This window comes from Dunckerocampus dactyliophorus, chromosome 5 (genome assembly GCF_027744805.1).
Source record: "Dunckerocampus dactyliophorus isolate RoL2022-P2 chromosome 5, RoL_Ddac_1.1, whole genome shotgun sequence".
In the NCBI taxonomy this organism is placed as follows: domain Eukaryota; kingdom Metazoa; phylum Chordata; class Actinopteri; order Syngnathiformes; family Syngnathidae; genus Dunckerocampus; species Dunckerocampus dactyliophorus.
The window spans coordinates 20,533,406-20,676,261 of NC_072823.1; the positions used below are offsets into that span (position 1 = coordinate 20,533,406).

A 142,856-nucleotide genomic window follows, 5' to 3' on the forward strand; every position below is an offset into this window, starting at 1 on the left:
AAATAACCAGGTTACTCATGTTTATAGAGGCACACTTAGTTGAACATCAAAAACAAGGTCCGTGTTACAACAACTCAAAGCTCCGTGGCTGCCCTGGTGCATTTATGTGCCCATCTCGCGTCGTAATTGGGAGCTATGTTTAGCGTGTTTATGTTTTAGCGTAAAGGAACAAAAGAGAATGAACACTACTAAAACTGTCTCTTTTTTTTTGGAAATGTTTTTTAAAATATATTGTCCTTTCCTGGTCAATCCGTGTCAATTTCAGACTTAAAATAATGTACTGATTTAAGCCCCTCCCGTTTCCGGTTAAACCACTCCCATTTCCTATTTATGCCCCGCCCATTCCATTACAGATACGGATACAGATCATTTAGAAAGGAGGTGAAAGGAGAATGAATAAATAAATGGATAAATAAACCCAAAGGGATATGCACAGAGTCACAGGTCACAGATCACAGGTACATGTCACATCTTATCTGACATTGTCACTGTCCACAGATTGTATATAATTGTCCCATCTTTTCCAATATTTTTCCCCTTGTATTGTTGTAGACAAAAGATAAATGTCATAAGTTCCATTGTTCTTATATGTTTAACAACTTGTACCAAAAGAGCTAAAGAGGGGATGTCTATTTTGAGCCAACATTTAGTGATAGCTTTTTTTGCAGCCACAAGGATGATCCGAAATAAATATATATCACTTCACCCTCTGTAGGTACACCAAGGAACAAAGTAAAGAAAGACATTTCTAATCGAATACCTAACACAGAATATTAGCGGTGTAACGATTTGTTTTAATAACGATTTGATTCGTGTCACGATTTGTGGTTGCTGATACGATTCAAGAACGATATTGCTTCATTTAGAACGATACGATCCAAAAAGATTCAGTAACTTTAAATCAATTCAGTAACGTTTTAGCCAAAAATGTAACCAGTGTGACTGTGAAATAAATATCACAGGACACTGGACAGTTGCAGATGAAGTTTCCTAGATTTCTGTTGTTTTTTTGTAAGGGAATCAGGTATGAATTATTAATAATGCTGACATACTTAAGAATAAATGTTCAATTAGTACAAAAAATGTGTTAAAAATGCAATACAAAGCAGGATGAACAGAGGCAAATTTCTCAGCAAATGATTGTGGTATGGTATCTTCAATTATTTGTTGAAACTTTCTCGCCTGTACAGGCCGTTGGAAGCAGGAGCTTTTTTGTGTGAATAATCTTCCTGATCAGAGCAGCCGTTTGAAAGAACGGTGTAGCAACTAGCAAGTAATGTGGCCTCCTTGTACCTTTTACCAGTGAGAGGGTCAGGATGGGTCCTCCGTCTTGATGACGCACTTAACAGCCTCACTGAACAGGATATTGTGGTGTGGTGGGTTTATGATAATAACTTTTGATAATGATGAGACCAAACCGGGAGAGCAAAGAGATACTTTGCAGATAGCGTGCAGCAGTGTAAGGAAACGTGGTAATGCAAAAGAAGAATACAGAAGAAATGCGAGTGTGTGATTTTTTTCCACGTACGTAAGCGTATGTTTTGACCTGGATACGCTGCGCTGGATGATGACGTCACTAAGCGTCACTGCTACTGGACCGTAAACTATCATCTATAGACGTACAAAACGTCTGAAATGTAATGTAATGTGTATTACCGGTAATTACGTTCTGAAATGCAGCGTTACTTTTGCGCCAGATGTAATGGGACATACACCATCCAAAGAGTTCCATTTTTGTCTCGTCAGACCATAGAGTGTTTTCCCAAAGGCCATGTGGATCATCAAGATGTTTTCTGGCAAAATTGAGACGAGCCTTCATGTTCTTTTTGCTCAGCAGTGGTTTTTGCTCAGTGTCTTTCTTATGGTGGAGCCATGAACACTGACCTTAATTAGGCAAGCGAGGCCTTGCGGTTCTTTGGATGTTGTTGTGGGGTCTTTTGTCACCTCTTGGATGAGTTGTCACTGCGCTCTTGGAGTAAATTTGGTTGGCCGGCCGCTCCTGGGAAGGTTCACCACCATTCCGTGTTTTCGCCATTTGTGGATAGTAGCTCTCACTGTGGTTTGCTGGAGTCCCAAAGCTTTACAAATGGCTTTATAACCTTTTCCACTTGAAGTCAGGTGTGATACACCACAGTTATGTTTTAACACGGGGTGCAATTACTTTTTCACACAGGGCCATGGAGGTTTTTTTCTGCCTTAATAATAAAAAGTTTGATTTAAAAACTGCATTTTGTGTTCAGTTGTGTTGTCATTGACTAATGGTTAAATTTGTTTGATGATTTTAAACATTTAAGTGTCCCAAACATGCAAAAAAAAATAAGAAATCAGGAAGGGGACACACTTTTTCACACCACTGTACCAGGACATAGCCTGCAAGCTAACAAACACAAACAAGGAGAGGTTGCTGGTCTTGTTATTGCTACTTAAACAGCCAGCGTAAGCGATAATCATTTTCAAAGCCAAGGCTCATAATATTTTCAGCAAAGTTATATATTCATAGAAGTGTTGGGGGAAAAAAACCTTACAGGGGATTATACTGCATGAAATATCTTGTTCAAAGTGAGGCCATTTAAGCATTAATGTTGCTATATGGGGATGAAAGAGGCTACATGAACATTTCCTCTATGATTTAGGATGCATTTCATCTTGAGCTGTGCTGCACATCAATCTCTACTTGTGTTTTATGGAGGAGGAGGAGGAGGAGGTGTGAATGCTCTTTCTTTCCTTCTTTCTTTCTCCTCACAGCGAAAATACAGCCCTCGCTAACCAAGCATGCATCCAAAGGAACACTGGGAGTGAGGCCAGACAGAGCGTGCTGCCCTGTGGTCAAACCATACACACACACACACACACACACACACACAAATGGTCAGAGCCTCATCTACCATTTTTCACACAAGTAATGACATTTAAGCAATGAGTCAATTACCAAATACTCAAGAGGAGGCCTGTGTTTCTGTTTTGTGCATTCCTCTAGTTGGCCTGCGAGATCAAAATGACATCACACCGCAACATGTTTTTGGAAGCATTAATATTGGCCTTGTTCAGTTGCGGGGGCAATCTGGAGCAAATCACAGCAGCGCTACATGCCCTGGCCAGGATGCCGGCTGTGGGGAGGAGATAAAAGTCCATGCGGAGGGTCCTCTGCTTTGCTAAATTGCCCGGTGGTTGTTTTGGCATGCATGGTGGACTCGCCACATCTGCATCTGTTTTATCTGGTGTGCTTGACCCCCCGAGAGGGATGTCTTCACACACACGCACGCACCCCCCCCCCCCCCCCCCCCACACACACACACACCTACACACACACACACACACACACACACACAGAAAGGTTATAAGCACAGAAATACACACACTTGAGAATTGACAGCCACATGCAGTATATCCATGTCTGCTGAGTTAAAAAAAATACAGTAGCTAGTGGATATCAGTCAGTGGAGAGCAGCGACAGCCAGAAAAAGCTGAATTAAATATTTATGGCAATGAAATATTGACATCATTCTGTTTAACTTTGCAGGGTTCTTGGGGATGCAGTGTTTCAGAAGCAGCAGTATTTTAAATAATCTTTTAGTAAGGAGAATGTTTTTTGCTGCTGTTTTGCTACTGCCTCGCAATATGAAGGTTTGAATCTTGTCTTGGCAGTCGTCCTAAATGAACAAAGAATAGATTATTCTAAAGCTCAGAAATACACGTGCGGATGAAGACCGCTCCGATGCTAACTCTATTGCATCACAGCGGTCTTCGGTCTCGTCCCACCCTCCAACTTTGCATCTTTCTTGTTATTTATCGTGAAATTTTCAAAACTTCACTCGTGGGGATGGACTTTTGTTTTTTACATCATATTTGCGGAAATGTGCATTTTTTCGTGTCCATTCATTCCTGCTTAAAATTTCTACTTTCCAATAGTCTGCAGATATACGACTATGGTTGTTTTGGCATAGTTGTTTGTTTCAATAAAGTGGTTGCTGATTGACCACCTCTTCGTCATTCTCTCAATGCAAAAGCTACAGTATTTTATATCAACACAAAAACATCAGATGTGTAACCCGGAAAAGTTTGCAGCTGTGAAATGGGGGGATTACGCATTTCTCAGCATGCATTGCTGTAGTTAATATGATCACTTTTGAGTGCCTTATGCCTCTTTAAGGTATTACGTATTTTGTACACATAGGGTGTAATAATTACCAATACTTACTTACTAATACTAGTACCGTTTTGAGTCGTGCACAGTTAAATTATTTTGACTTTTGGTCTGAATCTGAATTAACAATAGTTGCGAATTTCGTGCTATATACAATATTGTTTCTACTTTTAAAATTAAAAGGCCAGAGGAGTAGTTTATACTGGAGGAATCACTTAATTACGCAGATTGCTGTAAGCACTTTGTTTGATAAGGTCCGAGAGCTCAATGCTATTTTCCAAGCAGTTCCACGGGCCAAATGAAATTGCAACGCGGGCCGGATTTGGACCCCGGGCCTGAGTTTGACACATATGATGTAAAGTGTCTAAGGAGGGATGCTTCTCAGTGCTTCAAGGCAAGTGTAAAGTTAGAATATACCATGAATCTCCGCACATTTGTGATTCAGCAATCACCGATTTTTGGTCAAAAAACTTTAAAATAATGTTCTTTTTGCAGACAACACATCTCATACATCCCATTCAAGTCGGTAATCGTTTATTAATACAGTCAAACCTGTCTTAGCGGCCACCTTTATAGAACGGCCACCTGCCTATAGCAGCCACAGAAAAATCCCCCGCAGCAATTTTACATGTTATAGACCCTGTGTATAGCAGTCACCTGTCCAACGCAGCCAGCGGCCACCCATTTTGTCTCCCTTGGTCAATATCTGACCGCATATAGCGGCCAAATTACCAACTCAAGTAGAAGCTTCATGCATGAAAAAGTTTCATTTTTCAATCAATGAAGCCGTCGTGTGTAGACTTTAATTACTGAGTCCTAGCTCAGTTACAATCATTCACAAGATCCACACAAACTGTCAGTTGTTCCACATAAAAAAGCCGTCTTCTTTTGAGCTTGCTATTTCCTGGTCAAACATGTAACTTTAAGAGCATTTGCATCAAAACATTGCCGCAAATTAGGCTGGGAACAGGACGTGCTCCCAGTGACGCTACAATAAAAAAAAACATACGCTAGCATGCATGCGGCAGCGGGAGCAAAACTGAGTTCGGTTGTACTTAATTGAAGTATTTTAGAATGTACTCACGTTATTTTTGATCAATCCTCATCCACAAATACATCAAAGTCCTCATCTTCTGTATTCGACACAAAAAAAAGCCGTCTACTTTTCCGTTTGCTACTAGTCTGTTAACTTGTCAGTGTTATTCAGCTCCGAAGCAAAGAAGGAAACTTCTCCTGTTTCTTCTGCCAACTTTATTTATTGAACGCGGCCACCAGACAGCAGCTCAGAACACACACACATCTCTCAGCATCGTCTCTCCTTCCTGCTTGCCCTCAAGGCAAAGGTTAAACAAGCCCCACTACATAGCTGTCCAGCCAATGCCTGTAAGAAATGACACCGTTTATTTCCTGGTGTGCACTGGTCAATACTGTAATGCCGCTTGTTGTGGGGAAGGAGAGCCTCACGTCGCCGATGCACGTTAATGGCTTTATTAACAGCGGAGAACACTGCAGGACTTTACATCCACGCCAACATAAACACACTTCCCAACTCTCTCGAAACTCACAGTTAGCACTCAGCCTAGCTCTCCTGCTCATGACGTTGCACCGTCACTTCCCGTCACTTCCTGATGAACTAAAGCTGTAATGACAATCTGCCGTACAGGTATATATAGCCCACGAGTGAGAGAGGGCGCTATTGAGCCATTATTCCATCCACTGTTAGAACAAGTGGAATCACAACAAGTAAACCTGTTACATACACACAAACGTGGACAGTAGTTTGCAATTGAAATTTGTTCAAAAATAATAATAAACACATTTGAAACAAGAAACATGTACTGTAATAATGTTTTAAATGTAAAGATTATATTAAAACTTTTTTTTTATTAAAACTAAAATTTTCTTCAAAAAAGTTTAAGATCAGCCAACCAAATCTAAATTCAAAAACAAAATATTAAAAACAAACAAAACAAAAGACAATACCAGCACAGCTTTGTTCTGTGGGTGGTGGAGAATAACAAGCCGAGTAGGTCTTTACAACTTTTATCCGCAGTCCTACAGTGCCCTCTATTGGTCAACATAAAAATGGCCGCCAACCTGTCTATAGAGGCCACCTGTCTATAGCGGCCACTTTTGCAGTCTCCCTCTAGTGGCCGCTATAGACAAGTTTGACTGTATGTGATAATACAGGTAAAATGTGCAGTATACATGTACCAGCCCACAATTTTTACATGTTTATGTCTTTATGCTTCACTGATCGTCAAGCTTTGAGATGTCACACTGTACACTGATCATCTTTCATTATCATTCGTTAGTAATGAGTACGTATACATTTTATACTTGAGGCATGAGGCATATACTTTGTAGGGCTTAAACCTGAATTGTGTTGTGAGTGAGTCAAAAATAGACGTTTCTATTGGTGTCTCATTTACTCAAGTTTCTTTTTTTTCCAAGACAAAATTAAGCTATTAGAGCTATTGATATGTCTATGCATGCAAAGCTATCTGTGTTATAGGTGACAAAGCAAATAAGTGTCGGCCATCTGCAACACATCCGCCAACACGGGAGGCTCCATCAAGTTCATGAACGACAAGCCTTTCTACATGTATGACGCCGACCAGCACATCAACCACAACAGTGTGGAAGGCAGCGGCATCCTCGTGTTCCATCGACAACCTTCCGGCTCAGCTGTAATATTTAATATCTGATATTCATTCATTTATTTGGTTTTTAGAATATGACAAGCATTAATTAAAAAAAAAAAATAGCTGTGTGTTGACAGTGGCTCCCCGGCCACACTTGGGATACTCCTGCTTTAAATGTTGACTGACTTGAAGTCTCATGATGATGGCAGTGATCAATTCCATGGTATCGATAATGTTTATCGATTAGGGGTGTCACAAGATTAAAACATGATGATATTTCTCGTGTAGAGAAAAGCTTCCTCGCGAGAACAGGGCAGCCAGAAGCCAATCAGACTGAACTACTGCATGGCTACTGTGAATGATAATACGCATAATATAGAAGTGGCAGTGCACAAGGCAGTATTGGAACCGCCCAATTAGTGGTTTATGCACACTATAAACCTTGCAATCCAACCTACCTCATTGTTCCCAGTCCTCATGCTCGTGAACCCAATATCGTGTATGGTCAGGTCTCGTGAGCTGAGTGTATTGTGGCACCCCTGGTATCGATTATTACTCTCATAAAATATCAGTACTAATTAATACATAAAAACAACACGTCACTTCCACATATTTTAGTTTACTTACTTTTTACAGGGGTGTTTTTGCAATATTTTGCCATGCTTTTCACTGAGATAAAAATGCCAAAAAAGTAATGATATCAGGGAAAAGGCACAAAAGTCGTCAGTATTGTATCAAATTAATACTCTGATATTGGCCATCACTACATGATGGTTTAGTAGGCTTTTGAGGCATACTTGTCAAAAAAATGTTGGTTGTACTCCAAATTGTACTATTTTTGGGAAGTTTGACTTTAAAGATTTCAAAGTATTCCAAAATACTTAAATATGAAGTGGGTGGCACCTGATGCTTATCATTTATAATTTATCATTCCAGCCCAGCCTTCTACTTCTACTACGAGGTTGTCTCTCGTCATAATTGCATCTGACAAATGAGCTTCGACAACAAAATTGAAGGTGGTCAACTTAATTGAAACTATCAATCTGAGCCTCAATCTGTTTTTTTTCCTCTCAATGACTTTTTTTCTGCATAATCTTGTTTTCGCCGCTATGCTGAGTGGCGAAAGTGATTGTCTGCCAGTCTCGGCTGCCTCTCCTGTATCTCATCGCCTCTGATGTACAAACATATTACTCTTTCATTACATCCATACAAAGGTAATTAAAACATCCTTCTTCCTGCAATGGCATCCAAAGAAAAAGCCTTTTTTTTTTATCACTACATTTAGGATGCCAAGAATGAGCTGCCGGACAGATAGAAAAAGCAAAAAGAAAAAGGAGAGCAAAAGGAAATACCTCTCTTTGCAGCAGAGGACGGGGTTAAATCCATTACAGCAGACCAATCAGAAATGGGGGAGCACTGCAAACCTCCGCAGTAAAAGAGAGAGAGAGAGAGAGAGAGTAAGGATGAGGGAGGGAGAGAGAGAGAGCGTAGCGGAGATAGAGATACCAGGAGTGTGATGGTTTGCACTCCCATCCAGACAGCCAAGGGAGGGTAGCCCAGCAGAGAGAGAGGATGAGGAGTATTCACACACTCGACTGCATGGATGGATGAGAGAAGGAGGATCCCACCACGGTCCCTCTGGTCTCCTGTCACTGACTCAAGAAAGGAAATGTGGATTACGGCATGAGCTAAACCAGGCGACTGACCTGGATTGTCACAGCATTGGAGGATGGAGAAGGGGGACAGCGTGGTTTTGTGGAACATCTGTGTTTAACCAGCATGGTGAGCTTGGCTGTGTTTTCACCAGGAACTCCACTCATGTCATTGATTTACAGAGAGAGAAGGAAAACAGGCAGTTGCATGCTGAGCGCCATCTAACTTCAGTTTCCTACATGTGTAGTTTGTCCAACATTAAAGCTGCAGCTTTTTGTAGTAAAAATGTCCTGTTGCAGGAGAAAGAAATAGCTGCATGTGCACGTGTTTCTTGTTCATAAGTCTGTGACAACCTTGAAGAGTGGCCGACATGTTCTCTGTAGGGAGATTATATGGATCATATTTAGTGACATGCAAAGACCGTTCATGTCTTGCTTGACAAGTTTCCCAAGGAATCATGCTGAGCTGTAAGGCTCTTAGAGAGTCTGCCAGCCCTACATCATGACAAATTTGCACAAGCGTTTCATCACCGCAGAGGCTGTAAGAGTGTCATCCAATAATTTAAAACTACTGGCCTTTGCGTGGAAAAAATGACAAGTGTCTGGTAATTCACTGCTCTCAAATAAGGGGGGGCGGGAATGTGAAATTGTGGCGGTGTTGGTGTTTATGTTAATGCAGTCATAAAAATGTAAAGTGCATCAGGCGACACACAGCAACATTAAGACATCAGAGGCTTCCCGCCATGCAAATGGAACTCTACTGGGGGATTTATTTAATTTCTCTAACACCCTCCAACACACACACACACGCACACTCTTTACCTCTTTCCCCCTACTCTCTCACCTATTTACTTGCTTTCTCCTCTCTCTTCAGGTGGCCGGCTAAGAAAGCTTGAAGGACGACGAGCCTCGCTGTGAAAATCCCATTCCCTTTGAACTCACGTCCACTTCCCCCCAGGGATGACCTTCTCTTGAATTCCTCTATCAATCTGTCCCACTCTCTCCTCCATGAGAGATAAATTCTGCTATCACAAGTGTCATGGTGGTCACACGCCACGCTGATTGGATGTGCATGTGCTCCGCTAATCTGCTGCACTCACGCAATCTCCTGTGATTGACTGTTGAAGCATGTTGAGGGGCAAAACCGGGAGACCTGTGCTGGATGTGCGAGTCAAAGCCAGCTGGAATCGAGCGTATGGCTAGAAGAGGACGACTGTGAATGCTTGCTCCTTTTGTGCTCCTGGGGAAGGCATGGACCAGGACGCTGACCACTTGTGCACAGATTACGAACATGGTGGAGGTGGATCAATCGGTGGATGACTGACAAAACTCTTGGAATAATACAACTCATGGATATAACTCTTCTTTTCATATTCTTAAACCTGCTTTGGATCTCAGTGTTTTTGTTCCTGCTTATCTCTCCTGGATGGGAATATCATGATACAGTAAAAAGCAGGATCAGTTCTTTCCGTCAGTCCACAAGAAGTCTTTAAGTTGTCGCTTTCTTGCTTAGCTGCAAAACAGGTGAATCTCTTCTAAGGCTATGTTTGGATACGATGCTACTCCCGACGGATTCCACATGGACTCAATGGCCTAATTCCACTACCCTGCCATTCAGATGGCAGTGCTGGAGGGGTATGAAGGGTAAATACAGCCAGAGCGCCATTTATTATATTTCCATGTCAACTTGAGCCTCATTCCCATTTATTTCTCCAGGGGAAGGCTTGGGCGGTATTAATATCTTACACGTCTATGGCTTAATTCAGCCTTTACAATGAGTGTTCTTACCCAACCTGTTCTTTTAATTACACTTATCTACTTAGTGTCCTTTATGTGCCAATATGTTTTTAACATGTGGGGGGTGGTTCTTGTTGCTTATAATCACAAGTGATGCATTCAGGAGCAAAGTCTCTTCGTTTGTAACCACACAAGGCTAAAAATCTGGATCCTTACAAAGGTCACACATGGGACGCCATATTGTCATCTTTCTTCACCTCATGTATTATGCATAGGTGGATTGTGGATGTACACTTTCACTCAAAATGGTACAAAGTAGTAAATAATACTGTTTATATCCTATCGTTATGCAATGAAAATCAACAATTGGCAGCATGGTAACATTAAGGCAGAAAGCATTCTCAAATTTGTGCTAGGTCTTATATCGGGAACCACATTTGTTAACTAAGTAAATGACTAGAATGACTGAGAGTGTCATTTCTCCCAGTTTTTACATTTTAACATTTATTGCTATGAAGTGACAGATATTTGTGGTAGCTCTTAATCGGGAACCATATTTGGTAACTTAAATGTGAGTTCAAAACAGACCCGGTATGACTCACTATGAGAAAATGTGAGTTCTCCCACCCAATACAATTTCTTATTAAAATGTAACATTTGTTCCTAATAAACAACACAAATTTTTGGTAGCTCTTTATCTGGAACAATTTTTGGTTCACACGTAATGCGCATAATGAGACAAAGTAATTCAAATTTAACAGCAGTTCCTGTTTGTTAACAAGAAGAACCAGCTTTAAGCCTGAAATGATTCTCACATATGTGGTAGCTCTTTATTGGTAACTGTATTTAGTAACTTACAGAATGTGGGTGTTGAAAACGGACCCAGAAGGACTCATTTTTAGACCATGTGATTTCTCCCAACCATTTGTTCCATCAACTGACGCCTATTTGAGATAGCTCTTCATCGGCACCGTATATGAACCATGAATCACTATCATATTTTCTGTCATTTTCTTCTCTCAAAATCACAGTTCTTTCTTCTCTTTTCTTGCAGGATAATGCATATCATCTCCTGCCCAAAGGAAGAAGCCACGATGAGCAACGTCACAGTCACAGACAACACCGAGCCCATCACCCACACCATGAGTCCGGCGACCCCCAGCCCGTACAGCTACCCGGTTAGTTTCCAGGTCTCCATCACGGGATTCCTCATGTTGGAGATCCTCCTGGGCCTGAGCTCCAACCTCACTGTGCTGGCCCTCTATTGCATGAAGTCCAACCTCATCAGTTCCGTCAGCAACATAGTCACCATGAACCTCCATGTTTTGGACGTGCTGGTTTGCGTTTGCTGCATTCCGCTCACCATTGTGGTGGTCCTGCTCTCGCTGGAGGGGGACACCGGGCTGGTGAGCTGCTTCCATGAGGCCTGCATCTCTTTCGCCAGCGTCGCCACGGCTGCCAACGTGCTCGCCATCACTTTGGACCGCTACGATATCTCCGTCAAACCAGCCAACCGGGTTCTGACCATGCGGCGAGCCCTGGCACTAATGGCCGCCATATGGGTACTATCTTTTTTCAGCTTTTTGGTGCCCTTCATTGAGGTGGGCTTCTTTGCACAGGACCGTGCTGAGCTCAACCAGACCCTTCTGGAGAATGTAGTCCACTCTAACCAGTACTACACAGAACTTGGCCTCTATTACCACCTGTTGGCTCAGATTCCCATATTCTTCTTCACGGCCGTGGTCATGCTCATTACCTACTCCAAAATCCTGCAGGCACTCAACATCCGCATTGGCACGCGCTTCCACACCTCTCAGAAGAAGAAAGTGCGCAGAAAAAAGCGTCCCTCCATGACGGCCATGACGACGCAGCAGGAGGCCACGGATGCATCCCAGAGCAGCAGCAGCCGCAACCCGACGCTGGGAATGCGCACCTCAGTGTCTGTCATCATCGCCTTACGCAGGGCTGTGAAGCGCCACCGGGAAAGGCGGGAGCGCCAGAAAAGAGTCTTCAGGATGTCCCTCCTGATCGTGTCCACCTTCCTGCTGTGCTGGACACCCATCACAGTGCTCAACACCGTCATCCTCAGCGTGGGCCCCAGCGACCTGATGGTCAAGTTGAGACTGGGCTTTCTGGTCATGGCTTACGGGACCACCATTTTTCACCCACTACTCTATGCCTTCACCAGGCAGAAGTTCCAGAAGGTCCTGAAAAGCAAGATGAAGAAGAGGGTGGTGTCCATCATCGAAGCTGACCCCACCCCCAATAATGCCATCATTCACAACTCCTGGATTGACCCAAAGAGGAATAAAAAGGTGACTTTTGAGGACAAGGACGCCCATCAGAAATGTCTGTCTTCTGAGGATGTGGAGTGAGGGAGCTCTTTTAGGGCTTAGTGTAAAGAAAAAGCAGCTATTTAATTTTTAAAAGGGAAAATGTTCATCCAAAGCCGTCATGTAATGATGAAGTGCAATAGAATTTACAGAAAGCTGGGTAATTTATTACTATTTATTGATAGGTTTGATAGATAGGATATATACTGTACTGTAGGTATTGCATGGCTTTTTGTAACTTACAGCACATTGTGTATAAACATGATACCACTTAGTCAGGGAAGTAGTTATGTATATGTATATTTATAATAAATTTGCTGTCCACTCACCTAAAGCAATTTCCTACTGCCCCCATCCCTACAAGTAAAGTGTGTTGTGACTCTCTAACAGCTGTGAGATTACTGTCATCCATCACCGTGCCACTTGCTGTGACACTAGACCCCTGCAGACCCCAGAGACCATTGACCTTATTGCCTGGGAGGGGGGTTTGCACATGCTGAAATGAAATTGTAGGTATTAGGACGCAACACGGACATAAAACCAGTAGGCAAGGAAGATTTATGGCAAGGCTACTGCTTAACAAGGATAGACGCTCCAAACTATTTAATATCAACAGTTGCCTTGTGACTGGTGAAAATGTCATTATCTTTCTTATTTTAAGTGTGTCTCAAATTTTAGTATGTACTGCTTAAGATAAGCAAATTGGTCGAACATAGTAAGAAACAAAATATTTTGGTAATTGAAAATAAGTACTTTTCACCTTTTTTTCATATGTTTAATCTTGCTTACATGTCAGTTTTTGCAGTGCATTTCACCTATTGTGTATTCGTCTTTTTTTATGTTCTCTTAACACAACTTGTTGAGGTTGTTCCTTCTTTTGGAAAAAGTCAAAGAAAAAGAAAAAAAACGCAGTTAAAGGTTCTGTATTTTACTGGTCCCACAATAGTGTATTGGAAGTGCGTTGTCCAAAATCTAGCCTTGACATTGGAATTTAGACAGTTTAAAAAAGTGCTTTTAATAAGACCTACTAGGAACACACCTTTGTGTGTCTGCAGCTTTAATGCTAATGAGTTGTGTTTGTCCAAATGTGTCTCATATACACTGTAACTCTGCACTTGTCCAACAAAATAGATGCCATATATCACATACAACAACCTAACATTAAGGAGTGGGACAGGAGGACACAAGCGTTAGCAACACTAGCATAGCTATGTGACCTACAGTGTTAACATTATGGTCCCATTTTAACAGCAACATCATGCTAAGTTAGCCATTCGCTGAAGAAAAACTAAATGATCAAACTCATAGCTCCCACGACTGTAGCTGCCTGACGGATAGTTGGCAGAGCTCCGGGCTTTGTTGTAAGGCCATATCATGACAATGAGAGGGGAGGTTTTAAGAGTGTTGTGGGCCTCTTGTCTCAAAAGTGGAGCAAATAATAGAGGGAGGTGATAGATTCTTCTCACGTTTGGTGCTCACGGGTCTGAAATGGTCTCCAAATGTCATAATCTGTCCTTAGCTGAACCATGATTTCAAACCTCCATTAAAAAACTGTCTAGATAATGAATGTTTACCCACTAATGAGAATGGAAGGAACTATTGAAAATGTTTGTACTTTCACAATACATACTTGCCATAAAGGCACATCTCACAGGCCTAATAAAAGACTCCTTTTACACTACACCGTAACAGATAATGACGCTCCTTCATTTGTTTTTCCAAGCTATAAGCACGCCTCAGGGTGGCTACTACTGTTGGTAATGCAGCAAATTAACAGGAATAATGTATTTATCAAGCTGTGGATGATTTACAGTGGTTAAAAACTGCATCTTGAATACAATCTACCGAGTGCTCGAATAGTAGATGCAGTGTTGCAATAAATTTGCATGTGATTCCTTGTTCTGTGGGCCGCACGGTGGACGAGTGGTTAGCATGTTGGCCACACAGTCAGGAGATCTCCAAGATCTGGGTTTGAATCTCCGTTGGGCATCTCTGTGTGGAGTTTGCATGCTCTCCCCGTGCATGCGTGGGTTTTCTGAATGTGAGTCTGAATGGTTGTTTGTCTATATGTGCCCTGTGATTGGCCGGGGACCAGTCCAGGGTGTACCCCGCGTCTCGCTGGGATAGGCTTCAGCATACCCGCAATCCTAATGAGGATAAGCGGTATAGAAAATGGATGGATCCTTGCTCTGTTAGCCTTGGGACAGTACAGGGATCAAGGATGACATGTAGTCATACATGACATACACATTAATACAGTGTATACATGGCAGTAACAAGCTTATTAGACCTTTCCTGGCGCTACAGGAGAAAATTGAAGAGCACTCTTTAGATTCTGGGAGCGCTGGGCTTATCAGTGCGATTACACAACATCCATCAGATGCTTCTCCGGTGTGTGTCTGTGCAACAGCTAGGGCCGATATGAGAATATTGATGCAGCCGAGGTTCTTTATGACGGCGCTGTTAACCGGCACGGTGGATGTCATGGTGCCTGGAGGGTACACGCCTCTGATCGAGAGGGGCGATGTGGATGACAGCCAGCCAGCGATTAGCCGACGGGGGAGGGCGAGATGACCTCCGCAAGACCCCTTTGACAAATTTGACGAGCGCATGAATTAAAAGGCGATCTGCTGGAGGTATCAGTATGCAGATGATTCATTCGTCCTCCATACTTGAACTGTAAGGCCACCGCGGTCCTGCCTGATGACAAATGACAGGTTTGGATCCAAACTTAATAAGCACTCTGCTCATAAAAGAAATTGAGTACTATCATAAAATAACTCTCAGAGACCGATACTGCAGACATTCAGGTCAGGGTTTGATTCGGAGTTGAGTAGGTTCAATCAAAACAGCCTTAGCATCATAACTAAATTATATTTCATTATAAGGAAGAAGCACTTTCCTTATACAGTCAACTCTGATGGTTCTCAAAGTTTTTACACCAAGTACAACTTCAACAATAGTTTGCTTTTTTCCAAGTACCACAGTACTCCACTACTTTACCATCACGGTTTAGCTTTGATATGTGATTGTACTCACCACTGATGTACGGTCAAGGGAGGCAGGTGAGGCAGACCCTAAAAAACAAATAATGATAACAAAATAAATTCAAAAATTTGTCCTTTAAACTGTGTTTTATAATTCCTAAGAAAGCTGACAAGAGGCTGCGGCGAATGTCCCCTCTCGGCTTAAGCGTGCAGGCGAGCCTATCGTCTGAGTGCACTGGATGGCGGATCGCGCGTGCTGGTTTGTGTTTGTCATCATGTCACCAATATAATGTTTCAGAAACATTTATTATACACCATGACTTTCTACAGCCCGTTTAATGGCTTTCGTGTAAGTGTGACATCATTATTCTTGCTAATCGGACAATAAAATGCAGAGAAATGTCATACGCTGAGGCGCTGCAGTACTCCGCCTCACCGTGAAGGGCTGGGAGCATGCATGAGCTGGAAGGTGCTTGTCGCTGCCATATTTTAATAGAGAGGAAAAGCCAGCTGTTATCATTATTTCACCGCAGTACCATCTAGAGCTAGATTTAGCAACAAATCAAGTTAAAGATATTTTTATCTTTGCTGAATGAATGAATGAATGAATGAACACAAAGTGATTAGACTTTTACAATAAAGTATCAGAATTGTTCCTGGAGAAGACTAGGGTGCATGTACTGCATAGACAAATTAAACGTAAGACCACCAATGTTTTTCTTTTTATAAAAATAAATAAATAAATAGGCTTAAAGAGTATTTAAAATTTTTTAATTAAAGTAAATTTATTTTCTTATTTTTCTTGCTATCCCCTTAATCAGCAAATCAGTATTAACATAAAACACCATTTTGTCATCCACGTCTTCAAAGCGGGTCCCCTTGATGACCATCTTGAGCTTGGGAAAGAGGTGGGAAAAAATGGAAAAGGATAAAAAATCACACAGAAGCAGGTTGGGTGAGTAGGGAGGTTGCTCCAACACGGTGACGTTCTTCTCAGCCAGGAACTGTTGGATACTCAGGGCATTGTGAGCAGCCACAAGTTGTCCTGCTGCAACTCTCACCTCTTCTCATGCACTGAAGGACGCAAACGCTGCAAGATGTCTTTGTAAACGTACTGGCTGATCATCTGGCCCTGTGGCAAGAACTTGCAGTGGACGATGCCCCTCACATGGAAGAATGCCATGCAGTCAAGGAACTTTTCTGACACACCTCGTATTAATTAATAAATCATGCAGTTTCATGTTTTAATGCTGCCTTTTAGTTTTAAACAATGCATATTTAAGTATATTTTACATATTTTTTGGCTAAATGAAGCACTTCCAAGCATAACATTGGCAAAATGAGGCATTAAGAAGACACATTAAAATTTTCAATGCAGTATTCTGCATTGGTCCGTAGGTGTCAGTAATTGTTTGGTGAGACAAGCACCACGCTTGATTGACGCACCAACAGGCTTTTATTGCGGGTTTAAATTACCTCACAATGTTACAATAGGCACAAAAATAATAACCTAGTAATCATAATATTATATTCATTCTAATTATAGCAATAACATGAGCTATTGTTGCGGCCGTAAGCCACGTCAAGCTAAAACTCAACTCTGAACCTCCGACGTCACTTTCTATCCGGAACGCATTTACTGCGACACTCAAGCACAAGTTTTATGTCTTCAATAGCTTAATTTTTAAACAAGGGATTACTGTATACAGTATTTGTCAATACGTCATTCAAAATTGTGGTGGTAAATTCCATTCATTTTATAGACTTTCCTTTGAGTCACTTATTCAAATGATTTGGTTCACTTGAGTCATGTGACTCAGTGTTGCCCCAACCCCAAGTCAGTAAATCAAATGATCTGAGTCAGTGGTGTTTCCGCTGAGTTGTATTGTTTGTGTTTGACTTCGATAGTGAGACACCCTGTTTGTTGCTCTTTTGTTGTTTAGCATGTCTGACCTGTACATGTCTCTTCAGGTGACTAAATGTAAGGCAATGCAAGTAATAATAAATAAATGTATCAATAAACAAAAGGCCCTCAATAGTAAAAGGCTTCCATTACTCGACCTTGGTGTATCCTTTTTTCATCCACACTTTATTGTGTCCTCCTCTCTCTTGGTCAAAGGCTCAGATGCCATCTCTATCCACAGACACATCATAAAAGCCTGGGAAAATCACATTACTCCTTCTGTATGGGGGCCTTTATTACATTAACACAGCCAACATTCACCTGTAATTCTGCTATCGTGGGAAAAGAAGAAGCACCATGGCTAATGCTAATGGGACACATTTAACCGGATGCATTAGAGGTGACTGATTGGTAACCTATAATCACTGTCCAAGAAAAGGCAGACTCATACAAAAAGAGAATAGGCTCCGCACCTTCATGCATCGACGTGCATCCGGTGGTGATGTTTACTTTTTTTAGGTATATTAGATGGTGTTTTACCTTGACGTGGTTCAACTGTCTTCCTCAGAAGTGTCCCCTACTACCTTCCTGGTGGTTTACAGCGTCTTATGCTGCTCGGGATATATAGGCTGACTTGATTGTCATATTGGGTCTACCCACAGCTATTTATACCAACAGAATACCTCCACAGAGTTCTTCATGCTCAGCAGCCTCGTCCCAGAGCGCGAGCACGGATGGAATGAAAACTTATGATAACAATCTTTGTATTTTGTGTTCTGTCACCGCCCAAACCCAGTGACCTGCTGGCAGATCATTTCAGCTGTAAATTGAATGCTTGCTCTTCCCTTTGCGCTGCAACAGGCCAGTATACACAACTAACAGAGGTGCCTTCACACTCAATAGTCATCTTATCCGCATTTGTGAAGAACATTTAAAACATTAGCCTTACAACAGCTGTACAATCCAGTGAGATCCAAGATAAGGGCTGTGTCTAAAAGGCTGTCTTTACAAAATTAACCACAATGTATATTACTGGACACCTTCTGGGTCTGCAATACATACAAGTAGTTATGATAGATTTGCCAAATCAGAAAAAAACAATATTTACGGCAACATTTCTCAGAATTACACAAAACGTTCCTAAAACAATTAAGGTTATATTTATAAAAGGGTATATTTTATAAAAACACAAATTGTATTAATAAAAATGTAATAAAAGAATAAAAATAAAAAGAGGAAAATAATTAAAATTGCATATTTTGTGGCCCTATCTCAACGACTTTAATGAACACACAAAATGCAATACAATTGTCACAAAATCAAATAAAATTAAAAAAATACATACAAATTTTACCATCTGTGGACCAATCTAAATAACAATGTTACAAACCACCAACATCCTCCAAATGAAATAATACAAATAAATGAAAGTTACATCAATCTCAAGTACCGTTAAAAACACTAAATTATATGAACCAAACTTCAAAAGAAAACCAAAAAGCAGAGTTCAGAAGAAATACAGTTTAAAGTGCATACGAAGGACAAGTTTAAGCGATTGCAATGTGATATGTTACTAAATATGTACGTTTTAAAGAGATATGTGTTGAAAGCAGTGCAGAACAAGTGAGCATTTAAGTTAGTCTTGAAAGTGGTAAGGTCAGCAGTGTCACGGATGTGTGGCAGAAGTGAGTTCCAAAGGGATGGGGCGGCAACAGAGAAGGCTCAGTCCCCCCAGGTTCAGTGCTTGAGCTTCGCATCTGAGGAGTGGAGGGTTGGAAGGGGTGTAGGGGTGGGGCAAGTCTTTAAGGTAAGAGGGGGCCTGTTTGTGGGGTGGTTTATTGGTGAGTAAGAGGATTTTGAAATTAACAAAAAAATAGAATGAATTAATAAGAGTAAGAATAAAAATACAATATAGTATAATACAATATAATATGGATAACAAAAAGTAATTTTTTCAAATTAGTGGCCTAGTGGTCAGCATGTTGGCCACAAAGTCAGGAGATCTGGAAGGCTGTGTGGAGTTTGAATGAATTAATGAATAATGAATTCGATTAATTAATTACTTAATTAAATCATTCATAAAAAGCTAATGTTATGCAGACACAAGACCTGGGTTCGAATCTCCGCTTGGACATTTCTGTGTGGAGTTTGCATGTTCTCCCTGTGCGTGTGTGGGTTTTCTCCGGGTACTCCGGTTTCCTCCCACATTCCAAAAACATGCATGTTAGGTTAATTGGAGACTCTAAATTGTCCATAGGTATGAATGTGAGTGTGAATGGTTGTTTGTCTATATGTGCCCTGCGATTGGCTGGTGACCAGTCCAGGGTGTACCCCGCCTCTCGCCCGAAGTCAGCTGGTATAGGCTCCAGCATACCCCCTCAGCCCTAATGAGGATACGGCATAGAAAATGCATGGATGGATGGATTGTACGGACATAAAATGTTCTCCATCAATATATAATATATAAATATACATAAATAAAACTAAATTGGATAAACAACTACAAATCAAGTGTATCCAGGTGAGAATACAAAATGCCAGTGTTGATCAAAACTGAGCCTCATCATCAATGACAGTATTTAATGATGAGTCTATTATAATAATTCTTCTACTTCATACATGATTATATCCAGACCTACAGTACACAGCATGATCAAAGCTGCAAAATCAAATAAGGAAAAAGGTCAGATTATGAATTCAAAGTACATGACCAATTCCCTGGTACTGGGCTGTCTCTCAGCAACGCACACTTCACCACCACGGAGAGAAGCAGAGGAGATGAAGGGATGGCACAATGATCGTACAAACCAACACCTCATAAATGTTCAAATCGAACGCATTAAAAAGTTGTGGCACAGTAGATGCAAAGTAATGAGTTAAAGCATTATATTCAGCTTGTATTGTCGGTGTAATGAAAAAAACATCATTGTTAGAGACCCCTGAGATATTGATAACGTCTGTCTGTTGTGTCAGAAAATAATAATAATAATAATAATAACAGTTTTTTCTTCTTTGACGGTAGACTTCTTAGCTGTTTTTTCAACCCCATTTCCGCAACTAACAAAATGCACCCATTGAAATTTTGCACAAATGAAAGAATACGATGACAACAAACTGCTGTAGGTTCAAAATTCCGTTATTATCCCCCATTATCATTATGCCTCTGGCAAAAGTCACACGTAAACGTGCAAGCGATGGTTAGTTTTGAATTCGGCCATGTCGACACGCTTAGGTCGAAGTCAGTCAGCGAGTCCCAGGAGTGTCGAGAACAGTAAACAGTAGTACCTCGATTTTTGCTATTAATTTGTTCCAAATAGTCAGACGAAAACCATAATGTACAAAAAAAAAAAAATTAAACAGGAAATAATGTAAATTCAATTAATCCTTTCCAGACACCCAAAATAATTCATATAAAACACGTTATAGAGAATAATTATAGTTGTACATGCAGAAAAAACTATAATGATGAATAATTAACATTTTGCACCATTTTTATTTTTATTGAAGACTCTTGTTGGCAAAGACAGCGAGGAGCAGAGGAGGAGGGGAAGGGGCGTCATCTTCATGCTTCTTTCTTGAATTCAATAATGTTTGTCACCTTCTTTATCAAATTGCTTGCACTTGCAACTTTCTTTAGCGGTTGAGTTGGGTGCTTTGTTTGAGCACTCGGTTCCATGGAATGATACCGTACAGGGCAAACGGACAATTTTGTTCTGCGCAATATTGTCCAGAAACCGAGACAGCGACGGGAAAAAAATTGTTGGAAATTTACATCAAAAAACTAATCATGCAAAAACTGAGGCGTTTGAAAACCATGGCTTGACTGTATCTAAAATAAGAATAATAGTAAAGGGAGTAGGGACGCTCCGATCAGGGTTTTATGCTGCCATGAGTGTAATTGGCTGATATCGATCACATGGATTAATGGTAAATTTTTCTAATTATTTATAATGAGTGCTATTGGCTACAGGCATCATATCAGAGGAAAAGTTAGAACAATTCCAAGGGCCCCAGACTGCCAGGGGGCCCAAAAAATAGGTAATTATTAAAAAATAAAAAGGGGGAGCCCAACGTGATTTTTTTTCCATGGGGCCCAGAATTCCTGACTGCACCCCTGCTATTGGCTATATGACCTGAAAAAGGAACCATAAAATCACCTTAATTTAGACAAAAACTTATTTTACTTACTTTCTCAAGAGAGCGTACATCACTCGCGAAACTTACAGAGGATGGGACGTCTTCTTTAAGGCGCCTTTTGAAGTGAGAGTACATTGTCTGGTGGAGCTTTAGCAGGACTTCCAGGTAGAACATAGCTGGGCTCCAAGTGATATAACAGTTTGCAGAACCCGGTGTCTTCTACCCCAGAGAAAGGCTGATCATCTAGTCCAGTGGTTCTCAATTGGCTTGGTTGCAGGACCCAACATCACCCTTCAATGACAAGCAGCGACCCAAATTGCAGAATTTTTTTCAAGTCAAACGCACCCTTCTCCAGCAGATATCTGCAGCTGTGTGTTGGACAAACGGCTCATTAAGTCCCTACTCAATATCCTTCCCTCCTGCTCAGGCTTGACAAAGTTGCCAAGGTGCCAGGGTTGGGTGGCCAAGGTGAGGCCATTACTCACATGGGGTGGCAATGAGTTGATACCTGAAACACCTAGATGGCCAGTGGTCTCTGGCCACCCCCTAGCTCCGCCACTGCGTGGCGACGAAGCAAGAGAATACTGTAGCACAGACAAGAACGTTAGATGCATTCAGGGACCACAGGTCATTACATTTTTTTTTGCCCAAGCATAGGCCCGTGACCCACTTAGAAGAGCTCCACCACCCACTTTTGGTTCCCGACCCACCAGTTGAGAATCACCATCTAGTCCAATTCAGTTATATTTTGCCGTTATTGGCTTAGCCTTCTGACTGTCACACATATGGGGGAGTGTTGCCCAGCGAGACACCATGAGCCTCGAAAACCCACCATACTCAGTCAAGTGTTTGTTTTTCAAATGCCGTATTAAATTAAAACTTTGTGGAAGGACGTCAATGAGAAGCACCTTCCAGCTCACGCACGCCCCCACCCCTTCAGGGTGCACCGAATGCGGTCCCTTATGACATTTCAGTTTATTTTATTGTCGGATTTGCAGGAAGAATGATGTCACACTTCCATTAAAGACATCATACAGGCTGTCATGCTGTGTAATTAAAGTTTCTGCAACATTATATCATTTATTGAATGAACAATTGAGTTGACTAGCCTTTAACGTAAAATACAAATACTTTTCCTGCTATGCATTCTCGCTAAGTTGTTGATGCACCACCATATTTTCCGTACAAGGTCTGTGCACAACTTGGCTGAAGACGTTCGCATGAGGACAGAGTGACTTAAAAATAAGAAGGGGTGGACTTCTCCGGTTGCAACACTCCATCACACGCGTTAACATGACCATCCGCTTCACGGCAGACAGTTTGACAGCAATAATGGCTTCAGGGCTCTCTCTACCCCTGAGCAACGACCTCTGGGATTGCGAGGAGAGGAGCAACGACCTCTGGGATGGCGAGGAGAGGCGAGCAATCACGGCGCATTCACTCCCGCCACTCACTCACAGTCATTTGCTGGCTCGCTAAAAGCAATCGGCAGGTGCAGCTGTGAACAGTTTGCTCCTCAATACTCCTGAGAGATGCAGTCATGGAGGACGGCAGCGATCTGTCGCTTTGAATGCACTCTGCAGACAGCCTGGGATGCACACCTGTTCTGGGAGTTAAATCCTTTCAACAACAGCCAAAAAAGATATACGATGTTATTCAAAAGGATGAGCACAGAAAATGCTGAAGAGCTAAATGCTGACACAAATTCCTTCAGTCCCTTGTGTTGATACCGATGCTGAGTGTGTGTTTATGAAATGATGCTTTATAATACAATTTTGAGTATTTTGAGTCAATTTTGAAAACATTTATTTGGCATTTGACAGCTTGTAGTAAAGGCAGTCACGTAGATTTAGGAAGATGAATTCAGTGCACACCATTTACCACTTCCTTCTCCTTGTGTGATACTATCGCCCTCTTGTGGTTGTTGGGTTACCTACAGCTCACCTTTGACACTGCCCACAACATTGGAATTTTGAATTATTAAACCACATGAATTTTTAAAAATGAAATGAATATAAGAAGACAAGAAATACACCAACACTTATGTCTCATTAAATACAATTAATCATCCATTCACCCATCTTCTACCGCTTATCCGAGGTTAGCCTAAGCAGGGAAGCCCAGGCGTCTTTGAGGCGTCCTTACCAGATACCTGAGCCACCTCATCTGGTTCCTCTCAATGCAGAGGAGAAGTGGTTCTACTCCAAGTTTCTCCCAGATGACAGTGCTTCTCACCTTATCTCTAAGGGAGAGCCCAGCCACCCGATGGAGAAAACTCATTTTGGCAGCTTGTACCAGCGATCTCATCCAACCAGACAAAGCGTAACTCAAATAGACCTCGATGAAGAGTAAGACAAATGGTCTTGGTTTTCCCTTGCCCAGATGCGGGTCACCGGGGAGCCCCTCTGGAATCAGGCCTGGGAGTGGGGCACGAAGACAAGCGTCTGGTGTCCAGGCCTGTACCCATGGGCCCGACTGGGCATAGTCTGAAAAGGCAATGTGGATTCCCCGTTGCATGAGCTCACCTCTCATGGAAGGGGCCAAAGGGGTTGGGGGAAGAGTGAGCTGGGTGACAGCCGAAATCGGGGACCTCGGCAGTCTGATCCTCGGCTGCAAAAGCTAGCTAGCTAGTACGTAGAATGTGTTACAATTAATCAAATAAATTCTAAATAATCCAAATAAAAAATATACCTGTAATCAAACTAATGAGCTGCATTAACTATTCAGTATTATTAAATATTAATACAATTAACAAAAATAAAAATAGACCTGCAATCAGTAGAGCTCAGATTTTTGTTTGTTTTTGGTTACTCTCCAAGCCAAACAGCAAATGGCAAAAATATGTAAGTAATTGATCCGCTCATGAAAATGTCTATTTTAGACACACGACTGGCGCCCATTTTTTTCTACTTTCTAATAACTTAATATTTAAGTTTAATTTAAGTTTGTGGAGATTTAAAAAATATATAAATTTTTCCTATCTATACCTGTTTTTACATACAGTATCTGAACTTAGCAGGTTTGAAAAAGAGGGGGCTTTTTTTTTTCATTTTTCTCAAAAAATCCCGCACCTCCCCTGAAGGCTTTTGACGTCTCAACCTCTACTTTAGTGTTTGATGACTCAGAAGGACACATTGTCCTGTCTGTCCAGTCCTGAGGGGACTGACATGTGAGACTGTTGCGCTGCAGCATACACGCAGCTGTCGTCGGGTGCGCGCACGTGAGCTTGTGCGCATGTGCGTGTGTGGACTTTTCTGGACGTGATCACACAATTTTGTTTGGTAAGTCAAACGCAATATAAATATATATGCAGTATATGGTTGAGTTCAAATGTGTTCTACTCTATGTGGAATGGTAATATAATACTGGTACAGGGGGAGACTATTAATAGCAAAAGGCTGTCAATACTTGCTGCTACTTGCTTGTTACCAGAACAATCTATGAAGTGTGGAATATAGTCAATTAACTCTCATGTAAAGACCAACCAGTTTACATAATTACATGTTTTTATTGAACTACCAAACTACTAATACTGCTATACCTGATTCATTTCCAGAAAATACAATTCAAGGACTATTTTTAGTATGATTGTTAGCATCAGCAACACTGATTTTCATGCATTGTTGCTTATTACCGCTTAAAAAACTCACATTGGTCCCAATGTCCACCTCCCATAAACTGCTGTAAGCATAATACATCCTTGATAAGAAACATTTCTTTTGTGATTTTTTTGTTCCCTTGTGAGAGTTAAAAACAATAAATCACATTCAAAGTTTTAAGGACAAAAAAGCAAGCTTCCCAAAAACTGCTGCAAGGCAGTGTTAATTTTGTTGACAAATAATTGTTGTCATAGCTTTTGTCATCAACCTTTTTTCACTGATGAAAAAAAAGACAGAAAGTAATCAAAGGAAATGCACGTTGCACTGTCAGTTTCACCAAACAAACGAAATTACGGAAATGAAATCCAATCATATCTCCCTTTGTCTTATACATGGTAGGGACAAGTTAAGAAAACATTCAATCCCAGCTATTTTAGCTGCTTGTGAGAGAGGCGAAGGGGGTAAGTTACGGAGGTGATCCAATCAAAACGATTGTCTTTGTTAGGTGAGTTACAATTGCAAAAACGATACCGTATTCTGCAATATTGTAACAAGTTGCACTCTGCAGTATGTCTACGTCTGGGAGACTGTGTAAACCACGTAGAGCGATTAGCACCGTTAAATACACAACTAACTTGAAGCAGCACCTGGGGGCGAGTCATCCTGACAAGTGAGGCGAATGCATCATGTCACCAATGGGCACTGTGTGACTATACGTTAACTGAAGCATATTTGGCAGTAATTTAATTTGTTAATTAATTTGGCATGCTGGAGCCTATCCCAGCTGACTTCAGGCGACAGGTGGGGTACACCCTGGACTGGTCGCCAGCCAATCACAGGGCTCGTATAGACAAACAACCATTCACACTCACATTCATACCTATGGACAATTTAGAGTCGCCAATTAACTAACATGCATGTTTTTGGAATGTGAGAGGAAACCGGAGTCCCCAGAGAAAACTCACACACGCTCGGGGAGAACATGCAAACTCCACACAGAAATGTCCAAGGGAGAATCGAACCCAGACTGTGACTGTGTGGCCAACATGCTAACCACTAAACCACCGTGCGGCCTAGTCATAACAATATGTGAGTAATTTATCATTATACAGACATGTCAGTCATAGTGTGTTTCCTCCCCATCATATACAGTATACTGTAGGTCGCAATGACTCTTCAGTGGACAGCGGTGGCCTTCTTCCTTTATGCAGAGATAGCAGTCAACCTCATTTTGTGCATCCCCTTTGTATCAGCGCAGAGGTGACGTGCAAAACCACAAGAGTTCAATATGAGCTTCCTGCTTCAAAAATGAAGTTCTGACAACATTTTGTTGCAGATGGCGCTTAGTTTTCAACTGGAGAATATGGAAGTGCTTATCACCTTACTGGAACAAGTGTTTCTTCACCATGATTATGGTCCTTGTTGTTCTTTTCCTTGGTAAGAGCTGTGAAAGTGTCTCCTGTCATGATGGTCGTCAAGAGACACGTCATATGTCTCTTGTCCCATTCTCAGATGCTGCCCGTGAGGTCCACAAGTACTCCAGCCCCGAGCCCATGCATGAAGCCAAGGTCAACTCTAATCTTTTCGACCACCTTCACATGAAGCTGTTCAGAGCTCAGAGGAACCTCTACATCTCTGGCTTCTCTCTCTTCCTGTGGCTGTCAGTCTCATCTCCTAGTTCGCTATTTAAAGATCACATATGGAAGTTTGCAAACCAGCCACGGAATAGAATCGAACTTTATTGTCACTACAGAAATGATCAATTGAAATTACACAATTGAAATTGCATAAATTCTGCAGTATGTAAGTAACAGCAATAACACAAGATTTAAAAAAAATACGATAAGATCCAATAAAATAAATATGTAGGTAAGAGCAAAAACAATCACATGAGACCCAATACAACAGGTGTATCAAAAATGTTGCCTTTACAAAGATCAGAATTATCAGTATTGATTGACTCTCAGAGAGCAATCCATTTACTTTATACGCTCCAATTAACACCTCTATTCAGCAAACCCCTATAGTCTACAAATGCAAATAAATGCCAAACTCTCTAATTAACACCAAGTCATAAACACTGGCAGCTCTGGCTGTAGGCAACCTCCTGATTTGTTTTGTATTAACCCGTCAAGATGGCAGTAGCTGCATTTTAACTGTCATGAGTGGTCAGCATCCAGCAGCCTTTTCTACGTCTACATGCGCTTTAAAATGTTACTACTCATGCGTGTCACCATGTTACTCATGCGGTGCTGCTGTTTACAATGAACTCATATTCAGTCTTATTGCTGGCTGAGCAGTTTGCACCTTGCACCTATTACAACATTGGTTCTATTGCCACTGCTTTGTGCGATATCCTTGTTAATGAATCAGCATGTGGTCAAAGTTAGCTACATTTTGGTTTCCACTTTCTCATGCACCCTAAGTCATTATTAAAGTTTTAAAAGTTCAGTTGTTATATTGAATAGCTTTCACAGCCCTGCTCCAGTTAGTGTGGCGCTATGCTGCCCCTTGTTTGTTAGAAAGGTGTTTGCAGTATCTGGTTGGCAAATGTTCATATATGGCCTTTAATGTACTGTACAGTAAATGGATGTTTGGGTAATGCAAGCATAGAGACTTCAGTAACCTTATGTGATTTTGTGCGTTTTATGTCACAGTGTCATGCGGCGAGTGGTTACCCTGCTGAACCAGATGGCTGTCTCCATGGAGAACAATGCGGGTCTTCAGGCACAGATGGAGAGTGCTGCCAACGCAGCCAAACGGCATCAAGAGGACAACCGCTTACTCAAAAAAGTCAAATCCTTTTCCTATAGCCAAAGTGTGCACGCATGTTAATGTAACATTTGAACAGAATGCTTTTTCTCCAGGCTCTTTTGGATGAGGAAAAGGCCATTTCAGAAAAAAAACAGCAACTAAAGCTTGAGATTGAGAGCCTGTCCAGTCAGTTAAAGATGGCAGAGGAGGGTGAGTAGTCCTATTCTTTGTGGCAAATTTTTATTTTTGCAATAAATCCTTCAAAAAAATGGACACGAGGATGTATAGGATGGAGCACCCTAAAGCAACTCATGTTCAGTACTGCATGTGTTTGCAGCGGTGCACAAGTCCCACGCTGAGGTGGAGGCCATGAGCAGGCAGGCCAAAGGGATTGCTAAGGAGTACGACCGACTACTGAACGAGCATCATCAGCTCCAGGTAATATCATGCAATGTGGGTACACACTGTGATGTCTTGTGATTATTTTGTTATATTCAACAGAATCTCCAGAGTGCTGCAGACAAAAAGATCCAATAATAAACAGTAGAACATTGGGACTATGGCTGATTGGAAGCATTATTTCTCTACCATCTACTGACATTCAGAACACATCATTTGCCATAAACAGATTTCTCTTTAGGCACGGTGGCCTAGTGATTTGCATGTTAGCCTCACAGTCTGGAGTTCGGGCTTGAAGCTCTGCTGGAACATCTCTGTCTTCAGGTACACGGGCTTCCTCGCACATTCCAAAAGCAAATGTTCACATACGTTCGCCTAAATCCTTTAATAAGGGGTGCTGAAATGTCCCAGAATGTCATTTGTGTGATTAGGCCAAGCCCTTTTAGCTTCTCGTTTGTGACCATGACTGACTGCAGCTGATAGTTTCTCTTCAGGTACTCTGAATTTCTCCCACATTCCACACGCATGCGTACTATACTGCAGTGGTCCACAACCTTTTTTGACCCACGGACCGGCTTTTGTTCCCACAAATATCCCGCGGACCTGGGGGGAGTTCGTACGTTATAGCGATCTAATTTATTATTTATTATTACTTATTTATTACGTATTGTGTAAAACTAAGACATGAACAATATCAATTTAAAAACACAAAATGAATGCAGACCCACCATCCACCAGTACAAGCCTGGAGTTTGTTTTTCAGAGAGATTATTACATCGCTGTTTGGCGTGTGTGGTAAAAGGCAGTGTGCTAGCATGAATTAACTTGAGACAAATCTGCACATTAGCACTCAATAAGGTCACATCAAAACTTACCTTTATACAGTCCCACATAGTATCATTTGAGACCAAATATGAGGTGAAAAAAAACCCGGTAAAAATACACTATAGCAGTCTGTGTAGTCACAGTAATCTGTGCGGCATGAGAGAAAGTTAGCACACGCACGATGGTGCGTTCAGGGACCATGGAACAAAGTAGGACGGGCCGCCGCTTGCAACAAACAGCATACAGTATAAATGCAAAAATTATGGGATTTGTAACTGCATATTATTTTTTAAATAAAACAATGTCCCTTAATTCCAAAATTGATATGCATTTACATAAAATTTGATGCAGTTATTTACAAGTGTATTTTTTTTATTTATCATTGCACCTAAAGCTTCCCGTGGTCCTGCTCGGCCCCACCCATGGACCGTACTGGTTGGGGACCCCTGCTATACTGTACATACATTCACCTAAATCATGAAATAAGGGGTTCTGAAGGTTCCAGAATGTCTTTTAACGTGATAAGACCAAGCCCTATTAACTTTTTGTTTGTGATCATAACTGATTGCAGCTGATTGTGTCTGTGCAGGTACTCGGGATTCCTCCCACATCTGAAAGAAAATGTATACAGTACATACGTTCATCTAAATCTATTAATAAATGGTGCTGTGGGTTCCAGACTGTCCTTTAACTTGATAAGTTCTTTTAACTTCTTGTGATCATGATTGACTTCCTCTATTGCAACTACACTCCAAAAACATGCACGTTAGGTTAACTGGAGGCTCTAAATTGTCCATAGGTGTGAATATGAGGGTGAATAGCTTTTCTAGGTCTAGATAGTGTATGTCCTGTGATCAGTCCAAAGGTCAGCTGGGATAGGTTTCAGCTAACCTGTGACCCCAAAGAAGACAAGTGGTATAGAAAATGGATGGATGGATGGTTCAGTGTGCTTGGATGTGTTGTTTTTGTCCATTTTGTCCCACTTTATTCCCTCACTATAGGGTGAATGAACATTTTTATTCATTAATTTATTCATTCATTTTCTGTGCCGCTTAATCCTATCTGGGGTCGCATGGGTGGAGTTTATGCCAGCTGACTTTGCCAGCTGACACCCTGGACTGGTCCCAGTCAATCGCACATATAGACAAACAACCATTCACATGCAACTGTACATGTTTTTGAACATGTGGGAGGAAACCAGAGTACAGAAAACCCACACACGCACGGGGAGAACATGCAAACTCCACACAGAGATGCCCAATGGAAATTTGAACCCAGATCTTCCAGATCTACTGACTTTGTGGCAAACAGGCTATCTGCTGATCTTTTTTCAGTCACCATGACCGTACTAGCAATGACATTAATAAGAGTTCCATTAGAAATGGATGGGTGGATGATTTTCCTTTAAACTGTGCTTTAGGGCATATGCTAGAGCAGGTGTTCAAACTTTTTCCACCAAGGGCCATATACTAAAAATCAAAGGATGTGGGACTTGAGCATTTTTATGTATTCTTTAATTTTGTAAAAAGGTTAAAAAAAAAGTTATATATATTTAAAAGCATACTTTTGTTATTTCTGTCAACATTTGAGCTTCTTCTTTTTGCATTTTGTCTTTTTGATCTATTTTTCCCCATTGTGGTTTTTTTTTAATTTAATTTTATTTCTACAATGTGCCTCCGACCAATAAAAGACAAGCTGCGGGTCGCAAATGGCCCCTGAATTGCACTTTGGACACCGCTGTGCCAGAGAACGTTGCAGCAGGCATCCCTCTTGATTGAGGGCAGCAGAGTATGGCAACGGCTGGGTCTTTCAATAGCTCAACGATGCCACCAAATGATGCAATGGCACAATCTGAAGCTCCATCTTTAAGCCATTCTCCAGCAGATGCCGTCTTATGGTTACTGGATCAGTAAAGGTTCAAATTCAGGGAAAAGGCTGTCACATTCTATGTGACATGGGTACACCACTTGACTTTTTAATCCTGTATTCTGTCTTTATGCATTTCAGCTTTGAATGTCTAAGATTTGCAAATATTTCATTATTTTTTATATTTTTAGTATACTGCAATTTAACATGGTTGTGCTGTTATTGTTATTATCAGTAGTAGTAGTAGTAGTAGTAGTAGTAATAGTGCCAGCGTTGCGAATTAAAAACAAGAGCAAATATGAGTAATAAACAATCTATCCATTAAATTGGTTAACCTGGCATCTACTATTGAGCAGGTGAGCGCGCACACGCTCGCGCACCTTTCCTTGAGCATGAGCGCGCCGCGGCGGTGACAGTCGCCATTTTATTTTGAAAATCAAACTGCCCTGGAGGCGCCGCGACCCCTTGAATTTCGCAAAGTTTGTCAAGAGAAACGAGGAGGAATGAGCCACTGAATCACCTTCGTGAATGCACGGTGAGATGTGGAACGTATCTGCCGCGCAACTCCGGCTCAGCTCACGTTGATATTAGCGGAAAGGGAACGATATTAGTCAAGAAAACCGCGGTTAGCTACCACAGCCGGGAGGAGTCTATTTACTGGAAAGGAGCTGTCACATTGGCCACAGTATGAAAGTAATTTGATCAATTTGTACAGTTGGTAGTATGTAATGTGTTAATTTGAGTATCTCATCTTTTACATTTATTGTATCAGAGCCAGTGTATCTTCTAGTGGTTGATATTAAGTGGTTGGCTATTTTGAGCTAAAATGATTGCAGTTCCACAGATTAGACGGAGCCCGTGCAAATAAGCTATCAAGGGTAATGCTAGCCTTTCCCCACATTTATGGGTTGTTACCAGCTACCATCAAACTTACTGTCAGTATTCCATTTGCGTTACCTTTGATATAGCCCCTGATAGTTGGGCATCTTGCTAAACTGTCAGTTAATGACGAGCTATAAAAAAACAAATGCTATCGTCGTATGTCGGGCCGCGACACCGCAGCAAGGTTAGCTTCAGTCACTGTGTAGCGGACAGCGGTAACTTGTCCTTTATACTGTACTCAATGGCAGATATCATTACATATTTACCAGTATAAGTGCCTATAAACCAATTTGAACAAGTTATCGTGTAGACTATATATAACTGAGCACTTTAAGTAAAGTTAATTCGCTAAACTTAGGTGAACTCAAGTGTTGGTAATTTGCTAGCTTCACTGCTAGCTATGCTTACATCCGTCATTCGCAAACACTGTAGCATTAAAGTTGTACTATGCACTCGACTTTATCTGACATATTTGCAAAGTTATTACTCCAACAGGCCTTGTGAATATTAAACATTTGTATCGATTTTTCGATTGCTTGTTGTTTTACTTTACTGTGGTGCATGCACTGGCCCTTTGTTTCGGTGATTGGTTTTTTTAGGTTGTTTCCCCCCCACATTACTCACCCCATTCATACAATGTGTGTATGATTCGCACATTTCTGATTTATTTGCATTGTGTATTTTTTTGTTGGTAAAGCAAAGGTTTCTTCGCTGAAACGAGCCCCCGATTGTGCATCTGTGTGATTAGCACAAGCGAGGCCCAGTCCCAGCTAACTGCAGCTTCATTTCGTTTTTGACATTTTCAGAAGATAGACCTCTAAAAAATCTGTTATAGTTGTAATTAAGATACTCAATGTCAGAGAAGTGGGCGTTTTAGTGTGATAATGACAACATTTGAGCTGTCATCCATGTAGGCCTCAAAAGCCTGTAATGTTTTGACATGACAAGGGTTGGTAAATATTGTGCTGCATGATGGCAGGATTTGAAAATTAACATCATAATCTAGTTATAATAATAATAAAAATAATATGCATAATACGTTGCAGCAGTCTCACTTAAAATATATTTTGTATCCCTTTTTTTTTTACAGATGCTGAACCTTATTTTAAACTGAAAGACTCTACATAAGACCGGGAGCCACTGACAGACAGTTTCATTTGGACGCCAACATTTTTCACACCTTTTGGGGGGGGGGAGGAAAAGTAACTTATCACTGCAGTGACTAAAGGGGAATAATGGTGATTTTGCGCCGTGCTCGGCCGCCTGCTTCCGCCCCAACCAGCAATGAATCTTGACTCGCTCTCGCTGGCTTTGTCTCAAATCAGCTATCTGGTGGACAATTTAACAAAGAAAAACTATCGAGCCAGCCAGCAAGAAATACAGCATGTAAGTATTGTAATTGTCTTGTTGTCATTGGAGGGTGTGTGTTAATATCTCACCGTGTCCATACCGTTTCCCCAGATTGTAAATCGTCACGGTCCTGAGGCAGACAGGCATCTTTTTCGCTGTCTTTTCTCACATGTGGATTTCAGTGGCGATGGTAAAAGCAGTGGCAAAGACTTTCACCAGGTACTTATTTCTACCAGGTGTCCAGACACCTATTTTTTTTGAAGCAACATGATTTTTGTATTTACCTATTTTTGTCAACCTGCCACAAGATAAACACAGCCTGACATCTACTGTAGTCACACTAAAATACGATTATTTTTTGTTAATAAATATGCAATACAGTGTTCCCTCGTTTAATGCGGGGGTTAGGTTCCAAAAAATACCAGTGTTAAGTGAAATCCGTGTACTAGAAGTTGATTTTTTTTCGGGTTTTTTTGTTGTTGTTGTTGTTGTTGTTGTTTATATATTTTTTCATTTGCAGGATGTTTTTTTTTTTTTTTTTTTTTTTTAATTTACATTATATGTTTTTCCGTTTATATGTTTTAAGACTGTAAAGTCCCCCACCACACACTTTATACACTTTTCTCAGACATGAGAAAATATATACGCTGGGCATATAGAGGGCCTTGAAAGCATGGATCATGCCTTGGTCCATGGGCTGAATCTGTTTCATCCATATTAAAAACTTGTTCAGACTTATATCCCCCTTCCTCGATGATGGCTTTAAATTTGCTTATGTAGGCCTCTGCCCCGGCATCCGCAGAGGCGGCCTCTCCATGGTCTTGTTGCGGACAGTTAAAGCCCTTCTTGCATCCTTGTTAAAATGTATTGCTGCTGTCCTTTCCTCCTGCTCTATGGTACGAACCGAAGATTCATTTATTCCGTAATGGCGCCCTACAGCTGCGTAAGTTCTACCTTCCTTCAGCATGTCCAGAATTCCAAATTTTTGTGCATCTTCCTCTGCTTTTTGGGTGCAACTGCAGGTGCCTTTGTCGGTGCAGAGCGTTTAGTCGACATTGTGAGTTTTGTCAGGGAAAAAACCTGCAAACATACAGCACTAAAGAGCCACACTGCTAGCGATCGAACAATTATGTCAATTAGGCAAGCTGAACACATTCTGTACTGTACAGGACACATGGCATGAAGGAGATTGATTGATGGTCTACAGTCCCTTAGCCAATTGGGACGCAGAAGACGATGCAGGTTCTCCCTTAGCGAATCAGAACGCAGAACACAATGCGTTCCTACTCTGTAAAAAAAAAAAAAAAAAAAAAGCATGCTACACTGTAAAAAAAAAAATTGCACAAAAAAAAAATCTGTAATAGTGAGTCCGTGTTATAGCGAGGGAACACTGTACATTGTTTTTTCAAACACTCATAGAATGCCGTTTAATTCTTGTGAGACTTTTTCCTATTCTGCCCTTCATATGCCTCTGTTCTCTTTGCTCTCTTCCTCCCCGGTATGTTTTGTTTTCCACTTGCCCAAGACACAGTTTCTGATTCAGGAGTGTGTGTCGCTGATATCAAAGCCCAATTTTATCTCTACCCTATGCTACGCCATTGACAATCCCCTGCACTACCAGAAGGTAAAGGAGCTGTTTTTGGTCTTGTGAAAATACTCTGTAAATATGTCATGTATCCAAATGCCAATAAATTGCAAAGACGATTGTTAAAATATGAGAACAAAACCTGTTATCAATTCCATAGTTTTGCAAAGCTTAATAGTAAAAATTTAACTATTTTATGGGTTTTGCTTTAAATTTCAGAGCTTGAAACCATCGACCCACTTATTCACCCAACTAAGTAAAGTTCTCAAGCTCAGCAAGGTCCAAGAGGTAAGCCAGTCTAGTTTACTGTGCCGTGCATATTGATTGTAAATACACTATCTGAAATGGATGTTTAACGGAGTCCTCCTCATTCAATGACATTAGGTGATTTTTGGCCTTGCTCTGCTCAACTCCAGCAACACAGACCTCCGTGGATTTGGTAAGCAGTTTGAGCAAAGAGCTTCATAAAAAACAAACATTTTTGTCTCACCTGAAGCCGTTCTTGTTCTTTCAGCTGCGCAGTTCATTAAGCAGAAGCTTCCCGACCTCCTGCGGTCATATATCGACGCAGATCTCGGTGGAAACCAAGAAGGTGGCTTCCAAGACATTGCTATAGAGGTCTTGCACCTTCTGCTCTCCCATTTACTGTTTGGTCAGAAGGGAGCAATCGGGGTGGGACAAGAGCAGATTGACGCCTTCTTGAAGACACTTTGCCGAGGTATGTTGAGCCTATAATCTGGGGTTTTGAAGCTTCTTCCGAAGATGCCATTTTGTTGATTGGAAATGGTACATTTGAGTGTCCTGTTTCAGATTTCCCGCAGGAGCGCTGCCCTGTGGTGCTCGCACCACTGTTGTACCCTGAAAAACGGGACATTCTCATGGATAGGATCCTGCCTGACTCGGGGGAGTTAGCTAAGACCATAATGGAGAGTTCTCTTGCGGAGTTCATGCAGGAAGTGGGCTACAGTTTCTGTGCTAGGTGTGTATATACTCTGGTTGATTTGATTTTTAAGTTGTGTGGCACCTCGTTGTCAGTTCTGACCTGTTTTCCCATTGTCCTCAGTCTGGACGAGTGCAGAAACATCATCCTCCAGTATGGGGTGAGGGAGGTGACAGCCAGCCAGGTAGCCAGGGTCCTTGGCATGATGGCTCGTACCCACTCTGGACTAACTGATGGTATTCCTCTACAGGTGAGTTAATCAACGGCTATTATTTATTGTGCTAGCTGTAAGTGACATGATGGTTTGTAAAGGCAATACAGTCGTCCCTCGTTTATCGCAGTTAATTAGTTATAGACCGGACAGTTATACTACATACAACTTGTCTTTAAATATTTTTTGACTCATAGGTAAGAGTCAACCACAAAATAGCGACGATCACTAATTAATTAATATTTGAAATAACGCGATTAGAGTGAGCGAGAGATGTTTGAACTGCGATGGACGACTGTTGTAGCTGACTGTTGGGGGTTCTTTTCCAGTCCATCAGTGCACCGGGAAGTGGTATTTGGAGCGATGGAAAGGATAAGAACGATGGCTCACAGGCGCACACGTGGAATGTCGAGGTGTTCATCGACGTAGTCAAAGATGCCGTAAGTCAAAGCTCATATTTTTCTATACATACAGTATGCAAATATTGGTGAGATATAACCCAGACTCTTCCTGGTTTTCTGCACCGTGTGTAAATACATATATTTGGCTTAATACCAATTGTATTGAAATGGCTCTGCAGAATAACAACATTAATCTCCTTAAGATTTCTGTAAAATGAAACCTAGCACAATCCTCTTGAGTAGGATACCTCCTTTGTGTCTTCATATAAATGATTGTACTTGTTTTGCATTCTATGTTTATTTCTTCATATTTTTTGTTGTTAAACCAACCTGTTGTTCAATCAAAAGTTTTCACTTTTATTGCCTATTCCCTAGAATCCTAACTTGAACTTCAAAGAGGTGACATATGAACTGGATCACCCAGGATTCATAATCCGGGACAGCAAGGGCCTACATATAGTGGTGTACGGCATTCAGCGGGGTTTGGGCATGGAGGTCTTTCCTGTTGATCTCATATATCGGCCATGGAAACACGCAGAGGGACAGGTAACAGTAACTTCTCAATTAGTTCATGTGATTTTACACATGTTCACAATATGCTATTGTGTAAATTTGTAAATATGGTCAAATGGTTATTAATAATGCATGGGTGCATGTTTTTGTGACTAGACAAGAGGCAGATGTTGCTGAGGTTTGTTACCATTTAAATGTTTGTTTACCCACTTCTTGTTTTTCCTTTCTTCAGTTGTCATTCATTCAACACTCTCTAATGAGCCCCGAAGTGTTCTGCTTTGCTGACTACCCTTGCCATACAGTAGCCATTGACATCCTAAAAGCACCACCAGAGGATGACAACAGGGAGATTGCGACATGGTATGGAAGTGGTCACCTCAAAGCATTCCTCCTTTTGTTGGCTAAGAATCTCTTTGCAGGATTACAAAAAAATATTTTCCTCTGGCCTTGTGTTTGACACTCCTGAACTCATTACAGGAAAAGCCTGGACTTGGTGGAAAGCCTGCTTCGGTTATCAGAGGTTGGCCAGTATGAGCAGGTGAAGCAACTCTTCAGTTTTCCCATCAAGCACTGCCCAGATATGCTGGTTCTGGCACTGCTGCAGATCTCCACCTCCTGGCATACACTGCGCCATGAGCTCATCTCTACCCTGATGCCCATCTTTCTGGGCAACCACCCCAACTCTGCTATTATTCTGCACTATGCCTGGCATGGACAGGTTTGGTTTTATAATGTAATATTACTACACACAAGTCATTGTTGATGCTTGAGAAGATATGCACTTTTTGTATTTTAATCTTTGGCTGATCTAATGTTGTATGCTGTGTTAACTCATATGTAAACTTTGGCTGTTTTTTCAGGGACAGTCTCCTTCCATCCGTCAGTTAATTATGCGTTCAATGGCCGAGTGGTATATGAGAGGGGAACAGTATGACCAGGCCAAGTTGTCTCGCATCCTGGATGTGGCCCAAGACTTGAAGGTGTGTGGAAATATAACTGTCTGGTTATGTGGGTAGGGTATATAGTTACATTTGTCAATGCAAACAAAGCTGTATGATTTATTCCAAACATAAAATAATAAGATATTATCTTCCAAAAGCCATAATGATTTTGTTTGTCCTCCAGTCTCTATCAATGCTGCTGAATGGTACTCCATTTGCCTTTGTTATTGACCTTGCTGCACTTGCCTCTCGCCGTGAATACCTCAAACTTGATAAATGGCTGACTGACAAAATTAGAGAACATGGGGTATGTTATCTTTTGAATTGATTAATACATTTTGATTGTCAATGTTTTAAGCATTGTGTCTTTTGCTTTGGGTCAGGAACCTTTTATCCAAGCTTGTGTAACATTCCTAAAGAGGCGTTGCCCATCCATTATGGGGGGTCTGGCCCCTGACAAGGACCAGCCTAAAAGCTCTCAGTTGCCTCCAGAGACTTTAGCCACCATGCTGGCATGTCTTCAGTCTTGTGCTGGGTATGATACTTTCGGTATCAGCTTTTGTTTTGTTTGGAGCCTTATCAAAAACAATATTTCCTTGAAATGTTTGTTTCAATCATCCCTCAGGAGTGTTTTGCAAGAGTTGTCAGAGACAATCCTGACCATGGTTGCCAACTGCAGCAACGTTATGAACAAAGCCCGGCAGCCACCACCCGGGGTCATGCCGAAGGGTCGGGCTCCGAGCACCAGCAGCCTGGATGCCATCTCTCCTGTTCAGGTATCTAGCTATAAAAGACACACTTTGACGCATCTTTGGCGTAACAATCAAATTCAACTTGGCATTAAACTGAACCCTCCATGAATCTTATTAGTGGAACCACTTCCTGCCTCATTTTCAGTCAATACCCTTTCAATCAATACCCTTTCTCTCGCTTCCATTAGATGGACCCTCTTACTGGTATGGGCTCATTGAACCTGGGCAGCACAGCCACCTCCCACACTCAGAGCATGCAGGGTTTCCCCACCTCCCTAAGTTCAGCTTTCAGTAATCCCCAATCTCCAGCAAAGGCTTTTCCACCTCTCTCTAACGCCAATACAAGCACACCATTTGGGGGCATTGGCAGCTTGTCCTCGCAGCTTCCTGGTATGGACTCTGGTACTATGCTTTTTTTTTTTTTTTTTTTTTTTTATCTTACACCAATATCGGCAAAGAGGAAGTCATGACTAAAGAGTTGTATTTACAGTGGCAGGAAAATGAAACATCTGATGTTTCTTCCAGGTCCCTTGGGCTCGGGAATTGGCTCCGGTATTGGTTCTAGTCTAGGAATGGCAGCAGTAAGCACTGATCCATTTGGCACCAGGAAGATGAGCACACCGAGCCTGAACCCACCTACCTTTCAGCAGAGTAAGATGAAGGCCTGTAAGTGGTGGTGGTAGTGGTGTGACTGTGAGCCTGCCCTGTGCTGCTCAGCACTGTATTTCCTCTGCAATTGTCGTATGATTATGGCTAGTGTTGCAGACAAATCTTTTAAAGTACTTGTGTCCATGGCAACTATGGTGTACGGTTTCAACAGACATTTCGCACATCTCTGAAATGTCATTCAACATACAGTACAGGCCAAAAGTTTGGACACGCCTTCTCATTCAATGTGTTTTCTTTATTTTCATGACTATTTACATTGTAAATTCTTAAATCTATGAATGAACACAAGGAATTTTGTACTTAACAAAAAAGTGTGAAATAACTATACAGTAAATATGTCTTATTTTTAGACATATTTTATGTCTTATTTTTTTTAATTTTTTTTATAGCACTGCAAACCCTTGGTGTTCTCTCAATGGGCTTCATGAAATGGTTTTCACTTCACAGGTGTGTCTTGTCAGGGTTCCTTAGTGGAATTTCTTGCCTTATTAATTGGGACCATCAGTTGTGAGTGCGTGCATGCGTCCAAACTTTTGGCCTTAAACTTTAGCCAATACTTTGTTGAGGAAATACAGGCCAGTCTTCCATTCCTTGTCTGCTTAAGCTGACAGCCCCACTTTAGTCTTTTTAATTTGTTAGTGCCCTGTGAAAGTATTTGGCCTCCTTGAACTGTATGACCTTTTGCCACGTTTCAGGCTTCAAACATAAGGATATAAAATAGAAGTTTTTGTGAAGAAACAACACCAAGCGGGACACAATCGTGAAGTGGAACGAAATTTATACGATATTTTAAATTTTCTTTTAAACAAATAAAAAAAAAAAAAACTGAAAAGTGGGGGGTGTGAAATTATTCAGCCCCTTTACTGTCAGTGCAGCCAACTCACTCCAGAAGTTCCCTGAGGGTTTCTGAATAATCCAATGTTGACCGATGATTATAGAGTCCACCTATGTGTAGTTAAGTCTCAGTATAAATGCACCTGCTCTGTGATGGTCTCCAGAGGTCTGTTTGAAGGGTTAACGGCATCATGAAGACCAAGGCATACACCAGGCAGGTCCGAGATACTGTTGTGGAGAGTTTAAAGCACGATTAGGATATAAAAAGATTTTACAAGCTTTAAACATCTCCCGGAGCACTGTTCAAGCAATCATATTGAAATGGAAAAAGCATCAGACCACTGCAAATCTACCAAGACCTGGCCATCCCTCTAAACGTTCAGCCCAAACAAGGAGAGCACTGATCAGAGATGAAGCCAAGAGGCTCATGATCACTCTGGATGAACTGCAGAGATCCACAGCTGAGGTGGGGGAATCTGTCCATAGGACAACTATTAGTTGCACACTGCACAGATCTGGCCTTTATGGAAGAGTGGCAAGAAGAAAGCCATTTCTCAAAGAAATCCATAAAATCCATTGGCATGAAAGTAACACTGCATATCACCCTGAACACACCATCCCCACTGTCAAACGTGGTGCAGCATCATTGTCTGGAGCTGCTTTTCTTCAGCAGGGTCAGGGAAGATGGTTAAAATTGATGGGAAGATGGATGGAGGCAAATACAGGGCCATTTTGGAAGAAAACCTGTTGGGAGTCTGCAAAAGACTTGAGACTTGGACTTGAGACTAGGACAATGATCCTAAACATAAAGCAAAATCTAAAATGGAATGGTTCAAAACTGAATGTATCCAGGTGTTTAGAATGGCCAAGTCAAAGTCCAGACCTGAATCCAATTGAGAATCTGTGAAAGATGTGAAAACTGGTGTTCACAAACCTTCTCCATCTAACCTTGCTGAGGTCGAGCTGTTTTGCAAGGAAGAATGGGCAAAAATTTCAGTCTCGAGATGTGCAAAACTGATGTGAAATACCTCAAAAGGTTTGCAGCTGCAATTGCAGCAAAAGGTGGTTCTACAACGTATCGACTCAGGGTTTTTTATTTGTTAAAACCTAAACTACCGTATAAATTTCATTCCACTTCACAATTGTGTCCCACTTGGTGTTGTCTTCACAAAAGGTTAAAATTTTATATCTTTATGTTTGAAGCCTGAAATGTGGCAAAAGGTCAAAGTTCAAGGGGGCCGAATATTTTTGTAAGGCACTGTATATGCTATGTACTTTTAACCCCTTAGCATTCTGGGTTTTTTTTGGGGGGGGGGGGGGGGCAAGGGCTAAAACACTAAAGCTGTGCTGTCATCGCACCATTTGCAGTAGAGATATAAATTTTGAAAGCAAACATGCTGAATTTTTGTGACCAGCAGTTAGAATCAAGTGCTACTGACACTGACAAATACTGTAGGAGTTTGAATACTGTGCATTTTAAACTTTATCAGACATGTTTTCTGGGGGGAAAAATGCACAGTCCATGTTTTGCATTGCACCTGGCGTAAAGTGGCTAATGTATCCATGCTAAAGCCTTGTTTACACTTGCACGCACTTTGTCCCCGCAGTGGTAAGCAATTTCTCGTGGCAATGGTGTGCCAATTAGTAAATTTGTCGTAAACCAGTGTGAAGTATGTCTATACTGTGTGGGGCTGTGTGCCAGTGCGCAAAGGAAATATGAAATGTTAAAAATTTATCGAATGCATGCATAATTTCCATGAACTAGTCGTGAATGCAATGTGAACGCACCGCAACCTATGTGCAAACAATGAATGGTAACTTTCCTACCACTTCTTGGAGCAAGTTGAGGGAATTCTCAAGTAATTTCTGTAGCTTCTTGGATAGTCCTTGTGATTTTCTTTTGAGTGGTCATAATGCCCAAAGCAATGTCTTCTAGTCAGCAATTCCCTCTCCCACAGTCGGCGCGTTTTTTTTTTTGTTTGTTTGTTTTGTTTTTAGTTTATTGCCTCCTTCCTGCTCTTTGCAAATTCTTTATCTGCAGCTGTGAGAAACATTGTTTTTTTTTTTGTATGAGTGTCTTCTATGGAGTTTTAATATCTGGTAGGTCCCTTGCAAATAGAGGATATCAATAAGCTAGGGGTGATGACTGCTGTTGCGTGGCGTCACACGGGACACAGCGGGACCAAATAATGCCACGACTGTGTCACGGATGTGGGAAGTGGTGGTGACAATACATACCCATGCGGGAACAATGCATGTGGCACATACTATTGTTGTGCACTAAATGTACACAGTACTTAACAAGGTGTAAATAAGTTGTGCAGGAGCGGAGTAATTTTGTGCCAAGCGCACGATTTTCAGTCACTACTTCCGTGTCAAGTAATTTATGCGTTAAACTAGTGGCGATTGCTCTAAGACTGCAAAGGAAGCTCAGCTTCCCCGGTGCTGTGGGCTGGCCCAGACGCTGGCCTTCTGCATGATGACTTGATGATCTGTCTGAGGCGGAATCCCTTTTTGATTGATAGTGAAATGAGTGAATCAACGATCTTGAAGTATAAACCTACACCGGAGCATTTTCCACGTTTTTCATTCCGTTCTTCTGAACTGATCCGTACACTTTACCGATTTCCGGGACTTCCTTTGTTTAAAACAAGTAGCGTTGTGTTTGGTGACTTTCTTCTGTCACTGTGTGGTTTCTTTCCCCAACGAGCAGTGGCAGCTGCGAGCTTCTCCCCCGTCACAATCAGTCACACTCACAGCCGGTCACACAGTAGCCTTGCGTAGCAGCTCTAGAAGCTAGCAAGCGGCACATCATGGCAGATACTAGAATTTACATATAAATAAACTCATTTATGATGAAGGCCGGAAAAAAATTTGCTTCCCCTCCTTGAGTGACCAGCAGCCGCCACTGGCGTAAAAGGAACGCAAACTGTGCGCAAATTAGTCTTCATGCTTTTCAGGCGTGCCATAAATAAATGACACGCATTGCCACGACAAATTGTGGGACAGTGCGGAGTCAAAATGCCTACAAGTGTAAACGCCGCCTAACTGAATTACAATACAATACAATCGATATGTGGAAAATATGCACACGAAAATGGTGAAAGTCTGCAGTAGTGGTCAGTGTGTCTTTTATGGATCTAAGTCTTAGAATGGACTACTGTATATACAATCACCGGATGATTGCCAACGTAACACCTTATGTGTCTGACTTAAATGTACATTTGGAATACTGTGAGACTTTAAAGGTGTGTTTCCTTCATGCTTGTTAATGTTCACAGAACCTGCAGTTATAATTGTATCCTGGAATGGTGTTTATCAGTTGCATCTCAGTTAAATAAACTTTCCAATGACATGTATCACGCCTAGGAACACAAATGGGGGTGGCGTAGAACCCCGGTTTTGTCAGGATAATGGAATGGCAAGGGGTTAAGCATTTTAAATTCGCTGGATCTATTAATTATTTGGCTTATGCTTTGCGTATATTGAGTTATTACCTTTTCTGTATATGGGTCTGTTACATGTCATCGTCTTCTCCTACCAGCTGACCTTTCTCAGGTTTGGCCTGAAGCAAACCAGCACTTTAGTAAGGAGATAGATGATGAAGCCAACAGTTACTTCCAGCGTATCTACAACCACCCACCTCACCCGACTATGTCTGTGGATGAAGTGAGTAGCAATATGTGTTTGTTTGTTGTTGACTGTAATCAAACATACCTGGACTGTAAAACCATGTATTGATTGAGCAATGAAAACAATTGTCTACTTCCAGGTTCTGGAGATGCTGCAAAGGTTCAAAGATTCAACCATCAAGCGGGAGCGGGAGGTGTTCAATTGCATGCTTCGGAACTTGTTTGAGGAGTACCGTTTCTTCCCCCAATACCCGGACAAGGAGCTGCACATCACGGCCTGTCTCTTTGGTGGCATCATTGAAAAAGGGCTGGTCACATACATGGCCCTTGGCCTGGCACTGCGATATGTTCTGGAAGCCTTAAGAAAACCCTATGGATCCAAAATGTATTACTTTGGGATTGCAGCCCTAGATCGCTTCAAAAACAGGTATTCCGATTTTTGTGTGTTGGGAGTGCATTTAACATCTTTCATGGTTTTGTGTATGGAAAACATTGACTTATGTACTTCTAGGTTGAAGGACTACCCTCAGTACTGTCAACATCTTGCTTCAATTGGACATTTCTTACAATTTCCCCACCATTTACAAGAGGTAACCAGGTTTCCCTAATTTATCTTCAAATATTTTTGGAGTTGAACTTTCACCTCCAGAATTGTCTGCAGGGAGAGAATACTGACAGATAAATTAAATCCTCCGCTCTGCATCTTCCAATATCCTGTGTGTGCAGTATATTGAGTATGGCCAACAGTCACGGGACCCTCCGGTGAAGATGCAAGGCTCCATCACCACCCCTGGAAGTCTGGCACTGGCACAAGTTCAAGCGCAGGCACAGCAACCCGGTGTTCCTAAAGCGCCACAAGCAGGACAGACGAGCACCCTTGTCACCACCACTACAACTACAACCACGGTTGCCAAGACCACGACCATCACAAGGCCAACGCCCAGCAGTTTCAAGAAGGATGTGCCTGTAAGCTTGACTTCTTTCTGACTTGACGTGCTTGTCAAAGTTCACAAATGTGGAGCTTGCATAATAGGCCTGCCACGATAACAAATTTTGCTGGACTATTGTACTACAAATTGTCAATCAATATTACTGACAGTTTTTTGAGACAATTTTTTAATTATATGGCATAACACCATATCGAAAGCAAAAAACATTAATTTCTCGAGTATTTAACATTGTAATTGGAGTTTTAAGAGCTTTTAAATAACATAATAAATTAAACAAACAAAAACACTGAAAATAAAATTGACTCTCTTTTAGCAAAAATTGCACTTAAATAAAAATCACAATCATAACCAAAAAAAAAACATGGACCCAGTCTCTGTTATGAAAAAAAAAAAACACCCCAATAAAATCTACTATGTAGTGTATTGTTGAACTAATGTAGGGGGTCGTGTGTGTGTGTGTGTGTGTGTGTGTGTGTGTGTGTGTGTGTATACACTCCTGATCCAAATCTTAAGACCAGTTGGAAAATTGCTAGAATTTGCATTTTGCACATTTGGATGTTAATGAGGTTTTAATATGCAAAAACAAAAATGGGGAGTGAGACAAAAAGCATTTTCAAAAAGTAATTTATTGAAAACAACAATTAAACTGAAAGGCTGTTTATCAGCTGATCAAAAGTTTAAGACCACAGGCTATAAAAGCCAAAATCTGCTCAAAATTTTCATTTTCTGTCAGGCATTCACACTGTCATGGCCTCCTGATGGCTAAAGCTAGAAACTTTCTCTTTTTAAACGTGGTCGGATTGTCGAGCTGCATAAGCAAGGCCTCTCTCAGCATGCCATTGCTGCTGAGGTTGGGTGCAGTAAATCAGTCATTCTGAATTGTGTGGAAGATCCTGAGCATTATGGAACAAAAAAGTCAAATGGTAAACCCAAAAAAACACACCTGTGCTGAGCTTAAGGCTCCAATTGGCTGTCCATCAAGACACAGGGCGGTCTTCCACCCAAATTAAGGCCCTTACTGGTACCATCAGACGGCATCTGCGGGAAAAGAGTTAAAAAAAAATAAATTCCAAGACCTTGTCTCCTTCAATGCCACAAAACTGCCCGTTTAGACTTTGCCAGGGAGCATCAAACATGGGACATTGAAAGGTGGAAAAAATGTACCGTAATCTTGACGGTCCAGATGGCTTCCAACGTTACTGGCATGACAAGGAGATCCCACCTTAGATGTTTTCTACCCGGCACAGTGGAGGGGGGTCGATCATAATCTGGGGTGCTTTTTCATTCAGCGGAACACTGGAGCTGCAGGTGGTGCAGGGTCGTCAAACGGATGCAGATGTTGCAGCGGGCATACCTCATAACTGAGGGCCCTCGTCTGTGTGGTAACAGCTGGGTTTTTCAACAGGACAATGCTGCAGTTCACAATGCTTGCTTGTTGAAGGACTTCTTCAGGGAGAATAACATCACTCTTTTGGACCATCCTGAATGTTCCCCTCATTTAAATCCCACAGAGAACATTTGGGGATGGATGGCAAGGGAAGTTTATAAAAATGGCCATCAGTTCCAGACAGTTTGATGCCCTTTGTGAAGCCATCTTCACCACTTGGAGCAATGTTCCCACTAGCCTCCTGGAAACACTCGCATCAAGTATGCCCAAGAACGGAGGAGCTACTCATTACTTAGTCCTACTGAGAACATTTTTTGTTCTCGTTTGGAAAGTTTCATTTTTTTGAGCGATGGTCTTAAACTTTTGATAAACGGCCTACTTCAGTTTAATTGTTGTTTCAATAAATTACTTTTTCAAAATGCTTTTTGTCTCATTCCCCCTTCTTGTTTTTGCATAATGTGGCTCTACTTAAAACCTCATTAAGATCCAAATGTGCAAAATGCAAATTCTAGCAATTTTTCAACTGGTCTTAAGATTTTGATCGTGTGTGTGTGTGGCCAACACACACACGGCGTAAAATGCAATGTTTTTGATGTCCATCAACACGTCGTCTTTCACTCTGTTCAGTTCAGGAATTGCTGTTTGTGACATGTACGTTCTCCCACATTCATACCGTCTACATTTCCCGAAATGTTGGCTTTTCAACCGTATTGAAAGGTTGCATTTCTTTTGCAATGTCACGAGCGACACTATCAGAGCGTGCACCATTTTGCGCTGTTTTGTTGATATTTACTTTGATGACCAAACGCCTCAGTAAGCGTTGACTGTCGGGACGAAGGCTCTGCTGCACCTCCACACTAGGGCTGTGGTATTTGTCTTAGAAACCATCGCTTTTGTGGCTGCATTCATATTAGCGTTTGCTTGCTAACTTGCTGCTAGCACTCTGTAGAGTATCCACTCACTAGTAGCCCCGCCTCCACGTATAAATAAACGTGCATTAGAGTTGGGCATCATTTAAATTTGAACGATTCCGTTCCTAGTAGCCAACGGAGCTCTTATTTGTCCTGACCGTTGCGAGAAGAGTTTAGCTTTGAACACAAATAAACTTATCTCCTAAAACCGTAGCTCTCGTCCTTTACGTACACCGAACTTTCTCATCATTGGGCACCCTGAACCCCTCGGTTACACTGGCATGAGACAGGCGTTATTTATTGTTGACTACCCTTATTCTGACTGCTTTGATTAATCCCATGTAGCACATCATAGATGAGGTATTCCATTATTTCTATACCATGAATTAGGTGTTTAATCATGTTGACCCTCCTGTGCATGATATCATTGTGTTGCATAAGCCAAACTTTGTAGCTGGTTCTCCTTTGTTGGTGTGCGCAGGCTTCTTCATTGGCGTTTGCGGCTATTTGTGTTTTTGTTTTTTTTTATCGTTCGATTTATCGATTATCGTGACAGGCCTAAGCTTGCACAACCTGTATAAACCTGTTGGTATGGTAGGATTCATTTTTTTTTTTTTTTAATACTTGCAGCCTTCCATTAACACTACAAATATTGACACCCTGCTGGTTGCCACTGACCAAACGGAAAGGATTGTAGAACCTCCAGAGAATGTCCAGGAGAAGATTGCTTTTATCTTCAATAACCTTTCGCAGTCAAACATGACACAAAAGGTAAACATAATTATAGAAACATACTCTGTAACAAATTGCACATTCAGAGAAGCTGACCTGAGTCTGTCTCCTGCAATAGGTTGAGGAGTTGAAAGAGACTGTGAAGGAAGAGTTCATGCCTTGGGTGTCTCAATACCTGGTGATGAAGCGTGTCAGCATTGAGCCCAATTTCCACAGTCTCTACTCCAACTTTCTGGACACACTCAAGAATCCGGAGTTTGTAAAAATGGTCCTCACTGAGACATACAGGAATATCAAGGTTAGGCGAAATCTACTCACAAATGACTATTTACGTCTCCTTTTCCCTGTTTGTCGCCTGCTACAAAAGCTGCCTCCTCCCTTTGTGGTTTATTTTAGGTTTTGTTGACTTCAGACAAAGCTGCAGCCAATTTCTCTGATCGCTCATTGCTGAAGAACCTGGGCCATTGGCTGGGCATGATTACACTGGCTAAAAACAAGCCCATTCTCTACACGGTCAGATCATTTTATCTCTGTGTGGAAGTGTTCAGTTGGACTTTAAGCTGATTTTTGTCATTTTTCCAGGATCTGGAAATTAAGTCTCTGCTGTTGGAAGCCTATGTGAAGGGCCAGCAGGAGCTACTTTATGTTGTTCCCTTTGTGGCCAAAGTTTTGGAGTCCAGCCTGCGAAGCATGGTGAAACAACATGGATTTAATGATATTTGTGTACCAATGTATACGAGCCCTGATCTTCACACTTAGTCTGCTTATTCTGATGTTGTAGGTTTTCAGGCCCCAGAACCCATGGACCATGGCCATCATGAATGTTCTTGCTGAGCTACATCAAGAACATGACCTCAAGGTAAGTATTTGGTGATGAGACATTTGCACAAATATTTTAGGATTCTCTTTACCAAACACTGGACCTGTAGCGGCTCAGTTGAAATTATGGTCCGGAACTGATGATCAAAGGGGTTTTATTAAACATCCGTGGGTATAATGACCAACGTAATAACTAAAGAACGAAGTGTATAGAAGAAATAATACATTTAGATACTCATTTTGAACTATACATATTTATACATTTATGTGCACAATCAGACAACTTAAGCCATTTACCTTTTACCCTTTCAACTCTCACTAGAATTCTGTATTGATGTATGAGACATAGGATGTTTAAAGTGATTGTAGCGAAGATTTGAGCAATGTGTCAATAGTTTGAGGAGGAAGAAACATTTGGAGTCAACTATAGTAAACTTTCATTGTACAGAAACATGAAACTTCAGCAATCTCCAATAGCAGATTAGACTTTGAACTGGGCGTCCTGCTTATGCGTTAACCTTTCTGGTTGAGATTTCTGTCTCCAAGGGCTATTTTGACCCTTCTCACGAGTCCATCAGTACTTGACATAGTCTCTGATACTCTTCTGAATCCTCACATAGATCTTGGCAGTTTTTCATCAATGAGCTTTGTGACCTGACGCTCTTTTCGAATGAAGAGTACTTCACTGAGGAGAGCAGAGCTGAGCAATGTATAGTCTTCCTCCCACCTTGAGCACATTACTTTTTGTCCAAGAAAGGAACAAGTGGGTGCAGCTTGTTGTGCCGGTAGCTTTACCTTCTTTGTCTGTCTTTGTAAGTCTTTGATATCACAAGCTGTGCGTTTTTTCCATTCACTTGCTGTAAAGAGTTTGGCTTTTCAAAACAATATGCCTTCAAAAGAGTAATACATTTGCATCAGAAAAATGCCCCCTAAATCGGACCTCACAAAACCCTCTGCGTTATATTTGTCATCGCCTGTGCATTATGTGTATGTGATGAAAGCACTTGCGGTAATGCCACTTTTCTTCCGTGACGGAGCGCCGCGGCGATCATTTTTATGTGTTCCACAGCGGAAGATGATCTTCATCACATACACATGAATGCACAGGCGACACATGTCTGTTCTTCCCTGGTTCTTTTGTGTAGTCGTAGCCGTGCAGGCAGGTTGGATATATTTTCGTGCAGTCATCACAGGTGATGCGGCGGCACTCCTTTGCAAAGTGGCCTTGTTTTTAAATGGTTGATTGTCTTTAACACGTTCCCCTTTCTTCCAGTGACATTTTCATCAGGTGAGGGCACATGTGAAGCTGATGTGTGTTCTGGCACAAGCATGTGAGCTCATACTTGTCTGCCAGCCACTGTTGTGTTGAATATACTTTCCTTGTCCATTTTAACGTCTTTTCGATTTTCTTTATCTACAAATGACTCTGGAAAAACAAAGAGCGTGAATGGAAGTGACTGAATTGCAGGCGAGTTCAGCTTCTAGTGACAGAAACGCAGCAAAATCTTTCAAGATGGGAACATCTTTCCCTTCCATCATTGTCTTTCGTAATCTGGCGTTTCCATCTGGTTGCTGCCCATTCTGGCACTTTCTGTATTAGTCTTTGATTTTCTTCACAGTCTTTCAGTATTTCAAAGTCCTTTACATAAGGAGCAGCGACCATACCAACCATTTACAAAGTCAGCAGAGTTTTTGAGTCCTTCTGAATCTCTAGACTGTTTTTTTGGGCTGTTAGATAACTTTTCTCTAAATTCCTTTTTGAATGACGAATGAGTGGCCGTTTTTTTTCCATGCATCTTCACATGCTGCTTTGTCATTTCTGAAGAAAGTTTCCTCAATGTATTTGCGAGCTGGACCGACAACATATTTCTTCAGGTAAACTCTTTTGGTCTGTCAATGAATTTAAAGAAGTTTTCCAGTCAATGAAGTGGATTGGATCACCACTAAAGACACTTGTCTCTGGCATAGGCAGTCCGTTTAGTATTGTCTTGAAAAGCTTGTGCTAGTTGGGCAACACCAGGGGCCGCACGTGTCATGACTGTGTTAAGATGGGTGCATTGTAGGAGGCTGTGATAAAGCGTTTGGGCTCACGTGCTCACTCTTGACAGACGGATCTTTCTATCTGTATCAACTCTGTCATAAGCGTCAAACCTTGCTCAAGCTGCTTCAGTATATTTTCTAGCTTGCAGTTGTTCCAACTCAGACCTTTGGATTTTTATTTCCCTTTTGTGTTGTTTTTCCAGAACTTGTAATCTTTGTTTACTTTACTCTTCTGAGATCCTGATCTCAGCCTCCTTTGCTGCAAGTTCTGCCGCTGCATTAGCTAGTTTTGATGCGATGTAGGAATGATGGGAATCGTTTGACTGGGATGATCTTGCAGCTGTAGACCCGTAGATAGAGAGCACATAGTCAGTGTAGCAGCAAATTCACATGACCTTTTTGCCGATCAGCGTCAAAGTCTTCATCAATGCTAGACAATCTTACATATATTATTTTGAATGTCACTTATGACAGCATCACAGGTGTCAGCTTTTCTCAGTAGGCCAGTTGACGGTGCTACATGACTTGAGTTTGTTCTACAGCCTCATAACATTGAGTTTTTCTCCTTCTAAAATGTCTAAGTGATATGTATATTTCCTTTTAAATCTGCCATAAGCCTTTGTCTTATTTCACATACTTGAATTTTGTAATGATCATATGAGCTGATTAACTTTTCTTTTTATGCATCTCTCTTTTATAGGCAAGCATTTTTTTTCTGGTACTGAGGCACTTTCAGAGCGGCGAGGTTCATTAACGCTTTTAACTTTACCATTTAGTTCAGCAAACATGTCCTTTTGCTTAATGGCTTGAAAATCTTGTCGGTTTTCACTCACATTGTGAAGCAAGCATTTATATTGTTGAATTTCCTTTTGCAGAAAAAGTCTGTCTGCTTATTGATGTCCGATATTCTTTCTTAAGCTGCATGTGTCATACTTTTTTTTTTTTTTTTTTTTTAATTCTGCTGCCTTTCTAGACCGAGTGCTGCCACCTTCGGTCCATAGTGTGTTAGTGTCTTGAAACGTTGAGACCACATTGCGTGTCATGGCAGCATTTGGTCAAGCTCTTTACTGTAATGGCTCAGTTGAAATTATGGTCCGGAACTGATGACCAGAAGGCTTTACAGAAGTGTACAGAAGAAATACTACATTTAGATAATAATTTTGGACTATACATATTTTTACATTTTTGTGCAAAATTAACAACTTAAGCCATTTACCTTGTCAACGTCTCAACTTGCGCTAGAATTCTTTTAACTCGTTGTCTCTATTTTTCCATTTCTATTCTTAGCAGTGGCACTTCAGTTGCTAAAGGAAATTTCCTTTTTCCGTTTCTCTCGTCACAATAAAATCATATCCGTTAGTACAACCTTCAAATTAAAAGTGGTAATATACATCGGGAAATCAGTAGTGAAACAGAACATTACTTCAAGTTTAAATTCCTTACAGAAACTGTTTTTGATGTAGAAAAATGTCAGCATTGTTGCAAATACATTGTCTGTGAACCCTGAAGAAGTGGGGTCATTTTGTTCACTTCTTTTTGGTCTTATTGCAGCTTAACCTCAAATTTGAGATTGAAGTTCTATGTAAGAACTTGTCTCTGGATATCAATGACCTGAAGCCAGGAAACTTGTTGAAGGACAAGGAGAAGCTTAAGAGTCTTGAGGAGCAGCTGTCGGCACCAAAGAAAGAAGCAAAGCCTCCAGATGAAATGCTCCCTGTTACTACATCAGGTAATTCTTATATTTCATACTGCTTCTGGTAATATTTGAACATGTAACTCTGTTTCAGAATAACATTTTGAATTCCAAGTGTCTTGTTTACCTTTGCTTTTTCCTGTGATTTTAATCAAAATAGCCTTTTGTGACCAACAGGAGACTTTGTTCCATTTGCAGCTCCACCCTCAACTCCAGCTGCCACCACTACCACTTGCACAACCACAGGGCCACCCACCCCACAGTTCAGTTACCATGACATCAATGTGTATGCTTTGGCAGGCCTGGCACCACACATTAATATCAATGCTAACGTAAGTATAGTAGATTTAGCATATATACAGCGTATTCAAATACGCCCCTCACGTTTAGCTCATGGTTCCACTTTTCTTTCTCTTTAGATCCCTCTACTGCAGGCCCATCCTCAGTTGAAGCAGTGTGTAAGGCAATCAGTTGAACGTGCTGTACAGGAGCTGGTGCACCCTGTGGTTGATCGCTCTATCAAAATTGCAATGACAACATGTGAGCAAATCATCAGGAAGGACTTTGCCCTGGATTCAGAGGAGTCCCGCATGCGTGTGGCGGCCCACCACATGATGAGGAACCTGACTGCTGGTATGGCCATGATCACCTGCCGGGAGCCTCTGCTCGTGAGCATTGCTGCTAATCTCAAAAACAGTTTTGCTGCTGCACTGAGGGTAAGCTGGCTTCTGGTGATATTTTATCACTAAAATGCATAACACCATCCTATTGACAAAATACGTTTATATTTTTAGGCACCGACTCCCCAACAGAGGGAAATGATGGAGGAGGCTGCAGCGAGAGTTGCTCAGGAGAACTGTGAACTGGCATGCTGCTTTATTCAGAAAACAGCTGTGGAGAAGGCCGGCCCTGAAATGGACAAGAGGCTTGCCACAGTGAGGATTGGGCATTTGCGTACTAATACGTTATCTGTGCAAAATGTACAAAATCAACGGACAATTCGCAAATATGCGTGAACTGATTGGATTCATTGACCCAAAAGATTAACAGTAGTTAAAACTACAAGTAAATACTATAGGTTTGGTTGTTTTTAACATGTAGCTGTGTACCTTCTCTTTAAGGAATTTGAGCTCAGGAAGCATGCACGCCAAGAAGGACGCCGTTACTGTGATCCAGTTGTGTTGACTTACCAGGCTGAACGTATGCCAGAGCAGATAAGACTCAAGGTAAATGTTTTAACATGGGACTTATTTTAGTATGTGTGGTACTTGCAGTGCATTGCAGTAAGGTTTATATTTGGCTAAAGGCTAGGGATGGATGGCTCAATGCCGCTTTTTCATGTCTGATACTGCAACATTGTATATTTGCTGATACCCCAATCAATTACCTTCTTTTCTCCTTTCTTGTTATAAAGTTTGGTTTAGTTTATTTGAACATGAAGGTTACAATGGAATACATCTCATGAATCATTCTTTGACAGTTCCACATGTCCAAAAGGAGTAGGAAGAAGCGAAGCAAAGCCAAAGCCAAAGCCAAAGCAAAGTAGTAATAGATCTGCACGCATGTGTATTGCCTAATGTAGGTATTTAAAAATAACACAATGTTGAAATATACACGCGTGGACAAAATTGTTGGTACCCTTCGTTCAATGAAAGAAAAACTCACAATGGTCACAGAAATAACTTGAATCTGGAAAAAAGTAATAATAGATTTAAAAAAATTTATAAAATTTAACCAATGAACGTCAGACATTGCTTTTCAACCATGCTTCAACAGAATTATTGAAAAAAATAAACTCATGAAACAGGCCTGGACAAAAATGATGGTACCCCGAGAAAAGACTGAAAATAATGTGACCAAATGGCCATGTTAATTCAAAGTGTGTCCACTAACAGGTGTCTACAACCTTGTAATCAGTCAGTAGGCCTATAGATTGGACTACAGTCAGTCACTGTGCTGTTTGGTGACATGGTGTGTGCCACACTCAATATGGACCAGAGGAAGCAAAGAAAAAAATGTCTCAGATTAGAAAGAAAATTATCAACAAGCATGTTAAAGGTAAAGGCTATAAGACCATCTCCAAGCAGCTTGATGTTCCTGTGACAACAGTTGCACATATTATTCAGAAATTTAAGATCCATGGGACTGTAGCCAACCTCCCTGGATGTGGCCGTAGGAGGAAAATTGATGACAAATCAAAGAGACTGATAATACAAATGGTAACAAAAGAGCCCAGAAAAACTTCTAAAGAGATTAAAAGTGAACTTCAAGCTCAAGAAACATCAGTGTCAGATCGCACCAGCCGCCATTGTTTGAGCCAAAGTGGACTTAATGGGAGAAGACCAAGGAGGACACCACTGTTGAAAACAAGTCATAAAAAGGCCAGACTGGACTTTGCCAGACTACATGTTGACAAGCCACACAGCTTCTGGGAGAATGTCCTATGGACAGATGAGGAAAATATTGAACTTTTTGGCAAGGCACATCAGCTCTATGTTCACAGACGAAAAAAAGTAGATCAAGAAAAGAACACTGTTCCTACTGTGAAACATGGAGGAGGCTCTGTGATGTTCTGGGGCTGCTTTGCTGCATCTGGTCTTGAATCTATGCAGGGTACAATGAAATCTCAAGACTATCAAGGGATTCTAGAGAGAAATGTGCTGGCCAGTGTCAGAAAGCTTGGTCTCAGTCGCAGGTCATGGGTCTGACAACAGGACAATGGCCCAAAACAAAGCTAAAAACACCCAAGAATGGCTCAGAGGACAACACTGGACTATTCTAAAGTGGCCTTCTATGAGCCCTGACCTTAATCCTATTGAGCATTTTTTGAAGGAGCTGAAACATGCCGTCTGGAAAAGGCACCCTTCAAACCTGAGACAACTGGAGCAGTTTGCTCATGAGGTTTGGGCCAAAATACCTACTGAGAAGTGCAAAAGTCTCATTGACAGTTACAGGAATCGATTGATTGCAGCGATTGCCTCAAAAGGTTGTGTAACAAAATATTAAGTTATGGGGTACTTCACCTGCTGCGCTCCAATTTACCTTTTGCTTTTGGCATTTTGAAATCTGTGTCTGCACACTACCCTGCAGTCTAATGCCCTTTTATTGGCATTGGTGGGCTGTTACCACTATGCGAGGCACATGTTAATTTGGCTCGCTTTACACGCGCTTTGAGTTTACGATGAGATGGGATTCATAAATTTTAAGAACACAGCTGCGAACATTTCTGTTGATGAATCTGACATGTCTGACTTGGAGTTTTCCTAAGTACACTCTTAAGAAAAGCTTAAGAGGAAATCTAAGAAGATTCTTAAAAAGATATTGGTGAATGAGGCCGATTATGCTTTTTTGTTTTTAGGTGGGAGGAGTGGACCCAAAGCAACTCGCTGTGTATGAGGAGTTTGCGAGGAACGTTCCAGGTTTTCTACCCAGTAATGATCTTTCTCAGCCAACTGGTTTCCTGGCTCAGCCAATGAAGGTGAGATTTTCTTTACTCAATCAGGAAATAGTGGAATATTTTATCATAATTCTTTCTCTCTGCATTTTTGTACAGCAACAAGCATGGGCCACAGACGATGTTGCACAAATCTATGATAAGTGCATGGCTGACTTGGAGCAGCACCTTCACGCCATCCCTCCAGCTCACTCCATGAACCCCCTGACACAAGCCCTCCGCAGTCTGCTAGAGGCTGTGGCCTTGGCGAGGAACTCCAGAGATGGCATTGCAGCACTTGGACTGCTACAGAAGGTAGAATTTTCTGCTTTATTTTTGTAAGAGAGACATGTTTTCCAAGTTGTGTGAGGATGTGGGCTAAATGTATTTTATTTTGTCTGTTGCACAGGCTGTGGAAGGTCTTCTGGATGCCACTAGCGGGGCTGATAATGACTTGCTTCTCCGGTATAGGCAGTGTCACCTTCTAGTCCTTAAAGCCCTCCAGGATGGGCGTGCCTATGGGCCACAGTGGTGCAACAAACAGATCACCAGGTATGTGTGTATTCATTTCATTAATTTAATTGAATTTAACTGGTGCTAGTTCCCTTTTTAAACAGTTTTTTTTTCGGTGTGCCTTTCACGCTTGCTTGATTTAAAATCCCTTGACTTGTTACAGCATTTTTACCATCAGTGATTTGATATACAGATTCGTAAAAGGGTCTTAATTGCTCATTGTGTTTTTGATTGACAGGTGTCTCATTGAATGCCGGGATGAGTACAAGTACAATGTGGAAGCGGTGGAGCTTTTGATCCAAAACCATCTTGTGAATATGCAACAGTATGATCTACACCTAGCTCAGGTATGCATAACCTACATTAGTGTTTATTAATATTTATTAATACTAACCTGCTTATATCCTAACACAATAACAATCAAACTTATTCCATTGTTTTCCTGCAGTCAATGGAGAATGGACTGCACTACATGGCAGTTGCATTTGCGATGCAGTTAGTGAAGCTGTTGCTGGTGGATGAGCGCAGTGTTAGCCATGTCACAGAAGCTGACCTCTTCCACACAATTGAGACTTTAATGAGGACTTGTGCACACTCCAGAGCCACTGCACCTGAAGGGTACATACAGTCCTGAAGATACAAAAGCTTTGGTTTAATTGTGCGCATTTGATGTTTTAAGTTGTTGTGTTTTCATCTAGTCTTCCTCAGCTGATGGATGTCGTCCGCTCCAACTATGAGGCCATGATTGACCGGGCCCATGGTGGACCGAACTTCATGATGCACTCTGGGATTTCACAGGCTTCTGAGTATGATGATCCCCCAGGCCTGAGGGAAAAGGCGGAGTATCTCCTGAGGGAATGGGTCAACCTGTACCACTCAGCTGCTGCCGGCAGGGATAGCACCAAAGCCTTCTCCGCCTTTGTTGGCCAGGTAGCCACTGAAAAGTTAACTTAATGTGACTTATCTCAACATCAATCTATTGTTTTGCTCATTCTCTATTCCAGATGCACCAGCAAGGGATTTTGAAAACTGATGACTTGATCACGCGGTTCTTCCGGTTGTGCACGGAAATGTGTGTGGAGATCAGCTATCGGGCGCAGGCTGAACAGCAGCACAATCCAGCAGCAAGTGCAGCCATCATCAGAGCAAAATGCTACCACAACCTGGATGCCTTTGTTAGACTCATAGCCCTGTTAGTCAAGCACTCTGGAGAGGCCTCCAACACCGTGACAAAAATCAACCTCCTCAACAAGGTACAACATTGTCCTGACACAACAGCTCTTTGTGTAATAGCAGATACAAATCCCCAATCTCAACTGTAGTTGGAATTTATAGTTACGACTCCTCCTTCTGCCAATAGGTGCTGGGTATTGTTGTCGGGGTGTTGATCCAGGACCACGATGTTCGCCAGACAGAATTCCAGCAGCTGCCTTACCACCGCATTTTCATTATGCTGCTGTTGGAGCTGAACGCTCCTGAACACGTCCTGGAGACCATCAACTTCCAGACGCTCACTGCCTTCTGGTAAGACATGCATCTGCCTCATCAGGCGGCTCCCTTCTTGACTGAACCTAACAAAATATTCCCTTTTTCCTCCAGCAATACCTTCCACATCCTGAGACCCACAAAGGCTCCTGGCTTTGTGTACGCCTGGCTTGAACTCATTTCCCATCGCATCTTCATTGCACGCATGCTTGCACACACACCACAACAGAAGGTTTGCATTCAGTGTTTTAAAGACACACAAAGAAGTTAGCTTTTAGCTGATTGTCAATTAATTTGTTTTCTAGGGTTGGCCCATGTACGCACAGTTGCTTATTGATCTCTTCAAGTACCTAGCACCTTTCTTGAGGAACGTAGAGCTCAACAAACCTATGCAAATTCTCTACAAGGTACTTTTTTTTTCTTTTTTTTTTAATCAGTTACTGTACCTTTGCCTTTCTTTCCTTATAATATTCACTTCCTGATTCCACATTATCTATATAGTTGCCATGAGGCTCCTCGCCAAGCCAACTGTCAACATTTCCCATTCTCTTGATGTTCTGTTACAGGGCACACTTAGAGTACTACTTGTCCTGCTGCATGACTTCCCCGAGTTCTTGTGTGATTACCATTATGGCTTCTGTGACGTGATCCCGCCCAACTGCATTCAGCTCCGCAACCTCATCCTGAGTGCCTTTCCGCGCAATATGAGGCTCCCTGACCCTTTCACGCCCAATCTCAAGGTACAAACACTTGCATGCACACACAGTGGATGTAAGCCATATTTGTGAATATACAGTAGGGTCCTCTAAACCAGGGATCCCAGCCGTGGAGACTTTCAGGCAATGCTAATATGCATATTCCTTAGGTTCACATCCTCAACTCAATTCATGCTAGCACACTGTCTGCTACCACACACATCAAACAGCAACATCTTCTCTCTGGAAAAATGAACTCCAGGCTCGTACTAGTGGATGATCCGTCTGTATTGATTTTGTGCTTTTAATTTGATGTTCCTGTCTTGGTTTTACATAATATATAGTAACAACCCACACACATTACCACCCACCATCCCCCATCTGCCGGTGATTTGTGGAATCACAAGCCTGTCCGTGGGTCCACAAAGGTTGGGGACCACTGCTCTAAACCATTGTCCATCAAACTAGCTTCCTATCTTATCACCTCCACTGCAGGTGGACATGCTGAGTGAGATCAACATTGCTCCCCGTATCCTTACCAACTTCACAAGCGTCATGCCTTCCCAGTTCAAGAAGGATCTGGACTCCTATCTCAAAACGCGATCACCGGTCACATTCCTCTCTGAGCTGCGTAGCAATCTACAGGTAGGTTTCATTCATCACGAGAGGTCCTAAGCACTTGTGTTTGAGCTGTTGTGAACATCATATATCTTTTTTCTGTCCTTCAGGTTTCAAATGAGCCGGGGAATCGCTACAACATCCAGCTGATCAATGCTTTAGTGTTGTATGTGGGTACACAGGCTATCGCTCACATCCACAATAAGGGCAGCACCCCCTCCATGAGCACCATCACACACTCTGCACACATGGACATCTTCCAGAACCTGGCTGTGGATCTGGACACTGAAGGTAACTTGTACTAAAATGCTGTCTTTACTTTGAAAATGTGTCTAATGCAGTGGTTCTTAACCTTGTTGGAGGTACCAAACCCCATCAATTTCATATGCCCATTCACCGAACCCTTCATTAGTGAAAAATAAAATATAGTTTTTTAAAAATTTCAATACATATAAAAATACATTTAAAAAAATTCAAGACGTAGGTGTATGTTTGTTTACTGGTGCACAAAATGACAGAGACAGGACGCTGACTCCCATCACGGTCCGTGACACGTGTAATCCATGCTGTACATGTTTGTCCGACCACTTTCTTTTTTTGCTCGACATAGTATGGATTAAAATATTAAGAAGGAAATCACACGACGTGCTAGCACATCAGTGACACGTTGACTACTTGATGGTGCGTTTCATTTGTACTTGGAACTGGGAAGTCGGAGTGAGAGTGACATGATCTCAGAGTTAAAAGCGTTCCAGATGCCAAGTCAGAAAAACTTCACACTATAGCAATATTTTTTATAAATTATTTAATCATTATTTACCATTTTACACACGAGGCAGCCATCATTGATTGTTAACTCAGAGGTGGTGTGGATGCTCTGACTTCCAAGTTGAACATTCCGACTTCAGGGGGCGTTTCAGTCGGGTGTTCCAGCTAGGAACTGGGAAATTCCGACTTTCAAGTACAAATGGAACACACCATGAGTGCGCTAAATTCTTCGCAGCACTGATTGGCCAAGGCAAGCAATGTAATGTGATTATCTGCAGCCAGTGATGGCTAGGCGGGGCGTGTCATCACGAATTGACACGATGGGTCCGGTGTGTCTTAACCTCTGTGGCGGAGGCTCCGCCGTACCCCTGGGACCGACTCACCGAACCCCTAATGTAATCTTTTTTTTTTTTAGGACGTTACCTGTTCTTGAATGCCATCGCCAATCAGCTACGCTACCCAAACAGTCACACTCACTACTTCAGCTGCACCATGCTCTATCTCTTTGCTGAGGCCAACACCGAGGCCATCCAGGAGCAAATCACCAGGTTGGTTGGCGTTGACGTAGCTGTCATTGTTAGCAGAATTACGTTCCAATGCATCTAAACGCCACCGCCTCCGCTTCCAGGGTTCTGTTGGAGAGGCTGATAGTGAACAGGCCTCACCCGTGGGGTCTCCTCATCACCTTCATCGAGCTGATCAAGAATCCAGCCTTCAAGTTTTGGAGCCATGACTTTGTGCACTGTGCCCCAGAAATTGAAAAGTAGGTCCCAAACACTTCTCAGAATGCACCAGCTACAAAGCTACAGTGATACAGTACGTACGTTAGTTTGTATTATGAATTATGGTGGGGAACATGCATCTGAATCACAAAAAATCGTCAGCATTTAAAGATCTTATGACTGACACGTTCTCCGAACCTGCAGATATCTTTACAAGTTATGTATGTTTTTTTAAATAGTTAATCGGAGGTGAAATAGAAATTCAATGGTTGTCCTTTTGAAATTATTGAGGTTTAGTGATAACGTAAATTTTGAATAATTTTTGGTCTTTACCAAAATATGCTCAGTTCCTGCTACACAGATAATATTGACGAAGTACAGGAACTTTGGAAATCCAATATAAATCGTTGCCATACGTGTCTGCTGCAGTCAAGCTTATTAATTAGCATGGGAAGAGCGTTGAACGCCTTCTGTTTTGCTTCTGACACGCCAGATACAACACAAGAAGCTAGTCTATAGTTAAGGGGGCAAATTACTCCATGTGGATGAAATGTTAAGATGATTATGTATTGATATATAAAAGTCATGTGGTGTCCAAATCATTGCGATTGTCACACACATTTCGGTGAGTGCAAGGTTTTATTTGCCACTATTTTTCATTGTTAAACATTGTACAGTTATCTTTTTACATGTTTTTTTTTAGGATGTGGCAGTGATTGAAAAATCAAAGTTTTGAGTGGACCTCAATTTAACGTTTTGACTTGTCAGATTTTTAGTCAGCAGGGATTGAGAACGTGTGATAAATGAAGTGAAGTGGACTCAAGTCAAGCTACCCTTAGCGCTCTTACGCCTCTATTCAGTTAACCGCAGAGTAAAGTGCTGCATACCGCTATTACAACATGGGTTCTGTTGCTGTGTGTTGTGTAATATACTTGTTAATAAATGGAGAGAGCTGTTTTCCTTTGTACTCCGAATTATGCAAGTAAAAAAATTAAGTTATGAGTTTGAAATTTTCAGAAGTAACGGTCTCATTTCCAGCCAACTGCCCCATCCTCTTTGTGGTTTAGCTTAATTAACTAACAAAAAGTGTTATGCTTTTGTTCAGTGTGTCAAAGCGACACCAATGCATTTTTTCCCTTTTTGTGGTTAACTTATTTTTACACTTGAGTGGCACTGAAGAATGTTTAAAGGTGAGATGCATGTCCTGTCTTTTTTTTTTTTTTTTTTTTTTCTCCAGGTTGTTCCAGTCGGTGGCCCAGTGTTGCATGGGACAGAAGCAGGCCCAGCAGGTGATGGAAGGCACGGGTGCCAGCTAGCCTGGCTAGCAGTCAACTTGTAGCCCTCGGGAGAAACGCCAAGGCCTTCACCCACTCCCCCACCACACACACACACAGCCCTCCCCCTTCACTTTTGGCAGCACTGGATAAACTGGCAACTACAGTCGTTTAGACATGTGGACGTAAGGACTACTGCTCCAGGTTCTAAAAGATTTACATTTTTGTTGATCCTGAATTGCGACGGAGAGAATGGAATGAGGAATGCTGTTTAAATACTTTTTTGATGTAAATAATGGAAAAAAGGGAGAGTCGATAAATGGAGGGTGGTGAACATGTCAAATAAAGTGTACACTGACATGTAAAAACATCTGAACATATTTTCACTCTACCAAAGTTGTTTTTGCTTTGCTTCCCTCTCACAAACCTTTTTTTTCCTCACTTTGTTTGCTCTCAAAGGCTGAAAGCTAAATGAATGAAGAAAAAAATTATTTCGCATTTTTGTTTATTTTGTCTTCGAGTGGACACAAAGATGTAGTTTAGTGTCCCCGGGGGAAGGGGGGGTGCGCGTCGTCATGTGCGTGTGTGCACGGAGATGGTTTACTGATGCTCGGTCCATTTGAAAGGTTTCTCTCCCTGGCACTTGTAAAATTGTGCAAAGTGAGAGTGGTTGGCATTGTATTGTGACAGTTTGTACAAAGATCCAAATTGAAGAATAGAAGGACCAATACAGCCCATTTTGTAACATTTTGAATGTTTTGTAAATGTATTGGTCCATGTGTATTTTGTAGTTCTTTCTAGTTTGCCTTTAGTTCTTGCTACTTAATTGCAGTATGCGTACATACAGTTAATAAAGCATTCAAACTGCAGCGCTGTACCTTGTCTTATTTCCTCATAAAGCAGGGGTTTTCAAAGTGGGAGGGGCAGCTTGAGAAAAGTAAAGCAAAACAGCCTGCTAAAACCTAAGATAACTTCAGGTATGTTCAAAGGTGAAATCGATTATATTCCTAAAGTGATAGTAAGCAAAATACACCACAAATTTATGCTCCAGAAAATTAGTCCACAGCCACACTTTCAAATCCCCTCATCTAATTGATGAGTTATCTTTTAATATTGCTTGATTTGTTTTTGCAGCTTCACCATGATAATTTACAGATTTTTTTTTACACCGGAATACCCCAAAAGAACAGTGTATTGGTAAACGTGAAAGTTCCTTTCAGTCTTCATGTCTTTGTGAGCTCCATGACTTTGTACAGGATGCTCTTCTGTCCATAGCGGACTTGCAGTGCATTCTTCTGCCTGCTGGTCAGCCCTGCCAGTGCAGCCTTGTCCTCCATTAGGCGCTGGTCTCTGTCCACACTTCCCTCACGTTCTCCTTCCTTCAGCTCATCACTGTATGATCTCACAGTCAGGCAGGCCGCTTCATGGATGAGCCACTTCCACTTGGTCTTCAACCCGGAGAGCCCCTCATTGGAGAAAGCCTCTTCTTCATCTTCATCTTCTTCCTCCCATCCTTCATTGTCCCTGAAGTCTGAGAACTCCTCCTTGGACATGCACAGCACCTGAACACACCCACATTTAAGCTTACGTGCCACCCAATGTACAATACACACACACCTTCAGCACTGTGTGTAGCTCTGTGTCAGTGAGGCAGCCGTGTTTGCCAAAAACAATTGCTCCTTTCGCCTGCATCATCTCACGCAGCATCTCCCACTTCTTCTTCAGCAGCTGCTGGTCCATGTCTGGATCTTGGGGAAACGAGCAAAAAGATTTATCTTTTGTTTACTACAGAGTGGGCCTATAGTTTCCATACATAGGAAATAGAATCAAGTTGGACAACCATTTTTATATAACGTGCGCTATAAGATTACCATTGAAAACAACATTGTTGAACTTGCATTAGCACTGTGGAAGTTATGATTATAATGGTGTTAGTGATATATTCCCTGAGATGATTTATGTCTTGAATCTTAACCTGATACACTGGCCTTCAAGTGCCATGGAATTCAGATACCCCAAGGGTATCTTGAACATAAAAAAATATACATTATACATTTTCCCATGTATGGAAACTTGTGCCCCATAATCCACAATTTGTCATATTTTTTCTACTAAAAACGCAGTTTGTTTCCTGTTTATTCTTTAAAATCTTTTTTTTTTAATGTTTTTTTAAAGTCTGCATTTTAAAAATATTTTCTTTAGGGGATTCTGCACCATTTAAAAAAAAAAATCAAGTAAAATAAAAATCTCTATACTGTATCTCCAACTGTGGCACCCTTTGCAGTAAACTTGAGTGGTTTCCTGCAGGGAGTCTTTAGTGGGACGAGCTAAGATGTAAACGGCAGCTGGAGAAAGGATGGATACTTGTCTGTTAGTGTTGACACAATGGTCGACTTGAACCTTGAGTGGCGACTTTATGCAGGTTGGCGACTGGGATGTCCACTGTGTCGTTGATGTTGCTAGGATACGCTTCTGTAAAGCCGTACATGTGCAGGAGTTGCCAGTTGGCCATCTGCCCATATGTGTTGAACACCTCCTGGCCTTTCTTTATAGGACACACGCACACCATCTTCAAACTGTCCTGGGAGGACAAGACCATGTAACAAAAAAAAAGCCTTAACTGTCCATATTTTCATATAATAAAAGTGTCTTTACTGGTGTGAACTCCAGATTAGCATTGTGATTGGACACATGGTTGAGCATGTCGGCCATAGGAACCATCATTGGTGGATTGGAGGGCTTCTCTTCCTCATCATCATCATCTTCTTGTGGCTCTTGGAAACTACATGTTTAAAATTTAAAATTTCTGACAAACGGCATAAAAGTTAAACATTTAAACACAGTGTGTTTCTCCTGGCTAACCTGTAGGCCATGACAAAAGCCACCAACTGTGTGTACATGTCCAGCGTGTGTGTGTCAGGTTTCCACAGGTGAGGATGCTTGGCCATGAAGGGCAGGACAACATCCTTGTACTCCCTCTGGATGTTGGTCAGGTCTGTGTCCACAGCCTCTGGAATACCACTTCCCTTCAGCAGATGGTCTCTGTCCTCCTTTGACCTAAATGTGGAGCATTAACAGTGGTGGCCACGAGGGGCGCTGTTGGACTCAAATGAAGACTACAAGACTGCCACATCATCAGTTTGTGGCCTGACTTTGACAAGTTATCATTGAAGTGGTATGTCGGCTCGTTGGTCTAGGGGTATGATTCTCGCTTAGGGTGCGAGAGGTCCCGGGTTCAAATCCCGGACGAGCCCTAGTTTTACTTTTGTACTACAAAAAAAATTACATTTCTTAAAATATCAGTAACACACCAAAGTTTTGTGTGATCACTAATCTAGACGCCAGGTTTCAATCAAGCACAGTATGAAGTTGGAATCAAAAATGAGTAGGTGAGAAGAAAAGATATAAAAAGGAGGCAGTAAGATTTTTGCAGTGTCACCTTGCCTGTGTCCAACCTCACTGTTTTTTGCATTTTACAGTGACTAACTTGTTTGAACACTTGCAGGGCTAGTAAGAATGTTTAAAAAAGTGACATCTGCAGTTTGATGGCTTTATGTCTTTGTTATTCATTAGTAATGACGGCATCTTGTTATTTTATTTTGCGTATTTTACGCCTTAATAGCAGCAGTGTTTAACTTATTTTTACACTTGTATGGCAAGTAAGAACGTTAAAAAAACTGGCATCCGCAATGTCTTTGTCATTAATTAGTGAGATGAAATGTTGGATCACTTATTTTTACGTTTGCATGACAAGTAATAATATTTTTAGAAAATGTGTCCATCTGCAACATCTTTGTCATTCATCAGTGAGATGATTGTCAAACTGTAAGTTGCCAACAGAGCACAGGGTTGCTTCTTACCAGAACATAGGATGATCTAGAGTCTTAAAGTCAGTCCAGAGCGACAGGTAAGGTCTCCAGTGAGATTGTGGTGACGTATACTCATACAGCAGAGCCAGAAGGAGGGGCACCCAGCCTGACGAGCTCTCCAGGGACCCCTTCTCTGTAAGGAGAACTGGTATGAGGCTTTCCTATTCTCATGTTGCAGACTTCATATTTGACAATCACCTCGCTCAAGCAGGTCAAAGACTTTTGTCGTCCCTTGGTGAAGAAGAGCCGACCTGGGAATGGTGAATAAGACCTCCCCTTCCTCAATGTGGTCCTTAGCAAACATCCCATAGTCTGCCACTGCGCCTTCTTTACTCACATAGACCTACAGAGAGAAGCATGCATCATCACAATCCAAGACCCCCTCAATCAGGTGGGTCAAACTTGTGAGTTTTGGTTAGCCTCTAACTACCAACTATTTATTGTCATATTTTTTTATCAGTTCTGCTAACAAATTAGAGGGTAAATGAAATTGTTGGATGTTGATTGTTATATTTTTTTTTATTTTTACTATCATTAGTTATTCAGTGTATTTATATCACAGTTCAGATTTTGTTGTATTTATTTATAAGTTGCACATATACAGTAAATTGGGTGACACTTTATCTTAAAAATGACTGGCAACGGTAAAAACAATGCCATTTAATTTCTTTTGCAAGCTATGGGATGGGGGGTGCCATGTAAAATCTCGCCTAAGGCACCCACTTCTTCTTCTCTACTTTTTAGTGGTGAATTGCAAACACTCAAGTTAGTCCATCCTTTTGCTAAGTAGCCAAGATTCGACTATTGAGGGTTGTTCAGATCCATCACCATTTTGGGCTTTTTGAGTGCAACACCTGAGTACTGACGGCACACTTCATTTCAAGTGTAAGTACGGAAGTGCACAAATTGAGACACAGCCTGTGCCTTTGGGCTTTCGTGGAACAGATGTGGCCCGCAGGCCTGGAGTTTGACCCCTGTGACTTTTTTTTTTTTACAGTATACTGTAAAAAAGTCCCAGATTGGGACAACCTACCTTACTGCTGAGTACCAATCCAACACGGTCACACCACTGTAGGAAGTTCTGTAGGGGAACATCATCTACCTGCATAGTAAGAAAGGCATTTTGACCAAAAATATTATTGTAAACAAAGTATTATGTGGCATAGCGTTAGACAGTCAAATATAACATTTAGCGACCCCTCATTGTGTTTTATTAATAATTTAGTTTTTTAACCGTCAGAATTGAACATTAAAGGGTTTTAGTATGCAGGTTCTAACGTTATGTTAACTCTTGGTACAATAAAGTTTTATGAAAAACATTGCACGAGGAAGAAAGTGAAGATATTCCACATATAGGCCGCGCTACGTTACAGTCAAACGTATGTAAATAGGTAAATGCAGTCCAATGTGTTTATCGCCATGGTATACAAAAGCCAGGTGACCTGCCACAACCCGGTGTTATCCTAATAAAGTTAGAATAGCTCGTAGGACTATTACTACAGTCACAGCTAGCCGATAGCTACATGATCCATACGTCACACCGCCGTTGTTTTGGAACGAAAGTGATTAGAATTGAACCTTCCTTTGGTCGTTTGGCTTCTGATGCCATTCTCAAATTGAAATAAATCCCGGTAGCTGCCAAAATGGGTTTTTAATTTGGCTTCACAGTTCAGATGACAAACTGCATGGCTGAGCAGCGCCAGCATTTGGATTTGATGTATATATTTTATGCTGACCCTCATTGCGGACTTATAGGCAGCCAGTCAACGTACAGGAGTTCAATAAGATATATACAACCGGCGGTATTAATACTGGCCTCTCTAATACTGAAAAACAAAACTAAGACGTGATATTAAACATTACACATTCAAGTAGTTGTCAACAGCAGACTGAACTGGTGTTTAAATGGAACTAAATGAACCCTGATGCCTGGCTTGTAGGCAGCCGTCCAGCTTTTAAGCTGCAAAGAAAGACTACTTACATTCTATATTTAATGTACATTTCATCGTGTTGATATACATATAGTAGCTAGCTAATTTGTCTACATGCCAAATATTTTCCATTAAAATTCTAAACATCCCAAATAGGGCTAAGGGCTCGTTGGTCTAGGGGTATGATTCTCGCTTTGGGTGCGAGAGGTCCCGGGTTCAAATCCCGGACGAGCCCCTTTTTTTTTTTTTTTTTTTTTTAAATGTAATGTAAATTTGTGTTTGTTGTCTTGTCTCACTTTTCTCCCTAAACAATCATAAATTGACACACATCACCTGACCTGTAAGTATGGATACGGCGCATTTGTATTTTTAACATACTGCCACCAATCAGCGTGGAGGATGTTCAATATTTTTAACATGTACCCAATCATAGGGGGTATTTTGCAAAAGTGGCTCAACCAACCCAGGCTTTGTTCTCAAGATGCAACTCAACAAAATCGACATTCCCCAAACAAAATTGAACGGTACTTAGACGGTGGTTATCAACTTACTTTGTTTTTGGCTTTGTGTTCATGTTAAAAGGGGCCGTTTGACATCATATTAATCTACTTCCATTCAAAAATGTAACCGGAAAAACCCCAGCCACTTCCACCTCTCTTGCTCACCATCATGGCAGATTTTCTGCTCCACGGCGTACTACATACACTCTGTGTAGTACTACAGTCAACCATTCCCACCTATGGACAATTTAGAGTCGGCAATTAATCGAACATGCATGTTTTTGGAATGTGGGAGGAAACCAGAGTACCCAGAGAAAACTAACACACTCCACACAGAGATTTGAACCCAGGTGAACGATCCACACTGCTGGTGTTGTGGCTGCACATGAGATCATGAGGTGGATGAAGCAGTTCACAGATGGAGAATACATGAAAGAATCGTTCATAAAAATATCTCCAAATAAAAAATTGTGTTAAAGTTGGCTACGTCTTGTTTTAGTTTTACGCAAACATGGGAACAACTTAAAAAGGTCTACGTAGCTCAGTGTTTGAATTATTTCAAAGTAGGCCTACACATGAACTCCGCACTTTTGTTAGTTGAATTCTGTTGTTGTAAAGATTAAAACTTGAAAAAGTTTGTCTAATGTCTGTTGTCTGTGTAATGTTTTGCAGCTCCAGGCTATTTCCACAGCAAATGATTTCACAGGATGCAGTTAAAGTTAACATCAAAGCAATCAAATAAAACCATAATGCCTGTCAGGTTTTTGTATCCTTTCTATTCCAATATCCAGGATTAAATCATCAATCAAGAAGTCCAAACCTTATACATGATTAATGTTATCATCACTATACCGCAATAATTTCACCTTTCACCATTTCACCTGCGACTAACAATTTAGTAACAAATAACTAACCAGTGTATGATCGAGGAGTGAATGAACAATATATGAAGATGCGAGCGTCTTCGTCACACACATGAACGCGCAGGCGACAGTGCGCAGGGGTACGGCGGGAGACAGATATAACGCCAAGCGTTTTGTGAGGTCTGATTTTTTTTGCATTTTTGTGATGCAAGTGTATTACTCTTTTGAACGCATATTGTTTTGAGAAGCCAAACTCTTTACTTAACTGTCCCCAGCAACTAAGTGGAACTACCTTCTTCATCACGGATATCTGATGGGGATGTCATACATGTTCCGTACTATCCCTTTAAGCCGTGGGAAGGCAGCACTCCAGTGCCAGATTGTTCTCAGCTCTTCGCCTGCAACCTGCGCTAAACCTTCCTTCCACCTCTCGTGCTTTTGCCTCGTTTGTACCTACTGTGGAGTAGTGAGTTTTTTCTGTTGTTCAGCCTTACTAGCTGTTACCTCGCACGTTACCTGCTAAGTGTAGTCCTCCCTGGTTTTCGGCAGCGCTTTATGTTCCTTTCCTGAGTATAGTGTTTTTCCTCCTGCAGCACGTTTTGCTGGCAGTGACTTTTTGTTGCACTTTTGTGGCTTGCTTTTTTTTGTTCTGGACTCTCGTATTTTTGCATTGGTCTACTTGTTACCTCTGGTGAGGACACCTTTTGTGATTAAAGACTCTTTTGTTATACTGACCGTGTGTGTGTGTGTGTGTGTGTGTGTGTGTGTGTTTCCACTCTGCATCTTGGGGTTCAAACTGACACCCACGCCAGTGCGTAACAATATAAAATCTAATCCATTATTATTCATTTCAAAACATACATAGAATAGAATGTGAAAGTCTACAGTGCTAGCCATCGAGCCAAAAGCCCGAGCTGTCAACTGAATGTCCAGCACGACTCTTAAGGTGTCAGGTAGTGAGGCTTACCAACGTATTTATACACAACAGCACCAGCTGGCATCTGTGACACAAAGATAAGGGAGTGTCCATCTTAGCTGCATAGCTGCGTATTCACTTCTTATTTTCAAAGTCAACACTGGGCAGAGACTTTGCTGTCCAAAAGGGGGCTAGCGTTTCAGGGCTCTGTGCCTCTAAGTCGCCCCGAGCCCGGCACCGCTTCAGTAGATAGGATGGTGAGTTATAGAAGGCAGGTGTTGAGAAAGTTTTTTTGTGCTTTAACCTTTTGCGGTGGTAGACCCAATCATGGTGTGTTCAGTGAAGCAAGGCTGGTGGCAGCGTGGTTGTGTGTGAACATGACATTTGTGTTGGACAATTTAGCAGCTAAGCAGCGTCGATTATTGCGCAAGAAGGCTGAGTTGTTTGCTGTTGCGAACCAGAATGGTATTCCTGTCTCATTCAAGAGCTAAGAGCAGTGGTGATATGCGGCTTGAACAAGCGCGGTGTATTCGGTGTATTACGGGGGGATAATGTTGTGGCCATATCAGGGGTCTGCACCTCACATACAGTACGTGTGTACGCTCCTGATCAAAATTTTATTCAAAACCATTTGAAAAATTGCAAGAATTTACAAGGAGGTTCAAAGCGAGAGCTTCAAACTGCCAAAAGAAGAAATGGGAGTGATACCAAAAAGACTTTTGGAGGAAGCAATTTATTGCAAACGAGCGTTAAAGTGAAATAGGCTGTTCAGCAACTGATCAAAAGTTTAACACCACAGCTCAGAAAAACCTCAAACCTCCCTAAAATAGAAATAAAATGTTCTTATTGCTGCTCCAGGTGGTGAAGATGGCTTCACGGACAGCATCCACTGCCCATTTTTGTAAACGTCCTTTGCCATCCATCCCCAAATGTTCTCAGTTGGATTTAGATCAGGGAAACAGGACGGTCCAAAAGTGTGAGGTTAGTCTTCTGGAAGAAGTCCTTTGTCAGGCGGGAATTGTGAGCGTTGTCCTGTTGAAAACCCTAGTCTTATCTGGAAGCTAAAGAAGCTCTACTTGGTGGAAGATGTCATTATATGCGACAATTCAAGAATGCTATTTTACACGCACAGCTGGTGCCTGAGGCATATCAACAGCGTTTCCGTAATGTGAGGATATTGCCTGTCGTCATATGTTGACAAAAACAGATGATTTGGGAACTGTGCCTGAGGTAGAGGAGGAATTTAAAAATTACCTCCCGGAGCGCAGTTTAACAGTTTATTTGAATGAGCACAAGTTTGCACAAGTGAGCACAAGTTTTCCATTTTGCAAAACAAGCAGCAACGCTTGCCGACAAGTTCACGCTTACGCATAAAATGTTCTTTTGTAACGCATGACATCGTTCCAAATGTGAATTCTCCAAAATCGGAACCCCGGCTACATGGTGGCACTATGTCACGAGCATGTTTCTCCTGCCATATGTGTCCCGCCCTTTATTTACAATTCACCTTTGTGAAGCCTGGAAGCAAAAACATTAGAACGCGGTTGCCCCACAGCCAAAAGGGGCGGCCCTAGTGCATGCAAATATGAATATGTATGCAATGTGAAATGGTAGAAAGACATTGGCTAAGAAGGGTAACCTAGACAGTGGAAAACACTGCTCTAGAAGATATCATATATATCTAATTAATTGTGATATTTCAAATCTCTGGCACAAATTAAAGGTCTTATCTGCCGGCATCGGATATCGTTCCAGTTATCAACTGTAAGAAAACACAAAAAAGCGTTTATTGTAGTAAACCAAGGCTGAATTCTCTCCAGGTTGGATTGACTGGAGCACATGTCAACAGACACCAATGGAATTTACTAGTAAATGTGACAAAGTAAAGAAGCTGTGTTCATACCGTTGTTGAAGTTGACCACTGCACAGTCTTGGTTTCCGTTGTTGTTTGGGCGGCCAGTTTCCCAGTCAGTGAAATCTACCTGTGAGCCATCAGTCCAAATATAGTTTCCCTCCTAGAAGACACACTTATATTTTAATGACAATAATTCTGATTTGGCATTGGTAGTCCTGCTGTGTATAGGAGGAATAACGTTTGCTGCTCAGTGTTAATCGTTTATACAATCCCTCGTTTATCACCCTTAATTGGTTCCAGACCCGACCGTGATAAATGAGCTGCTGCGAAGTAGGATTCCTTATATATAAATGCAATATTTTTGTAGTTAGAGAACAAAAAAAACCTGTATACCATCTTCTGAATGCAGTTTTTACATTATTAGAGCTCTCTAGACATAAACTAACACCCCCATAGTCACTTTTGCACACTGGTATTACCCAATATAGTAGAGTAAATAAGCCATTTAAGACATAAACAGGACTCATGTTCATGGGAGTTGCTATAAATGTGTTCCCTAGGGAAGCAGGGTGAGCAGAGGACAGGAAGTGATGTCAGGGGTTTAGAGTTGAGTTTCATCTCGCCGTGGGTTATGGCTGCAACAGTAGCCCATGTTTTTATTAGGGTCTTTTATTAGGGATTATTGTGTCTGTTGTGAGATCATTCAAACTTGCAATAAAAGCCTGTTGGCTTATGGCGATCAAGTCTGGTCCATGTGTGTCTCACCGAACACTACAGTAACATTAGTGACACCTACTTACCAGTGTGGACTACTACATATCATCACAATGTCTTTGAATGCGTCTTTTGAATGCCTTATATTTGTATTATACTTCATTTAGACATTTTTATGCTTGAAAATATTTAATTTAGGCAAATAATATGTAACATTAGCTTAAATCTGCATATTTTTGACTAATAATAGGCTGTATTCAACCATGAACAGCATGATTTATTCATTCATATATTTTAGAAAAACCGTGATAGAGTGAAGCTGTGAAATTTGAACCACAAAATAGCAAGGGACAACTGTACATTTTCTATACAGCAAAAAGGCCGTCTTGACCTGAATATAAGACAACTCCACCTTTTCAAGACTCATTTTTTTGGGGGAAAAAAAAAAGTAAGCCCAAAAAAATATATATTAAAAAAAACATCATCTGTGAAATAACTGATAGATTACAATAAAACGGCAGTCCAATGAAGTTAGGCACCAGCGCAGTACGTCAGAATAGTCTGATGCAACTATAGCCCAGTCAAGTTCCTGTAACTGCTTCTCTCTGTGGCTACCGTATTTCCAAAATCATTTCTGACATTCGCACAGTCAGTTACATCGTATTTCTTATCTGCTCGACAGGTCACTGGTGTATCTGTGTGAGACAAGAAGAAAACACGCTCGCAGAGAAGTTGTTTGGTGCCACCTATTTTCTCTTGGGATTAAATATCATATTGGGGTCAATATGGTACTTCAAGACTTGTTTTCTAAGCACAAGCTATAGTTGCATCAAAACCTTTGTTGGTAAATATGCTCCATCATACCTGCGACCCGCAGAAGATGGATGGATGGAATGAAATATTTTACCTGTATTGAGTCACTGAATCCAATCCAGGTGTGTCTGGTAAAGCCAGTTCCTTCGAAAATCAATTGTCTAATTACTTCATTTTCCAGATTACTGTGAATGGAGGCCAGGTTCCCACCAAGAATATTGCAGATGGTCTGATGAGCACAAAAAATGAAAACAACATTGGAACATGTTTTTATTTCTTGTCCTAAGGGTATAGCTTAGACCAGGGGTGTCCAAACTTTTTCCGGCGAGGGCCACACACTGAAAAATGAAAGGATGCAAGGGCCACTTATTATTTCGTAAACCAACACACTGAGATATGCTAAGAAGCTATATGTAGCTCAAGAAAAAAACTGTATTTCACCTTTGTAATATAGCTGTAATATAGGTGGAATGCTACTAAAGATGACCCTTTTTCCATAATAATATGAGTTTATTCTTGTAAAATTGGGACTTCTGTTCTTCATTCGATTGTGACGGATATTTTGACTTCCTTCCTGTAAAATTACAGCTGTTTTTTTCCATTTCTGCTGATTTTTAAAATTTTCCAACTATTTCATTTCAGCTTGTACATTTTCTTGTCGTAATTATAACTTGATATCTTTTAAAACAATAATGTATTTTTTATTTTTTTCAACTTTGTTACGAAAAGGATATTTGTCCTTATTTTACAAGTTTATTCTCATAAAATTGCAATTTTTCAAACTAGAAAACTAGTTTATCCTCTTAAAATTTTTGACTTTACTCTGGTAAAATTTCTGCTGTTGACTTTTTTTGGATAGTTTTCCAAATATTTCAACTTTTTTCTCCTGATATTTGGACTTTATTATGGTTTATTATTATTATTTTATTTATTTATTATTATTTTATGTATTTATTGTTATACATTTCCAAAAAGTTATATGTTATAAGTTTCCAAAAATTGCAACTTTATTTAATGTTTTTGACTTAAAAAAAACCCCAACTTTTTCCTTTTATATTTCAACATCATGCTACTAAAATGACCTCATAAAATTGTAATTTTTCAAACTAGAAAACTAGTTTTTCCTCTTAAAATTTTTGACTTTACTCTGGTAAAATTTCTGCTGTTGATTTTTTTTGTATAGTTTTCCAAATATTTCAACTTTTTTCTCCTGATATTTTGACTTTATTATGGTTTATTATTATTATTTTATTTATTTATTATTATTTTATGTATTTATTGTTATACATTTCCAAAAAGTTATATGTTATAAGTTTCCAAAAATTGCAACTTTATTTAATGGTTTGACTTAAAAAAACCCAAACTTTTTCCTTTTATAGTTCAACATCATTCTACTAAAATGACATTTTTCCTCCTACTGTTACTTTATTCTTGAGAAATTATGACTTTTTTTCTTGCTAGATTACAACTCTTCTCTTAATATTTTGTCTTTTGATTGATTTTTCCATTTTTGCTGCTGTTGTTTTTTTTTTTTTTAAGTTTCCTTGTTAAATTACATTTTTAGAATGTGCGGCGGGGGATAAAATCACAGCCACGGGCCGCAAATGGGGGTATTTTGCTAAAGTGTCTCAGCCAAACCAGGCTTTGTGCCCATAATGCAGCTCAGCAAAACCTAGATTACCCAAACAGAACTAAATGGTACTGCAACAGTGGTTATCAACTTACTTTGTCAAGTCCGGTTCTCGGCTTTGAGCTCGATGCGCGTTAAAAGGGGGCGTTTGAAGTCATATTATTCTACAGCCGCGCAAAAATGACGCGATCCCAGCCGGTGTATTTTACACGAGAGGAGCAACTAATGATTATGGAGCGTTATGAGGAGTTCAAAAAGATCATCATTGCCAAAAAGCAACACTCTTGCCGCCAGCAGAGCGAGGAAGGACATCTTTTCGTTTTTGAATGATGTCTATATTGTTTTCATATTTTACTGATCTCAATAATATAATTTGTGCGTGTTTGTGTGTGTTTTATTGAAAGTGAGGCTGAGTGTGCGTAAGCTATTTTTTTCTACTGTGTCGGGATGATCTACTGCAGGGGTCACCAACGTTTTTCCTTGTGAGAGCTACTTTTACAAAATGAAAATGGCCAAGAGCTACTCATTTTTGTAACATTTATTTTCAGAGCTTATTTTAAACCCAAACAAAGCGAATATGCTTGTTTTACCAGAACATTAACAAAATGCTGGTGTCCACAACTCACACTTTGTATTTCAGAATGCATTTCTTTCTACTGTTCTTTCATTATTAACTGATAACCTGAATGAAAAGCAGGCTTGCGGGCACCTCATGTGGTCGTGGGGGGCTACATGGTGCCCGCGGGCACCACGTTGGTGACCCCTGATCTACTGTCTCTGTACAATGACAATAAAGACATTTTTGACAGCTAGTGACGCACGCTGCCTTATACGTAAATCACTAATCCGTTTGTTCATGGCCATATCAAAGTGAAATCATTAATTTTACTCATTATCTGTGACAAATAAGTACTAGGACCTAGTACTTACCTAGTACCTACTACTCAGGAGCTGTCACATGACATGCGTCAAAAATGCTTGGCTGGCGCTGTCATTCACTCCCCCTACAGCTAGATGGCACACTGACCAAGTAAGCCTGTTTGAGTGACGTCAAACGAGCGACGAGAGAATCTTTGGTGTGACATCATTTGTGTTGTAAACAATTTCCGTCAAGTTACCTCTTGAAATGGCAGGGAAAAAAAGCACAGCCAAACGAAAATATGAAGAACACAGGACGTTTTTGCCAGAGTGGGAGAGTCTAGAGAGTTTATATTTTTTTGTTGAACGTAATGGCAAGCCGATCTGCCTTATATGTCACGCAGCATTAGCGCATTTCAAAGCTTCAAATCTTCAGCGTCACTTCAGCTCACTCCACCCTAACATCGAACAGGAATTTCCAAAAGGGACTGAACTTCGCAAGAACAAGTTGGTCGCTTTGAAAAGCCAGTTTTTCCAAAAATTTACGAAACACTCGGAGACCGTAACGCTTGCAGCATATCAGCTGGCTTGGAACATAGCACGGGCTAAAAAGCCATACAACGAAGGGGACTTCATTAAAAAATGCCTCATTGACGCCTTTGAAATCTTGGCTCCTGGAGACGACAAACTAAAACGGAGCGTATCAGACGTTCAACTGTCCCGCCACAGTGTTAAACGCAGAATATCGGATATTAATACAGCTGTTGAATCACAGTTGCACTCTGACCTTCAAGCATGTGAGTATTTTAGTGTGGCATTGAAAATTATTCTATTATTTTTTGTGGACTTGCTTGAACTGAGAGTTTGTGTGTGTGTGTGTGTGTGAGACAGTGCACACAATGTTGACTGTTTACAAAAAATACTGCTATTATCATGTTGGTGTGGTTATTTTGATTAGATCTGGCTGAGCAGAGGTCTGTGTATGCGTGCATACATGATTAAAAGATGATGTTCATGTGTACCCATGTGTATGATGTGGCTCTTTGCAGTAACACAGAAAAAAAAGTGGCTCTTAGTCTCTGACTAGTTGGCCACCCCTGTACTAGGTGGACTGATGAGTGACATCAGTCTGCTCATGAGACACGCTGTTCCTTGTGGTGACCACTGGTTAGCGGTGTTGACCTGTTTTGTGGCTACTTTTCTACTTTTTGTAACTTTGATTAAAATATTAAAAAAAAGAGTTTCATTGCAGTTGATTGATGCCTCAAAGCGCTTATTCCTCCAGGAAATATTGTGATATAAAAACACCAATAGGTTGAGTACTCACACAAGCACTGATGTGACATACACATCTGCTAATGTTGGCCAAATTCATATTTCATATTGCATTTTATTCCTAAAATGTGAGCATATCAAGTGAATTCCCTCGGCTTAAAATCTATTTTGCTTATAGATGGATCATTTCATCAGGTAATGCTCGCGGATCAGCACGATCTCGAAAAAATCGCTCCGGTCGTAGTGCCGCTCGAATTGTTCTTGCTCCCAGGTCCACCGGGTTCTCAATACATGATGACGCCCTCTCGGAATGAGTTAAACAGTGAAACAGTGGCGCGTTCATAGCCGATTTTAAGCTCGGGACCAGGTTATGAGTTCAGCCTAAGTCACCACGGTGATTCAGCCGCTTTAAAAGAGAGTTACAGTCGCTGAACAGGCAAGTCCGGCTTTCCACTCAACACACCTAGCGAACCCACTAACCTTGCTTTGCAGAATACCCCTTATAGAAATAACCCTTCCACATGATTTCTCATAACATCCCTAAAAATGCCACTCTTGACAATACAATAGACCAACTTTCTCATATATTAATGTATGTTCTACCACTTACTCCCCAGCTTAGTGTGATTCTATAGTCAGAGTGAAATTCTTCCCGTACCTCTGCGGTAGCAAAGTTAACGTCCACATTTTGGAAGATGAAACAGCGATCGTCCAACTGAGTCCAGCCCACAGGACAGCGACCTGTCTTCAATGGAAAAGGACACTGTAGAGAAGAAAAGAACATTGTTGACATGCTGGTAAACACTAATCAGTTACAGGTGACAGTGCATATTTGTAAGTGCTTCTTGCAAATTCGGAATTGACACATGGTAGTAGCATGAGATCCTGTAATGGGGAAAAAAACCAAGAAAAGGTCCAAGCTATATATATATTATAAAAAAATGTATATACTTACACTTCCTGCCAGCAGCCCACTGATGCCACACAGCAGAAACAACAAACGAGGAGCAAATGCCATCTAGGTTGCACAATTTAGCAAATAAATGCTGAATAATTTTCAGTGCAGCTTAAATTAAATCAAGGTATATAAACACATATATTTTTTAAAAATTAGATCTGAAATCTGTGCAATGTTACCTTTTGCTGTTCTGATGTCTGATGATGAGATGATGCACTGAAGCAGCAAAGAGCAACCTCTATAAGGAATAACGACGTGCTGATGTAACAGGGCAGTTCCTCTCAGTCAACAAAGAAAGCATGTAGTGATTTTAATTAACATTTTAATTGTGGATAATTATTGGATGTTTAACCCCATAACATTCTGAGGATCCGTCAGTTGTTTAAAGGCGGTGGTTTAAAACGCCCTCTACAGTATTTGCATTCCAAGCAGTGTTTTAACCAGTATGTCGTTGACACATCACTGCATGCATTTAACTGGAACAACAGAAGAAACCAAAAAAAAATACATAAAAAATAGATAATACAGGCCGCACGGTGGCCCAGTGGTTAGCATGTTTGTCACACAGTCAGGAGATTGGGAAGATAGTAAAAAAAAAAAGGTCTTTCACTTGTATAGCGTCTTTCTCAAAGCATTTTGACACTGCTAGCACATTTACCTCCTGATGACATAGCATCAGGAGCAAATGGGAGTTCAGTATCATGCCCAAGGACACTTAGACATGATCACGGGAGGACGGAGGACCAAACTGGTAACGTTCAGGGTGGGAGATGATCACTCTACCACCTGAGCCATGCCACCCCCGGAGTTAGGTCCGAATCTCCGTTTGGGCATCTCAGTGTGGAGTTTGCATGTTCTCACCGTGCGTGTGTGGGTTCTCTCAGTACTTCAGTTTCCTCCCACATTCTAAAAACATGCATGTTAGGTTAATTGGCGACTCTAAATTGTCCATAGGAATGAATGTGAGTGTGAATGGTTGTTTGTCTATATGTGTCCTGTGATTGGCTGGCGACCAGTCCAGGGTTCACCCTGCCTCTCGCATGAAGTCAGCTGGGATAGGCTCCAGCATACCCCTGTGACCCTAGTGAGGATAAGCGGCATAGAAAATGGATGGATGGATGGATGGATACATTATATAATGTAACGCAAATTCTGAAAGAAACACGTACTGACATATACACTGCACCGCAGTTGTAGTTGTAGGAAATCGGGTTCCAGTTTCTTCTCCCTCTTTTTGAAGCCAACACGTCACAGAGCCATTGAAAATGCTCACATTTCATCTGTGTTTTTAAAATCTACACTGTGACTTAACGCCCATTGTTCAAATAAATCAAAAAAGTCATTTTTAACACTCAACACCCTGCAACTCCACTGCAACGAAAACAAACTTGCATGTGTTTTTAAAGCCAATTATAGATTTCTTTTTGTCATATCCAATTAGATGACAATAGCTGCTGCGTCAAGAAACTGTCATGTGTGAATTGGTAACATATATCCAGTCGAACATGTTTCCTTGGAACATGTTGCGTGTCACTTCTGTTTGTGTTTGATCCTTAACTAGACAGTACACACCTGTGTCTTCAATCACTAAGTAATCAATCAATCCATTAAAGGAATAGTTTAGATGAAGTTGTATGACATCCCCATCAGCAGTGTAGTCTGTCAACAGCGACTTACCACCCCACTTGGTTCCGTGAGCCCAGTTCTGGTCAGATTTCGGTGATGAGAAACGTAGTCTCCTCCCTGAGCTACCACCTTATCGTGGTGGAGGAGTTTGCGTGTCCCGATGATCCTAGGAGCTAAGTTGTCAGGGGTTTCTATGCCCCTGGTAGGGTCACCCACGACAAACAGGTCCTAGGTGAGGGACCAGACAAAGAGTAGCTCAATAGACCTCTATGATGACAAAAAACATTGGACCACGTTTTCCCTTGCCCGGACGCGGGTCACCGGGGCCCCCCTCTGGAGCCAGGCCTGGAGGAGGGGCACGATGGCGAGCGTCTGGTGGCCGGGCCTACGCCCATGGGGCCCGGCCGGACACAGCCCGAAGAGACAACATGGGTCCCCCCTCCCATGAGTGGTGAGCTCATTGGAGGGGCCAAAGGGGTCGGGTGCAGAGTGAGCTGGGTGACAGCCGAAGGCGGGGACCTTGGCGGTCCAATCCTCAGCTACAGAAACTAGCTCTAGGGACATGGAATGTCACCTCTCTGGTAGGGAAAGAGCCTGAGCTGGTGCATGAGGTTGAGAAGTTCCGGCTAGATATAGTCGGACTCACCTCAACGCACAGCAAGGGCTCTGGAACCAGTCCTCTTGAGAGGGGTTGGACCTTGTTCCACTCTGGCGTTGCCAGCAGTGAGAGGCGACGGGCAGGGGTGGCAATTCTTGTTGCGCCCCGGCTTGTGGCCAGCATGTTGGAGTTTAACCCGGTGAACGAGAGGGTAGTTTCCCTCCGCCTTTGAGTGGGGGGACGGGTCCTGACTGTTGTTTGTGCTTATGCGCCAAACAGCAGTTCAGAATACCCACCTTTTTTGGAGTCTCTAGAGGAAGTACTGGAGTGTGCTCCCTCAGGCGATTCCCTTGTTCTGCTGGGGGACTTCAATGCTCACGTTGGCAGCGACAGTGAGACCTGGAGAGGTGTGATTGGGAGGAACGGCCCCCCTGATCTGAACCCGAGCGGTGCTTTGTTATTGGACTTCTGTGCTCGTCACAGATTGTCGATAACAAACACAATGTTCAAGCATAAGGGTGTCCACATGTGCACTTGGCACCAGGACACCCTAGGCCGCACTTCCATGATTGACTTTGTGGTCGTATCATCGGACTTGCGGCCATATGTTTTGGACACTCGGGTGAAGAGAGGGGCGGAGCTGTCAACTGATCACCACCTGGTGGTAAGTTGGCTCCGATGGTGGGGGAAGATGCCGGTCAGACCTGGCAGGCCCAAACGTATTGTGAGGGTCTGCTGGGAACGACTGGCAGAGTCCCCTGTCAGAAGGAGTTTCAACTCCCACCTCCGGGAGAGCTTCGACCATGTTCCGAGGGAGGTGGCGGACATTGAGTCTGAATGGGCCATGTTCCGTGCCTCTATTGTCGAGGCAGCTGATCGGAGCTGTGGCCGTAAGGTGGTTGGTGCCTGTCGTGGCGGTAATCCCAGAACCCGTTGGTGGACACCAGTGGTGAGGGATGCCGTCAAGATGAAGAAGGAGTCCTATCGGGCCTTTTTGGCTAATGGGACTCCGGAAGCAGCTGACAGGTATCGGCAGGCCAAGCGGTCTGCGGCTCTGGCAGTCACTGAGGCAAAAACTCGGACATGGGAGGAATTTGGAGAAGCCATGGAGAACGACTTCCGGACGGCTTCGAAGAGATTCTGGACCACCATTCGGCGTCTCAGGAGGGGGAAGCAGTGCACAGTCAACACCGTGTATGGTGGGGATGGTGTGCTGCTGACCTCAACTCGGGATGTTGTGGATCAGTGGAAAGAATACTTCGAAGACCTCCTCAATCCCACCGACACGTCTTCCTATGAGGAAGCAGAGTCTGGGGACTCCACGGTGGGCTCTCCTATCTCTGGGGCTGAGGTTGCCGAGGTTGTCAAAAAGCTCCTCGGTGGCAGGGCCCCGGGGGTGGATGAGATCCGCCCGGAGTTCCTTAAGGCCATGGATGCTGTAGGCATGTCTTGGTTGACACGACTCTGCAGCATCGCGTGGACATCGAGGGCAGTGCCTCTGGATTGGCAGACCGGGGTGTTGGTTCCCCTTTTTAAGAAGGGGGACCGGAGGGTGTGTTCCAACTATCGTGGAATCACACTCCTCAGCCTCCCTGGTAAGGTCTATTCAGGGGTTCTGCAGAGGAGGATCCACCGGATAGTTGAATCTCGGATTCAGGAGGAGCAGTGTGGTTTTCGTCCTGGTCGTGGAACTGTGGACCAGCTCTACACTCTCAGCAGGGTCCTTGAGGGTGCATGGGAGTTTGACCAACCAGTCTACATGTGTTTTGTGGACTTGGAGAAGGCATTCGACCGTGTTCCTCGAGGAATTTTGTGGGGAGTACTCCGGGAGTATGGGGTATCGGACAGCTAATTCAAGCTGTTCGTTACCTGTATGACCGGTGTCAGAGTTTGGTTCGCATTGCCGGCAGTAAGTCGGACCCGTTTCCCGTGAAGGTTGGACTCCGCCAGGGCTGCCCTTTGTCACCAATTCTGTTCATTATTTTTATGGACAGAATTTCTAGGCGCAGCCAGGGCGTTGAGGGGTTCCGGTTTGGTGGCTACAGGATTGAGTCTCTGCTTTTTGCAGATGATGTGGTCCTGCTGGCTTCATCAACCCGTGAACTTCAACTTTCACTGGATCGGTTCGCAGCCGAGTGCGAAGCGGCCGGGATGAGAATCAGCACCTCCAAGTCCGAGTCCATGGTTCTCGCCCGGAAAAGGGTGGAATGCCATCTCCAGGTCGGGGATGAGATCCTGCCCCAAGTGGAGGAGTTTAGGTACCTTGGGGTCTTATTCATGAGTGAGGGAAGGATGGAACGCGAGATCGATAAGCGTATTGGTGCGGCGTCTGCAGTGATGCAGACTCTACATCGGTCTGTTGTGGTGAAGAGAGAGCTAAGCCAAAAGGCAAAGCTCTCAATTTACTGGTCGATCTACGTTCCTACCCTCACCTATGGTCATGAGCTTTGGGTAATGACCGAAAGGACAAGATCGCGGGTACAAGCGGCCGAAATGAGTTTTCTCCGTAGGGTGGCTGGGCTCTCCCTTAGAGATAGGGTGAGAAGCACTGTCAACCGGGAGAGACTCGGAGTAAAACCGCTGCTCCTCCGCATTGAGAGGAGCCAGATGAGGTGGCTTGGGCATCTGGTCAGGATGCCTCCCGGACGCCTCCCTGGGGAGGTGTTCAGGGCAAGTCCGACCGGTAAAAGGCCTCGGGAAAGACCCAGGACACGTTGGAGAGACTATGTTTCCCAACTGGCCTGGGAACGCCTCGGGATCCGCCAGGAGGAGCTGGACGAAGTGGCCGGGGAGAGGAAAATCTGGGCCTCCCTGCTTAGGCTGTTGCCCCCGCGACCCGATCTCGGATAAGCGGTAGAAGATGGATGGATGGATGGAGAAACGTAGTTCCGGTTAGTTGCTGGGGTTACTTAAGTAAACAGTTTGGCTTCTCAAAACAATATCTGTTCAAAAGAGTAATACATTTGCATCACAGACATGCCTCCTCGAAAAAAATCACAAATCACTCGGCTTTACTTTCTCTGTCGTCATATTAATGTGCGCTGTCGGCTGTCCATTGTTGTGCGTGTGATGAAGATGCATCCGCCGCGAGCATCACAGTCATATTGTTTACCTATGTGTTCCACAGCATACGAAGATGCGAGGGTCGCAGCCATTCTTTGCTCTTCTCACCACATCTGTCGGTGATAAATAATAAGAGAGCCACAGTGAACAGCAAAAAGCTCACACATCATCAAGTCTAGAGGTCCTCAATTACATTTGTCCAAAGCCCAGAATTGTTCTTGGCAGACACTGTAAGGTCCAGACTGTATAGTTAAAATAATAATAATAAAAAAAATTCTCATGGCTAAACGTCCAATTTTTAGAGTTGATAGCACCATATTTGTGAAATGCGAGCCATCTTCTTCTACTGCTGCTTTATTGTGACACATACACGTCACTGTTGCCCCCTGCAGACCGGAAGAAGTACTGCATGAAGAGCACTTCTCTAGTTAGACTGAATGGTTTACATCATTTGACTCATGTTTGGTGGGTTAAAAGTGGCCCATGGGTCGCCTATTGAGTACCACTGAACTAGTCCCTCGATTGTCTGGAGGCTGGCAAACAGCTTTTACCCACAGGCCATCAGACTTCTCAACGAAGCACTCACACACGCCGCACGCAACACACGCACACACTATTTACTCTATTCTATTTACTTTATTTATTTGTATTATTTATCTGTATTAATGTCTCTTCTGTTGTTCTTGCTTAATTTATTGGTATTAATGTTTCTTGTGTTTTTATTCTTTTTCTTGTGTTTTCTTTCTTTTCTTGGGAGAATGAACAGAATAAGAATTTCATTGCATAGTATAACTGCCTGTTTTACTGTGCATATGACAATAAAAACTCTTGAATCTTGAATCTTGTGTTTTTTGTTTGGCATATTCATAGCTTCTCACGTTTTTCCTACTTTTCCCCAAGGCCAGGTTTCAACTAGGAAGGGGGCGTGTCTAATAATGATAATAATAATAATAATAATAATAGACAAGCACTGCACTAGCTGTAGTGAAGTAATATACTGGTAATATGACATCAAGGTGTGAAATGGCTGACTTATTGACATAGTCATTAAGAGCAGGTACTTTCTGTTACGATTTTTTATTATTGGGATGCTTTGCGGGTATCTTGAATAAAGGTGGTTTTAAGGAAACTTTAAAAGTATACTTTATATTTTAGTCGGCTAAATTTACTGTAATTTTAAACTGCTAAAATGTTGTGAAATGTGTACAGTACTGTACAATTAAAACTAAATCAATTCGGATGAGTAAAATATGACGATAACTAACATACTCTGACTGAAACTAAATGAAAAACTGATATCTGTCATGTTCAGTGTTGTCGCTTTGCTGCCGCCTGTCTGTTTTCTGTTGCAGTGCATGCCATACCCTAATTACTTATGTGAATCACTTGTGGCCAATTACCTGGACCTTTATCAGCTGCTGCCAGACCACAACAAGTTGCCAGTTATTCCCTTGCCAACCCGGCTTCCTGTTCCTCATACCTTGCCTCCCAACTGGTCTTTGCTTCCTTGTTGTTTCATAGTTCGTTGTATCTTGCCTAGCAGTATTGTAAGTACCTGTTCTGCATCTTGATTTTCTGCAGCTTCCTTATTTATTACTTAGTTTTTTCTCCTGCTTGCCAGTCATATTTTGTTAGTACTTTTTGGCCTTTGCCCTGCGTACCTTAGTTATATTTTTGTAGTTTTGTTACATTTTTTGCACCTTATTACCTGTGGTAATAAAAGTGTGTTTTTTCACTCAAGCGCTGTGTCCATCTGCATTCTGGGTTCCCACTCTTGACGTCAGCCAATTCGTGACAATATCAAAATTAACATTGCTTACAGTCCAACACTTTGTAAAGCTCAACAAGAGGCAGGACTGCCACATTTGTGGAGTCTACAGGTAATACTGTATTATGCTATGCCTTGAAGTGATTCCATATTTATACTGCTACACGCTTGACCAGTATAGGACACTAATACACTGCTAATGGGGGCAACAGGTAGAGGAAGAAGGTGGGGAGAGAGTGTCAAGGAGGAATGGAAGCAACCGTTGCTTCCATTCCTCCTTGACACTTCCTCCTTGAGTACTCTTGCTAGTACCGGATCTTGCTAGTATCGGAAATAAACATACCCAAATGTCTGTGAAAATTAATATAAACTTACCTGATACCTGATTACTCTGGTGCCAACAAGTTCCCGTGCCACTGATTCTTTTGCTTATATTGCTATATTCTTTTTTAGAAATGTCAAATAGCTTCGGGAAATCTAATACGGCATGTATTATTTTTTTCCTCCATGAGTACGGAAATTGTCCATAGGTATGAATGTGAGTATGAATGATTGTTTGTCTAAATGTACCCTGCGATTGGCTGGCAACCAGTCCAGGGTGTAGCCCGCCTCTCGCCCGAAGTCAGCTGGGATAGGCTCCAGCATACCCGCGACCCTAGTGAGGATAAGCGGCATAGAAAATGGATGGATGGATGGAATTTTGCGTGTTGCTTGGCAGGATGGAGACTCGTGAAAATTGATGTCGCGCAGGTTCTGTTGAAAATGAATGGACTAGAGGCGGTGTTGCCTCCCTTGTGTGGAGCCCATAATACTGAAGTACCGTACTTGATTTGAAACCACTAGATTACACATTTCACAAGCAACTGAAACATATATGAATATATGTATGCAAAGAGTGATAGTGTAAGATATTGTCTAAGAGGTCTAACCAATACAGCGGGAAACACTGTTCTAGAAGATATAATGGGATTAATCGTATTTGGAATATTTGAAATCCCTGGCACAAACAAAAGATCTTGTCTGCTGGCACGGTCGGTCGTTCCACTCACCATCTGTAGAACAACACAAAAAGTGTTTAGTGTAGTATACCAAGGCTGAATTCCCTACAGGCTGGATTTACTGTATGCATTTCTGTGATTATTTGTACAAGTTGACAAACACCACTGAGGGTTTTATCAGCATTTCAACCACTGCTGATTTACTAAGTACAAAATATAAACAGTCCAGAATTTTTAAGGTAAATTTAAAGTAACAGAGAGACAGAAAAAAATATCCAGAACAAAATGAAATAAAGCTTCTAAATTCATTTGTATTTTAATTTAGGGGAGATAAGTGGACTCACGCTGGACTATAAGCTGCATTTACCGGTATTTATGATCCAGCTATCGTCAGGGTGTGATTTTTTTAAGGAGTGTCATGGCGCCACTCCTAACAACATTAAATACACAGGAGAAGACAAAGCCAAAGGGAGGGGGCAATGTTTACACCAACAACGAGACAAACTAAAGCTGCAGAAGTTGAAATAAGTCATTTTTTAAAAGTATATGGATACCATAAAACCTTACCTGTTTAATCAGGTCATAATGGTCTCCAGTCAAACACTTTTAATTTGTGACATGACGCCTGGGCACATCCTGATGTGTAGAAACGTATCAAACAGCCATATTTTAACACCAAAACCCCATTTTTGTATCCACAAATGAATAAAACAGATTGAAACTCATATATGTGTATTTAGTTAGTCTGTGGCTGACACAGCAGCTGGAATCTCCAGGCTGGATATAATTAGTGTCCTAATTAAACATTAAACAACACTGCTGTCTAAAATACGACTCAATACATATGGGTATTTCACCAAAAAAAAGCGTCCGGTCTGTATCATTCAATTTGTGTGTCTAACTGCGTCACAAGCTCAACTCAATGAATTATTGTGGCCACTAGGTGTCGCCAAAAACAACCACTACCCCACTTTAACTGAAAGGCAGCACATGCTAAATTATTAGGGGTGTCACAATACGCTAAGCTCACAAGACGGGACGACGATACACGATATTGGGTTCACGAGAATGAGACAAGATGATATTTTAAGATTTCTGCAATGACAAAACATAGGACTAGACAGTGCAAGTACATTTTGTAATGTTTTGTAACTTTGAATTCATGACCTGTTGAACTTTTTTTCCACAAATTGAAATTAAAAAAAAAGATCACTAACTAAAAAGTTAAAACGATGACAGCTGTTGTAGCGGTTAGCTGTAGTTGTTGCAGCTATTGCAGTACATTCGTTTTATGCTTACTCCAAAGGAACTACAGTTCCCATAATGATTACAGGAAGCAGTGAAGTAGACACTCGTATCACATGTTTTAATAGACATCTTATGGAGTGATTGTGTTTCCATCTGACAAATCATAAGTAAGTTTGATCTAATGTAGGATTACGACAGCTTCTACTTGGACATTATCACTTAACTGCTGAGCTCTTGCCGATTCATGCTGGAAACACAGAGGCAATTTGGATTACAAGTTTTACAGTGTGCGTAAAGCACTTAATGTGCGATTCCAATCCTGCTACGCATACTGCCACTTCCATGTTTACTTGTGTTATCGTTTACAGTAGCGATGCCGTAGTTCAGCCATCCTGTTCAGCCATAGTCTGATAGACTTCTGGCTGACCTGTTCCTGTGAGAAAACTTGTCTCTAAATGAGAAATAATGTCCTGTTTTAATCTTGTGAGGTCTCGTGACACTTGTTCATTTTTATACATAAGTCTCACCTGACAGTTTTACTCGCACGTCCAGCCAAACTGTGATCAACGGCGTATAGTTTGGAAAATACCGTACTCCTCATCTCAACTTGTTATGTGGATAAAAAACACAGCAACAGTCGCTTCTATTCAAACCTCTCCACCACCATGGGCAAGACCAAATAGCCGGTCTTGTCCCCGGATCTCAAGGGCAAGCTTGTAGACCTGCACAAAACTGGAATGGGCTACAAGACCATTAACGAGAAGCTTGGTGAGAAAGAGACCACTATTGCTGTAATCATTTGGAAATGGGAGGAATTCAAAATGACAGTTTCGCCCTCGTTCTGGAGCTCCATGCAAGATGTCACCTGGTGAGGTAAGGGGGTAAGGATGATTCTGAGAAAGACGAGGGACCAGCCCAGAATTACAAGGGAGGACTGGTTTAAGATCTCAAGGGAGTTGGGAGGACAGTCAGCAAGAAAAAGCATTAGTAACACTCTTTGCTGTAATGGACTGAGATCCTGCAGTGCCCGCAAGGTCCCCCTGCTCAAGAAGACACACGTACAGGCACGTCTGAAGTTTGACAATCATTTTTTTTCTGGATTTCCTTTTACATTCTGTCTCTCTGTTATAATAAACCTGCAATAAAAAAATCTGGATCGTTCATATTTTTAAGGGGGTAAACTTACAAAATGACCAAATACTTATTGACCTCACTGCAACCCACGAAGTAAAGAAGCTGTATTGATACCTTCGTTGAAGTTGATCTCCACACGGTGTTGCGCTCTATTGAAGTTGTTAGGGCGGTTGTTTGCGAAGTTAGTGAAATCTACAACTGAGCCATCGGTCCATATAAACTCTCCCTCCTAGAAGACACAGTTACATTTTAATGACAACAATCTAGAGTGGGCATCAATCATCTCGCAGTGTACAGGAGGAATGAGTAGGCATTTACAGCTTGACGTTAATTGTATACATACAAATTAGACCATTTTTTCTGAATTTTCTGTAGGGATGAATAAAATACTGTCTCATATCGGGGTAAATATTGTTGTTCAAGACTCATTTTCTAAGCACAGGCTTAGATCTAGATCAGAACTTTTGTACGAGTAGATATTTTACCTGTACTGCATCTGTGAGTCCAATCCAAGAATCGCTGAAAGCACCGGTCTCTTGGAAAATAATTTCTTTAAGTAAGTCATTTTCCAAATTACTGTGAATGGAGGCCGGGTTCCCACCAAGAATGTTGCAGATGGTCTAATAAACACACAACAATGAAAAGTAACATTTGAACATGTGCATTTCATGGGGGTGGGGCTGGGGTTTGGGGGGGAATGTGTATCATTCGTTCATTTGGTTTTCAAAATAAAACCAAAACTAAAAAAAAAATGAAATAACTCTTTTTCAATATTTGTGGTCAGATCCAAAACAATAAAACGAATAGTATTTCCGATTTTGTGCACAATTGGAAAATAGACAAAACGGATAACCCGCAGTTGTCCAATTATTCACCTTTGATTGAATGCAAGCTGCTTGACCCGTAAGTGAAGTTCGCGCCTTAAAAGACGGGGTGAGCTGCAGATGAGCACAGTGTTGCCAACTTGGCGACACTGTCGCTAAATCTGGCAACATTCCAAACCCTCAAACCCTCTCAAATGTAGCGACTTTTTCTGGCGTTGTTGGCGGGTTTTCTGGTATTTGGGGACTTAAAAGTGAAAACACATATTGATATGCAGTTTTTGTTCTCACTGAGCCCTAAAGCAGTCACAAGCCATCACACTGGGAGCATAGTGGAGCGCTACGCATCCATAAATCACGCATGCGCGAGGCGCGATGCCGCTGGGGTGGACCTTGCCCTGTTTTACAGATCAGGATTTAAAACTTAAATGTTTCTTAATGTTCATTAAATTACCACTCATTATACTCAAGCCTCATTCTGACTCAGTTACCTGTAGTGCGTGAGAACGTGCGATGGAAGAACATTGTGTGCTTAATTAAAGAAATAGTCATAACTGCAAGACAAAGGGTGGAGACTGGAGGCGAGTCCGGATGTAATTATTACAATGTCTAAACTTTGAGTGGAGCTCAAGTGATGGCCTATTTTAAATTAACCAAGAATCAACTTTTGTTTGTAGTTCTAAACATAATTATAGTGTTTTTACTCACTTTTTTGTCTCTTCTACGAGGTTATGCTTTTTTCCTACAGCATCTGTTACAATATCATATGCAAATAATAACGCAAATTACCCGATGACATCATCTAGCGACTTCTAGGACAGCCAATAGCTACTTTTCTAACTGAGGAGTTGGCAACACTGATGACCATCACAAGCATGAACAATGCACAGTGACTTACACTGAAGAAGAACACAATCATATAGAGATACTTTATATGCCAAAGGAAACACGGTTGCAGCCACTTAATGCGGAAAATGTACCAACCAAATACGAAAGTTTGCCACAGAGATAAGCCAGTCCCTCCAATATCAGTCTAGAACTTTCCTCATGAAAATCAAGGAGAAAATCAAACAGATTGCTCGATCTCTTCAAATCCTTGCTTTTGACTTTATCTGCGCCAAATTGACGCAGCGGTTATCCACTGGATTGTCAATGAACGATGACATCACTGGGCGGGGCATTTATAGGCTGCAACCTCTTATTGGTCAGTGGGCGATACTGTTATTGGCTCTGATCTTGTATTGCACAAACATAACCAGCATGTAAAAGACGGTGGCAACGTCCAGTATCCTGCTAAGAACTGAAGCAGCTTTGTAGTATGTTAGATAGCGATACTCTCTCTGCGTGTGAGAACCAAGCAGGCACACGACATCAGAATATAGCCTGAGGACGTATTTCTTTATCATAACAGACTTCAACCGTGAACATCCCATCACCGAAGACAAGCTTCCTCATCATACCGGCGCCACGAGTATGATGTCACATCCTTGTGCAACACAATGCAAAATAAGAGCATAGTACACAACAAGTAAAGGCGGAATGTTAACAATAAATCCTCCAACTTATCCGGGACAAGGAGAAATCCTGCCTCATGGTACAGGCCCCATGGAAGAATTAAGGATACACACAGTGGCAAGTTTGGAGGCTTTTGCTGACATAATTACATGTTGTTTTGACAAGTGTCACAACACACATATAAATATACAATATAATTACACCTTGGCTCCGCGGCTCCACTGGGTCCTCCCCGAATACAAATAAAAAAAATAAAAATCATACACTGTTGTTGTTGCTTAATTTATTGGTACATATGTTTCTTATGCTCTTATTCTTTTTCTTGTGTTTTCTTTCTTTTCTTGGGAGAACAGAATAAGAATTTCGTTGCATAGTATAACTGCCTGTTTTACTATGCACATGACAATAAAACTCTTCAATCTTGAATCTTGAATCTCCTCCCTTCCCTAAACAGCTCAAATGTATTCATTGTTTATGTTGCTGGTGGGTTCTATGGCTTGCAACAAATCGAACTTCAACTTCCGTGTCACACAGCTTGCTTCAAATCGAAGTTGGACAATTGCGCAGTCCGTTGCATCCATTTTCCAATCGTGCACAAAATCGAAAATCGGAAAAACCATGCATTATTCCTTTTCTGTTCTGGGTCTAGAAACAATAATTGAAAAAACTCGTCTTTGTTATTTCTAATTTTGGTTTTACTTTGAAAATAGCTAAGACCGTATGACTATATAAGGCTTCCACATACATTGCTCAAAAAAATAAAGGGAACACTAAAATAACACATCCTAGATCTGAATTAATGAAATATTCTTATTAAATACTTTTGTCTCAACATAGTTGAATGTGCTGGCAACAAAATCACACAAAAATTATCATATGAAATCAAATTTATTAACCCACGGAGGTCTGGGTTTGAAATGACGCTCAAAATTGAAGTGGAAAAACACACCACCTGTTGTCTATTCCATTTGCTCAACAGATTGTGAAAATGATTGTCAATCTGGGTTGCTTCCTAAGTGGACAGTTTGAATAACGGCGCAGCACTTTTGACTGAGTGTGAATTGAGTGTTCCCCCTTTTTTTTTAGCAGTGTATTTTATTATAACACCCCCAAAAAATAACATTTCTACCACCTATTCTCTTCAGGCTGAGCTGGAACCTATGACAGCTTAGTTCGATTCTACAGGAAAAAAAAGAGTGAAATTCTTCCCTTACCTCCGCAGTGATCAAATTAAACTCATCTCTTTGGACAGCGATTGAAACAGGGATCGTTCAACTGAGTTCAACCCTTTTTTTAGCTTTTAAATTGCTCTGAAATTTGAAGCAAGAAATGCAAATATGAATACAAATACAACCAACCACTGTGGAGTACAAAAGAACATTGTTGACGTGCAACTGGTAAACACTAATCAATTGTGGACATCTGTGGATGTTTATAAGTGCTATAAGAGTTCAAGGCAGTAATATTTGTTTTTATTATTTTACTTACACTTTCTGTCAGCAGTCCACTGATGCCACACAGAAGCAACAACAAGTGAGGAGCATATGCCATCTGTGTGTGCAATGGTAGAAAAATGCATTTGGGTTTTTATTTAAATATCAGAGCGAGTGTTGTGTCTTACTCTCAGAATGGGTTTGGAACGAATGTCCGTCATCTGGCAGCTTTAGAGTTTGTATAAAACAGTAGTAGTTTAGATAGTAGTTACAGTCATAGCCAAAAATATTGGTATGCGCCAAAGATGCCAATGTTTTTGGCCATGGCTTCATAAATGAGGCGGATTTGGTTGTATTCCATCCAGACATCTTTGGCATGGCGATATTTTTGACCATGACTGGATATGGTAGCGCTGAAAATAATCCAAAACTCATTGTAAACTTTACGTTTTTTACGTTTGGAATGAACCAGAAAATCAAGAACAAGTTAACAGCTCAACGCAAACAGTATTACAAGCGGTCGCTGTCGATTGAAAGTTGCCATCTATTGAAAGATTGTCCATTTTGCAAATAAATGTTGAATCATTTTCAATGCAACTTGAATTAAATCAATGTTGCAAATGTCACATATGTTCAAACAAGTAGGATGTAAAATGTGTGCAACCCCGATGGACGATGATGCACTGAAGGCAGCAAAGAGCAGCCTTTATATTGAATAATGACGTGCTGATGTCACAGGGCAGTACCCATCCATCCATTTTCGATGCCGCTTCTCCTCTTTAGGGTCGCGGGGGTATGCTGGAGCCTATCTCAGGTCACATATAAACAAACAACCATTCACACTCACATTCATACCTATGGACAATTTAGAGTCACCAATTAACCTAACATGCATGTTTTTGGAATGTGGGAGGAAACCCACTCCCGGGGAACATGCAAAATCCACACAGAGATGCCCAGGGGAGAATCAAACCCAGGTCTTCCCAATCTCTAGGGTGTTACTATGTTGGCCAACATGCTAACCACTAGACCACCGTGCGGCCAGGGTGGTACACGCAGACAGGCCTAAATGAAAAATGAAAGTATGTAGACAAAAACCATTTTAATTGTGTATAATTAATACAGGTTTAACAAGAAAATAATCTAGTGTGTTGCACCCCAAAATGACGCTGTTTACCGTACATGTTGTACCCATCGATGGACGGATGAATGAACTGAATAACTGAGATCAATTATAGTATCGTTATTTCTTGCTTTAAATAAATTATTTCACATTTTGACATTTTAATTTAGTTCAGTTAATTTGCCTTTACAATCATTTAATTTCGGCAGAAAAAACTCTGAAAATATAACCCTCTCAGAGGATCAAAAATGATCTTTAATGTTAAACTAGAATCTTTAACTGACAAAGATGGTAAGCATCAGATTGGGACATGCTGACTCTCATCCGAGAAGTTTAATACTCTGCTGCAACCCGCCAACTAAACGCTGAAGGTCACACAGCCTGACGAAGCTTCTAAACAATTATTGTCTTCTAAAACAATGATTCCCAACCACTGTGCTGTGGCACATCAGTGTGCTGTGAGAAAATATCTGGTTTGCTGCGGGAAATTGTTTGAGAATTTCAGTGAGTGTGTTGAGTCAAATGTGTCCCCAATCAAAGTATTAGCTAAGGTGCTAACATGACCATTGTTATATCATTTACAGCAAGACAACAATTTTTTTTCACAGAATCTGCCGCACTGAATTCGTCTACAGTATTAATGTCCAGTCTGGTTTAGGAACGAGGGTGTGGCTTACATTTCTATGAAAGTGGCAAGTTATTCACATGCACATGCCCGCACACACGCAAAGTTAATTAGGTGAATATAGCTTGAACGTTTTCAGAAGTGAATTTGTTGTTGTACTGGTTTTCATTGACTAAATGTAATGTAAGGTCAGAATTTTTTTTTGTGACTAAGTCTGAAACAATTAAAAATGCATTCATAGTGTTTGTCAAATTTCATCGATTGTTACATTGTTAAAATGGCATTTTATTTGGTAAACAAGTAATTATAAGGAATTGAACATTTCAAGCCTATGACTTGAATCGACCTGTCTTGTCTTGACTTGAGACTTGAATCGAAACTTGAGATGAAAGACTCGAGACTTAATTGAGATTTGCAAAACACTGATCTTCTCCCACCTCTGTTAATTACTGCAAATAGTGTATCTTTGTTCATCTATCTACACCAGCATCACACACTACCAGGCCAAAGCTTGGACACATGTCCTCGTGCTATTGAGTGAGAAAGGGTGTCCAAACTTTTGCCGTTGGCAGAACAAATAAATGCTCTTTCACTAAAGAGCAAGGCGTAGCGTATCCATTTAACCGGTGTGTCCCCCTCTTGGCATTCATGCAACATTTTTGTTTGGGTGTGTGCTGTGGGAATTTGTCAGATGTAAAACACTCTATGCATCTTGGCACAGTAAAAGTTGGGGATCGTCATCTAATTTGCATAATTGGCCACGAGGCGTGTGCATGTAATGGCTGCTGTAAGGGAGAGGAATAATGTGGTAGAGACAACATGTGAGTAAAAAACATAAAAAGTAGGGCTGTGAAATGATTAGAAATGGAATCAAATGAATCAATTTTCAAATTAATTAATCATGATTAATCACCATTTGCCACTATATGTGAAATATGCCCATTTTTACTGTGTTTTATGCACAAAAAGATAAATTAACAAAAATATAAATGACAGGACACAATTATATATTTATTTGTTTGTATTAACAGCTCCAAACTCAAGAAATAGTGAAATAGTGCCGCAGCAGGCTGCTTTAAAACAGTAAGTGAAAATCAAATTGAGAAATAAAAGTATACCTAATTAATAGTACAGTGGTCTAGTGGTTAGCATGTTGGCCATGCAGTCACAGTCAGGAGATCGGGAAGACCTGGGTTCGATTCTCTCTTGGGCATTTTTGTGTGGAGTTTGCATGTTCTCCTGTGTGTGCGTGGGTTTTCTCCGGGTACTCTGGTGTCCTCCCACATTCCAAAAATATGCATGTTAGGTTAACTGGTGACTCTAAATTGTCCATAGGTATGAATGTGAGTGTGAATGGTTGTTTGTCTACCGTAAAGCACCGTGTATAAATCGCACCCGTGTATTAACCGCACCCCCCTTTTCAGGCTCACGGCGGGGGAAAAAACATTTTTTTTAGTTCATAAATGCTTGCCAACTCTTTCATCTCAAATCAACATGTGTAAAGGTACTAAGCAATTTCAAAAAGAAAAATAAAGGAGAAATCTGAACTTCGGCATCTAGATCTTTAATCTTCTGGCTAAGCACAGATTAATAATAATAATAATAATAATAATAATAAATCAAAATAAAGAAATATGCAATTTTCAGAGATGTTTTGATATCTTATCTTTCACTGCTTCTCTTTTTCTCTATTATTATTTTATTGCATTGCTTCAGTGTGAATTTGAATAAACTCCAACATTGTATTGTATTTTACATTGGAAGCTGAGGTTAGCTTCAGTGTATATAGAGATCGTTTCACTGTGTGAAAATACAGACAGCCGTCAGATAAGTTAGTTGCATACACAAGCATTTTCAGCAACTGTACAGCAGAGGGCGCTAAAGTCAAAGCAACTGTCTGACCCACAGACAGCTATTCTAAAATGGGCTTCTCGTCAATTTCTGCATCTGGTCACAGACCTGTCATCGTGTATAAACCGCACCCCGATTTTTTGCTTCTTACCAGTGGAAAAAAAGTGCGGTTTATACACGGTGCTTTACGGTATATGTGCCTGAAGTCAGCTGGGATAGGCTCCAGCATGCCCCCGCGACCCTCATGAGGAGAAGCGGCATAGAAAATGAACGGATGGAATAGTACACAAGAAAAGAAATGGAAAATGAAATGATAAACTAGGGGTTTTCTACAAGATTGAGACCCTGACTTGTTTTGTCTGAGTTTGATAATGAAAAAAGCTACATTGTGGAAATACTCCTTGCCGTCTGTTTGAAACCACTCAGATACAAAATATGACAGAATGGAAATTCTCACTTCTCAGGTTACTCGGGTTTTGGGCAGGTGCAAAACTATAGCGTGCACATCTGATGGCACTCACAGAGGTCCAAGGAATGCTCAGGTCGATTTTGTGTCTGCTCAGATACTTAAAAAATTAGGAGGAACATTGCTTGACATGATGCACATGTGTTAATTACGCAAAAAAAATAAATCAAATATATTACTTACTATTTTTGACAGCCCTAATAAAAAGCAAAACAAATATGGACAGTATAGAAATTAGGGCTGTCAAAAATAAGGCAACATTTCCTCATTTTCAATTTAACAATATCAACAAAATAATAAAAATATTTAATTGTTCCTGTTTACATACGATTGTTTAAGTAAAACACAGTCAATAGTGTTAAACAAGTAAACCAAAGCAAAAACTACCTACTGCTCTCGTTCAAATCCTTTAAAGCCCTCCTGTGTCCAAGGACTTTACTGTGTTTGTAAACGCAGTTTGTAAACATATTTTACATATAAAATATGTACATGTCACATTATATTTAACAACACATTCAAAACACACAGATACAGTATTTTTGAAAATAAACATGAACATGTAGCTTGAGAGCTATAATAATGAAAGAGAGCACATGCACAAATATCAGAATGGTAGTCGAGGATATTTTACAATTACACTAGGGGCATATTGGGTTTACGGCTATACGTAAAATCATAAGGAAGACAGGTTTAAATTAGAGAATTTATAATGGGTTCGTAGCTCCACACTCCACTTCAGAAGGTGGCGGTAATTTATACCAATAGTTGCATGTCAACCCCCAACAAACAACAGAAAAAGAACAATATTTTGGTTCCTACTTACACGGAACGCTTTGTGTGAAGCACATGGATAGCAGCATGTTGCTGTGACTGGCGAAGGCAAACTAACCCTAGTAACATGGCCAGAGTTTAATGTCAATACTTCAAAATAACACTCGAAGTCAGGATGGAGGTGCTTGGGGGCGAGTTTTGTAACATGTCTCCGCAGGAACTGGCGGCTCCTGTCAACACAATAGCGGTAGGTTGAACGCCGACATGGTCACACCACGAGTTCATATAAAAATGTTGATTATAATAACTACTGTGCAATCTCATCGATATTCTTATTAATACACAACGTGGTTCTTAGGGTGGTTTAATGCAGTGTGTAATTGATTTTATGTGTGAATGGTCTGGTGTGTTTACACGCTGTGACTAGTGTCACCGTAATTACACTGAATGCAACTTCCGGTAGTGGTACTTGAAAGAACAAGTTCAATCTATTCAAGTAGCACCGTTCTAAAAAGAGCAATTCACAGTTGTATATTTTACAACAGCCTCTAAACCCGTTTTCCGTTTAATTTAACAGGAAAAATGGAAACTCCTGCCCGCCTTCTTAAAGGTAACAAACCAGTGGGTCTAGCTTTGTGTATTCCAATTATTTCAACCTCACATTGCTAACCCGTTAATTTTTTTAAGGTGAAAGGCTTGGTGAAGCAGCACATCGACTCATTCAACTATTTCATCAACGTGGAGGTAAGACACGACCCTGACTAGTTTGTGTGTTTGTTTTTGGTGTATGTAAAACACATCCTGCTCCACAGATCAAGAAAATCATGAGCGCAAACGAAAAGATAACAAGTGACGCAGATCCCATGTGGTACATCAAGTAAGTCATAGAATTGCTGATGACTTACAACATTTATAGTCCACTGAAAATCATTTGTGTTGTTGCAGATACCTCAATATCTACATAGGCATGCCTGATGTGGAAGAGAGCTTCAATGTGACCCGGCCAGTGTCTCCTCATGAGGTGAGGGACATTGTAACCTTGTAGCAGGGACTAGAAAAGTATCAGTTTTAATAAAAGTGGATGTAATTTAGAGGTTGGTTTCAGTACATGGAAGAAAGCAGTGCATGGGAACTCAGAACAGCTTTGCAACGTGCAGTGTAGAGTTGGGACCGCTAGGGTCGCTGTTTTAGAATACCCGATTTGCCACATCACCAACATTTTCTGAGGCTACTTGTTGACGAATGTACGTATGGCTCGTTGGTCTAGGGGTATGATTCTCGCTTAGGGTGCGAGAGGTCCCGGGTTCAAATCCCGGACGAGCCCACACTTTTACTTTTAGACGTAAAAGAAATATTTATGGTCCAGTCTGGGGGGAACAAAATATATACCGTATGTTAAAATATATACAGTGGTACCGCGGTTTTCATTATTTAGCTTTTACAAAGGGCCCATCGAAAACTGAATACATTTTTCCCATACAAAATAATGTAAATCCTGACACCCACAAATCACACGTACACCACCTTTGTATTTTGCTACGACTTCTTTCTTGAATTTCATAGTGTTTCTCACATTCTTTATCAACATGCTGGCACTTGCAACTTTTTTTGGTCTCATGGTGGGTTATTTTGCTTTTTACATTCAAATTATATAAAAATGTTGGATAAACTCGCACGGTGGGTTATTTTGCTTTTTACATTCAAATTATATAAAAATGTTGTATAAACTCACACTACATCACATATTATACTGTAAAAAGGGGTTCAAACTCACATCTGAGGGTATTTGAAAACTTGCATGTGGTAGAAACTTGCATTTTCACATGTAGTTTAAGTTTACATCGGGTTGGGAACCACTGTAACCATTGTTCGTTTAATAGAGCAAATATGCTCAATATTACTTGATACTACTATGTCCCTCAGTTACACATTCAGTAATTCTTCATAGCTAATAACAAACATCTATAAACACTATCCCATTTCCCAGAGTCTGTGATAGACAAAAAGTTAAACAACTTGGTGTCAAACAGCATTTTGTTCTGTTATTCTGTCATGTCTAAAAACAAACAAACAAACAAACAAAAGAGAAAACAATGTTCTCTCTTTCTGCACCAGTGTCGTCTCCGAGACATGACCTACTCTGCGCCCATCACTGTGGACATCGAGTACACTCGCGGCAGTCAGAGAATCATCCGCAATGCCCTGCCTATTGGAAGGTACCTACCTTATTTAAAGGCCCTATAGTACAGTATTTTTCAACCATTTTAAATAAGCCTCAGCGGTCCCACAATAATGTATTGGAATTGTGTTGGCCAAAATCTTGTCTTGATGCTGGAATTTAGACTGTTTAAAATTTGCTTTAATGTAAATCCCACTGGGAACACTGCTTTGTGTGTCTGTAGCTGTCCATGCGTGTCTCCGACAGAGGGTGTGGCTCCATGGAGCGTTATTGTGCACATAGCCACTTTTTACATAAACACTAACTCTATTACCAACAGTAATCTAACATTAAGGAGTGAGACGGGACACAAATGTTAGCAACAGTAGCATAGCTATGTGAGCTACAGTGCTAACGTTACACTCACATTTTAACAGCAACGTCATGCTAGGTTAGCTTCTTGGCTGCAGAAAACCAATACGTCTGTAGCTGACTGACGAATAGTTGACAGAGCTTCAGGCTTTATTTTAAGAGATGTAGCGAAGCCTACCCGGAGCTTCAAAACCAACCATCCGAGAGCCTCTTTTTTTACAAAAGTGGAGTGAACAGGTGAGGGAAATCATAGATTTTTCTCAGGTGTGGTGCTGATAGTCAGACTGTAGGGGACGTACAGTATTACTGATAGAACATAATTAAAAATTACATGTTGCATAATAGGCAACCTTTTAATTTTAATCAACCATTTAATACTGCCTCTCTTTCTTGTTTTTTTGTTGTTGTTTTGTTTTGTCAGGATGCCCATCATGCTGCGAAGCTCCAACTGTGTCCTCTCAGGAAAGACACCCTTGGAGCTCTCAAAACTCAATGAATGTCCCCTGGATCCAGGTATTAAATATGTCTTACACAATTACAGTGATGGTGGGAAAAATGTGTCATTGTTTATCCACAATCATGGTTGGAGTTCACCTTTTTTTTTTTTTGCATGCAGGTGGCTATTTTATCGTAAAAGGTCAAGAGAAAGTCATTTTGATTCAGGAGCAGCTGTCCAAGAACAGAATCATTGTGGAGCAGGACAGGAAAGGTGCAGTCGGCGCCTCAGTCACCAGGTACAACACCGGCAAAACAATCATCACGACGCCACTACCACAAATCTTGCTTAGATTACCTTGTTTCTTGTCCCACTTCCAGTTTGACCCTCTTTATTTCCTAAATCCCAGCTCCACCCACGAGAAGAAAAGCAGGACAAACATGATTGTAAAACAAGGCAGATTCTACTTGAAACACAACACACTGACAGAGGATGCTCCCATTGCCATTATATTTAAGGTATGTACTTGAGATGTCCACCAGATGGCGCCAATAGGCAGCCATGTTGTAATATTGTAACGTGTTTATCAAACTGCAATGGCGGCACCCACTGAGACGTACTAGAAGTCTATTTGTGTGTTATGCTAAATAACTACGCACACATAGATATTCTCAACAAAAGCCAAAACCTCACTTTCACTTCCTTAAACAGTCAAGTTTGAGGCTTATTAACATTTTGGATTGACCAAGAACACTGTTATTGTTGAATAATAAAACTAATAATCAATAATGCAAATGGCCTAATAATTGTGCACACAGTGCATACTTGCATGGTGGTGCAAAACCACAAAATTAAATAGCAATGTTTTCCATACATTCATTTCATTTCTGGCCCTTGCTCATAAACACATTATAGTGGGACCGTTTACAAATAAAGCTTGCCGTCACAACTTTGTACAGTAGGTGCAGGGTTTCTGCTACATGTAATTGGTCGTGGAACACCGCCACAACAAAATAAAAGCTGCCACACCTTACACAATACCATTTCTCAGGTATTGTTCACAAATCTGTCTAAATCTGTGATGATGTGAGCACTTCTCCTTTGCTGAGATAATCCATCCCACCTCACAAGTGTGCCATATCAAGATGCTGATTAGATGCACATGATTAGTGCACAGGTGTGCCTTAGACTGTCCACAATAAAAGGCCACCCTGAAATGTGCAGTTTTATTTTTGGGGGGGGGGGGACGCCACACACACACACACACACACACACACACACACACACACACACACGCTGTCCTCCATCTGCCCTGAACAGTGTAAACCCCGGGATTCATCTGAGACCACCTCTCCAATGTGCCAGACGCCATCGTATGTGAGCATTTGCCCTCTCAAGTCAGTTATGCCGACGAACTGGAGTCAGGTCGAGACCCTGATGAGGATGACGAGCATGCAGATGAGCTTCCCTGAGACGGTTTCTGACAGTTTGTGCAGAAATTCTTTGGTTATGCAAACCGATTGTTTCAGCAGCTGTCCTAGTGGCTGGTCTCAGACGATCTTGGAGGTGAACATGCTGGATGTGAAGGTCCTGGGCTGGTGCGGTTACACGTGGTGTGTGTGGTTGTGAGGCTGTTTGGATGTACTGCCAAATTCTCTGAAACGCCTTTGGAGACTGCTTATGGTAGAGAAATGAGCATTCAATACACGAACAACAACTCTGGTTGACATTCCTGCTGTCAGCATGCCAATTGCACGCTCCCTCAAACCTTGCGACATTTGTGGCATTGTGCTGTGTGATAAAAGTGCACATTTCAGAGTGACCTTTTATTGTGGGCAGTCTAAGGCACGCGCCTGTGGTGTCTAATCAGCATCTTGATATGGCACACCTGTGAGGTGGGATGGATTATCTCAGCAAAGGAGAAGTGCTCACTATCACAGATTTGTGAACAATATTTGAGAGAAATGGTGATATTGTGTATGTGGAAAAAGTTTGAGATCTTTGAGTTCATCTCATAAAAAAGGGGAGCAAAAACAAAAGTGTTGCGTTTATATTTTTGTTGAGTGTATATAGATTATTTACGAACATATTGCCCACAACTAGTTTGAAAACAATTCAAAATATCATAAAAATGTTTCCCTGTGCTTTATTTTGATAAAACATGCATCGGAATTGCCTGTGTGTCTTGTTGGCGCATGTGTGACTAGATAAAAGTATGTGACCCGTCTTGTGTTGACGTCCACTTTGAAGTAGTCCATAAAATATGGGATCAATTCACGACAGCCTGTCACAGGTGAAGCCTATCAATGGCAGCATGTGTGATCGCTCACGTTACAATCTCATGGCATCGTTGTTTACACATTTTACCTGGCTCTCACAGCCTTTCTGGCGGCAGCTAGCTAGCTCGTTTTTGGCGCACGGGCGAACTACAAGTGGTTATCACATCGATGGGATACATGCTAACTTATTTTTTTTAAGTGTCACTTAGCCATGTTGCTCTCTTGTCATCATAATACTTATGGCTTGTAATCGCTAGTTGTGTGTCTACAGCAGGGTTCACCAACACAGTGCCCGTGGGCACCAAGTAGCCCCCCACGACCACATGAGGCGCCTGCAGCCCTGCTTTTCATTCAGATTTTCAGTTAATAATGTGAGAACACTAGAAAGAAATGTATTCTGAAACATAAAATGTGAGTTGTGGATACCAGCATTTTGTGAATGTTTTGGTAAAACAAGCATATTTGATTTGTATGGGTTGAAATAAGGTATGAAAATCATTTAGACAAAAATGAGTAGCTCGTGGCCATTTTCATTTTCTAAAAGCAGCTCTTGCAAGAAAAAACGTTGGTGACCCCTGGTCTGCTATAAGTTGTCCAACATAAACGTAGTGTGTCCAGCTTTAAGTTAGTGACGCTATCACAGGGGTATCCAAAAGGGAGCTTGTATGCAAACGGTAGCTCACTAGCTAATGTTGAGTAGTTCACCAAAGAATATTTGTTTCACCTCTTTTAGTAGTTTTATAAACATGACGCCTGTATTTAATGAAAAATGAGCACCCTGAGTGGAGATGTGCTTTGTAAATGAAGTACAATTTAAATGTGCGCAGTTATATAAAATACAAATAGCTCACCTTTCCTTTCTTTTTGTCAGCGTAGCTTTAATAGTGCTGTAAGTGGGCTACACCTGTGCTATCATAACCTCATAACCCTGCACTCTGAATGTATACTGTTTATACAGGAAAGAGTTCTATGACAAAAATTTTTTAATTGTTGTTATATTTTGTTAATTCCTCCCATGCAGCCCACCACCACAGTTTAAAAAAATCTTAGGGGAAAACCTGAGGCGGCGATATGCATTGTAACGTTTGAACACACTTCATACTCACCTGGTCTGCGGGAGAATAAGAAGACGTAGCAGGAGGGATCAGTGTTGCCAAGTTAGCGTGTATTCAGACCTTTTTAAAGACTTATGTGAAAGCACGTATCGTTTTTGTCGACGAGCAGCAGCAGGTGCTGCTGCGAGCCCTTCCCCATCAAAAAGTATTTGGTGCATTACAAATAGATTTCTCTCCTGTGAAAAACACTGAATCTTGAATATGTCTTTGTAATATCAATAATTGGGCATGGATGCAAATGTGTCGATAAAATGTCAGTTAGCCAGCTACTACTAAGTTTGCCCTTCGAGTACAAATCTCACATCTCAGTTTGAGCACAGATTGTTTGTTTTTTTTTTTCTCGCAGAAGTCATTATCCAGAGGAGGCACTTTTGTTTACTCGCTTTGTTTGCATGTGCTCGTCTACATCCAATAGGATTTGGCGGTTCCAGTGCGGGACGAACGCATCAGTTTCCCACAACCTCACATTTCCATAAGCAAATGTCAAGACTCCCTGTACACACACACACACACAGCCGCCTGAGTCACCTCTTGTCCTACTTTGTGATTGCAAGATGTCTACTGTGTGTTCACCTCTGCAATGAGGTCTTGTCTACACAACTTCATTTTATTTCCACTTTCGGAACAGTCTGCAAATGGTCTTTATTTATTCAAGCCTAAGGTTCCCACAGGTGCGAAAAACGTTGGAAAACTTGAACATTAATGTTGCTTTTTAAAATAATGATTAATAATAATAATACAAATTTAATAATATTTAATTTAATAATATATTTTTAATTAAATACTAGCGTAATAGTATCTTGTTTCATCACTTTGACGGCATGTTTTTGTGTGGTAGTATATAATATACCTTAGCAGTTGGGTGCTTGTTAAAAGTGTATTCACCCACGTGTCCTTCACACAGGGTATGGGTGTGGAGAGTGACCAGGAGATTGTACAGATGATTGGCACGGAGGAGCACGTCATGGCCAGCTTCGCCCCGAGCCTGGAGGAGTGTCAGAAAGCCCAAATCTTCACACAAACGCAGGTATCACCCACTGCTCCCAAGTCTTGGTGAAAAAGAAAAACACTGAATTAATTAACAGGCAATTCTCATACGGTCGCCAGGTGAGTGGTCTCATTACTGGTTTCTAATTAGTGCCCTGTCAAAAAACATAGGCATTAACAGCTGTGGCTGTAGGCAACCCCCGGTGTAGTTTTCCTTATCAACTTCAAAGGTTGCAGTAGCTGCATCGGAAGAGCATCCAGCAGCTTTATCTACCTCGGCATGCGCTTTAAAAGGTTTATTGGGGCTGCTGCTGTTGGTGTGAAACAACGAACTCATCCGTGGTATTCATGCTGGCTGAGCAGTTTGCTCCTTACCGCTATTGCAGCATTGGTTGTGTTGCTGCTGTGTTGTGCCGTATACTTGTTATTGAATGACCATATGCTCAAAGAGAACTATTTCCACTTTCACATTCACTCCAGAGCATTATTAAAGCTAAAAAAAAAAAGTTGGTGATGAATTTAAATAGCAGCCCCAATTACAGGCATCCAATTAACAACACATTTTTTTTGCGGTTTAAAGAAATAAACGGCACACTTTTATTTATTTAATTCAGTGTTAGAGCATAGGTATTTAATTCTGTGGGTTATACACTTACTGTTTTTTTTGGGGGGGGGTTCCAACTCCAGAGTCTAATGAGATCTATCTTTGGAATTGTTAAATTGATGGACGATTAAAAAAAGAGGATAATGACGTCACCTGTGAGTCGCTCGAGTGATGTCAGTGAATAAGATAAGTCAGTCACAGCAGGATGTTGTTGTTCGGATGCAAAAAAAAAAAACAGTGGACACATTTTTTTTAATGCAATTAGTTTTTCCGTAAAGATTATGTCGTTAAGAGGATCCTCTGATGCATTGATGAGGCTTCCTAGCAACCGGCTGCTGCAGCGCTTGTGTTGCTGCCTCCGCCATGTCTTTTCATTGTATTCATTGTGTCATTGTATGATGCACAATGAGGCCTTATTGTATATCATTAAAGGCAGAAAAGGCTTAAACAACTTATCAAATTATTTTAAGTAATTTGTCTAGCCATCATCTTTTATGTATTCTTGAACTTTAATCAGGATATGTGCTTGATCACAATCCTTGTGTTGACTCTTATGGTGGTCTCTGCTGTTGTTCTGAGGCTCTGCGGTATCTTGGGAATAAAGTCCGCAGGCAGCGTATGTGGGGAGGACCCAAGAAGACCAAGATGGAGGAGGCCAGGGAGCTGCTGGCGTCACTTATTCTCACTCACGTGCCCGTACGTAAACTTGTTTCTTAATGCAATGACTACATGATAATACAGTAATTATGTTATTGTTTGTCCTCAGGTCAAAGAGTTTAACTTCAGGGCCAAGTGTATTTACCTGGCAGTGATGGTGCGCAGGGTTATCCTGGCTCAAGGGGACAATAAGGTGGACGACAGGGATTACTATGGCAACAAACGTTTAGAGTTGGCCGGGCAGGTAAGCCTAACTTTATTGCTATAGAGTCCAACGTTTGTGTTTTCATTGTCAAACAATAGTGAAGAGCACCAAAATACAGGAACTAAGTCTTAAATGGTACCCTTCTGTGCCATAATACTCCTGATCAAAACTTTAAAACCAGTTGAAAAATTCAAAGAACTTACATTTTGCACTGTTAGATCTTAAGAAGGTCTTGGAAATGTGAAAAGAAAAAATCAGAGTGAGTCAAAATAAATAGTTTTCGGCCTTACAAGAAGCTTCTAAAACCACCATAGCCCAAATAACGTATTCTCTATAAAGAGGTCCCAGTAAGTCCCACATGCAGCAGATCACAGCATCAGAACCAAGTCCTGATCTATCACCTGCATCCGTTTACTAAGACTCATTGTTTCCCCTCCGCTTTGTTTTTCCTTGTTTTGTTTTGTTCAGCGCCTCCCCATCCCTCCTTGTATTCCAGCCTGGCTTTGTCAGGAGAGAGATATGGCGGTGTGGCACCAAAATCCCAAAGCTGTGGAAGCATGGGGATTTTTTTTTTCAGTGCGCTGACAATAGACTCAGTGCCTTGACTGGAGCGATTGAGCTAATCCGCGGGCCCCGGCTCTGATAATGTAATTACTGCTGTCTTAAGGCCTTTAATTTCCCCCACCCTAACCGCCCCAACCTGCTCCGTACAAGGAGCAGAAGATGGGAGGAGGTGTGGGAGTGCTCCTTCAATAGGGGCTTACCACAACCGCAATCTTCTCACTCTCCAATTATGCTTTCCTGACATTCAACTAATTGGCCTGGCTGTAATTTAATTTCAAACGGCGCTGCCTTGTATGTTGTGATGTACTCTATGGTAATGCTCAGGCCGGGTGGTGGGGGATGTTAGGGAGGCTGCCTCCTGGTGGGGCAGGACAGCAGTCAGGACTAAGGCACACCTTCTTATTACACATAACTGTGGATCACATTGATTAACTGTGCCGTACTTTTGCCTCTTTTGCAGCTCCTGTCTCTGCTCTTTGAAGACCTTTTCAAAAAGTTTAACTCAGAGCTGAAGAAGATTGCTGACCAGATCATTCCCAAGCAGAGGGCGGCCCAGTTTGATGTAGTCAAGCACATGAGGCAGGACCAGATCACCAACGGCATGATCAATGCCATTTCCACTGTGAGTGTGTGTTGAATCCTATCATGGTGGCCACCAGGAATTGGTTTTGTCATATTTAAAATATAATGAAGTAGCTTGGGTCAGAGGTTGACTTTACATTTGATTTGATTTTGACAGCAGGTGTTTGACAGTCACATATATGGTTTTGTTTTTGTCAGGGCAACTGGTCCCTAAAGAGATTCAAGATGGACCGTCAGGGGGTGACCCAGGTCTTGTCTCGCCTTTCTTATATTTCTGCCCTCGGCATGATGACTAGGATCTCCTCCCAGTTTGAGAAGACCAGGAAGGTCAGCGGTCCTCGCTCGCTGCAGCCGTCCCAGTGGGGCATGCTGTGCCCGTCTGACACACCTGAGGGCGAGGTGAGTTGAGGGGGATATATGTGTGTGAATATGTTGTGAACAATAAAACCATTGTTGTTTGTCTTGGAGTAGGCCTGTGGACTGGTGAAGAACTTGGCCCTGATGACGCACATCACCACCGACATGGAGGACAGTCCCATCATCAAGCTGGCCTTCAACCTTGGTGTGGAAGACGTTAACTTGTTGTGCGGAGAGGAGCTTGCCTACCCCAGCGTCTTCCTCGTCTTCCTGAACGGTAAACATTCCCTCAGAGCTTCATGGAAGTAACATCACATGCTTTTTTTTTGCTTTAGATCACTCAAAAGCAAACACTAATCCTGTGTATGTTAATGCTTTCCTCATAAACACGTAAAGCCAAAGACAGTTTTTGCATAGGGCCAAGAAGCTGATAAGTCATTAATTTCATGGCAATAGCATTCTTTAATTACTAAATGCGTGTGTGGCCACTGATAAGTGTCACATGACATTAGCCGGCGTCGTATTTAATTAGCTGCAAGCAGCAGGTGTCAAAGCCCTTCAGAGTGTGTTCAGTGCACACAGTCTCCTCTGTTTGCACTCACTCGCATGTTTGACGTGATATGAAGAGAACCTCAGCAGGCACTCTGAGAGTGGAGCGTACTTGCCCGCTATGTGTGTTTTTCTTGTCGTTCTTCGCTTTTTGGAAGTGAAATATCCACATGGTACGCTTCATCTATTGCCTGCTTTTGCCTTTTGGTGTATTTGACAAGCATTACACACCCTGATTGAACAGGAAAGAGACACGGGATGATTTAAAGTAACATGTAACAACTTGACTAAAGGATAGCACCTTATAAGTCATCCGAATGTTATACTCTCTTGTAAAAAAAAAAAAAAAAAAAAAAAAAAAAATAGGATAGCATCTCCTATTTGCCATGGCAACATACACTCATAGCATTTTATTTGTTTGTTTGTTTGTTTGTTTGTATTAATGTCTCTTCTGTTGTTGTTGCTTAATGTATTGGTATTTATGTTTCTGATGTTCTTATTCATTTTCTTGTGTTTTTCTTTTTCTTTTTCTGGGAGAATGAACAAAACAAGAATTTCATAGCATAGCAGAACTACCTGTTTTACTGTGCATATGACAATAAAACTCTTGAATCTTGAATTAGATGACCTGGAGTAGTGGTTTATGATAATGGACCAGCCAGGACACCCCTTAGCACGAATGTTACTGTTCAGTGTTATGCGCAGTGCTTGTGCAAACTCGCAATATGTGTTTTATTTCAAAACATGCTCTCATAGTGCACTTGGAACAAATGCATGTTGGCTTAATTGCACTTCAGCAACTCTTTGGAGCATCTACAAACCCAAATTTGGATCAATGTCAACAGCTTGAAGCAAGTCAATATTGGTAATGTGTCCATAGGAAACATTCTCGGTGTCATTCGAGATCATCAAAAGCTGATCAGCACCTTCAGGTTGATGCGCCGTGCAGGTTTCATCAACGAATTTGTTTCCATCTCCACCAACATGGCCGACCGCTGCGTTTACATCTCATCGGACGGAGGGCGCCTCTGCAGGTAGCATGTTCGTCGTCATCCATACGTCACATTGCTTGTTGTAGTATTAATTACTGGTTTGACATCACTTGTTGGGTCTCCTTGTAGGCCGTACATCATCGTGAAAAAGTGCCAGCCCATGGTGAAAAACAAACACATTGAGGATCTGTCGCAGGGCTACAGGTGAGGTCCACCAAATTTGAAATATCACTTTGATGGCGCTTACTTAACTCATACTTTTTTTATTGTCTTCAGAACCTTTGAGGACTTTCTGCATGAAGGTCTGGTGGAGTACCTGGATGTCAACGAGGAGAATGACTGTCAAATCGCCCTTTATGAGCACATGATAAACAAGTGAGTCGTTCTTTGTGTCTTGAGTCATTTTCCTATAGGAAACCATGTACCTTTCCGATCACATTATATACTATATTTAGTGAGTACCCTAAATATCATACACCCCTTATTTAAAAAGGTGACTAGCGACAAATTTGTCGACTTCTTGTGGTGTCATTGGACAGAAGACTGACATGAAAGCACAAATTGCTCTTCTCAATGAGCAGCAGGTCCTGCTACGGGCCCCTCCCCCTACTAAAAGCATCTAATATCTTATTTGTGACATTAAAAATAAGGACAAAAAGAAGGGCCAGGAGAACTTTCATTTGTATTTCTAAAGATATTTGTTTTGCTTTTCATGTTTTTTTTCCATGCGTGATGAACAACTAAACAAATTAGACGATAGCATCATTGCAACCATCCGCCACAAACAAATTGTAGTCCTCTGGGGAACACTGCATGTGGCAGGACATAATGTACAGCTGTGCATCAAACTCCCATATTTTGTGTGACTCTCAGGAAGCATTTTTGTCCGAATTCTGATATGGACTCTTTCAGGGACATTTATCCTACTGTATCACACCGCTTTTCATAGTCTAGCCAATTAGTAAAAGATATAACGTGACAACAAGATCAGCAAGTACAAAATGAAAAATATGTGTTTTTAATGTTAATGTTGTTTTAATTTACCTTTGCAGAGACACAACGCACTTGGAGATTGAGCCTTTCACGCTGCTGGGTGTGTGCGCCGGCCTCATTCCCTACCCCCACCACAACCAGTCGCCCAGGAACACATACCAGTGCGCTATGGGCAAGCAGGCCATGGGTAAGAAAGCCAGAGCTGAGCGTGTAGCTTTACTCCCCAGGTCAGAAGCGCTCAAATCCCTTCTCAAACATCCTCCTCAAAGCGGAGCTACAGTATACCTAATTCTGTTTTCCGTGCGCACAAACGTACAAACACGGACACTTACAGTCGATTTAATCTCACGTGAATACAATTGTTAACCCCTAAATCTGCTTTTTCACTGCTGTTGCACAGGTTAAAATCCAACAAAAAAAGAATCCCTTTAGTCACACATGCAAATGTCAGCATGCATGTGTGATTGAGTGTTGTTTTTTTTTGTGTCCATGCGTGCGCGCACACTGACATCAAACATGGGGCGCTTGCGTAGGTCCTTCATTGTGCCGTGTGTGTGCGGTGGCCCTTTCCCTGCCAGTCACCCAGAGTGTCATTAGCAATTCATTGTGTCTGTGCTGGCTGTGTTCGGGAGGGGGTCAGTGTGCTCAGCTGTGAAAGACCACAGAGTGTGTGCCCGCGGCTCCTAGGTAACCACCACTTCCCCAAACGGCCCTGCTAACATTTGTAGGAGCCGTGTTCCCCCACCGTTCACCCCCCAAAACTCTTTACTCCCCCCCCCCAATCTTTACAAAAACGCAGACTGGAACTATATTTGGCCCAATATCCTCTGCCTTGTCTGTTTTGTGTGGACAAGCCTATACATGTGCAAATCTGCTTGTGCGGCCCAGGCCCATTATCACAGGCTCTTCGCTTGTAGCCTGATTGTCAAGTAATAGCATGTGACAAATGTCACAGGCTCCCAGGGAGGCCATTCATTATGCCATAACGCTGCCTCCCACTGGAGGAGTAAACACCCAAAATCCCCCAATCAGCAATTCGGAGGTGACTTAGCCATGAAGGTAATATAACTTTTAAATTGTGCGCTAAAATGTTTTGAAGAAGTTACTAATGCACACACCAGACTCGTTATTGGGTACAAAGATATAAGACCTCTGCTGAGGCCTAACTGTGTCCCATAGGAGACAGTGTTTGCTGTCTTGTATCAGGGTTTTTACATTTTCACAATCCTGGATCTGATCTATAACTCATTTGTTCTGCACTTTTATTCCCTATATACAAATGCTGGCAAAACAATGGCAGAGGTAGTAATGCTCATTTTTGATTGACATTCAGTGGTATTGATCTAACGATATCTTTATTATTGTTGATGTAGTTTGCAGTGGTGTACAATACTTGGCAGCGTTTTGAATATTGAGTAATAATTTTGTGGCCTCCAGGTACGATTGGCTACAACCAGAGGAACCGCATCGACACACTGATGTACCTGCTGGCCTACCCACAGAGGCCAATGGTCAAAACCAAAACTATCGAGCTAATCGACTTTGAGAAGCTGCCAGCTGGCCAGAACGCCACCGTGGCCGTGATGAGCTACAGCGGCTATGACATTGAAGACGCCCTGGTCCTAAACAAGGCCTCCCTTGACAGAGGTGAGTGGAAGCTTAACGTCAATGTGGTGGTTTGACAACAAGCATATAGTGGTCCTGGTCCTGGACATGTGAACAACTCTGCTCTCTGCTCTCCATCCCAGGTTTTGGTCGCTGTCTGGTGTACAAAAATTCCAAGTGCACGCTGAAGCGTTACACCAATCAAACTTTTGACAAGGTGTTGGGCCCCATGCTGGACGCTGGTACAAGAGAGCCCGTCTGGAGGCATAGCATCTTGGATTCTGACGGTATCTGCTCCCCTGGTGAGTAGTTGGATGTCATCCACCATGCCTTGGTGCCTTAAGACAGACCCATTAGCAGCGATTTTAATAGAAAGAAAGAAGTCGAGTACAAAATGTTTTCATTAAGCTGTACAACTCACCACTGATTTGCAGGAAGATAAGCATAAGGTGATTATAGTGCCTTTCAGTGCAAAACCCTGCAGTTCTCTCTCAACCAATCAGAAGACAACAGTGTGTCAACATGTCAACTGCCTAATAATTAGCACATAAATAGGGCTCAACTGTGTCACATGCTGCAGGTGAGCGTGTGGAAAACAAGCAGGTGCTGGTGAACAAATATATGCCAACTGTCACTCAGACGCCACTGGAGGGCAGCACCCAGCCAGGCCAGCCGCAGTACAGAGATGTTCCCATCAGGTGAGTTCACCCTGATACCTCCAACTCTACCCTACAATCAACTGTATTATATAACAGTATTTTTGAAAAAATGTAACTGTCTCAGAGGGCCTACAATAATGTATTGGAAGTGTGTTGTCCAAAATATAGCCTTCATGCTGGAATTTACGCAGTTTAAAAGTGGTTTGGGTAAGCCCTACTGAGAACACGCAGTTGTGTTTGTCCACGCCTGTTTCCGACAGACAGTGTGTGGGTCCAAGAAGCCCTTTTTCCATTTTTTACACTGCACTTGTCAAGGGTAATAGATGCCATGTACCACATACAATACAATAAGATGTAGTGGAACCAGAGGACACAAATGTTAGCAACACTAGCATGGCTATGTGAGCTACAGTGCTTACATTACATGCAAATTTTAACAATAACATCATACTAGGTTAGCCTATTTGCTAAATGACCAAACTTACTCCTGCCGCGTCTGTAGCTGACTGACTCATAACACTTTGGGCTTTATTTTAAGATGTGTAATGAAGCCTGTTTTTGTGGGCGTGTACATTTACGCATACATTTCTCTCAAAAGTGGAGCAAAGAAGTGAGGGTGGTGATATTGATGACTCTTTCTCATTACTGTTATAATATCAGTTTAAACTCAATTTTGAATAATAGCGGACCTTAAAAATAACAAACTCTTTGCCCTCTCTCCCTGCAGCTACAAGGGCTCAACAGACTCGTACATCGAGAAGGTCATGATCTCGTCCAATGCCGAGGACGCTTTCCTCATCAAGATCCTGCTTAGACAAACCAGGAGACCCGAGATCGGGGACAAGTTCAGCAGTCGGCATGGACAGAAAGGTGACGGCGTAGTATCACGCTCTGCGTCATCCTTACAACAGGTTGTTGAGTCACGTCCCTTAGCGGCCCCCTGCTCCCACCCCTCCCTTCCACCTCATCTTTCAAGAGCTCTTTTCAATTAATTGGCTCTTTGTCCTGTGCCAGACTATGCAAATTTATTACACCCCAGCAGTAATCTGCTGGGTAAAAAAAAAAGAAGAAGTGTTTACAACCTCCATTGTTGGCCGACACCCTCCCCTATAGAGGGCTGCTATGATGTTTTAATCAAAAAGCTAACTGGCGCCGTGCATAATTTACTCTCTTCATTAAAGCCGCTGGACACAGGGCGGTCATCTCGGGACAGGACAATGTCTTCTGTCTCATGTTGTGACGGAGCGAGCGCGGGAGGGTCGCCAGGGGGTTAACACGGGAGGGGTTTGGGGAGATGGTCAGTTAATGTAGAGAAACTGCACTCACTTAGTCTGCAGCATTAACTATTAAAGCCATGGATATTTGCAGAACCTATTGGTGTGGCTTGCACAGAATTTTTGCTTGATTTCTCAGTGAATAATGCATGAATCTTAATGACAATCTGTGAAGGTGCTTTTTTAGGTAGAAAGTAGAATCCTCAACTTCTGGTGATTTAATTAGAAAGTGAGTGTGAGCTTCTCATGACTGGTCCCATAAGTCCTGGTCAGCAGAGCAGAATAAGTTAATTATTTACCGCTCACACACACACACAGCCGTGTGTGTGTGTGTATGTGGATGTGGATGTAGGAAGGAGGGCGTGTCCAGGGGGGGTCGTCCATTGTGCAAACCTCCAGCATGGAGCTGTAAGGGCTGTGATGGAGGGCGCTGGACCTTTGCTGTTGTCCTGCCTTTCTTTGCTGATTTCATGGCTCTTTTATCATCAACTTTCACACAAAACAAACAACACTGAGCACGTCTGCCCTGGGAACCGCTGCCCAGTCCTCGTCTTCACTCACCTACTTCACATTTTTATCCCACTTTCTATGTTTTACTTCCACCGTTTATTTCCCCTGCCCCGCATTGGCCTTCATCCTGCTTTCTTCCATTCAGCATCCAGCTTCCTGCCGGACCGCTTTCCAGTCAAACCTGGGCACCGCTCATTGTTGTCAACATCCTGTCCGACATTAGCAGTCAGCGGCATGGACCAAGCAGACTTAAAAAAAAAAAAAAAAGGGATTTATCTTTTTTTTCCCACGTGCAAAGGTTTCAATATCTCCTCTTCTCCTCTCCAAATAATCTCCCCACCCGTCCACTTCCTCTGAGCTGAGAGTCGGCCATGTGTAATCCCGCTCTGGCTGTCGAGCTGTAAGCACCTTCTCTGCTTTTTGTTCGCCTTCATTTTCTCTATTTTTTTTTTTGTTGTTCAATTGCAAATGGCCAAACAATGTGTTTGCTCCTGCCAGGCAAGAGTGCTGCGGTCCCCTTGGCAAACATTTGCACTTACACTTAAACTCTCAGCCACCGGGCTTAATGAATCAAAAAAGAGGGATCCTGTTCACATGAGCGTGGGATATCCAGCCACCAGTTTCCGGCTAATTTGTTTGTCATAGGGCAAATTTCCACCAATGGATGTCATGTTCTTGGCTATTCCAATTAATGTGACCAAAACTCAGCATAACATGACACTCACAAAGGCTTGCTGAACTGACGTGGATGTATGCACCCTTTTAGCTTTATTACAACACATAGTAATGCTATTGTAGAATAACAACAAGAAAACCACTTACATGGTACTTGTGGATGATGTATTGGTGCTAACTAGCATTGAAGCTAATGCTACTAATCAGTGTGTTTTTTGGACAATGTTTGCTGCACTGTAAAAGTTAGACAATGTTTAACATATGATTTTCTGTATTGTGTACAGAAAATGTGCATTCACCGCTGTGTATTTACCACTGTGGCTTAAGTTAGTTCCCTACTGTAAGGGGAGCACTCGAGATGGAAATCCCCTTATTTGCATCTTTTTGTTACGTTAATTGGATTGGTGTGTTGACTTCTGATCTCTATGTGTGTGTAACTGTCTGTGTTTCAGGTGTTTGTGGCCTCATTGTTCCACAAGAGGACATGCCTTTCTGTGACACGGGCATCTGTCCCGACATCATCATGAACCCACACGGCTACCCTTCCAGAATGACGGTGTGATGTTTTTCCCCCATTTCTATCCGTCATACAATTAGATACAGTATGAGGTGAATGTAATAAATGAAATGTACATATCTATATACAGTATATACATTGTTGGTGATGCTTAGTGTTTAGTGTCCCATTTCAGTGCCCCCCTTCTCCTCATTCTCCCACACTGCCCCTCCCTCCTAGTGAGGAGTTATACAGTTAACTATAATGACAAACCCCTCATTATCTCCTTCTGAGGTTATCATTGGCTCCCAGAGCTCTCGTCCTTTTGACTAAACGACAATCTGACGGCGCAGCACAAACAGATAGCTGTTGCCACGGAGACGGATGCTGAAGTTTTATCAAACGTGCACAGAAGACGGCCAAGGAGCCCAGCGTCTCTGCCAGTAAAAAATCACAAGTGATCTTTACTGCGCAAGTTCCCGGTGCCAGCGTGGTTGCCTGCTAGTCGCCGTCGCCATAGCAAATGCTCAGCAATGTTTGGCTGCGGCCGAGGAGCCCAGCAAGGAGAGTAGGTGTTGGCCTTTTATGTGGCCGGGGTGGGGGTCAGGGGTCGCCCGGGTGTGACCTCCTAGTGGAATGGTTGGAATCAGTCATCCTTACACGCCCGGTGTCAGCGCCATGTTATCTAATGTGGAGAGAGCATAAATCACACACAGGGTGCTTATGAACCTTTTATTGTGCCGCCCTGCCCCTCAGGTGGGGAAGCTGATCGAGCTGCTGGCCGGGAAGGCGGGAGTCTTGGACGGACGCTTTCACTATGGGACGGCCTTCGGGGGCAGCAAGGTGAAGGATGTGTGTGAGGACCTGATCCGCTATGGATACAACTACCAGGGAAAGGACTATGTCACCTCAGGCATCACTGGGTAATCCACCATGATGAGAAACATGTTTTATTGTAGTTACTATAGTTTGCATACATATGTTGTACAATTGTATTTGCCTTTATTATTTAACCTTTATTTAACCAGATAAATCCCATTTACAAGGGCGACCTGGCCGAGACGTCAACAGCACACGTCATAATAAATACAGAAATAAAAAAATCAAGAAAGTTAAGACAATAAATTACAACCAGATAATTAAAAACACAAGCTTTGCTCATAGGTTTCTCGCTGCCTAGTGTGTAAAATAGAACAAAAAGCTTTGACTGAGACCAGTTCTGACATTTTCAGTTCAGTCTGTATCGTGTTCCATGCGTTGGGGGCAGCAACAAGCTCATTTCAAGCTCTTTTCTCCAACTCCGTTCTGACTCACACAATTAGATGATGCATTTTGCAAGACTGTAAAGGCATATGTGCTCCTTGATTTCTGCAGCAGAGAACACAGGTAGGGTGGAACTAATCCAAGAAGAGATTTTTAAATCAACATCGAGTATACCTCCGGGAATTCAAGGAGGGCCACTTTGCTTTGGCATAGAGCTCACAGTGGTGAGTGAGGCGATCACAACCAGTAACAAAGCGCGGTGCACAATGATAAACAGTATCCAATGCCTGAAGACATTTTAATGAGGCACTCATGTACAAAACATCACCATAATCAATCAATGACAGAAAAGTTGTAGAGACAAGATATTTCCAAGCTCTGAGAGAGAAGCAGGATTCATTGCTATCATAAAATTCAAGTCAATTTACGGACCAGATTGTTAATGTGATCCTGGAAGAAGAGTTCTTGGTCAAGCAGAAAGCCAAGATACTTCTAACTAGTGACCGGCAGAAGTGATCGGTTTGGCAGTTTTCTAGTGGTCATTGATCTTGACAGGCTCTGTAATTTCAAGTTTATGAGAGAATAACATGACTTTCGTTTTCTCCGCATTTAAAACCCCTTTCATAGATTGTAAACGAGTCTGAATTGTCTTAAAAGCTATCTGTAAAAATTCTAAAGCCTGGGCAAGCCAAGAAGAGCAGCAATAAATCTTGAACAGTGTACCAATTTAAAAATTTGTGGTCAACCGTATCAAATAGATAAATCAATAAATAGTGCCACACAAGATTTTTTACAACCTAAAACCTTAATAAAATCATTTAAAACATTTAAGGCAGCAGTAACAGTACTATGCTGCTTTCTAAAACCAGATAGAAAATTTGTTAAAATGCCATTATCCAGGACACGGAGTTTAGAAATCGGCCTATCGTTATTCACATCTGAAGGATCACCGTCCTTCAAAAGCGGAAGCACAAAGGCCTATTTCCATACTGGGAATTTATTGGAGTTCAAACTCAAAGTAAAAACCTAAGAAAGCGGCTTTGCGATATATTCGGCAGCCAATGTGATAAAAAAATGGGTTCGGATTATCTGGACCAGCTGGCCTGCTTGTGTCTAATTTTCTGAAAGCCCGGAGGAGAACATCAGCAACAGACACAGAGGTAAAATTGAAGGGTGGCGTATTAGGGCATCTACTCACATCCCAGGCTTCAGAATTTCAAACAGGTTCGGTCAAAACAGGATTTAAGGACTCAAATAAGAATCCTGCAGAAATAAAATGTTCATTAAAATACTTGCTGTGTTTCACCTTTTAATGAGGAAATTTGGCAGATCATTTGTTGGCGCAGAGTCAGACGTGGTTTTCAATGTTTTCCAAAATTTCTTCGGAGCATTTAGATTTTTTGGGTAGTTTCAGAGAGATAGAATTCTGATTTTCTTTTAGTAATTAACGAAGTACATTTATTATTTAGCTGACAAAAAGGAAGCCAATCCCCCGTCAGCCTTTCTTTTTCTAGCCACAGCCCAGGCAACATCCCAATCCTTAAGTAGGTTACCAATATTGGGAGTAAAGCACGAACTGTTTGGCCCTTTCACCCTAATTTTGCACAAAGGTGCATGATTGTCGATTAATTTCTAAAACTCTTCGTAAGAGTACTGCCACGCTGACTCCTCGTCACCAAAAAGAGAGACCTTGCACCAGTCAATTAGTGACAGCTCATGTATGAAAGCTTCTTCATTAAGGTGCTTAATGTCCCCATTTAGCTGTAGGACACCTTAAAAATATGCACTCTATTAGCACCAGCTCAAAGTATGTTCCCATTGGAAGTAATGCAAATAGAAATGTGTTCCAGGGTTAAACTGTGGCCATCAAAACCTTTAACTGTCCAGGCAATGATTCAAGTAACACTTTAACCTTTGTAACTGTCATACAAGTGTTAAAATAAGTTATATGTTGTATGATTAAAAAAACAAACAAACAAAAAACTCCTCACTTTTTGAAGCTAGACAGACATGTAGTGGGGAGGCGACAGGAAGGCATCACCTAGTGGACTTTTTAGAGGTATTTTTAATCAGGCTGAAGCTATATTAAATGAATTAAAAACTGAACATGTAACTAGGTCATTTAGCTTGTACAGTCTGATGTAGAATTGTTCTGCAATTTTTTTTTCTGTGTAAAGTTAAAAATTTTGGGGAACAAAATCTTAATTAATCCTTGCTTTTTCTTAGTTAATTTTTCAAAATATATATATTTTTTTACTGTTGTCAGCTTTTTTCCATTTTTCATCCTGTTTTTAACTGTCATACCGTACAGTAAAAATGCTAATAAAAAAGCCACTGCATCATAAAACTAAAATTATTTAAAGCTACTCACCTTTTAAAGATGCCTGGCAGACATCAGTGAAGCAATGAAGCCTGGTGAAATAGAAAAACAACACACATAATGTTGCTTCTATTGTCATCATCACAAATTCGCCCTTCTGCGATGTCTGGCACCCTTCTGTGGTTGTGTCACACACAAAAAACCTCAAGAAAGAGCTTGACGTCTGGAGTCCCACATGACACCTTAAAGGCATTTTTTGTTGTTGTTATTTTTGTTATAGCGATCTGACATTAGACACCTAATGTTGTTTCCCCTCAGAGAACCTCTGGAGGCTTACATCTACTTTGGGCCTGTGTACTACCAGAAACTGAAACACATGGTCTTGGACAAGATGCACGCCAGGGCGCGGGGCCCCCGAGCTGTCCTCACCAGGTAGCGTCTTCCTGTAATTCCTTAAAGGTGATCATATGGCTCGTTAGAGCAAGCCAAGTTCGCTGAAAAGTTTTCGTTTCCCTGCGTCATCTTAGGCAGCCGACAGAGGGTCGCTCCAGAGACGGAGGTCTGCGTCTGGGTGAGATGGAACGTGACTGTCTGATCGGTTACGGCGCCAGCATGTTGTTACTGGAGCGCCTCATGATCTCCAGCGACGCCTTTGAGGTGGATGTGTGCGGGCAGTGTGGTCTGCTGGGATACTCAGGCTGGTAGGATAGACACGTGTCCACTATATCCACATATAATGACACGTGTGCAATGGTAACTTAGGCGATATCCACACAAACACTGATATTTTAAAAACGCGTATTTTTATATATTATACACACTAGGTCCCCAACTTACGAACACCCGACTAGCAAACATTTGCGGATACGAACACAAGCCAACTGGTCTATATTTTATTTTATTTTGCCTTGTAGTTGCTCAATCAGTATTTATACTGCTACTGTACATGCTTGACCAGTAGAGGACACTGTGACACTGCTAATGGGACCAACAGAGGCAGCGTTGGAGCTAATGGGACCAACAGCGGAAGAGTTAGACGCTGGGGAGATAAAGCTAAATGGAAAGCTAAATTATACAACCCGGACAGAGCGTGTGATTAAAGTTATGAAGAGTTAATAGGCCTGCTTAATTCTACACCACCCACAGAACACTAACTCTTTAGAAGAGTAACGACGTCGACGATTTGTCCTTTTTTCCGATATCTCCTCCTCCAACTCCTCCACAACGACGTATGCTCGACCACTCCTCTTCAAAGGTAAATAACATTTATCATTACGTATTATTATATCAGTTTTATTATTGTTTTTTTAATTAATTATCCTTGTTTAATATTACTACTACATCCAAACTCATATTTACATACATACACATATACTGTATATGTATACACGTACATGTAGTACCTATATCATTGGTAATATTACCTTTTCCCCTACTTAAGAACAATTCGACTTAAGAACGGTCGTCTGGAACCAATTGTGTTCGTAAGTTGGGGACCTAGTGTGTGTGTGTGTGTGTGTGTGTGTGTATATATATATATATATATATATATATATATATATATATATTGTATATATTATATTTTTCTATGCGTTTTGGCCTTTTGTCCTCACAAAACATAAGTTTTTGAACCTAAAATCCTGGCCTGGCTTGAGCTTTTGTGTATAGATGGGTAAAACGGAACGTTTTGGCTTGTCATAAGAAATGTGCAACATTATCTCATGTTTTTAAACCTTATTTAACACATTTTCCTCAGAAGTTGCATAAAATCGTGATCAAATATCATTACATTATGACAGTTTGACCCTGGAACGGCTTCATTTAGCATGACTCCCTGTCCTCCTCATTACAAATAATGCATTCATTCTCCCATAGGGAATAATGGGAATATATTTCATCCAGTGTGAACCTGTCGCCCTCATAAAACCTTTTGTAAATGTAGAGGCAATGTTTGAAGTAACATTGGAACATGTTTAACTGTCATACAAGTGCAAAAATGAGCTCACAGCAAAACAATACAACGGCCGTAGCGTTAACTTTTTAACCTTCTTAATTGTCTTACAAGTGTAAAAAGAAGTTCACCAAAGCAAAACAATGCTGCGGCCAAAGCATTAACTTTGATGTGACGAGAAAATAATAACATAAAATAACATTTTATTAAAAAAAAACAAAAAACTTTCATGTGACGGAAACTTCTTAATTGTCTTACCAGGGTAAAAGGAGTCACCAGTAACCCTGATAGTAAACAAAACTTGTAATCAACTTTGATTATATTTAAAGGAGGTTTTTTTTCTTTGTTTTTTTCTCTTTTTTTTGCAAAAGTTAAAAATTGGGGGGGGAAATGTATTGGTGAATTTTTAAGACTTTTTTTTTGTTTTAAGTAGCTTTTCAGTATAGAAGTATAATGGCCTTTTTTATGAGGAGAGTTTTGCTATTGTTTTTTGAGACATCTTTTTTTCAGTTGTAGTTCCGTATTGCATGGCTATCACACTTTTCCTCTTTTCCATCCATCATACAAAAAGTTTTTGTCTTGTGTGGCTGAAGTTCACACTTTTGTGTGACTCTGTCGTCATTCATTTTGAGTCTGAATTGTTGGTCCCCCAGGACTGGATCGTAGTCAGCTTTAGTTGTTTTTTTTTGTTTTGTTTGTTTTTTTTGCCAACCATGAGTTGTCACAGTGTGACGGAGTCATTGGTGAGTCTGACGGTGAGTTTTTCATCCTGCAGGTGTCACTACTGCAAGTCATCGTGCCATGTGTCCTCGCTGCGTATCCCGTACGCCTGCAAGCTGCTCTTCCAGGAGCTGCAGTCCATGAACATCATCCCCCGACTCAAACTGTCACGCTACAACGAGTGAACCGACCCTCCTTTGCATCAGTCAGGCAAAAGATGAACATTTCTTTTTTCCCATGTTCACATTTTTGGTTGTTTTTCTCCTTTCTATAGTTTGTCGCCATTGTGCTTTCAGTTTGTGTAAATAATAAACTCTCAAAATGATATCTCTCTCTCAACTCTTGTGTTGTATAATTTGCTCCATTGTACTTGAAGTTGCTTCTAGTCCACAGTCAATTTATAAAAAAAAATAGCGTGTAGTGCCCTAACTTAGAATGTGTAATGGTGGGTTCATGAACTTGTGGAAAAATCTGAAATTAGGTTTCTGAACTTCTTATCTTACAGTTTTTGCAGGGTTTTTTCTTTGGACGATCAAAAACGTAAAAAAAATACATGTCAATTTAAAATCGTTAGGTTTTTAAAAATATTTGTTCTTGACTTGTTTCTCTAAAAGTAGTTGTCATTTATAGTTACGTAGTTACTTTTTGTTATTCTTTGTGTATGGTGCAAATTTATTTTTAAACGGAAAATAGGAACTTTTGTATATTCTATAAAAAAACTAGTCAGCATCACTAGTAGTCAATTAGTTTAGTAGTATTTTTTCACATGTTTGAAAGCGCATAGTGTTTTGTTGCTGTTTAGTTCATGTATATATTTTAAATTATAAGTCGGATGCTGCTCTTTTAAAAATAAATATTTTTTAGCATTTAAAATGAGAAAATGCTAAAAAAAAAAAAAAAAATTCAGTGTATTAGTTTAGTACTGTATAGTTATTTTTTATATTATTTTTTATATTAATTTATTATATATATATATATATATATATATTTTTTTTTTTTTTTTTTAATGAGAAAATTCTCCAAAAAAAGTTTTCAGAAGAAAAATCTTTTTTTTTTTTTTAAATGTGTGCTCATTAGTTCAGTATGCAGTAGTTAATTTAGTTTCTTGTCATTTTAGGAGTATGGTGTTTGTTGTTTTCAGCTATGTTATTGTTTTAAAATTGTTTTTTTTGAATTAAGAAATACACTATTTTCTAAAAATTTCTGTATACAGTATTTTTTAGTAGGTTTAGTAGGTATTTATTCTTTCATATTCATATAGAGATTTTGTTGCTGTGAGATGGGGATAAAATCATCTAAAAAAATGTCTACTCTACTCTAATCAGATAATTTGTAAATAATTTTTCTCTGTAGCAGTCCTTAATATCAATCAAAAACAGTCCACAGCACAACAAAATGCTGGGAAAAAAACAGTTACCAGGCCATAAAGAAATGTAAAAAATCACTTATTTTCATGCAAATATTTGTTTTCATTACGAAAGACAACCTTTTTTTCACCCTGATGATGTCATAACCTTGTTGGTATTCAGCATCATTCCGTGTCAAGTCGCGAAAATCCCTTTTGAGACGTATGATTTCCTCCCATCAAAGCCTCAATACGCCCCCATTCAACCCCCCCAACCAACACACACACACACATACACACACATAATTGGGGACTTCTGCAATGGGACAATAGGACATCCGTTTGTGTGGTTGCACGTGTATATAAGAGGAACGCTGCACCTGTTCTTGTTAATTGGCTATTATTAATTAGATCCTCTTTTTTTTTTGCTTGTGTTAAAGTAGAGAAAATTCACTTTTAAGTGTTTGCTGGTATGTGTTGCAGCCTGCCTGGTGGCTTCTGTACGGCAGCGGCGTCCAGCAAAAGTCCCACTCGTCAGTGCAGTGAGTAATTCAGCCATAATCCTCCTTCCTTTCTCCTCTTCTTCTTCTTCTCCTCCTTCTCCCCCTCTCTCCTGTGGTTCCATTCATATTCTAATCACAGCTTTCCCTTCTCCAGCTCTCAGGCACTCCATCAGAGCAGCCTCGGGCTTTGCACTTTTTTTTTTTTTTTTTACTTCCCTCCTCTCCTTTCTCACTCTCACTTTCTCTTCTTTTGTGAATGCTCCCCCAAAATAAGAGTAGGGGCACCACACAGACACACACACACACACACACACACACACACACAAAAAGAGGTGATAAGACCCAACAGGAATAGTATGCATCACCCTCCTGGCTCAGTAAAGAGATGGAGGCAACAAGTGTTTCTGGAGGTGTAAGAACATATAAAATGCCATCATGGAGCATGAGGAGGCCTCAATGTTAGGGCTCCTAGATCTAACCCCCCCTCCCTCCTCCTTTTTTTCCTTGGGGGGAGCTTTTCTTATTTAAAAGAGGCCCACAAAAGACTTCCAGTGAGCCTTGCCACATCCCCATCTGACTTGGGGCCATTCATCAGCCTTCCAAGCCTATCAATGACATGTCCCCATCAGGGCTCCTATAAAATCAGCCCCCTTTCCCATGAAACATCAGCAAACATTTTGACGGCTCTGGCTTTGCCCCCACTGGATTTCTGGAGGACTCTCTAGCCCCCCCACGCCCACCGCACCACCAATCCCACCATTCTCTTTTACTCCCACCCACACACACACACACACACCCTCTCTCTCCTCCACTCACACCCTCAGCATCTCCCGTTTGACGGCCAGTGGTCGCGGAGACGGCGAGAGAGACGAGGATACGAACACCGCCAAAGAGGTGGTGAAGAAGGTGGAGGAGGAGGAGGAGGAGGAGGGGAACTTAGAGCCATTTTCTTGGAAGGAGCCGGCCGGCGTGGTTGATGGGAAGAGGATGCACTGCGGGCTGCTGGAGGAGCCGGACATGGATTCAACAGGTCAGTCCTGCCTGGAATGCTGGGCCTCGGTCCTCTTGTGGAGTTGGGAAGTTGGAGGGATACAGCATTCCCAAAGGATGAGCAGGAGGCACTTGGCACCACTCAAACAAGTCACTCAAAGCAAGGGTGTTGGCCTTTTCATTTTTCAGTTTGCAGAGTAGGGTTCTGTGGCCAGTCTTTTTAGCCAAATTCGTATTTTTCCGGAAAGTTGAACAGCCTAAAAAAAAAATCCCCCCCCCCCCCCCCCAAAAAAAAAGTCTTGTTTCAGATGATTTTAAAATATTTTTTATATGTTTTTTTTTTTTTTCTTGAAGTAGCTATGCTTAGCTTACGTAGTTTGACTTTTGTATGCTCTTAAAGAATGTGGTACTGCTGTTTTCAGCTACATTCTTATTTTTGGGGGTTGTTAAAAATGGGGAAAATGCTTTAAAAAAAATTGAATTTATCACTGACTTTTTAGTAATTTTTTTAATATATATATTTTTTAGTAACTAACTGTTAGCTACATCTAACTGTTAGTGGCATCGAGGTATGTATTTTTACTTTGTTTAAAAGAGGGAAAGTGCTGTTGTTTTCAGCTACTTAATTCTCAGGAAAGTTTAGAATTCGGGAAAAAAATACAAAAATATCTATGTAATAAATATCTATGGGGGTGTAAAAAGTGCTCAACATTATACATCTAAATTTATCACCGATGTTTTTAGTACCTTTTATAAATGTAAAAGTTTTTTTTTTTTCTTGAAGTTGCTGTCATTTTAGCTAATGTGTAGTTATTTGTTTATATTTTGTTTACAGAGTAGGGTGCAGGTGTATATTGCTACTCTATGTTCATAATTTAAAACTTTAGCATTGAGTTTAAAGTTCTGAAAAAAAAATACTCATGAATATCCTGCTTTCTACTATTTCAGGACCTGTCTTTTAGTTCAATTAATGTAGTGGTTTGGGGTTTTTTTATGTGTGTGTTCTGCTAAAAAAAAATTCTGTTTTAAATTTGGGGGAAAAAAATTACATTTGTCAGTAATATTTTAAGTTAAAAAATAATTTTTGCTTTAAGTAGTTATCTATTAGATACAGTTAGTTGTTCTTTTTTGAAAAGAGTAGGGGTTTTTTTCAATTATTATTATTATTTTTATTTTCAGCTGAATTATTATTTTTGTAAGTTTTTTTATATTGTTAAATTGGGGGAAATCCCCTCCAAAAGTCTCAATTTATGAGTGACTTTTTATGAAAAAATAATAATGACTTTGTTTTTAAGTTGCTGTTAAATTTGTTATTGGGAAAGTTTAAAACAAGGGGGAAAAATATAAAAAAAAATCCGAATCTAAAAAAAGTAGCAAGTAGAATGTGACAAAAGTCCAGTCTAATTATGTGTAGACCAGGCAGTTTTGCTCTCGTTAAGCCTGGAGGTTCTAGTTCTAGTTCTTTATTTATTATCACTTCATAAAGTTTACAATGAGGAGAAAACAATTTCTCAGTGATATTTTTTCTTCAGTGCTTCTTAGTGTATGTGTAGAAGTATAGTGGCCATCCATTCACATGCAATCAGCGTGCAGGTGCGTGCAGTGTGGGGGTCACTTAGTTCACAGTGTGTGTTCATAAATGTGCGAACATCCGTGCCACTTGTTGATCAACTTTAATCCAATTATTTCCGTCCCGTACTTATCTTCCTCCCCCGCGGTAAATGAAGCCTGAGAGCCTCTGTGGAGAATTGGCTTCACTTCAGAGGCTTCTTTTTTTGATGTTGTTTAGCCTCTAGACTTTAAATTCATTTATTAAAGCTCAATGGAAATAATGATTAGATACGATGTCGCTGTCTCATACAGCTGCTTATTTGTTGGTGAACGCTTCAATGGAAAACCACGGGTTGTGTGGGCGGAAAACTGCAATTAGCATATTAGCATGTGGACGGGCTCTTGCGCGCTAATAAGATCCAATACAAAACTTCTATCAAAAACTGCCTTTATAAAGGTGATAGTGCTTGTTATTGTGGTTGTAGTTTGCAGTGGTGTACCACTTCCCTGCATCACACTGAGAGCTGTCTCCAATATTTTGGCTATCTAGAAATGGCAAACACTTGTCCACACCTAAAAAATGAACATACTGTTAAATGAATACCTCTGTGACAAGTGTCAATCAAAAATAGAGCATTATTATTTTTAAAAAGGTATTTCCAATGCAGCCCTTGTGTTGCATTGTATCACATTGTGCACTTATGGTGTATATGTATATAGTATTGTATATGTGTTTTGTTTGCTAGTGAACAGGGGTTGTGTAGCAGTAAAACGGCAACTAGCACATTAGCATGGGAAAGGCACACCAGTAAAATCCAATACAAGACTTCTATCAGAAACTACACCGTTATAAAGACAATAACGCTTATTATTGCTCTTGTAGTTTGCAGTGTTGTAGTGTTGCATGACATCATAATTTTTTTTATATTTTGGCTGCCTAGAAATGCCGAATACTTGCGTGCACCTCAACAATTAACATTGTTAAATTAATACCTCTGTGACAAGTGTCAATCAAAACAGAACATTTTTGATATTAAAAAGACAACATTTTCCATACAACTCTTGTATTGGATGGTGGTAAATTGTGCCAGTGTACTTAGAGCATACATGTGTGGTACATGCACTTACAAAGCATCATGAACAATTGCAAAATGCCTGGGGGGGGGTACATTGTGGTCGTCTGCATTCATGCATTTTGTACTTATAACAGGTGTTTTGATTCAGCTCTTGTATTGGATTGGGTGCAATGTTGTGTCCCTAACTATAGTCATGGGTCATAACAATAATAATACAAATAATAATTGCCTCCTGCTGGGCCACTGGTGCACGTGCCGTTTATCGAGGTGTACATTTCCTCACCCCGCCTCGAAAACTGACCCTCCAAGTGCCCCCTCCTCCCTACCTCCACTCTGCCAATAGCTGCTTTGCTTGTCACATCCCATCAACATTAGAGAAAGGGGACTTTTGCAACATTTGCGTCTCATTAAAATGCTCGTTGCACATCAACAAGAAGTCTCCAGTTGGTTTAATACTTTACACGGCAGCACTTTTGGGGGGTCGAAATTAAAATGGGCACAATGGCCGCCTCACTACTAAATGTGCACATGCTCTTTTAAGCCGGGGTGCACCCTCGTCGTCGTCTATCCCGGGGGAGGGTGCGTGTGTTGTGAAGCTTTTTGGGGGGGACAATACTGGCCGGATTCCTGCCGTGCGGCTAAAAAAAAAAACTCAAATAGAGCCGTGGCCGCACCACTGCCCACACAATCCAGTGGCCCTGACACTTTTTTGCAACGTGGGCGTCCATGCACACGAGCAAAACTAGTGAAGAAAAGTGATGCTGATGCTCAAAGCTAATTAGCATCCCATGTATTTCTGTCCAAACAACAAATTCAATATATATTTTTTTCTTTAAGGTGATTTTTGTTGTCTTTCTTTGCGCAGAGAGCTGGATTGAGCGATGCCTCAACGAGAGCGAGAGCAAACGTTACTCCAGCCATATGTCTCTGGGTAACATGTCCACCGATGAGCGTAAGCAACACTCAAAAAATGTATTTGTACACTTAGGCATCTTATTTTTCCATAATACATTGACTTAAGCTGTAAATGGAACCGTTATTACGTTCAATCAACATTTCATTGATGACTACAATTGTTTCAGATGAAGAAAAAGAAAACAACAGAGCCTCTAAGCCGCATTCTACACCAGCGACGCTTGAATGGTACGTTTTTGTCTGCGAACGTTGTACAAAAAAATGTTCATAATGTCATTTCTTGATAGGATGAATAAAAGGTTGACTACTGTCATCATTATCATAAGCAATGCTGAAGGCTTGGCTTCATTTTGGCTCACCATAGGGGGGATTTTGGAAGGAGTCCAGATTCTTTGTTTGCAGACACTCACTCACAAACACTGTCATGTCTGAGAGTGGTAATTAATGCAAGTATTTCCCACTTAATTTTCACTCAAATTAGATGCCAAAAAGTTGGCTTTAGTTTTACATTAGTAGGTTTCTTTGCAGGTTTTGCTGACCTGAACAAATGCAGCATGTTACACAACAACAATGTATTTGTTCATCAGTTCTGCTCTTCTAAATTATTACAATTATTTTTTTAATATGCTCGATATTGACTTTCTTTCCAATGTCCAATATTGTAAATATTGTACTATATTGAAAAATAACACTTTTGTGCAATTTGAGACAAATACTGCAATATGTAATCCAAGTTATAGAAAAAGTGCCACTCAGTGTGACTCTGAGTGATTCTTCCTGATGTGTGATATCAGGCTAGAAGTACTGAAGGAAATGTCATAACCAGCGCTTTGTCATGTTCCGCATGACAGGTTGGACTTTAGCTTTTGTTTTCCGTAGTTTTAACATTGTTTCCTGTTTTGTGCTCTTATTTTGGTTTTCAAAAGGTAACTTGTTGCTCTGTGGACACGGTTTAGTTTGGAGAGGTCTCACTCACGCACTGATATCATAATCGGCAGTAAACTCTATATCGATATGATCCTATATCAAATTTTTATGCAAATAGAGTATGACGATATTATCGGACATCTTTAATCATTTTAATGGTTTTTAACTAGGGATTTACATTGGGGTTTTTTTCAAACCGATACCTTAACCTCTTGCTTCTCAAGACCGATACTGATAAATTTGTATATATATTGATTTTAAAATTTTGATGTAACTGTAGTTTGTGTACAGCTGGAGATAAGAGCGACCCAAACAAAGTTGGATTTGACAAACTATATCTGTAGATTTGTCTTTTCTAAGTATAATGACTTCACTACTATGAACAAACATAAAAAATAGCAGTGGTTCAGAAACACAAATCATGGTTCCAAGGGGTTTACTAGCCAACAAAAGCCGGTATCCTCTACGATAGTGAATTGCTGGTCGTCCAGTGCCATCATTTCCATGATGAAATCACAGATCGCTTTAGACCTCGGGTCGTCTTTGGCAAACTTTTTTGCACTTTTCAATTGCAGCGGCGATAGGAACAAGCCCCGGGCGTTGTAGAGATACTGGTGGCTGATAAGGTTTCATGTGTTGAAGCTCAATGGGGTTTTTTTTTCCCCTCATCGCGGAATGTTTGGAGAGCATTTGGCGAAAAGTCTTCCTCAGAAACAGTGAAAAGTCCCACACGATCGACGCCATGTTTGTTGACAAGTGAGCACAGGGGAGGTTACGACACCATTACTGTTTGCAGGACGTCACCGAAAAGGAGCACTTGATTTGCTCACAATAACCCACCTACAGCACAGTACGGGTACCGTAATCTCACCTCCATCCATCCATTTTCTGTACCGCTTGGCCTCACTGGGGTCGCTGGTGTGCTGGAGCCAATCCCAGCTGTCTTCAGGCGAGGGGCAGGGTACACCCTAGACTGGTCGCCAGCCAATCACAGGGCATATACTGTATAGACAAATAACCATTCACCCACTCACATTCACACTTATGTACAATTTACAGTCTCTAATTAGCCTTGCATGCATATTTTTGGAAGAGAACCCACGAACACACGAGATATTGTCATCTCGCCTCAGTGGAGCTTTTTTTAAATTAGCAGTCAGAGCTATGTTTTAATGTTAATCAAATTTAGCGGCATGATGTCATAATTCCTCATATCGGTCCAATAATTATCGTGCACCCATACTTTAAACTTATAATTCCCGCGCAGTCAAGTGCTTAACATTTACGTTTTGCGTGGCACATTTAGGGGCAGACAATTTAATGTTAGCGGAGTGAATGTGACATCACGTTGAAATCTGGAAAACTATCACCAAAAAAAAGGTTATATTTTGGATAAAAAGTTTCAGTATTTAAAGTCTAGAAACAACTTTTTTAAAACAATACTTTCACAAGTAAACCACAATACATTTACAGAACATATTCATGAACAATGCTAAGAAAATATAAAAGAATATTTTTCTGATGTGGAAAATGTATCTATGAATGCATCCTCTTTATTTTTGCCATAATCGTGTAAAAATGGCACCATTTTTTATTTATTCCAACCAGTATGGTGCAGACTTTATAGACTAAGCAATGTTTACATGCAGTAGATGTTTTAAAGTGCTAATGGGACGTACCACTCTGATCAGGAAATGATGTCTTAACTACTACTTATATAAATAATAACGTATGATTATTTATTGGCCATCATCAGATACTTTGCTCAATTTCAGCCTCCAAAAACTTAGTTTAGTGTCCAATTTTGATCCATGTCCATTATTTGGATTAACGTCACTGTCTTGTATAGGCTGGAGGAGAACTATGAGATAGCAGAAGGTGTGTGCATCCCTAGAAGCGCCCTCTACATGCACTACCTGGACTTCAGTGAGAAGCACGACACGCAGCCTGTCAATGCAGCCAGCTTTGGGAAGGTACTGTCACACACTGACACCTAAGCATCAATTAAAGTCTTTAAATGCCGTGGAAAAAAATAGAATAGGACTTGGTAGAGAGCAGACAAATGGAAAGATGGATCCGTACCAAATTGTGCACCCTACAGACACACACATCCAGACACAGGATACATCCATTATGTATCCTGTATGTGCAACTTTATCCACATTCTCACTTAAGTGTAATAGCTTCCTCCTAGGCCTCTAGAAAACATTGCTGTTCACTGAAAAGCATGTATCTCCACATTTTTTTAAAGTTTTATTCAAATCAGAAAAAAAACAGGGACTTCTATTCACAATCTGAATGAAAATACAAAACAAACATTTTGAGATACATGCTTTTCATTGGACAGCACCAATATTAACAACAGTAGCAGGGGGAGGGTGGAATAATCATGCATCTGCACCTTTATCCAGATATTCACCAAAATATCATGGTTTTCCTTGTCTGACCGCCAAGTTTCATGGTTATCGTTTGTCTTTTTTCCGTAATCCTGCTGAAAAAACAAACTAAAAGTCACTGTCCAGCGAAAAAACTTGGATCTCCAATTGTTTTGAAGAAAACGTTTGCTGATGTGTGATTAGTGTAGAGCCACACAAACTAGACTAGCACTGAGTAGAGAGCAGACCTCTGCTAAGACCAAATCAGCTGGATCATCACTAAGGATGAGGATTTAATTACATTTCCTTGATTGAACAAAATCAATTATTAATAAGGCAAATTACTTGCATTATTATTTTTGTGCAGAATCACTGTTCCGAATTCCTGTTTCTATGTCCCTAATCATGTACACACTGACAGAAAAGCACTTCCTGCGTGTGTCCAGATGCATGTCTGATGAAAGTAGTGACTCTAGTTAATGTTACAAACTGTCATTCAAATATTTTACTTATACTGTATGTCAGGTCATGTATATATTTTTTTATTTATTTTTTAAAATGGCTATTAAAAAAAAGTTATGTGGTGTTGTTAGTTACTAATATCAACATTTTCCGCTTTACATTTTGCCTTTTTGCTCTATTTTACCCATTTTTTCTGTATTTGCGCTTTAATTTTATTTCTACAAAGTGCCGCAGGCCAGTTAAAACAACGAACAGGCCGAACGCCTACCCTTTGGTCATCTTTACCCACATCTTTGCCAAACTATAATGGCTTCCTCCTTGGCCCACCCTTGGTGGAGTTGTTTTTGCGTGACTCTAAACCAGGGGTCTTCAATTAAAATTGAATAAGGTCCATTTATGCAATATTTTTCACAGCGAAATTTCGAACTTCATTCTGCTTAAGTTGCATCAAACAGACCAGCTCATATGAATATGAAATATTAATAAAACCATGCACATCACCCTGTTGTTTCAATACAACACAATTATCTTGGCACCTCAACTGCATTTAAAAGAAAACGGGACCAAATGTCATATAAATAATAAAAGTAATAAATAAATAATCAAAGAATAAAAGTTTTGACTGTACAGTCAATAAAATGAACACAAGAGGCTTATTTTTAAGTTAAATAAAACTCCACCGGTTTCTCTGAAAAATAACATTAAAGACAAATTAACAAGTGTCTCTTTAACAGAAAAGCTGCAACAGTACATCCTCTTAAAGTTTCACATTTTCTTGTTATTCTTGTAGCTGACATTGTGATTTGCCTGGATTGGTCACACAATTCCTCTTTTTGTTTCCCTTTGAGGAAGATATCTGCAGCAGAAGCACTCCATCACAACTCTCCCGTCAATGCAAGATTTTTTATTTTGCTCCAATATCCATACAATCATTAGCGAACACTCATTTGCACATCGCTGTGCTATAAATTAATGTCTTCTGGCTCTCTGGTAGATTTTTCATACTGGGCTCTAAGCTACGTTATTTTCCACGCTCTCACATCCGACTTGGGTGAACACTTCCCCTGGAATGATGTGTGTTTTGTCAGACAATGTTGCGTCACATTCGCATTTTTGGCCAGCGCTACAGTTTCAGAGCATATGAGACATAACGGTTTGGTACTGGATTCAGGAAAAATGATCATACAGCATATCGGGCCTTCCATTCACTTTTAAATGTTGGCTTTTCTCGAGCAACTTTTCTTACTTTTGAGCAAGCCATGGTTCTCTCACTTTTCGGCAAGCAAACAAACTATTTTATGGGCTCATTTTGAGTGACGTCACCACATTTGCTGTCACGTAACGGTTATAACTGAAGTAATTACGCCCGCAAACTGCCGCTGCGATCGATCCGCGAGCATGATTATATGTTATTATTATATTGCCCTTTCACTTTAATTGTCCACGGGTCCCTAAAAGGGCCATATCACTCGGTCCGTATCTGGACCGAGGTCCGCCATTTGGTGATGGTTGCTCTAAACTAAAATTTCACTCAGTAGAATGAACATTCTTGCAGTGTTAACGTCCTGCATCCACACCTTTTATTCAGATCTGCACGAAACTAAAATGTGTTTTTCCTTGGCCCATGGCCAACAAGGCGTAAAGCTTCACGCTTTATTAGTTTTTGCGTTAAATAGCGACAGTAATGATTCCCTTTTGCGGCTTTAGCTCCACCTCAGTGTGAAGCCATGAGCACGGAATCCAATCCAGCCAACAAGAGACGGACTTTGCTGAGTTCCCACAACCCTGAGAAAGCTCCTCAGCCTGCCTACCCCCGGCTGTCCCAGCCCAAAAAACACACCCTCCCCTCTTTCCCCCTCCTCAGCGGCTCCTGTCGGAAGATATTGAAAAAGAGAAGGGGCCGGGATTAATGTGTAATTAAAGAAAATTTGGAAGGGTGAGATGTTGCGGAATGTTAGATCAGTGGCTGGAGCGGTGTGGGGTGTCCTTTAGGAAGGCTTCATTGATTCAGGACAAAAAAAGGAGAGCGGGCCCGCACTGCCTCCCTGTCTGCTCATTTATCATGCGGGGGCCTGACAGAAACTTCACAGCTTGGCCTCTATTTTCATGGCACACAATAGAGAGCGACACTGTTTGCTAAAGTTCCTGCACCAGGAACTCGACCCGGGAGACAAAAAAAAAGGATGAGGAGAGAGAAGAAGATGTGGGGGAGATCTGAGGGGAGAGATTTGTTTGGAAATGTAAAGCTAACAAATGTACGTAACTCAAGAAACCATTACTCAACAACAACATTCACATTCGGTATCTTTTTTAATGTTTGATTTTTTTTTACCCTCCAGATTATAAGGCAACAATTTCCAGCGTTAACCACCAGACGACTTGGAACTAGAGGCCAGTCCAAGTGAGTTGAAGGTCAAAACACAACATATTCATGTGTGGAACAATAATATACCTTTCAAACAAAACAGAACTGGCATATGATGCACATATTATTTATATATTTTATATAGTTTTCCATACATTTTATTAATAGTTTAGAATAATGAAAACCGAAACCAATGATACATGTATTATTTCTATGTTTCATATATATTTTTAGATACTTTTATTAATATTTTTAAATATAACAGAAACCAATGATGCACATATTTATATATTTTATAGCGTTTTTTGTATATGTTGTATTATTATTTACAAACATTAAAATAGAAACCATTGATCTACATATTGTTTAGATATTTTATATATTTTTACATACATTTTATTAATATTTTATAATAATGAAAACTGAAACAAATGCTGCACATATTTATATATTGTTTACATTACATGTTTAATCTTTTAGAATACAGTAATTAAAACAGAAACAATTGATGCACATATTATTTATATATTATATATATATTTGATTAGCAGTTTAAAATAATTTAAACATCAACCAGTGATGTACATAATATTTAAATATTTTCTGTGTCTATTTTTACATTCATTTTATTAATATTTTAGAATGATTTAAACACCATTGCAAATGAAATTCCCAAATATCACAACTGTGATAATAAATGTATCCCCCTTTGGCAGTATCAGTCAAAACTGAGCATTATTATCTTTGTGGCTCTATTGCTATTTAAAAAAAAAACACATCTTAGCATCTTATAAAACCTGATAGTACCAAATCAATATAAAATGCAATGAGACGGAAATAAGGTCATAAATTGGCTACAAAAGTGCAAAATGGTGCATATTTAAAGTAATTCAAATTTAAAGGAAGTACTGGATAGCCTGACAGTGTGGCCACTAATACGGCCACACACATCATGCTGACATTGAAATATGCGCCATGAATGTCTGGTTGCAGATATCACTACTATGGCATTGCGGTGAAGGAGTCATCTCAGTACTACGACGTGATGTACTCCAAGAAGGGCGCGGCATGGGTAAACGAGGCGGGCAAGAAGGAGGTCACCAAGCAGACAGTGGCGTATTCACCGCGCTCCAAGCTGGGAACGCTGCTGCCAGAGTTCCCAAATGTCAAAGACCTAAATTTGCCTGCTAGCTTGCCAGAAGAGAGGGTAAACGACACTTTTAAATGTCCATCCTTAGTTCTACATGTACAACCCCCACCCCACCCCCACTTCACTGCTGCCATGTCACATCCCTGTGCCCCCCCCACCCCCTTACTCCGGTCTTTTATCCAGTCCTGGACCTTAAGAGTAAAGACCTTGAAGATTTATACGCTGGCTCCTCACTAACTCTTAATCTTTTGGGGGAGATAATAAGATCTGGCCGTGGACAAAGGCCATCTACTAGCTGTCCGCCTTTTTACACGGGGGGGGCCGTGATTTTAAATGTTTTGTGTTTCTGATCTCTAAAGCTTGCTTTATATGACTTTGCTGCAGGAACATGAATTCAATGGTTCCCATGCTTGGTGCTGGATTTATATTCTTGTTTTGCTAGCACATTTCCTTTGGGGGTGCGGGGGGTGATGCAGTCCAATCAATACTGCGTTGTCACCCACAGGTGTCAACCTTCATCATGATGTACAGAACACACTGTCAGAGGATACTGGACACGGTCATCCGAGCCAACTTTGACGAGGCGAGGCTTTGTTTTTAACCTACGAAACCTAACGTGTCATCAGGCATCCCTTCTATAACTCAGTGTGTGTGTGTGTGTGTGTGTGTGTGTGTGCTTGCGTGCGTGCGTGCGTGCGCAGGTCCAAAGCTTCCTGCTGCACTTTTGGCAAGGCATGCCGCCCCACATGCTCCCCGTCCTCAGCTCCCCCACCGTGGTCAACATCGTCGGCGTGTGTGACTCCATTCTCTACAAGGCCATCTCCGGGGTGCTCATGCCCACCGTCCTCCAAGCGCTGCCTGATAGGTGAGCACCTGATGAGGCTGATGTCAGCAGTCCACGTCCGTCCAAACCCAGTGGGTACATCTGTGTAATCATTGCAGTGCTGTAGAGCTGCAGTGCGGTATTGAATATTTTGATCCTCAAATGCGGCGAAATAAGGCCAAAACCAAAATATTAGGAACAGCTCTCAATAGTAATAAAAACAGATTTTTTTAAAAATACAACTCATTCGATTGTGCAGTTGTTCCTGAGAAAACTGATTTTTATGGACCTTATGACAACTCTAAGTATTGATTTTGTGGAATTTTCTGGAGTTTGGCTCAAAATGGTGCCAAAATGAGGTTAAAAAATGTAGATAGGAAGCAGACAATGATGTTGCATTTCATGATTGAGATTTTCTCGCCGTGTCCAACGTAAAGCATGTACATCCACATTTTGTGAGTTATTTATTATTATTCATTTATCTGATATTTTTTTCCAATATTTTCTTATTTTTCCGTGTGATCTTTTGTATACCTTTTAAATAATAAAAAAATATATATTTTTTGGGATTAAAATTGTTGTCCAAAATGTGGACGTAAATGCTTTACAATGAACACAAATGGTATGAATTTGAAAGATTAAAATAAAAAAAGAAAGATTCATTCCCTTTTTTGGTGTGAAAATGTACTTTTATCAAAACAATATTCTAGTGTGATCCTTTGAAAATTGTAATTTGGTTTTAATATATTGTTTTAATAATCCCAATTATTATTCATGATTTTTATATAATAATGCAAAATAACTAATGTTTTATTGTTTTTTTTCATCAATATAATATATTATAAAAGACCAGTTTTATGCAGAAATTATATGTGACATATAATATAAACTGAATCAAATACAATTTGAATAATAATATTTAACTTACTTTTTTTAAAATGTTTTAAAAAATTGTTTGTGGTCTTTCCCTCATTGACACAGTTTGACGCAGGTTATCTGCTGGAATGATGATATATAATAGCAATTATAGAAATGAAAATAATAATAATAATATGTAACTGTTTAAAATAAGGTGTTTGTGATCATAATTGTTTCCTTCATTGACACAGTTTGACGCAGGTTATCCGAAAATTTGCCAAACAATTAGAAGAGTGGCTCAAAATCGCCCTGCACGACCTGCCTGAGAACTTGAGGAACATCAAATTTGAGTGTATGTCATCATTTTAGATCACATCTTTAAAAAATAATAGTCTATTTTTGAGATATATGATGAACCATTTTTGTATTTGTGTATTTTTTTTGTAGTGTCCAGGAGATTCTCGCAGATTCTAAAGCGGCAGACATCGTTAAACCATCTGTGTCAGGTGCGGGGCCTGAGAGCTTTTTAATAAAATCCTTATGAGCAAACGCGGCCTACAGATAAGGCCTACGTGCACGTCCTTGTGGTGATAATGTCCATGTTCTCAGGCGTCGCGGACAGTGATAAACAGTGCCGACATTACCTTTCAAATGTTGGAGGACTGGAGGAACGTGGACCTGAACAGCATCACCAAGCAGACGCTTTACACCATGGAGGACTCGCAGGAGGAGCACCGGCAGCTCATCATCCACCGTAAGATCACTTGGTGGTGGTGTTGGTGTTTTTTTAATAATTGAGTAAGTTAAACCTCTAACTGTGCCTCTTCTGTCTCAGTGTACCAGGAGTTTGATCGCCTCTTGGAGGAGCAGTCGCCCATTGAGTCATACATCGAGTGGTTGGACTCCATGGTGGACCGCTGTGTCGTCAAGGTCAGACAGAACATCACATTTTCAGGGTGACTTATGCTCCTTTTCCAATGCATGGTACCTACTCCGCAGTATTTACTCCACAGTCTCCACTTGGCTGCATTTTCTCGCTGCCGTCAGTCTCCTCTCGGATCAAATTAGTCTGCATAACAAGGAGACAGCCACACGCTTAGAATTTCGGATCCAAAGGGGTCATTTCCATGAAAAATCACAGTTTATGTTGACAGATTTTGCAGTATTTTTCACTTCATCGTTATAGCGCATTTGTTTTTGCCACAGCGGTTTTGTGGGTATGTCAAAATCGAAAAAGGAATTGCCACTTACCTTCAAAGCTTTAGCACAGGACCAAAGGTCCTTTCTGCCTTGACAGTAGACTACAGTAGACTAGACTACAGTAGACTAGCGATAGATTGAAATTTTGCACAAATAGAGGAAAACCATGTCAACAAACTGTCCTAAGTTCAAAACTCCTTTATTATGGCCCATTCTTCTTAGGTCTCTGGCAAAAATGACAAGTCCATATGTGCAAGCAATGGCTACTTTTAGTTACATTGACAATCGTTTATGTTGATGTGAGTCAGCCAATCTGAGGGACGTCAACTTAAGCAAGCTCCACTGTATTCACACCAGGGGACAATATAGGAGCCGTTTAAACACCTCATTTTTATAAACACAAAGAATGGTGTTGTTTTGGTCATTTGTTGACAGCGGCATTTTGGAGTCTGAAAATGCTAAATGGGTGCAAAAAATGAGATTTTTACATTTAAAAAAATCTATGTTTTGTGGAAAAAAAAAACATTGTAAAAAAAAAAAAGGATATTAAACATTTTTTTGCTCTTAATTTTCCAAAATGTTCCTTTTTTCTTGTAAAGTTATTTTTTCTGTCATAATTTTACATTGCAATTTTTGAAAATTATTTATTTATTTATTATTTTATTTGTAATTTAAAACATTTCTGCGTAAAAAAAAATATGGCTTTAATCTCAAAATATATTAAAAAAAATGTTTCCAACATTTTTTCTTGTCATGTTATGTTTTTCCTCCTAATTTTACCTTAATTACCATACCTTAAAAAATAGGATAAGGAGTGACAACATGGAAGAAAGATGGAAGATGGGCAGGGGCACAGGGGCAATGTGCAAAAATGTGACTCTTAGATTATTACACATACCTTTTTTCACCTGTTTATTCTGTGTGCTGTACTGCTATTGCCAAAGTCTTTTGCAGTCATCTCTCATTTATCGCTGTAAATTGGTTCCAGACCTGACCGCCTTAAGTGAATTTCTGCATAGTAGGATTCAATCTTAATAAATGGAATATTTTTATAGTTAGAGAAAAGAAAAATTGTTTATGATCTTCTGAAAATGGTTTTAACATTGTTAGAATCATGTAGACATAAAATATCACCCATATAGTCACCTTTATACTCGTATTAGTATGAGTCATATCGACCATAATGTGGGTCAATCGCGTCAATCAAGATTGACTTCATCATCATCCATCCTCACTGTGATGTTTGTCACTTGATTGATATACAGGGCAGCCAGGCTGACATGCATCAGGCATACACGTACTGTACATACTACTATTGCCAGATTTGTTTACGCGCAGGCTACAGGGATCTCTGTAGCTTTAAGCATAGCAACCTACCAAGCTAACTAACTAAACTCCAATTTATTTATTCTAAACTTAAGAAAGGGTTTGAAACTGAGTGGGGAAGAAGGACAAAGTAAGAAGCCAAACACGTACCACTTCCACACGGAATGAGAGGAGAACTTTTTTCTATGTCATGTCAGACTCTGCATACATGGCTGACTATGCGGTGCAAGTTACGTGACCAGAATGCTATATATGACTTGTCTATTTTGTGACTAATAATACGCCAAAGTCAACCACAAAACAGCGATCCTTTATTAATTAATAATTTTTTTGAAAAACTGCGATCGAGTGATCGAGCAATGTTCGAACCACGATGTAACAAGGGACAGCTGTATACTAGATATGGTGTTGCTGCTACTGGCACCTTAATTTCCCTCAGGGCGCATGCCCAGTGGATTAATAAAATTCTATCTAATCGCTACTCGAGTTCTTGGTGGAAACGAGCCTTTTAGGTCCACATTTAAACTAACATGCATGTTTTGGGACTGTGGGAGTAGAGCTGGAGTAGGGACAGAACCTACACAAGCCCAGGGAGAACATGCAAGTTGCATGCAAAAAAGATGTTGCGTTGGTGCAAATATGTCAAATCATTTAGGAAGTGTTTGCGAAACAGAAGCAACCTCATAAAAAGACACCTGCGGCTCAGAGCTAGCTGCTCTCTCACTCATGCAGCAATCCTCCCAGTTAATGATGTCTACAAGCTTCCCATTTGCGCCCATTATGTGCCCGATATGGGCCTTGTAAAATGTGGTTGCCCCGGCAACGTCTTGGACGGGCCAGACAATGGGTCAATAGGAAGGCGTGTCCCCGGGGGCAAATTAAATAGTTGACTTGTTGACATGTTTTCTGGTCCCAGAAGGTTAAGCCCCAAACACAGGCCGAGGGGTTAATGCTGGCATCCTGAGCCCTCCCACCCTCTTTTCTCATGGAAATCTTCTTCTCCTTCTAGGTGTCAGGAAAGAGGCCCGGCTGCCTGAAGAAGGTGGCCCAACAGTTCCTCCTCATGTGGTCCTGCTTCGGGACCAGAGTCATCCGGGATATGACGCTCCACAGCGCCCCCAGCTTTGGTGAGCTGATGCTGCATGCTACACCTATAGAGCCGTAACACGTTGAAAAAAAACAAAACCCCGTCAAATCAGGTGGGAGGTTTGAAGTGTAGTTAAGGGTTGCCATGGTGACCCTCGCTGCACGGGCTCTACACAGCGGCACAATGATTCAGCTGAGAGATACCCCGTCTCACTAATAGCTCAACTAACGTGACCACTAATTAGGTTATCCACTCCCTCCCAGCTGACTGAAATTCTGTGTTTGTGTTGACATGTGACCTTGTTCAAACCGATGAATGACAGCAAGACAAATAAAGTAAAAAAATAAAGTGATGTATTATTACGGTATTATTATTATTGAATAATATTACTCTAATCTCATAATATTGAAATTTGTCATGATATTTTTCTCTTAATTTTACAACCTTTTTCATGAAAAAAAAGGTTTTTGTGTAATATGGCTACTTTATGTTTCTTAATTCTTAATTTAATTCTCATAATATTGCCACCTTTTTTCCTTCTCTTTTTTCTTTGTGTTTTCTTTTTTTAATAAAACACACAACTTAATTCTCATATTGTCACTTTTTTGGCAATGGTATTTTTTTTCTCCCTTATAATTTAACAACATTTTTCTAGGACAGATGAATGGTATCTAAAAATAATAATAGTAATCATTTTAAAATAACAATAAAACAATTCTGCTGAAGGTCGAGGCGTCTGAAAAAAAACATCATATTTAAATATTTTTCTTGAGACAAATCTATCTTATACACAAGTGTATGGACTCTTAATTAATTGTCTTATCAAGCGTTGGATGAGACCCCCTGTTTCTTAACTCTTATTTCTACTTACCTGTCTTACCGAGACATTTTTTGGATAATGCTATGCATCCAGCTCTATGAAAAGAGTTTGGAGAAGGCCCTTTTCTTGTGTCCCAATGCAAAAATGTCCATGAAGGCATGTTTGGATGAGTCTGCTGTGGAAGAACCCCATCAAACACCTTTGGAATGAACTGCAACAGAGCTTGAGTGTTTGTCATTCACATTTATATCCTGCGGTGCAAATCAGAAGGAGAGTTTGTTACATTGGCTCACATAGTGCACAAGCTATCCTCGACTTCTGACCTTTTACAAATGGGCAAGAATTCCCACGCTTGGGTGTCTTATAGAAAGTGTCGAAAGTCAAGTCAATTAAACATGTTATTAGAAAGTCATGTGATGGAAGCAGGTGTGCAGGTGAAGTGGGCATGACCGTGTTAATAGAGGCGCTATAAAAGCAAAAAGGGGAAAAAGACCTCTCGTTATCCTTTTGGCTCCGTGTTTGAATATCAAAGACACAGCTGGTCGCTGTGTTCCGATAAAGCAGCTTTATGTGCACAAACAGCTAATTAACAAAAGACCCACCCCCCACCCCCCAACATGTTTGTCCGTCTTTTCCATTTTATGACAGCTCTCCGCTGAATAGCTGCAAGTGTTTATCATGCAGCCACAATGACACAATTGTGACCCGCAATTCTGTTTGACCCGCACCCAGAGGTCAACAGACCTATTTCTGGCACTGGAAAAATCAGGAGTACATTCCATTTAGAGTAGGGAGGATGTGATGTCATCGCCATGGTGATGATAATAACGATAACGCACGCTTGTTGTCCCTTCAGGCTCCTTCCACCTGATTCATCTTATGTTTGATGACTACGTCCTCTACCTGCTGGAGTCGCTGCACTGCCAGGAGAGGGCCAACGACCTCATGAGAGCCATGAAGGGCGAAGGCAGCACCGGTTTGTACATCACTGCAATCCACATCATAGCAATCCATATATCTCGTGGGTTGATACAGTAGGTGATGATTTGATTTGGCACATCTGTGATGACCCTTTTTCTGCTGCTTGGTCGCAAAAGAACTCCAAAAAACTGAAAAAAACTGTTGCATTTATGTTCATCAGGGAAATGTAGTTTTTTTCCTCATAACCTTTTCTTCCGAAATTAAAACAGACCAAAAAACCTAATATGACTTAAATTGTGTAATATTGTTAGATATTTTTTACATATTTTCCCTGAAAAATGTTTGTCTTTAATCTTAATTGTACACATTTTTAGCAAAAAATATAATTTTATTCTTGCAATATTACATTTTTTTCTTGCAATTTCATAATTTTACAGCATTTTTTCTTTGAAAAATGTTACTTTAATGTAATATTAGACGTTTTTTCATCATAATTTAACAATAAAAAAAACATGTGTGACATACTGCATTTTTTTCTAAAAAAAAAAAGACTTTAATCTCGTAATATTACTTTTTTGTTGTAATTTTACACATTTTTTAATCTAAAAATCGTACAATATTATAATAATACTGTCGTCCCTCACTATATTGCGGTTCGAACGTCGCTCTCTCACTCCTCACTCTATCGAGGTTTCGAAAATGAATTAATAAATGGCCGCTATTTTGTGGTTGACTATGGACTATTATTTGTGAAATAATATTTAAAGACAAGTAGTTATACTGTATGTAGTATTCTGGTTCCTAGTCAGCAGTAATGTTGATGAGACATGACATTATATTACATTACTTTCACATTGCATGGAGTCAGCCATGGATGTCTGACATG

At 41.0% G+C, this 142,856-nt stretch overlaps 7 protein-coding genes and 3 non-coding genes across 30 annotated transcripts in view; 8 read left to right on the forward strand and 2 right to left on the reverse strand.

Moving 5' to 3' along the window:
* Positions 1-8,292: 8,292 nt before the first annotated feature.
* Positions 8,293-15,182, forward strand: LOC129181989 (G-protein coupled receptor 22-like). 2 transcript variants are annotated; one of them, XM_054777827.1, is made up of 3 exons: positions 8,294-8,571; positions 9,316-10,085; positions 11,233-15,179. In XM_054777827.1, exons 2-3 carry the CDS (start codon positions 10,060-10,062, stop codon positions 12,551-12,553), a joined length of 1,347 nt encoding a protein of 448 aa, XP_054633802.1. In that variant the 5' UTR covers positions 8,294-8,571; positions 9,316-10,059; the 3' UTR covers positions 12,554-15,179. The 2 variants fall into 2 exon arrangements, with proteins under 2 accessions (XP_054633803.1, XP_054633802.1); XM_054777828.1 differs by lacking the exon at positions 9,316-10,085 and having other exon boundaries at positions 8,293-8,571; positions 11,233-15,182.
* Positions 15,183-24,685: 9,503 nt separating this feature from the next.
* LOC129181567 (B-cell receptor-associated protein 29-like) lies at positions 24,686-28,501 on the forward strand. Its single transcript, XM_054776919.1, has 8 exons — positions 24,686-24,819; positions 26,290-26,397; positions 26,474-26,574; positions 26,650-26,797; positions 27,795-27,930; positions 28,005-28,101; positions 28,229-28,329; positions 28,393-28,501. The coding sequence occupies exons 2-8, from the start codon at positions 26,306-26,308 to the stop codon at positions 28,426-28,428; spliced, it is 711 nt and encodes a 236-aa protein (XP_054632894.1). The 5' UTR covers positions 24,686-24,819; positions 26,290-26,305; the 3' UTR covers positions 28,429-28,501.
* Positions 28,502-31,366: 2,865 nt separating this feature from the next.
* Positions 31,367-62,600, forward strand: cnot1 (CCR4-NOT transcription complex, subunit 1). Of its 15 annotated transcripts, none has more exons than XM_054776192.1 (49): positions 31,367-31,516; positions 32,954-33,249; positions 33,325-33,432; positions 34,739-34,837; positions 35,018-35,086; positions 35,183-35,237; positions 35,313-35,516; positions 35,609-35,777; positions 35,862-35,988; positions 36,279-36,389; positions 36,726-36,896; positions 37,096-37,223; positions 37,341-37,596; positions 37,724-37,843; positions 37,989-38,111; positions 38,188-38,339; positions 38,430-38,580; positions 38,745-38,958; positions 39,082-39,222; positions 43,604-43,728; positions 43,832-44,118; positions 44,203-44,281; positions 44,418-44,657; positions 47,570-47,710; positions 47,790-47,969; positions 48,068-48,184; positions 48,254-48,364; positions 48,453-48,530; positions 52,082-52,259; positions 52,401-52,555; positions 52,643-52,939; positions 53,018-53,158; positions 53,345-53,449; positions 55,582-55,701; positions 55,777-55,971; positions 56,066-56,208; positions 56,408-56,516; positions 56,618-56,787; positions 56,868-57,099; positions 57,174-57,422; positions 57,530-57,693; positions 57,769-57,886; positions 57,960-58,061; positions 58,221-58,394; positions 58,845-58,994; positions 59,078-59,258; positions 60,151-60,283; positions 60,364-60,498; positions 61,695-62,600. In XM_054776192.1, the coding sequence occupies exons 2-49, from the start codon at positions 33,148-33,150 to the stop codon at positions 61,771-61,773; spliced, it is 7,188 nt and encodes a 2,395-aa protein (XP_054632167.1). In that variant the 5' UTR covers positions 31,367-31,516; positions 32,954-33,147; the 3' UTR covers positions 61,774-62,600. The 15 variants fall into 15 exon arrangements, with proteins under 15 accessions (XP_054632167.1, XP_054632163.1, XP_054632172.1 ...); XM_054776188.1 differs by having other exon boundaries at positions 44,203-44,280; positions 44,408-44,657; XM_054776197.1 differs by having other exon boundaries at positions 44,203-44,280; positions 44,408-44,657; positions 52,422-52,555.
* Positions 61,129-67,357, reverse strand: setd6 (SET domain containing 6, protein lysine methyltransferase). 2 transcript variants are annotated; one of them, XM_054776207.1, is made up of 9 exons: positions 67,337-67,357; positions 66,634-66,702; positions 65,799-65,943; positions 65,592-65,733; positions 64,594-64,788; positions 64,387-64,513; positions 64,132-64,312; positions 63,349-63,479; positions 61,129-63,293 (listed from the first exon to the last, which is right to left on the reverse strand). In XM_054776207.1, the coding sequence occupies exons 1-9, from the start codon at positions 67,340-67,342 to the stop codon at positions 62,955-62,957; spliced, it is 1,335 nt and encodes a 444-aa protein (XP_054632182.1). In that variant the 5' UTR covers positions 67,343-67,357; the 3' UTR covers positions 61,129-62,954. The 2 variants fall into 2 exon arrangements, with proteins under 2 accessions (XP_054632182.1, XP_054632180.1); XM_054776205.1 differs by lacking the exon at positions 67,337-67,357 and adding an exon at positions 67,179-67,317 and having other exon boundaries at positions 61,131-63,293; positions 66,634-66,698.
* On the forward strand, positions 64,914-64,985 carry trnap-agg (transfer RNA proline (anticodon AGG)). The gene has a single exon. It is a non-coding gene; the product is annotated as a tRNA-Pro (tRNA).
* Positions 67,358-67,694: 337 nt separating the features above from the next.
* On the forward strand, positions 67,695-67,766 carry trnap-ugg (transfer RNA proline (anticodon UGG)). The gene has a single exon. It is a non-coding gene; the product is annotated as a tRNA-Pro (tRNA).
* Positions 67,767-71,423: 3,657 nt separating this feature from the next.
* LOC129181115 (galactose-specific lectin nattectin-like) lies at positions 71,424-77,973 on the reverse strand. The gene is made up of 5 exons (XM_054775825.1): positions 77,911-77,973; positions 77,614-77,718; positions 73,287-73,421; positions 71,714-71,825; positions 71,424-71,572 (listed from the first exon to the last, which is right to left on the reverse strand). Exons 1-5 carry the CDS (start codon positions 77,971-77,973, stop codon positions 71,496-71,498), a joined length of 492 nt encoding a protein of 163 aa, XP_054631800.1. The 3' UTR covers positions 71,424-71,495.
* A 19,039-nt stretch (positions 77,974-97,012) lies between these two features.
* On the forward strand, positions 97,013-123,509 carry polr3b (polymerase (RNA) III (DNA directed) polypeptide B). Of its 4 annotated transcripts, XM_054777274.1 has the most exons (29): positions 97,013-97,200; positions 97,531-97,563; positions 97,641-97,697; positions 97,766-97,830; positions 97,899-97,974; positions 99,069-99,169; positions 99,905-99,996; positions 100,100-100,217; positions 100,329-100,437; positions 104,218-104,340; positions 105,484-105,600; positions 105,671-105,805; positions 106,791-106,952; positions 107,111-107,311; positions 107,384-107,546; positions 108,699-108,852; positions 108,940-109,014; positions 109,087-109,185; positions 109,863-109,990; positions 111,241-111,450; positions 111,552-111,710; positions 111,989-112,106; positions 112,795-112,937; positions 114,979-115,082; positions 115,779-115,945; positions 118,924-119,037; positions 119,133-119,306; positions 123,105-123,163; positions 123,279-123,509. In XM_054777274.1, the coding sequence occupies exons 1-29, from the start codon at positions 97,129-97,131 to the stop codon at positions 123,395-123,397; spliced, it is 3,447 nt and encodes a 1,148-aa protein (XP_054633249.1). In that variant the 5' UTR covers positions 97,013-97,128; the 3' UTR covers positions 123,398-123,509. The 4 variants fall into 4 exon arrangements, with proteins under 4 accessions (XP_054633249.1, XP_054633251.1, XP_054633250.1 ...); XM_054777276.1 differs by lacking the exon at positions 123,279-123,509 and having other exon boundaries at positions 123,105-123,186; XM_054777275.1 differs by lacking the exons at positions 123,105-123,163; positions 123,279-123,509 and adding an exon at positions 121,332-121,582.
* Positions 98,206-98,277, forward strand: trnap-agg (transfer RNA proline (anticodon AGG)). Its single transcript has one exon. It is a non-coding gene; the product is annotated as a tRNA-Pro (tRNA).
* A 247-nt stretch (positions 123,510-123,756) lies between the features above and the next one.
* The window catches only part of rfx4 (regulatory factor X, 4), a 27,356-nt gene continuing 8,256 nt past the window's right edge, over positions 123,757-142,856 (forward strand). The window contains exons 1-14 of one of the 2 annotated variants that reach the window (XM_054777278.1): positions 123,757-124,154; positions 127,607-127,693; positions 127,824-127,884; positions 130,433-130,556; positions 133,760-133,821; positions 134,779-134,992; positions 135,441-135,518; positions 135,637-135,800; positions 136,868-136,968; positions 137,064-137,122; positions 137,226-137,370; positions 137,452-137,546; positions 140,152-140,269; positions 141,906-142,025. In XM_054777278.1, the coding sequence (XP_054633253.1) occupies positions 124,112-124,154; positions 127,607-127,693; positions 127,824-127,884; positions 130,433-130,556; positions 133,760-133,821; positions 134,779-134,992; positions 135,441-135,518; positions 135,637-135,800; positions 136,868-136,968; positions 137,064-137,122; positions 137,226-137,370; positions 137,452-137,546; positions 140,152-140,269; positions 141,906-142,025 (1,471 nt within the window). In that variant the 5' untranslated portion in view covers positions 123,757-124,111. The remainder of the gene's footprint in view (positions 124,155-127,606; positions 127,694-127,823; positions 127,885-130,432; positions 130,557-133,759; positions 133,822-134,778; positions 134,993-135,440; positions 135,519-135,636; positions 135,801-136,867; positions 136,969-137,063; positions 137,123-137,225; positions 137,371-137,451; positions 137,547-140,151; positions 140,270-141,905; positions 142,026-142,856) is intronic. The other variant, XM_054777279.1, reaches the window with a different exon arrangement.

Bases quoted from the DNA above. Each gene is read 5' to 3' on its own strand.
- LOC129181989 (XM_054777827.1), top strand. From the start codon at position 10,060: ATGGCAGTGCTGGAGGGGTATGAAGG. The intron at 10,086-11,232 runs GTAAATACAGCC...CTTTTCTTGCAG, and splicing joins GTGCTGGAGGGGTATGAAGG to GATAATGCATATCATCTCCT.
- LOC129181567 (XM_054776919.1), top strand. From the start codon at position 26,306: ATGACTCTTCAGTGGACAGCGGTGGCCTTCTTCCTTTATGCAGAGATA. The intron at 26,398-26,473 runs GTGACGTGCAAA...ATTTTGTTGCAG, and splicing joins CCCTTTGTATCAGCGCAGAG to ATGGCGCTTAGTTTTCAACT. The intron at 28,330-28,392 runs GTAATATCATGC...TATATTCAACAG, and splicing joins ACGAGCATCATCAGCTCCAG to AATCTCCAGAGTGCTGCAGA.
- polr3b (XM_054777274.1), top strand. From the start codon at position 97,129: ATGGAGGTGCTTGGGGGCGAGTTTTGTAACATGTCTCCGCAGGAACTG. The intron at 107,547-108,698 runs GTAAACATTCCC...ATGTGTCCATAG, and splicing joins CTTCCTCGTCTTCCTGAACG to GAAACATTCTCGGTGTCATT. The intron at 109,186-109,862 runs GTGAGTCGTTCT...TTACCTTTGCAG, and splicing joins TATGAGCACATGATAAACAA to AGACACAACGCACTTGGAGA.
- setd6 (XM_054776205.1), bottom strand. From the start codon at position 67,209: ATGGCATCAGAAGCCAAACGACCAAAGGAAG. The intron at 64,789-65,591 runs GTAAGAAGCAAC...CTCCACATTTAG, and splicing joins CTAGATCATCCTATGTTCTG to GTCAAAGGAGGACAGAGACC. The intron at 64,514-64,593 runs GTTAGCCAGGAG...TTAAACATGTAG, and splicing joins GCTTTTGTCATGGCCTACAG to TTTCCAAGAGCCACAAGAAG.
- cnot1 (XM_054776188.1), top strand. From the start codon at position 33,148: ATGAATCTTGACTCGCTCTCGCTGGCTTTGTCTCAAATCAGCTATCTG. The intron at 44,119-44,202 runs GTATTCCGATTT...ATGTACTTCTAG, and splicing joins CTAGATCGCTTCAAAAACAG to GTTGAAGGACTACCCTCAGT. The intron at 57,423-57,529 runs GTACAACATTGT...TTCTGCCAATAG, and splicing joins AAATCAACCTCCTCAACAAG to GTGCTGGGTATTGTTGTCGG.
- LOC129181115 (XM_054775825.1), bottom strand. From the start codon at position 77,973: ATGGCATTTGCTCCTCGTTTGTTGTTTCTGCTGTGTGGCATCAGTGGG. The intron at 73,422-77,613 runs GTACGGGAAGAA...TGTGCTCATCAG, and splicing joins TTAACTTTGCTACCGCAGAG to ACCATCTGCAATATTCTTGG. The intron at 71,826-73,286 runs GTAAAATATTTC...TGTGTCTTCTAG, and splicing joins GATTCAGTGACTCAATACAG to GAGGGAAACTATATTTGGAC.